The 144,179-nt window shown below is 40.0% G+C and overlaps 1 protein-coding gene and 1 pseudogene across 2 annotated transcripts; both read left to right on the forward strand.

The window, feature by feature from the left end:
- Nucleotides 1–29,790: 29,790 nt before the first annotated feature.
- LOC126429847 (5S ribosomal RNA) lies at nucleotides 29,791–29,908 on the forward strand (annotated as a pseudogene).
- A 2,087-nt stretch (nucleotides 29,909–31,995) lies between these two features.
- On the forward strand, nucleotides 31,996–99,560 carry LOC126416942 (U4/U6.U5 tri-snRNP-associated protein 2). Of its 2 annotated transcripts, none has more exons than XM_050084825.1 (11): nucleotides 31,996–32,224; nucleotides 46,501–46,656; nucleotides 46,911–47,024; nucleotides 47,109–47,284; nucleotides 58,742–58,967; nucleotides 59,808–60,094; nucleotides 61,019–61,147; nucleotides 68,564–68,625; nucleotides 81,091–81,226; nucleotides 97,801–97,887; nucleotides 98,649–99,560. In XM_050084825.1, the coding sequence occupies exons 1-11, from the start codon at nucleotides 32,035–32,037 to the stop codon at nucleotides 98,700–98,702; spliced, it is 1,617 nt and encodes a 538-aa protein (XP_049940782.1). In that variant the 5' UTR covers nucleotides 31,996–32,034; the 3' UTR covers nucleotides 98,703–99,560. The 2 variants fall into 2 exon arrangements, with proteins under 2 accessions (XP_049940782.1, XP_049940790.1); XM_050084833.1 differs by having other exon boundaries at nucleotides 46,915–47,024.
- Nucleotides 99,561–144,179: the final 44,619 nt, after the last annotated feature.

Consider the following 144,179-nt stretch of genomic DNA (forward strand, 5'->3'; position numbering starts at 1 on the left):
TTATTTAATTCATAAAAAAGGTTGCACATTACAAACATGCCAAGTGCCCTCAACATGCCCACTTGCTTCTATGCACGAAAATCAAAGCCAATTTTGAGTCCACTAAAAAATTACAGAATGTAATCCACATAGAATAAAATAAAATTTTAGTTGTAAATAATGGACAATTTGGGCGCACTTGAATTAATTTAAAAGAATTACAAGTTACGAAATTCATTTTCATTGTTTTTTAAGTGTTTTCGATTCCTAATATTATCTTCTTCAAAATAACTAATCAGAACTATCTGACTCTCATGGAGAAACCCTGGGCAACACCATCCAGGATTTTTTAAAGAAATGCTCATTACTGAACATGATTCAAACCACGAAATGCCCCTAGGAAACATTTCATAGTATGAAACGCTTTCGCCGAATGTGCTGAGCTATCTGAATTAGGCAGTACATGACGCTTTAATTTCATTCATATATGAAGCAGCACACGTTGAAAACCACAGTAACTGACTTAAATAGCATAAGTTCGAAGTTTAAACTGTGAAACTCGATTAAAAAATAAGTGAAAAAATTATTTAGAAACGTTGTGCGACTCGAAATATGTGGTATGTGTTATCTTATTGAATTGAATTTTAACCACAAAGACAATGACAATAAATCACTCAAATAGTAATCAAACAAAGTTTAAACCATTAATATCAGCTAAGAATAGGCAAAATGTGGTTAAAAACCCTCATATTAAACATCGCTACGCTCTAACATCTAACAATCAGAATTTGAGACACTTCCTTGTGTGTCAGTGCGATCAATATAACTGTGTGAAGAGTAAGAGCTCTTGTATGACCAAACCATCGTAACGAGGTAGAGCGAATCGGAGGGCATGGCCCACATATTCTTCTCAACTGTGCTTACCTCACACATCTGAGAGATTTGCCAGAGGACAGACATATATGAAGCAGGTGCTGCCTGGGCAATTAAATAGATCGATTTTCATTAATATCTCTGCCAAATATTAACCAATTGTAAAAATTTAAAATTCTAACATAATCAATGTGAAAAGGGACATCCAGAAAAAACTCTAGGCGCTACAGTCTGGAACCACGCTCTTGCTACGGTCGCAGGTTCAAATCTTGCCTCGGGCATGGAGGTGTGTGATGTTCGTAGGTTAGTTAGGTTTAAGTAGTTCTAAGTTCTAGGGGACTGACGACCTTAGAAGTTAAGTCCCATAGTGCTCAGAGCCATTTGAACCATTTGAACCAAACAATGTTGAAAAGAAATGTGAAGCTAAGAATACTGTATTTCAAACTAATCCGTTATATGTTGGTATATTGCTCAGTGGGTCAGAACCTAAAGCAGATGATAACATTCAAGCACACTTTAATATTTTTCTTGTATGATTAAAAATGTTGTACATCTAACGTTCTTCCAACACTATTATAGATGCAGCTCCTGTACACAGTGTCAGAAAATAGAAAATTTTAGTGACTGAGATAAAATCAGAATAGGAGTCGACAGGTTTCAATTTAGGTTCTATACTATTCCTTATATGTGTGAATGATCTTACACTTGACATTCAGCAACCAGCAAAATTGTTACTTTTTGCAGATAATACTAGTGTTAAGGCATGTGTACACTAGCAAGTTAACTTCCACAAGTCGTTTGTAGAGACTACTTCTGCAAGTTCTTTGCATGTGGAAACACCCACAGCAAGTTGACTTCCCCAAGTTTTGTCAACTTGGAGAAGTAGCTTCAGCAAGCTAGTGTAAATGGTTCTCCATAGCTTGCTGGAATTACTTGCTCGACATGCCAGTTGCGAGAAGTTTTTCGGAACTTGCGGAAGTGTATATTGTGTAGTGTTGCTCTTGGGAAGCAAAAAGAAAAATAATTGTTATTTTTTTTTAAATGTCGAAAAAGTGAATATTTTGGTGTGCCACTTGGCAACAGAATCAGGGATTGATTACACTATTATAATAACATACGTTGAGCATTAAATACCTGAACAAGAGAAACATTATCATTTCTGTGCATTTTTATATTCGCGAAGTAGTCATACCTGGAGCAACACTAAGGGACCAGCGCTGTGCGCGAAGTCCGCGGCTGGCGCGCTGCCAAGATTGCGTAAGCCAGCCTCGCGCGCTGGGGTCAAAGGTCAAACTGATAAGAACTTCAACATGGAACGTGCTGTTCTCGCTCTATGCCTACAGATTCTAGATGTACCCTTGTCCGATTTTAAGCTACGCTACAGATAACTTTATTTATGAAAATATACAGTACAGTCTCCAACAAATTTTACATATTCACATACACCTTTGCCTTTAATCCAAATAAATACAGACTCATTTACAGAAACCTTACGTCTATTACGGGTATAAAGGGAAAAAGGGGATAGGGACATATATGCAGATTTGCCGAAGTCTTTATTTGCATGTTCAGTCACGTGATATGTACGGTAAGTGATAATGTCTCTGTCGACGAAACTCTCCAGGCCACCAACAGATGGAACACCAGTACCACCTCTTACTATAGCTACGGTTAACCATCCGTTGCCATGGGTAAAGGAATCATTAATGTCGATGCTGAAGTTCAGTCTGCATTTTGCCGAAGTCTTTATTTGCATGTTCAGTCACGTGATATGTACGGTAAGCGATAATGTCTGTGTCGACGAAACTCTCCAGGCCACCAACAGATGGAACACCAGTACCACCTCTTACTATAGCTACGGTTAACCATCCGTTGCCATGGGTAAAGGGGTCATTAATGATTTGCCGAAGTCTTTATTTGCATGTTCAGTCACGTGATATGTACGGTAAGCGATAATGTCTCTGTCGACGAAACTCTCCAGGCCACCAACAGATGGAACACCAGTACCACCTCTTACTATAGCTACGGTTAACCATCCGTTGCCATGGGTAAAGGAATCATTAATGTCGATGCTGAAGTTCAGTCTGCATCCACGAAATACACATGGTCCGTCAACAAGTGCCGTAGCAGCAATGTACTTCACTGTATTTTTCTTCTTGTCAGCGGCGAATGTGGTGAATTCGATGTTCTCTATTGTTTTGTAAATTGTTTGATGAGAACGTCGGCGGTATCTTCTGTATGGCATCTTGGCAGCTCACTTGCGCTGCTGCTGCTGCACAGGCAACTGCATTGAACGCTGCCAAGATGCCATACAGAAGATACCGCCGACGTTCTCGTCAAACAATTTACAAAACAATAGAGAACATCGAATTCACCACATCCGCCGCTGACAAGAAGAAAAATACAGTGAAGAACATTGCTGCTACGGCACTTGTTGACGGACCCTGTGTATTTCGTGGATGCAGACTGAACTTCAGCATCAACATTAATGATTCCTTTACCCATGGCAACGGATGGTTAACCGTAGCTATAGTAAGAGGTGGTGCTGGTGTTCCATCTGTTGGTGGCCTGGAGAGTTTCGTCGACAGAGATATTATCGCTTACCGTACATATCACGTGACTGAACATGCAAATAAAGACTTCGGCAAATCTGCATATATGTCCCCATCCCCTTTTTCCCTTTATACCCGTAATAGACGTAAGGTTTCTGTAAATGAGTCTGTATTTATTTGGATTAAAGGCAAAGGTGTATGTGAATATGTAAAATTTGTTGGAGACTGTACTGTATATTTTCATAAATAAAGTTATCTGTAGCGTAGCTTAAAATCGGACAAGGGTACATCTAGAATCTGTAGGCATAGAGCGAGAACAGCACGTTCCATGTTAAAGTTCTTATCAGTTTGACCTTTGACCCCAGCGCGCGAGGCTGGCTTACGCAATCTTGGCGGCGCGCCAGCCGCGGACTTAGCGCACAGCGGACGGGAGCACCTAGTACGACTAGTGCTCCCATCCGGGATAACGCGAGGCTGGCACTGTGAAATATTCTAAGTCCGAATCAAGGTCACGCACTATCGCGCGTCTCCGTACTCTTGGTGAGATACCATGCCCCATTTTTGTTTACTGTTATCGAGTACTTGATTATACGGTAGATAAGAGATGTTCTAAACTGGCATACGACGTCTTCAAAGTTTTTAATCTAAGTGAAGTCCTCTGATTTTAATTAACTGAATAGTATTTCATGGTAACATCAATATGTACTCCTCTAACATTTTTTATGTTTTTCTAATTTTTATTCATTAAAAATAATGCAACAACAGTGACGATTGCTCTGGTTTTTTAAGAATAACTGCACTTCTGTAACAAGTACTTGTGGTGAGTTCCTGAAATAAACTTGGCCATTGGCTTGAACAAGTAAGGTTGAGTAAGTTTTTGTTCTTATGTAGCCGGCCGGAGTGGCCGTGGGGTTCTAGGTGCTACAGTCTGGAACCGAGCGACGGCTACGGTTACAGGTTCGAATCCTGCCTCAGGCATGGATGTGTGTGATGTCCTTAGGTTAGTTTGGTTTAATTAGTTCTAAGTTCTAGGCGCCTGATGACCTCAGAAGTTGAGTCGCATAGTACTCATAGCCATTTGAACCATTTTTGTTCCTATGTAAACACCTCAGAAAGTGCTTACAGAAGTTATATGCTTGCGGATGCAAGCCTTTTGTAACACTTCGCATCGAAAGGCAGCTTGACGTTGGTAGAGCTTGGTGAACAAACGAATTTCTTTCAAGTAGTGCCGATTTTCTCCACTTCTAGCAGCACTAGCGAAATTGTCAAATTATCGTAGGCAAACAATATTGCCAGCCAGGGTGGCCGAACGGTTCTAGGCACTACAGTCTGGAACCACTCTCTTGCTACGGTCGCAGGTTCAAATCTTGCCTCGGGCATGGATGTGTGTGATGTTCTTAGGTTAGTTAGGTTTAAGTAGTTCTAAGTTCTAGGGGACTGACGACCTTAGAAGTTAAGTCCCATAGTGCTCAGAGCCATTTGAACCATTTGAACCAAACAATATTGAAAAGAAATGTGAAGCTAAGAATACTGTATTTCAAACTAATCCGTTATATGTTGGTATATTGCTCAGTGGGACAGAACCTAAAGCAGATCATAACATTCAAGCACACATTAATATTTTTCTTGTATGATTAAAAATGTTGTACATCTAACGTTCTCCCAACACTATTATAGATGCAGCTCCTGTACACAGTGTCAGAAAATAGAAAATTTTAGTGACTGAGATAAAATCAGAATAGGAGTCGACAGGTTTCAATTTAGGTTCTATACTATTCCTTATATGTGTGAATGATCTTACACTTGACATTCAGCAACCAGCAAAATTGTTACTTTTTGCAGATAATACTAGTGTTAAGGCATGTGTACACTAGCAAGTTAACTTCCACAAGTCGTTTGTAGAGACTACTTCTGCAAGTTCTTTGCATGTGGAAACACCCGCAGCAAGTTGACTTCCCCAAGTTTTGTCAACTTGGAGAAGTAGCTTCCGCAAGCTAGTGTAAATGGTTCTCCGTAGCTTGCTGGAATTACTTGCTCGACTTGCCAGTTGCGAGAAGTTTTTCGGAACTTGCGGAAGTCTATATTGAGTAGTGTTGCTCTTGGGAGGCAAAAAGAAAAATAATTGTTATTTTTTTTAAATGTCGAAAAAGTGAATATTTTGGTGTGCCACTTGGCAACAGAATCAGGGATTGATTACACTATTATAATAATATACGTTGAGCATTGAATACCTGAATAAGAGAAACATTATCATTTCTGTGCATTTTTATATTCGCGAAGTAGTCATACCTGCAGCAACACTAAGGGAACAGAAGATTTATAGACTTTAAAAGAAATGCAACACTACACGATTAAAATAAGTTGGTTCAGAAATAATAGGAAAACGATAATGTTCCTTCTGCCTCACACTGCATTCGGCCCATCAGCACGATCGTAATTTCTGGTGATAAACTAACACAAAATATTTATCAATTAACTAAATGAGGAGATGGAAATCATCAAGGTTAATTTACTTAAATAAGCACACTTATCTTTAACACTTTTTTTTAATACTACTTACCTTTTCATATTAAATTACAATAGATGACCATTGTGGTTACATACTTTATACATAACAGTGAAAATGTGCTCTTGATGCTGTCTATTCGTAATCAGTTACAAGAAACTACATGTTTTCTGATTGGATAAAAACAATTACCATATTCAGTCAACGTTTTCACATGAAATATAAAATACCGTTGGAGAACGCAGCAAGTCCGCGTCCGCCTTTCGTGGAATACAAACAAAAAAAGGTGAGGCGCCAATTGCCTCATTTGTCTTGAAACAACAGAATTCTTTTTATATCATTAATCGATACATGTACATAGAGATTTACAGGCACCGCGCAAGAACGGGAAAGATAAAGAATAATAGATTCTGTCGCCGCTATACGATGGTTCATTTCTTTTACTTTACAATTGTTCAATATCTTTCAGCCATCAGGTGTGTACTATTGAGCGTATATTAATGTTTGTGAGGTGAAAATTACTAATATTACACTGCCTCCCATGATGAGGGAAGGAATGCCGAAGGTATTACTTTCATCCTCGTGCCCATTAGAATATTTGTAATTTTCGGGTGTAACATACAGGTTATTAAAAGTTTTCATTTCACATTCATTCCATAATAAAAGAATTAACGTTACAATTTGTAATTACTGACGATAGATGATTGTGAATTTGTTTTGCTTTTCTATCAGGCTTAGTATAGATCCAGTCTTTCTTGATGATTCTTAAAATTAAGGCTATAAGTACACATATTTACAAAATTTATATGGAAGGAAGTGTGACTTCATTTTTCATCGTTGCAAAAGTAATTTGACAATCACAACTGGTACACAAATTTCTGTTTCGACTGTATTCATTATATTGTCATTATCTTGTCAGTTGATTGCTTTGTCCATTATCGCACTTGATTATAAATTTCTTTTCGTCAGACATACACTATTTATGATAGACTTGAATTGTAGAGGGGCCACTGGTGATGGCTTCGACAAGGAAGTCGGTATCTTTCACTTTCAGGGCTCGAGAGTGGCTCTCCAAATTACTTCACATGTGAAACAGATAAAGTATCTTATATTAGAATAGCTTACAAAACTAATTTTATATACATGTAGGATGGGATATAGGAAGGATCGGATCCTTTGGCGTATTTTCGTGTACTTAATTTCATTTGCATAGTGACCTCTCGTTAAATTTTACATTTCAACAGTGTTCAGAGGTGAACTCGTGACTTATCTCTGCGTATAATCAGTCATTATACTAATTACGCTAACATCTCTATCTTAGAGTCTCTCAGGAGGTTTATGATACACACAAAAATGTTTTCAGTACTGGGTGTCAATGTTTTTGCTACAGAATGTAGCGCATAGCAACTGCTGTTGGCGGTTGAACGTTTACATTATTTCGTCACATGGGGGCTGTCTGCCTCCAGTGTTGCGAGCAGTCTTGAAATTCAGTCTGCGCGCGCATGTGACTGGAGCTTACTTGCAGAGCGTTGATTTCGCGTTTGAGGTGCCGTGCCGTGCATCGGTTGATCGTGGCTTTGTGCTTTTTAGATTCCTGGAGGGAGCTTTTGCCACCGAAACTGCCTCACATCACTTCCTGTCCACTATCCAGTTACGGATTCACAGGTAAGTGGTAGCTATAAATGCAATTGCATGTAAGGAGAAATGATAAGGCTTGATGGTCTGAATAGACTTTAATTTTTCTTCCATAGATATAATAGTTAAATCGCCTAAAAACCCATACAACGGCTAGTGCCTCCAACTCTGTAACCGAATAAGACTTTTCACACTCAGATAACACTCGACTTGCAAAGCTAAGCACTTGAATTTGCTTGTGTCCATCTACTAATTGAATCTGGAAAAGACAAGCGCCGATACCCACAAAGGAAGTGTCTGCAGTAATGCAAAATTCCTTATCCATCTGAGGATGATGGAGACTGTTACTGTTAAGCAAACTGTCTTTAATTTTCTGAAATCCATCTTGGCATACCGGCGTCCAATTCCAATGTGAATTCTTTTTTAAAAGGTTGTGGAGAACGGGATTGTTCAATACCTGATTGGTAACAAAACGTCTCAAGAATTACGTAAGACCGATAAATCCTTTCAGTTGGCTTTTTGTAACAGGGGTTGGAAAGTTTTTTATAGCAGACAGTTTTTCGGGGTCAGGTTTAATTCCTTCAGGGGAGATGATGTGTCCTAAAAATTTAATTTCACTTTTTCCAAACGTGGATTTCTTAAGATTTGCTGTAACACCATACTCTCTGAATCGTTGAAATACCTTTTGCAGAAGGGCCACATGATCTTCCCAATTTTTCGATGCTACAAGAACGTCATCCACATAGACCGTTACCTCATCTAAAAGTTCAGGACCTAGTACATAGTCAAGGGCTGAAATAAAAATTCTGTAGCTCACATTTAGTCCAAATGGTACAACTTTGAAATGGTAAGATCTACCTGCAAATATAAACGCAGTGTACTTCCTAGACTCCTGAGCAAGTTTTACTTCCTTATAACCGCTTTTCAAGTCGAGGGTGCTCAAATACTTAACTCCATGAAACTTCTGCAGATGCTCTTCAAGAGCTTCAGGTCTCGTTCTTAAGGGTACTATAATTTTATTGATTAATCTTGCATCTAGGACTACCCTTACGCTACCATCTGATTTTAGTACAGACAATAAAGGACTCGAATAAGGTGAATGAGATACTTCTATCACATTCCAGCATAACATTTTCCTGATCTCGCACTTGATAGCTTCACATCTCGCATATGGAATGGAATAGCTTGTTCTACAGTAGGTTGAATGGGGCAGGACCTCTATTTGATATTCAAAGCCTTTTATTAGGTCTGGTTTCTTAGAAAATACTTGAACGTAATCTGTTAACAAACTGTAAAGCTCATTCTTCTGTTGTTTGGATAATTCAGTGGGCACACTAGCTTTACCGTATAATTCATTCTGACCAGGAATTAGGTCTTTATACTCATTGTCATCAACACTTGCAAGATCTGTCATGTCTTCTGTCTGACTGTACTGTTGTCTTATAGTCCATGGCCGTACTACTATTTGAAACACACCAAAGTTTGTTTTCACCTTACTTCTTAACAAATTTACTGTTACTTGTTGCTGACCCGCTACTAGAGTACAGATTCCACACTCAATGTCAATTTTAGTTTTGGTCTGTCTCAAGAATTCCATATTCAGGATACATGGCACTGATAGATTTTTAACAATAAGAAATATGCATGTTACTGAAATGGACTCTATCTGGATTTGAAGCCGGGTCTGAAGATTTACACATTGTGTTAGCAGACCAATTGCTCCCGAAACGGTGCAACCTTGAATTGGAAGTGATAAAACTTTTCATACAGAGGATATTTGCTTAAATAAATATAAAGATAAAACATTTATATTAGCTCCTGTATCTACAATGGCTGTTACTGGTATGTTGGCAATTGACACTCTTATGGAAGCTTGAACTTGTTCGTCCCATGCGCCATCATTGTCTTTCGTCTCAGTGTCTGCTACTAGGTGATCCTGTAAGTTTGTCTCTTTGTCATACCTAATTGCTTTAATTTCGTGTGGACTAATGGACAGGGTGCGCCCATTCAAACCTGCAGCATCCTCTTGGAGGCTCAAAGGTGCTGCTTTTAATTGTCGCTCGACGCTTACTTTCCTGCTGATTTATATTTCTTAAAGTTTCTCCCGTCTCGAACTGGTGTTGGTTTTGTGGTACGAACTCGGGTGGAAATGGATCTTGTTGTCCTAGCGTATTCGCCTGCGCATAATAAATTTGCGTATTATGCGGGCGTTTAGGCTTCAGACTTCCCGAAGGCCCGTTCCCTTGTTGTGTGAAGTGTATATTTTGTGGCTGAAAAGTATTTTGCTGTGGCTTGTGTTGAATGTAACCGTTACTGAAAGGTGTATGTTGGTCTCCACCTTGATTATGCCATTTATTTCCTTTCCACTGACGATTTGAATCGTAAGACTGATCGTTTTGATAATTACCGTTGATCGGTTGCGTGTTTCCATATTGCTGGGGCTGTGTATTATAATGTGCATTTCCGTAGTGATGTGGCGACGAATTATACAGGGTGTTACAAAAAGGTACGGCCAAACTTTCAGGAAATATTCCTCACACACAAATCAAGAAAAGATGTTATGTGGACATGTGCCCGGAAACGCTTAATTTCCATGTTAGAGCTCATTTCAGTTTCGTCAGTATGTACTGTACTTCCTCGATTCACCGCCAGTTGGCCCAATTGAAGGAAGGTAATGTTGACTTCGGTGCTTGTGTTGATATGCGACTCATTGCTCTACAGTACTAGCATCAAGCACATCAGTACGTAGCATCAACAGGTTAGTGTCCAGCATGAACGTGGTTTTGCAGTCAGTGCAATGTTTACAAATGCGGAGTTGGCAGATGCCCATTTGATGTATGGATTAGCACCGGGCAATATCCGTGGCACGATACGTTTGTATCGAGACAGATTTCCATGACGAAGGTGTCCCGACAGGAAGACGTTCGAAGCAATTGATCAGCGTCTTAGGGAGCATGGAACATCCAGCCTATGACTCGCGACTGGGGAAGACCTAGAACGACGAGGACACCTGCAATGGACGAGGCAATTCTTCGTGCAGTTGACATAACCCTAATGTCAGGGTGAGAGAAGTTGCTGCTGTACAAGGTAACGTTGACCACGTCACTGTATGGAGAATGCTTCGGGAGAACCAGTTGTTTCCGTACCATGTACAGCGCGTGCAGGCACTATCAGCAGCTGATTGGCGTCCACGGGTACAATTCTGCGAATGGTTCATCCAACAATGTGTCAATCCTCATTTCAGTGCAAATTTTCTCTTTACGGATGAGGCTTCATTTCAACGTGATCAAATTGTAAATTTTCACAATCAACATGTGTGGGCTGACGAGAATCCGCACGAAATTGTGCAATCACGTCATCAACACAGATTTTCTGTGAACGTTTGGGCAGGCATTGTTGGTGATGTCTTGATTGGGCCCCATGTTCTTCCACCTATGCTCAATGGAGCACATTAGCAGGATTTCATACGGGATACTCTACCTGTGCTGCTAGAACATGTGCCTTTACAAGTACGACACAACATGTGGTTCATGCACGATGGAGCTCCTGCACATTTCAGTCGAAGTGTTTGTATGCTTCTCAACAACAGATTCGGTGACCGATGGATTGGTAGAGGCGGACCAATTCCATGGCCTCCACGCTCTCCTGACCTCAACCCTCTTGACTTTCATTTATGGGGGCATTTGAAAGCTCTTGTCTACGCAACCCCGGTACCAAATGCAGAGACTCTTCGTGCTCGTATTGTGGACGGCTGTGATACAATACGCCATTCTCCAGGGCTGCATCAGCGCATCAGGGATTCCACGCGACGGAAGGTGGATGCATGTATGCTCGCTAACGGAGGACATTTTGAACATTTCCTGTAACAAAGTGTTTGAAGTCACGCTGGTACGTTCTGTTGCTGTGTGTTTCCATTCTATGATTAATGTGATTTGAAGAGAAGTAATAAAATGAGCTCTAACATGTGGACACATGTCCACATAACATATTTTCTTTCTTTGTGTGTGAGGAATGTTTCCTGAAAGTTTGGCCGTACCTTTTTGTAACACCCTGTATATTGGATTATATTCGACGCGCAGGTCGCCGAAGTGGCGTCAAATCGAAAGACCTCCACCAGGCAAACGGTCTACCCGACGGGAGGCCCTAGCCACACAACATTTCCATATTCATTGCATTGTGTCTCTGTCCGTTATTGTACTCATTTTTGTATTTACTGTTGGAGTACGTAGTGTGTTTATTTTTGAAAGCGTTGTGGGGTTAGTAGTGGCCGACGCTGTGACACGCTTTCGCTCGGCCACCATTGTTGCCTGCGTATTCTGTATTGTGCAGGCCGCCTGTACTGAAGTGGGCGTTGCCAACATCAGCCCTAGTGTCCTCGTAAATCAGATCTAATGAGTCTAACACAGATAGGAAGGTGTCCGTATCGTCCTCAGACACGTTTACTAACTTTTCTCTGATTACAATCGGTAGCTTAGTTTTTAGAATCATAATAACGTCTTTGGCGGTGATCGGCGAATCCCAGAACTTGATTTTATCTAAATACTTTTCAAAATATCTTCTCAGACTACCGCGCTTACTGTTAAACACTTTGGTGTTGTAAACTTCTTTTCTCAGGCGCGGCTGCACACCAGAACTACAGAATTTAGCTAAAAACATCTGTTCAAACTCTTTGTAACTTTTACAAGAGTCGACCATTTCGGTTCGCATAGGCCAGCATCGCCTACGATAAATCCAGTAACGAACTGAATTCGCTGGCGGTCACTCCGGCTATTCGGAAAAATTCCTGAAAAATTTCGGAGGAATACTATAGGATGAATTTCTCTTTTCTGTGGGTGAAAGGTCGGAAAAACACGATGTTTGATCACGCTTTCCTCCTGCATCAAACTGATAAAAGTGGGTGGACTGGTGCTCTGGTTAAATTGTAATTCTATAGAACTATGAGTTTGAGTATTATGAAGTTGTGAACGGTAATATACCTGCTGTTGTTCATTACATCGTGGTGAATTATTCCACTCTCCTGACACGGGATGTGGGGAATTTTCAACTCGACATTTTAGTGTACGAACTTCATCAACTATCTGTTGACGCCATTCAGATAAATCTTGAGCTAACGTTCGTCTTATCTGGCCTAATTCTGAAATGACCATCTCTCCTGTTTTTCCAGGGGCTGCCAATATTTCAAAGGTTACATTTTTGACAGTTTCCCTGAGTTCGTTCTTGATCTTGTTTTCTATGAATCCGTCTTTGTTTTTAATCCACTCTTGGTAGTGGTCGGACAATGCTTCAGCCTGTGCCTTAACAGTATTCTTTATTTGATCCTCTACATTAAGAGTCTCAATCTGCTTGGAAAGATCATCAACAACATTCTCGATCGTGTCTACTGCGGTTTTAACTCCCTTGACCTCATCAGAGATTGCATTATAATCTTCTTTTAAGGTCGCAGCTTGTTGTTGATATTCCATCACTTTTGAATTTATCCCTCCCTTGGCTGCTTCGATTTTTTCATCTAACCATTTTGAAATATCCTCTATTTTTGACTCTACTTGTGTGCTAATTTCTAAGCTCATGGTTGTGATCTGACTACTGATTTGGTTTTGGACATTACCCAACAGGGTATTTAAATCAGCTGTTATGTCTGCCTTTAGTTCGGCCTTTACCGAATTTAACCGTGTATTTAGGTCATTTATCTCCATTTGCAGATCTGTTTTTACTGAATTTATGTCTGTTTTTATTGACTTTATGTCTGCTTTTACTGACTTTATGTCTGCTTTTACTGAATTTATGTCTGCTTTTACTGAATTACACAGATTTTTAAGGACCTGATCTTTATTATGCTGTCTTTCAGCCTTCTCCTTTTCTTCGTGGGCCTTTCCATCTAATTTTTCCTGCTTTTCACGTTCTTTTCTTTGCGCTTCTCTCTGTCTTTGACTTTCGAGCTTGCGTTCCATTATTGCTTCGATCATTACGGCCAAGACGTTTTTTTCAAAAGCGGGAATAGTTTGCACACTAGGATCGGCTTCTAAAACTTCAGTCGAGGCTGCTTCTGCCTCCACTCGTGTACCTATCGTGTGTGATCATAATGGATAGTGAGGTCCATTCGCATCACCACTGTCATCTGCTTTTGTCTGTGTCTGCTGTTTACCGTCAGCCATATTCATGGATTATTTGTCAAATGTCAAAACGCTACAAATATTGTTTGTCACTGCTGTCAGTCGTTTGTCTGTGACGTAGTGCTATGGCTTACTGGGACCTAAGATGAAATTTTAACTCTGGGTAACAACTGACATTCACGTACGCCAAGAAGACAAGACTATTTACAAACAATTGAATATCACACGTTTTACCAGGTTTGAGCGTAATTATCCGCCATATTGTAAAAATTTTGATGCACTGACAATAATAGTACACTTGCACTGAACTTAACTACATAAGAATGGACTATGGACAAATTGAAATAAAGCTGATCAACTCGAAAGATGCAATGTAATAATGAAAGCTTCACTACTGTGTATGAAAATTTCACTTACTATGGCTGTCTTGATGGTGATACGGCTGGATACTCGCGTTTTTTGGTAATTTCATCAATCGTTCTTTTGAATTAATTAAAAGGTTTTCCCACTTCTCTTTCTCGGTTGAATTGCATCCACATGAAAAATTGAAACAATTACTAGACCAAGCAATGAAAAATTTTTAAACACATACATGAAATGATTTTTGATCAAGTCCCTGTTTGGACGCCAAGTGTAGCGCAGCTCTTGGGCAGCAAAAAGAAAAAGAATTGTTATTTTATATTTTTCTGAAAAAATGTCGAAAAAGTGAATATTTTGGTGTGCCACTTGGCAACAGAATCAAGGATTGATTACTCTATTATAATAACGTATGTTGAGCATAAAATACCTGAATAAGAGAAACATAACATTTCCGTGCATTTTTATATTCGCGAAGTAGTCATACCCGGAGCAACACTAAGGGACCAGAAGATTTATAGACTTTAAAAGAAATGCAACACTACACAATTAAAATAAGTTGGTTCAGAAATAATAGGAAAATGATAATGTTCCTTCTGCCTCATACTGTATTCGGCCCATCAGCGTGATCGTAATTTCTGGTGATGAACTAACACAAAATAATTATCAATTAACTAAATGAGGAGATGGAAATCATCAAGGTTAATTTACTTAAATAGGCACACTTATCTTTAACACACTTTTTTTTAATGCTACACACCTTTTCATATTAAATTTCAATAGATGACCATTGTGGTTACATACTTTATACATAACAGTGAAAATGTGCTCTTGATGCTGTCTGTTCGTAATCAGTTACAAGAAACTACATGTTTTCTGATTGGAAAAAAAACAATTAGCATATTCAGTCAATATTTTCACATGAAATATAAAATACCATTGCAGAATGCAGCATGTCCTCGTCCGCCTTTCATGGAATACAAACAGAAAAAGGTGAGGCGCCAATTGCTTCATTTGTCTTGAAACAACAGAATTCTTTTTATATCATTAATCGATACATGTACATAGAGATTTACAGGCATCGCTCAAGAATGGCAAAGATAAAGAGTAATAGATTCTGTCGCTGCTATGCGATGGTTCATTTCTTTTACTTTACAATTGTTCAATATCTTTCAGCCATCAGGCATGTACTATTGAGCGTATATTAATGTTTGTGAGGTGAAAATTACTAATATTGCAATAGTACGAAAGGTCAGTCTTGAAGTTCGTGTGGACGAGTGAAAAAACACAATGGCTTATTCAGTGAGTGGAGTGTTTTCCCGTGTTTTGGGACACACAACATACGGACTTTAAAAATCTGTTAAAAAATAAAACGCATTGGAAATTATTGCGCCAGAATTCGACACTACAGCGCCAGAAATACGGGAAAAAATCCACAATTTGCGCATGCAGTATGATCAAGAACTAAATAAATCGCAGAAAAGAGAAAGTGGACAAAGTTAAAAACGACTTATATAAAAGTAAATGGGAATTCTTTGATTCCATGAAATTACATTTCGTTCCTACACACCAAAAGAAACCGGTGATTATATGGTAAGTGAAACAATTTTAATGTTCTGCATATAGTATTTATTAATTTTATTGGAGATGTATTTATGTTTACTCTTTCATCAGAAATCAACTGAAATTTAAAGGCATCTGTATTGCCAGGCTTCTTCCCCTACTGGTGAAAATAGTTTGTGAATTCATTTCTGACTTCCTTGACTATCTGTGACCAATTAGGTATGTTTATTGGTTCCAGCAGTATATTCGTTTCTCTCCTTATGTCTTTGCACCATTCTCCTTGCGTCTGTAAATTTTGAGAATCAAATGTGCAAGGTGGGGCATAAACGGAATTTCTATATCTTCTGTGAGTAAGGAGTTCTGAAGAGCACAAATCGCTTTGACAATTTGCCTCGATTTCTCTGGGTTTTTAGAAGAATTTGCGTTCGTAATACTCGAAAACGTGTGTATACAACCCTAGAAAAGTTTTCAGAAACATTTCTTGCGCTAAAGAGTCGATAGTTAAACACATGATTTTCTACTGGTTGGCCTCTAAAAGGGTAGGGCTTCATAATTTAATTTTTTAGAGCAAATGCGTCATCTGCAACAATGACATAAGGTATCTGCATTGTTTTACCAGGTAAATTTCGAGGAATTGGTACATCCAAAGAATCAGACCCAAGACATTCGGACAGTTATTAAAAACTCCACCATCAGATATTCTACCATCACTGCCCACATCTAAGTATATACCTCTGTAGTCAGGTCCAATCAGTGCCAATAGCGCAATACTGTAGTTCCCTTTATAATTAAAGTACAACTGCCTTCTTTCTTGGGAGTCTATATGACTATAAGTTTTGGATCCATAGCGCCAATACAGTTTGGAAAATCGCATCTATTTTCAAAAACAGTAGCGATTTGTAAGCATTCTTCTTCTGTTGAAGGTACCTAAAATTATAAAAAACGAAATGATATCTGAAATTTATCCCTTTGAAGATAAATATTACATTACAATGTTTATTTCAGTGATCAGAAAACGCCAGGGAAGATAATGAGTGTGTGACAGATACAGTCCAGGAAAAAGCACAGGAAAAAAGTGTTTTGAAAAGAAAAAAAATACTGAGGAAATTTCAGACACTATTCTAAACAAGGCAATAGAAGCAATGCACAAACCTGTTGATGAACATCAGGTGTTTGGAGACGATGTGGCATCGGAATTAAGGTTATTAACACAAATGTCAAGTCATAAAAAATTAAGGAGGATAATGCAAAAGGCAATACTCGAAGTATCTGAGGAAGATGAAACTATAACTAATTCTTGGATGACAGGTGAAAGCAGTTTCATATGCACACGATCAGAGAAAGTAATTATTATTGCTGATACTGCCCTGGTTCATCATCCACTAGGTAACTGTTTCGTAAATTTTCTGCTTAAGCGAATTATTTGTGTGAGTTATGAAATATCAAAATACTATCCTTCAAATATTCTCTTTTCAAACATTCATATAGAGCCACACAGCAGTCCATAACAACGCGAGAGAATGTGCAAATGGGTACTCGGAAAAGATACATCAAAGAGTGAAAACTATAGCCAAAAATTTAAAAACAGTAATTCAGTGAAATAAATATAAATGTACGATTATTGACAGTAAATATTTATTTGACATTATGTGTTTTATTCGCTTACCTGTGAGTAAAAATCAAAGAGTAATTAAAAGACGATCTCTTGGTGATATAGCTTGCTGCATATTTGTATCCTGTTTCGAAATATTTGATTCTACAATTTACAAGAGGTGTCCAAAAGTTGCAAAAGACATTATCAGAAAGTTTGTAATCTGAGAAAAGTCTTCTGGTTTCAGTTCGTTCACTAGCGTTTCTTGGAAACTTAAGCATGAACGCCTCTGTATCCATTTCTTTACCCAAACACTTCTGTTTTTCTCAACTTTTCCTTTTTCATCACGCTCCTTCTTTAACAATAACAATACAACAAAACTGGCGGCTGCTCTGGTTTGTGCACACGACATTGTAATCTACAACTTGCCTGTCTCACAATGCGAACTGTAGTGGATACACTTCCGCAAGTACTTGCAGCAAACTCGTGAAATTAACTTGCCAAAGCGACTTGGAGAAGTCAACTTGCGCAAGTTTTGTACTAATGTAAACATCTCAGCAAGTACTTGCAGAAGTTACTTGCTAGTGGACACGCGCCTTTATAATAAATATTGTTAAAGAGAAAGCAACAGAAGAGTTAGTAAATGATATTTTCCTAGGAATTATTAAATGGTTCTCTGAAAACGGACTCTCACGTTTTGAAAATCACACTACATTCAGTTCTGTAAAACAAATAGAGCAATACCATAATTGATGTAGGACATGAGCAGGAGTCAGTAAGTAGGATAGAATGTTCCGATTCATATTGATGAAAACTTGAACTGGAAGAAGCATATTACTGATCTTCTCAAACAATTAAGTTCAGCTGCTTTTGATCTTTGTGTAATTGTTAACCTTGGAAACAAATGTTTCAGCTGCCTGACATATTTAGCATATTTTCTCTCAATCACGTTGTAGTGAATAATTTTCCGGGGAAACTCATCGCTTAGAAAAAAAGTATTGATTGCACAAAAGCCAGAAGTAAAAATAATATATGGTGTTCACCACCAAGCGTCATGTAGGCACCTCTCCAAGTGGCTCAAAGAGGAGTTCAGTACTTGCTTCGCTACTTGTCAGATATTTTATGTTATTGGGCAAATGACCAAATATTTTTATTGCTGCAAAGCTCCTTGAATATCAAGCTATTTTCAGCCTTTGTGCCATATTGAAGGTAACTTAAATTGGAATACCTTATATTGCACTTGTGTGGAGTACAATTTTTCTGAAATTGGTGGCCAGCCACTGTGGCCGAGCGGTTCTAGGGGCTTCAGTCCGCAACTGTGCTGCTGCTATGGTCGCAGGTTCGAATCCTGCCTCGGGCATGACTGTGTGTGCAGTCCTTAGGTTAGTTAGGTTTAAGTAGTTCTGAGTCTAGAGGACTGATGACCTCAGATGTTAAGTCCCATAGTGCTTAGAGTCATTTGAAATATTTGAATTCGAAATTGATGATTTATTATGATTGGTTAATGTAACAAAAAGTTTTATAGCGCACTAATGTCCCTAGTTCACTCTGCCAAATCTATAGCAGGAAAGATTGTTCACTCCCACTGAAACAAAGCTTTCCGTCTATTAGTGAATGCTTTGGAGTGGTAAAATTGTCCACCACCGAGCATTATTTCTACAAACATGTAGATTATTTGTATTTACTCAACTAAATTTAACACAGTAAAATTAATAGGCAAGTCGGATTTTTTTTTAAGAAAACTATAGCAGATAGGTGTCGTATTTCTCAGTTATTAGTATCAGCCACATAACCACATCTCATAAAGTAATTATCTCTGTTTATAACAGACAAACAGATTGCTGACTCATACGTTTGTTGTCATTGGTAGTAAAATATAACTACTTTGAGTTTAATGGCAAACTGTATAAACAACTTGATGGCCTAGCAATGGGTAATCCGCTAGCGGGAATTTTAGCTGGCATTTTCATCAATTCGCTCGAAGACAAATTCTTCAGTAGGTATGACTCTACAGAATTAGGTATTTTATCCTATTCGTGATATGTAGATGACATTTTGATTATATACAATGGCACTAATGAAGGAGTAGATCAACTGTTCAATTTGTTCAATAACCTCCACGAAAAAATTAGTTTCACATGTGAGTTACAAAATGAACGCCGCGAATTAAATTTCCTAGATTTGAAGTTGGTGATAATAGACAATAAAACACTCTCAATCTCATAAGAAAGCTTCCTTTCATTCAGCAATTCACCGTGCCATGGTTACTCCCTTATCACCAGAAAAACTGCAGAAAGAAATTTAATAATGGATATGAAGCCTCACTAGTGGAAAACATCCTTAAAGAAAAAACTAAAGAAAGAGTCACCACTTTAGGTACTGGTCAAACTAATAATAATGATAAAAAGTACATCTCAATACCCTTTTTAGGTATCAAATCATCTAGGATTCAGCGTCTGTTAACTAAAAAATACTGCTGCAAAGTTGCTTTGTCCACACATAATAATTTACAAAAAAATTTAATTCATACTCTAAAAGCGTGAAACGAACTTTTACGTGGCTCAGGGGTATATAAAATTTCCTGTAATACATGTCCAGCATTTTATATTGAACAGACAGGCAGAGCTTTCAACGTAAGATACAAAGAACATCTTTTAGGCAAAAAAGGCACTTACGTGCACAATTCAACATTTGCAGAACATCTTTTCATAACAGGGCATAACCCCAAATATTTAAACGAAATGACAATTCTGCATAAAGAAAAGAAAGGGAGAAAACTTTATGTGTTGGAAAAACTTGAAATTTTCAGGCACACACCAAATAAAGATGACATCATGAATGAACAAGTACAGTTGCAAATATAAATTTCTTTAATACTTTTAAACCAGGGCTCTAATTTTTATGATACTTATAATCCAGGTTCTGTCCTCCTTTTCAGAAACATTATTTTACCTCCGTTAAGTTACGCTCATTACTAACACATCAGATGACCTCTGTGCCCTAGTTATGCAAGCTTTCTTTTCAAATTTTGTGTCATATAATGAACTGATGTTCTTCATTACGTAATTCCAGTCGTATTTAACTCTGGTTCTACCTGTGCTACGTAAAACGTAGCGAACTTTGTTCTATTTAATCCCTTTTAAGCTCATTTATAAATGTTACTCAATAATTTGTAAAATTAATTTTTGTTAAAACCAATATTGGCTATACGTATGATTTACTTCAGAAAATGTGTAATATTCAAAATTATTTTGCTCATGTTACTAGTGGCCCCCTTGTGGCGCGCCCTACATTACATTTACTTGGCAGCGTGACTAGCTGCCACACAATCAGTCTCCTCACACCACACCGGTGTTACTTATGTTTTAATGTTGGACTTTTTGAAGACGATTATGTCTTATACTTTAATGTAAGACTTGAGCAACTCAGCTCTTAAATCACTGTACATCTTTGACTATATGTTCTTCATGTAAGTACTATTTGTTTTACACTCGTTTACATTAATGTAAACTTTTATTAGATAAGATACTTAATCTGACATATTCATTTTAGGTAATTACCTTACCTTCTGATGAAGTCACCCTTAAAGGCGACGAAACCTGGTCAAGGTATATAGAAAATCTATGCAACCAGTTGGCTGATTTTTACATATTTTTCAAATTTGTGTATCAGTTGCTGCAAACGTCAGCCATGTTCAAAGTTGTAATTATCTCTGTATTACAAGAACATAGGTATTTTTCATTCATTTAACAGGAATCTTTAGTTACTGAATTATGTTTTTAAATTTCTCTTGAATTGTCCCAGGTCATTCTTTTCTTTCTTCTGTCCATTGGACACTTCATTGGTATTGGCTAGGGAACAGCCAGCGCAATTATTAAAAGAATGTGTATGACATTGGACAACATGAACAAGAACACAATTGTTTTAGTTACTTAACTTGTCTGATGTAAATAGAACAAAATAAAATAAACACTCCTACACCGATTAATATACTTTTATTCTGAAATTATTGGTTTTAATTTTTATTTTCTGGTCCTAATTTAGAGATTTGTGATCCTTTTTTAAACCAATACAGTTCATTCTCCCTTCTCTGGCTCTTGTCAAGATACTTTTGAAGTGCCACCGCCAGTAACTCTGCTAGTCTTTTCACATTTGAGAGCAGGTATTATTAACTGAAAAACAAAACTCGTAGATCTTAGGTGAGAAGACAAGAAAAGAAGGAAGAACTCCATGCAGATGTCATGCCTCTGGTTACTTTGTCTTCCACTTCCAGATTACATACAGCTGCTAGAGATTATTGCACAAGCCAAAATTATCAATGAAATAGTTAGTGTTCCTCAAACACCTAGCGTGAGATACAACAACAGCCTACAGTTTGATATGTGCCATAGATACACTTCTACCCCAGGATTATAAAACAAAATTATGGTTACCTATTGTAAATCTTGGCATCTTATTCTTCATATATAGTCAATATACTTAATAATCACCATATGATAGAAACAGAATTTATGTGTGCCCAAGAACTGCAAAAGTAGATGCACAAATAGTGTTCAGTAATGCAGTAAGTGTATATTCTGTAGTACACCCATTGCTGCTGTAATGAATTAATCATTCTAAGACATAAATACAACAGCAAGCTGGCCAGTAACACTTCTCAGAATTTTCAGTCAATTCAATCTCCATTTTGTCTGTATTGTCACAGTTTGTTGGAGGGACTAAAAAGACTAACTATTTCACAAAGCAGATCACATTTAATAGTTGCTTCTATTTATGTCCCTACTTATAATTCACCATCTTTCATACAGCTTCATTTGACACCTTACTATCATGTGCAGAAATGTTGCATCTGAATCGAAATGACTGTGGAATCCTTCTGTTGACAACTTTATCAAATCATGTATTTTGTTGTCCTCAATTTGGAACTTACATTACACATCTGTAACCTCTGCTACCTTTCTGTGCATAATTTTTGCGTGTTTCCTTCTTTAAAATAATAATAATCATGCATATTTTGTAGTTGCTCTGCCGATCAATGTGAAGTTGTTCCTGAATAGAAACTGTTACATATTTTTTCCTATACTTTATTTGGAAATATAGAAAGATCTCTTATTGGTAAAATAACAAGTACCTGATCATTTAACTAATTTCAAGATAGCTCGTTATACATATAAGTATCCTACCATTTAAGTTAAATGTTTTGCACTTATGTTTTCATTGAATGAAACTCGAGCAGTTTTTGTGTTTTCTACTACACTCCAACTCATTTGCAGTGTCTAACAGCCTCAAAGTATCCTCAAGCAAAAACTTTTGCTTTCTATCACTAATATTTGACATGCTGTATCTGCAGATGACGACTAAATAAATATGAAGTGTCGTACTCGAAAATACCCAGAGTACTCTTCAGTTGTTTCCTACTTAACTGGACATGTAGGCTGTTCTGGGAATAACTTACTGAGGAATAAAATGGCTACATGCAACTCGCACTCCAAGTTACCTGTGTTTAGCGTATTCCTCGGTTAACTAGCCCTGGATTTATCCTGAGATTGTACAACTGGGCCATAGTCAGAACAGATTCAGAAAATTTCATTCTTGTAAAATACAATTGATTTTCCATTCACTCAAAGTAATGAGTACTATCGACAGTAAATGTCAAATTGAATCTATATCTCTAGATCTCTGGAAGGCTCATAACTGCGTACCTGTGGAGGACTGTATCAGATGTTGTCAATGGGTTTGTGATTTCCTGTCAGAAAGTACACAATCTGTAGTAATTGACAGGATGTGGTCGAACGAAGAAAAAGTGATATCGAGATTCCCAAGGGAAGTGTTGCAGGCGCCCTGCTGTTTGTAACCTATTGAAATTATTTGCAGACAATTTGAACAGTCCTAAGCAATTGTTTGCAAACGATGGTGTCATTTACTGCCCAATAAAGTCACCAGTACATCATAAATAATACAAAATGGTTTAGACAAGATGTCTAATGGTGGGACAATAAAAAGTGAGAGTTCCTCCACAAGACTACTAAAAAGAATCAGGTAAAATTTCGGTTACACGATAAATAATACAAATTCAGAGTTTGTAAATTCAGCTAAATACCTAGGGACTACAATTATGAACAACTTAAGTTGTAACCATCATATACACAATGTTGTGGGGGAAGATAATCAAAGAGTGCATTTTATTGGCAGAAGACTTAGAAGATGCAACAAATCTGTTAATGAGATGGACTATATTACGCTTGTCCATCCGCTGCTAGAGATTTGTTGCATGGCATGGAATAGACGGAAAATTTCGAGCAGAGATGGAAATTGTGAAAACAAATGAGTTATTCGTCATTTCAAAATTCACTAAATTGCAATCACCAATTTTCTCTTTTAAATGCAAAATTTTTTTGAGAAATGGCCATAATAGTAAAATAGGACAAATCAGAGATCGTATAGAAAGGTTTAGGTGTTCATTTTTCCCACATGCTATTTGAGAGTGAAAGGGTCAATAAATAGCCTAAAAGTAGTTCGGTGAACATTCTGGCAAGTACTTAATTATGGATGGTGATGTGATGCAGATGTAAATGTTGTTCTAGATGTGCATACTTATAGTATGCAAACTGTCCAATTTATCTTGCACCAAATATTTAGTCCGAAAAATCACTATCAATCCAATTTGAATTCATCTTTACATTTCATGGTCACTCAATCTTGTATATTTTGTGCTTTGCGAAACTATTTGTACTGTGTCTTGTTGATGAGAAATAGAGAAAGCCTGTTTGATCAGAACCAATTTAGAAGCTCTTCACAAATAGATATACAAGTGCTGTTTCAATTGTTAATGGTTCAGCAATTGTAATGGTCATGTCACTGAAGAAATAGAATAATGTGTACTTTCTGATTTGTTCAGATAGAAAGATAGTTTATACAAATAAACATGGAGCCTTGTGAAGCTGCACAGATACTGGTGCCTCAGTCAGATGATGCTGATATTCTATCTGCATTATTTTGACTTACCTTCTGATTCTTGTAATTTTAATATGACCCACTCTACATCGCTGCAGAACAGAGACAGGTATCTGAAGCCACAAAATTATTTAGGTTTCACAATACCTGAACAAAGAAGAGGCCTATACTTTGTACTAATAAGAACATAAGCTGATGAAGCAATTTTCATTAAATAACGTGAAAATGTCAGCTTTCCTGAAGAAGGAAAACGCAAATGTTTTTTAACATTGGTGCTAAAAAAACAAAATGGATAAGTTTTAAGGACCTTGCCATATGACTATTTTTGATGTATTTGTAGTTTTTGGATAACAGTTTTTCTGTCATTTAACTTCTCAGTAACTTAGTATACAAACTTTATCAAGAATATGTGTTCTGACGTTTGCCTTGGCCATTATCACACCTTATCTTCGGTGATTTCTTGAATCTGATACTTTATTCCGACCTTTTTATATCATGGATGATATCCCATTATCTCGATTTCACCTGTTGGGGATGGGCTAATCAAAATGACATTGAGTTGACATTCAGTCTAGCACAAATACACATCATTTGATAGTGATGTTGCTTACTCTTTCATTCCATTGAGTCTAGTGTGAATCAGCCTTTACTCTGTCAAAAGCATTACTTTTTCTGTCAAAAGTCGTTTTAACCCTGTAGTTATCCATTTTTATATGAATGTTTAATATGTTTCCGTTCAGTTGATGAGCAAAGATGTTTTCAAATAATGCTGTGAATTCATCAAAGGATAGGCCAATTTTTATGCCAACATTTGGCTCACTATAAATTTCATTCCATGTCAAGTCTTTTATGCTTTTCTTAAACATTTTTGTCTTAGAGCCATTAATTATTCTGATTTCCACTGAAAGGAATTTATACTGTAAGGCACTACCTTATTTATCCGTACTAACTGTTTCCCATTATCAGAAAGAGCATTTGTGACCGGATATAGATTTTTTTCTTGGTCTAGGTGTCACCAAAGAAAATATTGTCAATCAGAGTTCTACTATCTTCATCCATCCTAGTTAGAAAGTCAGTTATTGAGATCAAATTGTAGGATCGAAATAAGTTTTTCAGACCATTTTTCCTATCAGAATCCTTCAGGAAATCTTTATTGAAATCACTGCAATCTCTTTACTGGTTGTTGTTATCTGATAGAAAGCATGGCAAGGAATCCATATGCTTCATAAAGAAGTTGATCCTCAAGATAAAGGACATGATTACAACGAATAATCGCACAATCTGACACTCTATAGAACAACCTCTGCTAATGCTATGAGAATACACAAACAAACATCTGAACATAGTAAAGTCATCAGACCAACTACCTGTCTAGGAGTCTGTTGCACTGGAGCCAAGTCCACTGCCAGCATTCTTAGTTCACAAAGCAATGTTCCCACAGTCTCCCCCCTCCTCCTCCTCCTTCCATTGTTGAGTATTGTGAGGGAGGTTGCATGGAGAGCCAAGGTGGTTATATGATGCAGAAATAGGTTGTGCTCCTGGGTGCATGTCATCTGCAGCATTGAAGACATCGGGTGGTGAGGTACATGGGATACAGACGAAAATCGTGGAGGTTTCCTAGCATATGGTGCAGCCAGTCATAGCGTGAGTGTGTAGGGGCGTCAGGAGTAGGGGGCGCAGTTGGTGCATTGGGCGGCGCCAATAATGCAGTGGTGCCCAACGAAATGAAGTGTGGTGCATTCCCACGACGACATCGTCGCTGGTGTAGGGGGAAGTAAGGATGGCTGCGTCAACGTAACATGGCAGTGTGACCGATCTTAAGAAGTGTCCCACTACAGAGCCATCTGCAGTTTGGTGGTCTGCCTGTTGCCCTTCGAGGACGAGGTCGTTGTTCATAAGTTTGATGGTGAGATCCTCAGAAATGAAGTCATTGACATCTACACGGAATTCTAAAGAAGTCTAGCACTGATAGTGTGAGGGTCACTGGGCATCAAATGGCATATGTCATCATCTGGTGAAGTATCATTTAATGTCCTTGCAGGTTTGGGCTGGGTTGTTTTGTGGGAGAAAACCAATCAGTGAGGTCACTGGTCTCATTGGATTAGGCAAGGATGGGAAGGAAGTCGGCCATGACCTTTTCAAAGGTCATGCCTGAAGCATGCCTGAAGCAATTTATGGAAATCACAGAAAACCTAAATCAGTATGGCTGGACGCGGTATTGAACAGTCGTCCTTTGAATGCGAGTCCAGTGTGCCCTTGCAGGTTTCAGCCTGTTAATGAACATGGTTGTTGTCTCATCAAAGCGCTTGGTGGGTACCTGTGAGGGAGTGTTGTAATGCAGGTTGTACTGTGCCGGCTTCCAACATGATGGAGTCACAGTCTGCGAGAGCTATATGGATGAACACTTTTGATACAGAGTGTGGAAGAGGTGGCAGCATTTGGAGGTGTGCAAAGTATTTTTAACACTGGTGACTAGGTTCAGCAGATCAGTGGGCATGACTGTCGGCTCTTGAAATATGGGAGCTGAGCCAGCAATGCTCCGAGGTCATGGGAGGATCCAAGGGAGCACTTCTGACCAAAGTCCCAAATGGAACGTGCGGATCACTTTTAATATGCTTTGCAATCATTTGACTAGTCCATTACTTTGGATGTGGTATGATGCAGTTCCCGAGGCACCAGTCAAATTACATAGTTCGAAGAAGAGTGCTGACACAAACTGTATGTTCTGACCAGTTGTGATTGATGGAGCAGCTGAATCTTGATTTCCAAGTTTCAACTATTGCTTTGGTGGTGGCTTTGGCTGTAATTTCTTTAAGTGGTGTTGCCTCAACCCATCATGTGACAAGATCGATAGTCGATAGGATATAGTGATAGCCATCGATCGATATGAATGAGCTGGAAGTGTCCTTTTGGTATAATGAACTGGCTTAGTGGTTATTATGCATGGCACAAAAATGTACTTTTTTCATATAGTATACATGAGTGAGGTCAAAGGGTGTGATTTTTTTTATGTTAGGCCAAATGAACTTGTCTGTCACTAGACGAGTGATAGAGTGAATGTTGGGGTGTGTCACAGTGTAAAGCTGTTCAAAGATTGTTCGATAGAAGTGTTGAGGTATGAGTGGATGTATCCTATTTTGAGAAGTGCCACATGGTATGAGGTGGGTCACGCCTGGGATTTTTAGCTTTCGTGTCTGGATCATGAGTGAGGGCTCGTGACTGTTGGCGTTTTTTTGCACCTCAGTGAACTGATTATAATAGATGGTAGATGAGAAGGTGTTGTTGCCTGAGAAATTGTCCGCTACAACATTCTCTGTGTTTCTGAAGTTGTAGACTTCCTTGGTAGACTGGGTTACATAGTCCAAATATTGATACTGTTACGTCATACTGCCTCACAGAGCAGCAAGAGTGAGCTGTTATATATAGACGACGTACTGTGGGATGGAGTGAATTAGTGAGAGAACAAAAGGAGTGAATGTGGGATGCCCTTTGCCTCTCGTTGTAACACAGCTCCGATAGCAGAGCCGCTCGTTTCTCGTGTTATGACGAGCTGTGTATCAATGATTGGGTGTGCCAGGGTGATGCTCTGGCGATGTAGTCTTTGTTGTGTTGAACTCACTCCCGCATATGGTTCATCTACATAATTTTGTGCTTGCCAGTAGTATGTTTCGCCGGCCAGGGCTTGTGTTAGAGGTGCTTGCAAAGATGCTGCTTCTGGATGATGTCTTCTGTAAAAATTTATCGCGTCTAGGAATGTGCATAATTCTTGGAAGTCTTGTGGTGGAGGCAATAGTTGAACAATTTCGACATATTTTGGTGTGGGCCTGATTCCTGATCAATTTACAATACGTCAGGTTGTCGAAAACGTCTTTGAGGTGTTTCATGTGAAATACCTCATCAGATGAGAAAATTATGATGTCATCCAGGTAAGCATAAGAAAATGATGACTTGAAGAGTAACTCACTGATAAAGCGTTTTTGTGCTTGTGCTGTGTATTTAAGTCCATACAACATAAACACAAATTTGAATAGAGCAAACAGAATAATTATGGCTGTTTTGGGAATGTCATCTGGGCACACAGATATTTGTAATTACTCCACTTTACAATCGACGATACTAAAAATGGAGGCGTTTGCCAGATAATGGGTGAAGTTCTGTATGTTTGTAATTACATAGTTGTCCACGATAGTAAGATTCTATAAACGCCACACAATCTGACAGATCCACCTACCTTGGTGAACAATTTTCTGGGTGAAGCCCAGGAAATGTCAGAGGGGCAGATTATGTCTTGTTGTAAGAGTTTGTCCACTGACATATTGGCAATCTGTAGTAGGTCTAGCTGTAGTCGACGTGACTTGTGACGCATCAGGGTGCCAGATGTGGAGATGATTTTATGGACTGTTTCATTCTTAATGGCGCACTCTCTGAAAAGTATCTGCAGAGAGTCACTCAAAAACTAAGAGAAGGATGTGCGGGCAGATGATACCATACTATCCATTGAAGTATTTGGTGGGAGTAATGTGATGGCTATCTATGTGCGTTGCAATAGAGGAGACAAGTCGGCGTGTTGTAAGTCTGTTGGCAAGGAGAAGGTGATGAGTGATAGAGGCTGGCATAGTCGATTGATGTACTGCCATGTCTCCAGGAGTTCATGTTCGATGTCTTGAACCTTGCCTCTCGTGGTGTTGTTTTTGTGGCGTAAATGGATGTTCACTTCACACATGTTAGAATAAAATTGTTCGCGTTGCAACTGATTGATTGTGCAGAGGCACTCCTGAAGGAGCTGATGCCCATCGGATTTGTCTGTGGCTGATGGGGGTCAGGGTGCTTGGGTGTTGTGTCATTATGCTGAGCTGTTGAAAGGGTGTGACCACAGACCCCGGTGGTGGGGCGTCTACTGGTTGTATATATCAGGTCTGGGACCAAGTTGAAGTGTCAGAGAAAGTGTCACCAATAACAGGTTCTTTCAGATCTGCAACAATAAATATCTAGGTCAATTGTTCAGTGAGACTGACATCGACTGTATGTATAAGTGAGCTATAGACTCGATTTGTCAAAATTTTCGCCACACAGAGATGGACGGGAATGAGGACGGGTGTTGGACTTAGTGAAGAGGATGGTGAAGCAGTGACACAGTGACCTTGCAGCCTGTGTTGATAAGGTATAGTCATCTGGTGGTGTATTGACACCCATAAAGTCTGTTATCATGAAGTAAGCACAATAGATGCAATCTGTCATTGTCTCTGTGAGTGTCTAGGCGGCTTAAAATCCAGCACAGTCTGGTGCGCTTCCAGTGAACTGTGGATTTCATTTGGGAAATCACAAGGTGGTAAGCAGTTGTGAGTGGTGGCAGCATTTGTTGCATAATATCCACTGAAGCGGTTCTGCTCAGGAGCAGTTCATTCAGCCGTGTGTTGTGATTGTGTGGATGCAAGTTGGTTGTCAGTCTTCTGCAGAAATGTGGTTCAGGGAGTTTAGTGGCATGTCGCAGCTATGTGGGTGCAATGCGGTTGGCTGTGTTCTATATATGCATGGCATGAATGCAGTGTAGGTGACAGATTTGGGGCGGGGGGGGGGGGGTGTTTACTGGTGTCATGTGAAGGTCATCACTCTGATCAGAAGGGGTTGTGTCAGAGTGGGATGAAATGAGCTAGGCTTACTTTTCTGTGGGGCAACGGCCTTGCCACAGTGGATACACCGGTTCCCGTGAGATCACCGAAGTTAAGCGCTGTCGGGCATGGTCGGCACTTGGATGGGTGACCATCCAGGCCGCCATACGCTGTTGTCATTTTTCGGGGTGCGCTCAACCTTGTGATGCCAACTGAGGAGCTACTCGACCGAATAGTAGCGGCTTCGGTCAAGAATACCATCATAACGACCGGGAGAGTGGTGTGCTGACTCCAAGCCCCTCCTATCCGCATCCTCCACTGAGGATGACACGGCGGTCTGACGGTCCCGGTAGGCCACTCGTGGCCTGAAGACGGAGTGCATTTTTTACTTTTCTGTGAATACCTAAGGTTATTGTAGGGCTCTGTGTTCCATAACAGGGTGTCTGAATAATGACTACATCCTAAAAAAGGTACCCCTCTGACACCAGTAACGACAGGGATCTTGCTTTGCGTGATGGTGGCTCCTCATACATTTTCTGCAAGAAGCTCAGCCAGTTTTTCTTTCCTCTTTTTATGCCATTATGTTTAGTATATCCACAAATCTGAAATTGTAGCAACAGGCACAGGACTCATGTGAGATTTCATTTCAGTTACCAGCAGCCTGCTAAACTCAGTGATAACGTGGTTAACAGAAGTGTTAAGCCAGGGGTTGTTGTGATACTGCAAAACCTTCACTAGACTCACACTTCAGTGTGCAGTTGCTACTCTTATTCCATACAGGTCACCCCGTATGCTGTAATTTCTGCCCTCAGTAAGGCTGTTTCTTGCTCTGCCTACTATAATCACCTAATCCTGTTTGTCGAAATCCTTACACATTTTCCTTTATCCTCTGTCATGTAGCTAAATGTAAGGCTCGTACTCGACCTGGTATCCTATTACTAATTTATCCTACACCCCTCACATTGCTACTACCTAGCAGCAAGATCTCTTTTGTTACCGATTTATACTTAGTTTCTTTGCTAGCAGTCTGCTGCTCCATATTGTGACCTGCTGGTGCATGAGGCTCTTCCCCACCTACATCACACAACAAGTCAACTTTATTAAACACTGGTAGCTCAAATGTTTTACTTTTGCCTTTATCCACTTCTCACTGTCTTTTCCCCCTTCATTGTATCTGTTTCAAATTTCACAAACTGTAAACTAATTCACCCTCAAGAACAACATTAGTCTCTTCCTGTTCAGCAATGCTCTTGGCTCTTTTTGCAGAACCTACACTTCTGTGGTAGAGCTTCAGCTATTACCTCAATCAGTTTCTCACTACAGTCGCCCCAATTGAGCTCCGACGCAGAAGCTTCGCATATTCGCATACCATTCGGACTACCCTATGGCAACGTCCGCACTTATTGCGCATCGTAACACAAATTTAATACTGAAAAAGAAGTTGGGCTGTATTGTCTCTATGCAACTTCTTTATACTTCTAGTAATGTCCATGTGAATTTCATAGCTAATCTTAAATTCATTCTTATTATTAACCATGAGTACCATTGGAGAGTAAGAACTTACAATGACTTATGAGGCTTTTGCAATATACTTGTTTATCAGATTCCAGGAATTTTCTTACTGCAAGCTTTTGTAGGATAAATGCCTATTTTACCTACGCTGTGTTGCCCCACAAGGCAAATCAATGTACCGAGAAAAATTCCGAAATACAAAGCAGGCTCACTACAGTGACTTTTTGGTGTGTTATGATAGCAAATCAGAGAACTGAGTATGAGAATCCTATATTCATTCAGTTGCCATATAAGAACTTTATGTACAATACCAACAGTTATTGTCATCAACGATGACTCAATGACTGGTTTACTCTTGTAGAATGATCACTTTCTCAATTAGAATGTGATCGGAGCGGGGGCCACACCCAACACACTTGCGCTGAATCATCTTCCCAAAATCTGCTTATTTTCAATAAAAACAGAATTCAGAACAATGCGTGGAACTATTTATGGCAATGAAGCACACCAAAGTTAAGCCATCGACAAGAGTCCTGGATATTTTATTAAAGTTTGTGGTCGCCATGTGTTCAGCAGTATAGATGTATCTATTCAAAACGGAATTTTACATGTCGAAAACAGTATTGGTCAGTAATATGCTGCTAAAATTACCTTGTAATGGCTGAGCAGTCAAAAGAAGTCAATAATAAAATAATAGCAAAAGAATGGAAATTACAATTATCAAGAACAAAACCGTCTTTATGAACTTCTTTGATTAACAGACGCTACCACAAGGAAGCAGAAGTTAATATTTATGTTTTCGAATGTAAACATGGCAGGAGAGTCGGTAGGGAGTGAAGAGAACGATGCTTCTCTTCAAAATGCAAATGTCAGGAAAAACAGAAGAGACTCAGGTAACACTGCTAATGACAAGCCTGGTGCTCCAAAGTCCATTAAAAGGAAGCGTGATTCATTAGAAGTGATCGACGACGATGTGGATATCAGTAAGTCTTTGTTTACATTACAGTAACTGTTCAGTTGCCAGTAGTGATTGCTTGTAAAGTCAAACATGCATATCTTTCTAGCCATTATTGCGTCTCGAACTCATTACTGTGTATATAGTTACCGATTATTTGCGGTATCATTTCTGAGATCTGTTAATTTTGAACAGGGAGACTGTATGTAACCATAATATTTGTTAGCGACTTCTTCCTCTCTCAGTTAAAAATGTGATCTCAGCTGAGTCACTTTGCTGCGTAAACGTTTTTCAGTACAATCAAGATGTAGGCTAATTCAAACAGAGTAATAAGCCTAGAGTTCATTAAACTAACTTTCTCCTTTATTGACTTTGAACTCCAAATAAGTATCATATTTTCAGATGTTCACAATAGGATGTTAAATGTAGCACTGCTATTTTACTCATTTATTTTTATTCATGAAGGACTCCCATGGTGGTATAGGACCTGTCATGCTAATGCAATGCAAATTAATAGTTCAGAATATAGATACGTGCAGAATACATATTTATGTATTACAAGCAAGGTCGGTGGCTGGCCATGACCTTGATTAAGGAAGCATCCCAGAACCTGCCTAGTGATTTAGGAAAACATAAGTGAGGTAGGCCATTCAGAGCAGCTCTTCCTCCTGAATATGAAGCCAGTGTCTGAACAGCTGCACTGCCTCATTCAGTTGTACATTTGCACAATGTTCTTTGATTAGCACACAATTTGCTCCAGTATAAAACACAGTTTTGCTGTTCATCACTGCACACACTATGGGCACACTCTGGTATGTGGGCCATGAAGATGCTGCTATGCCCTTGTGCTGTACGCGGCCTGTTTGGGAAACTGGCTCCACGCCCAGAAACATTTAACTATTCTCCATGTGTGTCTTCCTGTTCTTCCCTATGTCCGACTGAAAAGAACTGAGTCTGCATCCTCTCGATGATATATATGTGAGATGTTAAACCTAGGAGAATAACAAAACATTACAACCATGTACTTCTCTCTCTCTCTCTCTCTCTCTCTCTCTCTCTCTCTCTCTCTCTCTCTCTCTCTCTCTCTCTGTTATGCCCGTATATTGTGCTGAGACTGGATACAATGCCATCTCTTCAGATTGGCAGGTGGGCTGGGGGAGATGAGGGTTGGATCAGTTAGGGTTGGTAGAGGGAGAGAGTGGTGGGAGGCACATAGAGGAGTTGGGGTTGGTGGCTAACAGCTCAGAGGGAAGCAGCCGGTTTGCCTCTAATCCTTCTGGGCTGGTTGAGATTTGTTGATGATATCTTCATGATCTTGACACATGGCCAAGACATTCTATCCTCATTCTTGCACAACCTCAAACCTTCTCTCCCAACTGATTTACCTGGTTCTCCTCATTCCAATGTGCCTCCTTACTGAACATTTATTACCACTTCTCTAATGGTCCGTCCACACCCCTGTCCACATTAAATCGACTAACCGTCAACAGTACCTGCATTTCAACAGCTACTATTCCTTCCACACCTCAGAATCCCTCCCATACAGCCTGGCCACCTATGGAGGTCATACCTACAGTGATGGAACTCCCCTGCTAAATAAGTTGAAAGTTACGTGAAGGCCTTCATGGACAAACACTACCACCCAAACTTAGTCTGCAAACAGATTTCGTGTGCCATACCCATATACACCTCCAATCTTCCTACCATCCCCAAGAATAAGCTACAAAGGGGTGTTCTCATCATCATCCAGTATTATCCTGGACTGGAACACCTGAACCATGTCCTTTGCCAGGGCTTTGATTATCTATCATCATACCTTGAAATGGGGGACATCCTACCCAGGATCCTTTCCATCCCTCCTAAAGTGGTGTTCCATCACCTGCCTTACTTACAACATCCTAGTCTGTCCATGTGGCACTCCCACTCCCATGCACTTGCTACCACATCAGAGGCCAGAACACCTGTGAAAGCAGCCATGACATATACCAACTCTGCTGCAAACCTTTCACAGTTTTTTAACAACCAGCTTTCTACCAGGATGAAGGGCCATCGCCAAACTGTTGCTAAGAACAAAATTGACCACCTGGTGGCACTACACATAGCTGAGCACAACACACTCAATTTCAGTGGCTGCTTCGCAACCTGCACCATCTGGACTCTTACCTCCAACACCAGTTCCTATGAACTACGCAGATATGAATTATCTTCGTAGCACAGCCTTCTCTCCCATAATCGTCCTGGCCTCAATCTCTCCCTCACATCCTCCTCCCAACAGTTTCCCATTCCTCTGCCCTTCACACTCTCCCAATTCAAGTCCCTACATCACTGTCCGCATTTACCAATCCTCACTGGCCCTGACACCCATGCATCACATGCATAGCCTGGGCACACGCCACCCTCCCAGCCGCATTCCTAGATGGCAAACAGACTATCTCCTAACAAGTTGCTAGCCACTCTCCCCCAACCCTCTGCCTGCCTCCCACCTCCCTCTGTCTCCCTCACATCCCCCAGCTAATCAAGTCCACCGCCCGAATTGCAATAATGGCTTTATGTGTCCAGTTTGGGGCCTGTATACTGTTTATGCATCCCTTCAGAATAGACACTGGAACCCCATCTGTGCCTGCTGACTGTTTTTTAATTTTTGTCTTCAAGCTTGGCCCCAGTGACCAGAGATGATAGTATTGTGTGCGTGAGAGTTGTGTTTGTGTGAGTGTGTTTTTTTACTTTAGAAGAGGACCTTTTGGGCAAATTCTCAAGTGTATTGCAGCCTTTTTGTTGTGGTTGTCTGTGACTCAACGTCTCCTGTATGTGGCGTATGGCAACCTATCCTTCTCATATGATTGGTGTTATTCCATCCTGGATTTTCCATTATTTGACTTTAACTTCAAGCTGTGTTGTGACGAACATCATTATTGTGTGCGCTATGTAAGCTATTGTGGGTACTGCATGTGTTTTAGAAAGATTTTACGGTAAGCAGCAGTTTCTCTTTTTCTACTTCATTGCTATTCTAATCTAGAGTTTCCATATATCAAGATGTGAAATCCACTATAGTAATGTCTTCTCACTCTTCTGAGTTCAACATCTCACTCATCAAGGGGCAATGCTGACTCAGTTTTCCAAGTGTGCTGAGGGAAGGATAAGAAGCCATTCATGAAGCATAGTGAATGTTGGTGGGCATTGAAGCATCTTTCCAATAAGGCTGGAGTTAGTCCAAGTGGTATAGCAGTACTTTTACAGTCCAGGAGCCAGCAGCAGGTGTCTTTAGTGTGTCCAGCAATGAAGAGCAAGACTGTTTTATATTATGAGTTACCTTCAACAAATAGTGTGTAATCAAGGAGCATTGTACAGTAGGGAGCAATTGAATGAGGGAGTACAGCTTTTAAGAAACTGACATCGTATTTGGGGTTTGGAGTCACTCTGTCTGGCCAACCTGATTTGGGTATTTGTGGTTTTCCTAACTCACTCAGGCAAATGCTGGGATGGCTCCTTAATCAAGGCCATGGCCAATCACCTGTCCTAAGCTCATAGAGCACCTATCCTGTCCTCTTTAAGAATGTTGTGTATTCTGTGAGTTGTACTTTTTGGTGAGCTGATTTGCATTGTATTGGAAATTACCTTGACAAATCCTACATCATTGCGAGATGACCCTTGGATAAGAAAAATAAATAAAAAAATTAATTTTGTTAGCTGGCCAAAGAGATTAAGCCAGTACTGACTTTTCCACGCACACAACATTAATATGATTCATCCTCCACAGATTTTCATTAGTATACACACTCAGAAATTTAAAACTGCTAGTTTCTGTTGCCAAGATATTACACATATATTTTATGTTGGTTTGGTGATAACTGTATTTTTACATGCCACCTTGATGCTGTGATCATTGAAATAGGTCGTTAATTTCATTAAACCATTAGTAGGAAAAGTCTTTCCGTCTTTGGTGTCTCTGCAGTTGAATAATATTGAACATTGGGAAATCTGAGGTGGAATAACAACAATATGGAATGGATATATTGCAACTCACCATATAGAGGAGACCCTGAGTAACTGACAGGCACACTGAAAATAGCCTGCTAGATACTTCCAGTTATCAGACTGGCCTTTGTCAGATGTAGACAAAAAACACACACACTCTCTCTCTCTCTCTCTCTCTCTCTCTCTCTCTCTCTCACACACACACACACACACACACACACACACACACACACACACGCATGCACGCACACCTATGTAACTCACAAACATATTGCTGCTGTAGTCTCTAGGTGCTAAGGCTTTACTGTCATTGTGTACATCTGCCCGTGAGCAGCAATCTATCCAGTTCATATTATTATTATAGAAGAAGATGAGGATGTCATCTGCATAGTGCAGTATTGTGAACACATATGAGGAAGAGAAAAGAAATTTGTTTTAATGGATCATGTGTCCATTGCCCTAGTGTCTGAGATTAAAAGATTATATGACCTTAAGATGTCAGTGAGTCTCATGTTTACTCCACTATGTATTTGAATTTGCATCTGTATTAAGCACGACATGTAGTAAGGTGATTAGGACCAGCTTGTGCAACTACACTATTGATCTATCCTTGAAGCACATTACATTAGTATTTGGTGAGCAATACAGGTACTGTAATCATGTTCTTCTTCATAACTTGGAACACAACCGCGCATCATTTCAATTGTTTACACATTGGGAGTTCACAGCTTTCTAAGTCACTCTGAGCAATGATCTTTTGAGAGGTACCTAACTCTAAATGTCCATTATATGCAGTTCTCTCTGCAGCGTTCTTTTTGTTGCTGAAACTGGTTGAGATGGGTTTGCCTTCATTAACAATCCATGACAGATTTGAAACTGACTGCAACTGACAGGGTTTGACATCATCTCACTGTCTGTGGTGATAAACTGACAACTTTGGGCAACTTCATACATGACATGCAGTTGCATGACTGCCCTATACCAGTTCTACACCATCAACAGGGATCCAAAATAACCATTGTGCTCTTCTAAGGGAGTTACTAACATTTAGTCCTGGGAAATTAACATGTATGGTCACACAAACTGTATTTAATTTATAAAGTTAGGAGAAAAGTTGCTGATTTGAATAAAAAGGAACAGAGCTCTTTCGCAAGTTAAGCAAAATTGATACATTTATTTCCTACTCATCACCACCACCACCACCACCATCACTGCCAGCCTCGGGCTGGATCTGTTTGGAATGTAAACCTCACTATCCAGTCCTGTTTTCCCATCATCATTCTGTGTTCACCCTGGTCCAGTCTTCACCTCCTTTTTTCAACAGACTCCTCCATACCTTTCAGCCATCTATCCCCTGGTCTTCCTCTTGGTTCCTTCCCTTTCATCTCTATTTCGTGTATCTTTGTGGGAATCCTCTTGTTTTAAATTCTCTATAAGTGCCCGTACCATCTTAGCCTTGATGTTTCTATCCTACCTTGCAAGGCTAGCTCTTTCACTGTTTCCCTTATCCTATCTCTCCTTGTTACTCCTACCCTACTTCTGAGGAACTTCATTTCACATGCCTGTAGTCTGCTTACATCTCTTTTCTCCATTACCCATGTTTCAGATGCATAGGTCAGTATTGGGTTATCGTGTCTTCTCTGTATCACTCCGTTGCTTTTTATGTGGGACATCTTTAGTCCAAACCAGGCTCCTAACACTTCGTAGGAATGCTTCTGCCTGTCTGCCACATCCAGTGATCTCTTTCTGGTTTCTTCCATTTTCCTCTTTCACATGTGCCAAGTACTTAACACTTTCCACCTTATTCAAGCTAGTTGATCTACCTTTCTTTCTAATTGTAACCAGGATTTCACATTTGTTTACATTAAATTTGATTCCATACTGTCTCGCAGTTTCTTCCCAAGCATCCAGCTGTTCTTGAATCTCCTCCTCCCTGTTTCCCCAGATCATCAAGTCATCCTCAAACACCATTACTTTCATCTTGTCTTCTTCAGTTTTTTCTGCTACCGTAATCATTATCTCATCGAAGACCGCAATAAAGAGGGGAGGTGACAGTGCACTGCGCTGTTTCACACCGCTTGTTTACTGGCACCAACCTGTCCTTTTGTTTCCCATTTTCATAAAGCTCAGACTTCCACAGTACATATCCTCTGCTCTGCTTGTTGTATCTTTTTTCACTCCCTTCTTTTCTAGTGCTTTCCAGACCTTTTTCTTTTTAAACAGACACTCTCAAATGCCTTTTCTGTATCGAGAAAGATCATCACAAGGTCTTCCCCAATTTCATAGTGGTGCTTCTGGAGCTGCCTTACTGCAGATATGAGGTCAGCAGTTAACCTCACTGATCTGAACCCATTTTGATCTTCTCTATTTGTTCTAGACTCTTGTTCGGATCCTGATCTCCAGGATCTTTCCATAAACATTGGCACAGTGTGACTCCTCTGTAGTTTCTACAACCCTTCCTACTTCCTTCTTGAATATATGGACAATTAATGCTCTCTTCCAATCTTCTGGAGTCCTCTCATTCCACACCAACCTCATGACATGATTCATCCACTGTTTCCCAACCTCCCCCGCAGTACCATTTCCATTTCTTTCCATGTCAGGTCCCCCCCCCCCCCCCCCCCCAGCATTTACTTTTACCTCCTTAGTCTATCATCCACATTCCCATTTCTACCTATGATTGTTGCATCCTCTCTCAAACTTCTCCTCTTACTTTTGACCATTCCTTATAGTACTTTCTTACTTCCTCTGCAATCTTCCTGCATCATCTTTGTCCATTCTTCCATCCATTTTCTTCTATCTTCAGTCAGTGTGTTATTACCTCTTTCTTTTTTTATGCTCCTCTCTTGCTAATTCAGTCCTTCCTCAGAACCACAGTCTGTGAAGGCCTTGTTTTTCTTTGCCATTACCCCCTTGTCTCTTTCATTTCATTATGGTGTTTCCTTCCCCCATTTGCTGCCACTTCTGCCTCTGCCATAGCACTTTTAAATTGTTCCCATTCCTATTCTCCTGTTTTTGGTTCATCCTTTGGTAACCTTTTTGCCCTTATAATCTCATGGTATTCTTCCTTGACTTCCTTTTCCTTCAGTTACCATACTCTGATTCTCCTTTTGTGGTCTACTGTCTTTTTCTATTCCTTTGTGATTGTCAGGCTCATCACCAGTAGCTGGTGGTCACTATGCAGTGCCTCATAACCGTTTCAGTAATCTTTGTCTCCCAATCATAGAGCATGTAATCCACCAAATATTTATGCACTAGATTCTTGCTGTACCACATTAGTTTGTGGCTCTCTTTCTTCCTGAACCATGAGGAACTGACCACTAAACCACTTTTCTTGCAGAATTCCAGCAATTTATTTCCTTCTTCTGCTTCCCCACCCTTCTGTTCCCAGTACATTTTCATACCCTTGTCTTTCAATCTCCATATGTGCATTCAAGTCTCTCATGACTATTTTCCTTTGTCCATTCATCTGCTTTAGTAGTTCTTTCTCAAAGTCCTTCTCTTGAGATGTGCAGCCCACTTGAGGGGAGTACAACTGAACCACTTCCATACTTCTTCCCTATGTCATTATTCTGATCTTCAATATCCTGTCACTTATCCTCTTTATCTCTTCTTTTAGGCCATCCCCACCTCCTTTTGTCTTCTTTCTTCATTTCCACTCCAATACAATTTATAACCTTTTCTCAGATCGCTACTGTCTTTTCCTTTCTATCTTGTCGCTCCCATGCCTAAAATATCTGTCTTTCTCCTTTCCATCATATCCACAATCTCCTCTGCCTTTCCTGTCAGTGTTCCAGTGTTCAGAATTTCAATTCACAATCCGTTTACCTGTGCTGAGTTGTTACCTTTTATAACCATCTCTATCTTTGGCTGCTAATAATTTAATATTTATTTGTACACATTGCTTATAAGAATATTTGTAACAATAGATTCCTCTTAAAACATTTGCCAGTTACATGCAAGAAATAATTTTAATTTTCTTTTGTGTTTGAAGTGTTTCCCAATTTTGTAGTTTATGTCTAAATGGAAAATGTTGTATATTTTTGAAGGAGAATACAGTGTTTCAGTAACACTCTTTCTCAAAACCATTTGACTTTCAATGTACTCCTGTGGCAGAGATACCAGTGAGTAATGACATACACTATGTGATCAAAAGTATCCGGACAACCCAAAAAACATATGTTTTTCATGTTAGGTGCATTGTGCTGCACCTACTACCAAGTACTCCATATCAGCAACCTCAGTAGTCATTAGACATTATGAGAGGCCAGAATGGGGTGCTCTGCGGAACTCACGGACTTTGAACGTGGTCAGGTGATTGGGTGTCACTTGTGTCATATGCACGTATGCGAGATTTCCACACTCCTAAACATCCTAGGTCCATTGTTTCCAATGTGATAGTGAAGTGGAAACATGAAGGGACATGTACAACACAAAAGCGTAGAGGCTGACCTTGTCTGTTGACTGACGAGACCACTGACAGTTGTTTTGAGGGTCGTAATGTATAACAGGCAGACATATATCCAGACCATCACACAAGAATTCCAAACTGCATCAGGATCCACTGCAAGTACTATGGCGGTTAGCCAGGTGGTGAGAAAACGTGGATTTCATGGTCAAGTGGGTGCTCATAAGCCACACATCACACCGGTAAATGCCAAACGACATCTCACTTGGTGTAAGGAGTGTAAACATTGGACAATTGAACTGTGGAAAACTTTTATGTTGAGTGACAAATCACGCTACACAATGTGGCGATGCGATGGCAGGGTGTGGGTATGGTGAATGCCCAGTGAATGTCATCTGCCATTGTGTGTATTCCCACAGTAAAATTCGGAGGTGGTGGTGTTATGGTGTGGTTGAATTTTTCATGGAGGAGGCTTGCACCCCTTGTTGTTTTGCATGGCACTAATACAGCACAGGCCTATATTGATGTTTTAAGCACCTTCTTGGTTCCCACTGTTGAAGAGTAATTCGGAGATGGCGATTGCATCTTTCAAAATGATCGAGCAACTGTTCATAATGCACGGCTTGCAACGGAGTGGTTAGATGACAATAACATCGCTCTAATGGACTGGCCTTCATAGAGTCCTGACCAGAAATCGATAGAACACCTTTGGGATATTTTGGAATGCAGACTTTGTGCCAGGCCTCACCGATCGGCATCGATACCTGTCCTCAGTGCAGCACCCTGTGAAGAATGGGCTGCCGTTCCCCAAGAAATCTCCCAGCACCTGATTGAACATGTGCCTGCGAGAGTGGAAGCTGCCATCAAGGCTAAGGGTGGGCCAACACCATACTGAATTCCAGCATTACTGATGGAGGGCGCCACAAACTTTTAAGTCAATTTCATCAAGCGTTCGGATACTTTTGATCACTTAGTGTATCAAAGGATCAGTAAGTGTACCTTTTAAATCACACTGTAGGAAACTGAAAGTTACAGTATGATTGTACAATTTTTATACAGTAAAACACAGATAATGGACATTATAGAAATGGTCCTTAGTTTGAGTCTGTGCAACTCATAACGGAAGCAGAGAAGTGAGACAGTGGGAACTGCTAAGTCTGAATAATGACAAGGCAACATATTAAGCTACTGAAGATGGCCCTTGAGGGCATTATACCTTTCCTAGTATCTGGCCGTTTTTTGGCCACTCTTGTTTTTAGTGCAATGCCCACGACCAGCCAGTATTCTGGAGCCGCTCCTCCTTTGGAGGCTGTTGCCTCACTCGTACATCATACGTTGTGGACACTGTATTGATTACAAACAATTTGTTGATAGGCCAAATGCAAGCAGGCATCACCAGGTGCATCATCATCACTCATGGGCAGCACACACAGCAGCAATGGTGGCACCACAGTTGAGGGAACTGTCTTGCATCTTTGGGTCATGTGTCCATTAAGCACTTCTGGATCTTCCTCCACCTGCTGTGTATTTGAAGCACAACCTCCAGCAGGCAGTTCTTCACTCATCTCTGTGCCAAGCGCAGGCCAAGTCCTGCAGCCCATCTGTTGGAGCTTTCCAACTAGTCTACATGTCTCGACAACATACTGGACCACAGTGCTGCTCTAGCAGATTTCAGAGGTGACAGTCAACATCTATTGGCCAGCAACCCTTGCCAAAGCCTCCCACTTTCTCTGACTCTGGCCTTCCCAGGATTCCAAGCCACTGTAGTGGTAGTGGTACTGTGAAATGTTGACTGTGTATGTGTGCTCATGTGAATCATAAGATCGATGCCACTACAGACTGTGATTATGTTATTCATATTTGATCAAGGACTATCTTTTCAGTTGTTACTCAAACTCTGTTTTATGTGGAACTTAATTTATGTTGTGAAGCTGTAATAAAAGTGTACTTGACTGCAGTATGTGATGATCACTCATCAATCATGTGCATGCAGTTTACAGTAAAGGTAAAAGCAGCATTTCCCGTTGTAGGCATCTTGTGCCTTTCCTTCCATGTAACTTGCACAAAGTGCTGTTTTTCTCAACTCCCTTGGTACTTCTTCATTTCTTTTCATTCCTGCAGTGTAGATCTTTTTCGTGCACTTGTACACACTTCTTTTGTTGCATTTCATTCCTGCAGTGTAGATTGTTTTGTGCTCATGTGCACAGTGTCTTTCTTTCTTCTGGGCTTCATAGTGTTTTTTTTCCTCCTTTCATGCCCTACATCAGTTCCTTTATGCTCAGTAGCACTCATCATTTTCCATGTTTTTGGGCCTTCTGAGTATTCTTGTTCTCAGTGTCCCCTGCACTCCGACCACCTGGCCCCAGCTCCACCTTCTGGGTGTGTCCTTTTTCGCTTTGTTCTCTGTTTTCAGGCATTTATTTTGTGGTGACCGCTGCCCCACTGGCTATTGTATCTTTGTGTTTCTGGCAGTCAATTTGGTTAATTCCATCTCCTTGTACTACCAGCATTACACTTTTCATTGGCAACTACCAGCATTACACTTTCCATTGGCACTGTTAAATTCCTAGTGGCAGCTTTGTTCAAGCGCTGTCTCCCAGTGCTGCCAGCACCACACCATTCTGCCACCCATCATGCCAGCAGCTGAATTGGTCGAGCCCTGCCTCCCATTGCTGTCGATAACCACTGACACTCCATCAGCCTGTTTGCATCTGGCTGCTCTTCTGGCTTTTTTTTAATCATTTCTGGCAGTGTGTGCATGTCACTGGTTGGCACCAGTTGGTCACTGGTTTTGTTCCCATGAACCACTGGCTGGTCATATCTGGCCCTACAGTTGGTTCATATGGGACCATTCCACCGTTGGCTGCCCACCACCTCTGTGGACATTGCTTCACAACCTTGGGTCTGGGTGTCAGGGTCACAGCCACCAACAGCTCCTCTCACCCTTTTGGGTATCCTCTGCATCGACCCAGGGGAGGCACCCCTTCTGCTGGACTCCTCCGGGCTCTGCGATCTCCTTTGTTTGGCCCCACCAAACTCAGTCCAAGAGATGGTATGCAGGCCAAGAGACGGTATGCAGGATCTCTTGGCTTGTGTCAAAATGGCACTGCTATCTTTTCCTTATGATGGAAGAGGCTATTTGTCAACCACTCTTGTTTCTGGTCCCTTTTTGATTATGGGAACCTTGCATATGGTTCAGCATCACCCTCACTGTTATTGATAGTTTGCCTCATTCATTACTGTGGGGTCCGACTTGAGACAGGAGTCTTCCTAACTAGCCCTGAAAACAGCCAACTAGTTGAGGCTGGAGTCCCTCCATCACCTATCAGGCGGCAACAACAACTGCTGAATTATGCTATACACGTTCGTAGCTTCTCTGAACATCCCAACTATCATATCCTTTTGCCTGGAAGGGAGGTCCACCTTCCACAACAGCAACGTAGAACTGGGTGTACAATTGCTGAACGCCTCCAGTGTCTCTGTTTGGATCTGCAAATTCCTCCACTGTCATCTCTGGTCAGAGAGACAATGCATCTGCCTTGTTGGCTTGTGCCCTGACCTCAGATTTGTCCAAAGTCTCCTTTGGTCCAAAAGATTCCATAGCCACCATAAGTTTTTGCCGGCTGTTCTTGGCTGGCCTTGAGACATATCCAAGTTTGGAAGAGGTATTCACAGATGGCTCAATAGTCGATGGATGAACAGGCTTTGCAGACACACAAGCACGGTGCAGTGAACTCCACTCTCTGCTAAATGGATGCAGTGTCTTCACTGCTGAATTAAAATTATTGACCATTAAACAAACCTTTAGCCATGTTCAGTCTTGCACTAGCAAAGGTATCCTAATCTGTAGTGATTTCTGTAGCAGCCTTCAGGCCTACAGACTATTGCTACTCTTCTCACCCACTGGTTACTTCTGTCCAGGATCTTGTATCTGACCTCCATCAAACTGGGCGGCCAGTCGTTTTTGTTTGGACTCCAGGTCATGTGGGGATTTCGAAAAATGAATGAACTGACCAGTTGGCCAAGCCATTTACCAGGATACCAATTCTGGAAATGAAGGTTCCAGAACTGGACCTTTTGTCATTTACATACCATCAATTGCTGGAAGTCTGGAACTGAGAGTAGTCTGCCCTGATCTTCCCAAACCAACTGAGGCCAATTACAGAGACCACCCCTTGGCAATCTTTCCATGTGTGCTTCTCACAGGGAATTCACAGTCCTCTGTTGACTCTGCATTGGCTAAACTTGGCTGACCCATGGTCACATTCTCTGACGTGAGGATCCTCCATACTGTGGCCTGATGGTGGCCCACTTACTCATAGACTGCCCTAATTTTGGCTGCTTTGAGACGGCATTTTAATCTTTCTGACAAGCTACCTCTGGTGGTAGAAGATGATGCCAAAGCTGCTGATATGGTGTTACATTTTGCCCATGAAGCTGGTTTTTATTCATCCCTGTAAGTTAGAGCTTTTGGCCTCATTGACTGCCTGAGGTTTGGTGGGGCATCCCGTCTCCTGCTCGCTCTAGGATGACCTAGGATCATCATTCATTAATCGTGTGTGCAGTTTCAACAAAAGATACAAAACCTTTAAATAAATACTATGATTCTAACTGAAGCAGATGCTTTTACTTTATATGTTATGAACATAATACACAATTATGAGATTTATTAAGTGACAGTGTAGCTTTTAACGCACTTATATGGTTTTTTACAACAAGTTAACCCACTGCAGTAGCATGCAAAGTATATACAAGTATGCAGCTGTAGAACCCTGTTTCTGTAACTGATGCATTTTAAATTCTTTTGGTAGCTGCTTAACAGCAAACACAAGCAGCAAAGCATGAAACAACATTTTCTATCAGGGAATAAAATTGTATAACAAATTTCCCAAGAAAATGAAAAAGGCAGCTGAAACTTAACTTCATATTTAATGCATCCTGCACAATTAAAAATTACTAAGAGAACTCAGAATAAGGATTAATAAACGAAGAAAGCAACAACAACACCATGTCACATTACAGTACATAACCACAGTGAAATGCTTGTACAGGGAAATCTGCCAAGATCTGTAGTCTTCTAGCTCGACATCTCTCTCATCAAGTGGGTTGCTGACACGATATTCTAGACAGATTGAAGGGATGATATGGAGATGTACATGTTCATAGTCCTGGAGTTACCAGCAGGTGTCTGTAGTGTATGCAATGGTGCAGTGCAAAACTGTGTTTTTACTATAATATATTTGATGCAAATTGTGTGTGATTAAGAGAACATTAGGGACCAATTAAATGAAGCATCACAGTCATAAGACACTGACATCATATTCGGAAGGATAGAGTTTGCTCTCTTCTGCCATTCAGATTTACGTTTTCCATGGTTTTCTAAAATCATTTTAGAAAAATGCTAGGATGGTTCCTTCAGCAAGGCCACACTTGACCACCTGCCCTACCCTAATACATGTACTTACATATTTTGTGTGTACATATACTAGAGTTATTTATTTTCATTATTTTTATCAATGAAATGATCACACAATGAATGAATGAATGAATAAATAAATAAATAAATAAATTACTGTTTGGAGGATGAGTGTGTTTGAGTTGCTGTGAGACAATAGTTGCTGCCAGACTTTGCTGTACCATGTCAGTGCTTATCAAGGTACGGGACATTTGGACCATAATTACTCTTCCAAAAAAAGGGACAGTTTCGGTAATGACTTTTATGAGGGTTTTTCACAAAAATTCATAAAATGTGTAATGGCTGTGCTGATAGAATATGTACACGAACTATTTTATAATTTTTGAGAGGAAAAATATTATTAAAATAATTGCATATACTGAATACACTATTTGAAAGCAAATTAACTACAAATAGCAATAGTTTGCATGACAATATTATGACTAATATATAATACCTTTTGCAGAACCTTCCAAAGATCAACTACGAACTCATCGCCTATGTCCATACTTAGACACTATAAACCGACAAGTTCTGGATTTTGACTTTGAAAAATTATGCTCTGTATCCCTGTCAAGGATCAATGTCTATGCTTGCCTGGTGTGTGGGAAATATTTTCAAGGTGAAGTAGCTGAACACATTGGGTTTTGTGTGTGTGACACTTAAAAGATGTGTAATAATTACACATTCATTATCATTTTGAATATAAACTAATATCCAGAAATGTATCATTTTCAGTGCTGTAGGATAATGCAATTAAAATAGTGTATTCCACCCTTCCTCATCATTTGGGTGAATGAGAATTAGCAGCAATTCAATGTTTTTAATTATTTTATTGAAAATTAATTAATTTTTTAAAACGAATATCCTTCCTAGGCAGAGGGACAAACACACACGCATATACACATAGTGTCGCTGAAAGCCATCATGTATTTCTCAACCTTCATACTTTGAAGTTTTACTGTCTACCAGACAACTATGAAATTATAGGTAAGTATTGCTAATAACATTTGACAAATGTCAATTTCTATTTGATATGGAAATGCTGAATATTTGTAATTTCACATTCTACAGATTCCTCGCTTGATGATATAAAATATGTCCTCAATCCAACATTTACTTCAGAACAGATTAGTGCCATGGACACTAGTGACAAATTATCAAGAGCAATTGATGGAACAATGTATATTCCAGGGATTGTAGGACTTAACAATATAAAAGCTAATGACTACTGCAACGTTATTTTGCAGGTGAATCGCATTTATTTGAATCCTTTGATAACTTTGTGTTTTACATTATCTTTTTTTAAATATTGCTATAATTCTTTGATATTTTCTGTTGTTGTTCCCACAATGCATCCTCTCCCTCATCTCATTTAAGTTTTCATTTAAAGAAATATCCAAATTTCTTTTCACTGATTTTTCCTTTACAGTGTTAGTTTGTAACACTACTATAAAGACATTTGTGTCAGTGGTACCTTACTCCTCTACACATCCATTTCACCAGTCGGTCACTCGTACATATTCCTTCAATATCATATTATGAAATGAAAAATAAAGAACTTAATGGGTTAATGATGGATCACAAATTGCATTATTTATTATTGGAATTGTTTCTTCTTCAAAAAACTAGTTCAAACTACACTTTGATTTAGAAAAATCCCGTATCTCACAATGCACGATTAACTTCTTCTCACCAAAACTTCAGATACAATAGAAAAATGGCATGAATAATTAGAATGAACCTGTTCAAGTTAGGTGCAGTTTTATCCCAATTATATTGAAACACACGTGTGTAAACACATCTGTATATCAAGAACATTGCCTTCCAACTGGGCTGACTGAAATTACACCTAGTGCATGTGTGTGACACAACAATAATTCAGAAAATGTAATCAGCAGGCAAAGATTATTCCTTACTGCTGGATACGGCTTTATCAGCTGTTGTTCTGTGACTATTGATACTCAAAATAATAAATATTATGATGTGTGAGGATATAGGAACCTCACACATCATTGGACTTCAAAAATAATTTTGCCATGAAGCTTGGGGCAACAGTAAGTTTCAGCGTGAAATCAAAGAAAAAAAGACTCTCAGTAGATAAGAAGAGAACAATAGCTTAACACTACATAATGATAAGAGCAACGTACACATAAAAAATTATCCACACTTGACAAATATTGTTTCATACAAACACAGCTTCAAGAAACAAGTTCAAACTACACATTGATTTAGAAAATTTCTGTGTGCTACAAGACATAATTAACTTCTTCACTCTGAAACTTCAGACGCAGTAGAAACACGGCACTAATACTTAGAATGAATATATGCTCAAGATGGATGCAACTTTATCCCAGTTATATCAGAACACACACACACACACACACGTGTTAATGCATTTGTATCCAACTGGACTGGCTTGATTATTATGTGATCAAAAGTATCTGGACACCTGGCTGAAAATGACTTACAAGTTCATGGCGCCCTCCATTGGTAATGTTGGAATTCAATATGGTGTTGCTCCACCCTTAGCTTTGATGACGGCTTCCACTCTTGCTGGCATACATTCAGTCAGGTGCTGGAAGGTTTCATGGGGAATGGCAGCCCATTCTTCACAGAGTGCTGTACTGAGGAGAGGTATTGATGTCAGTCGGTGAGGCCTGGCACGAAGTCGGTGTCCCGAAACATCCCAAAGGTGTTCTATAGGATTCAGGTCAGGACTGTGTGCAGGCCAGTCTGTTACAGGGATGTTAATGTCATCTAACTACTCCGCCACAGGCCATGAATTATGGACTGGTGCTCGATTGTTTTGAAAGAGTCAATCGCCATCCTCGAATTGCTCTTCAAAAGTGGAAGCAAGAAGGTGCTTAAAACATTAGTGTAGCCTGTGCTGTAATTGTGCCATGCAAAACAACAAAGGGTGCAAACCTCCTCCATGAAAAACGCGACCACACCATAACACCACTGCCTCCAAATTTTACTGTTAGCACAACACACGCTGGCAGATGACATTCAGTCAGGCATTCACCATACCCACACCCTGCCATTGGATTGCCACATTGTGTACCGTGATTCGTCCCTCCACACAATGTTTTTCCACTGTTCAATCGTCCAATGTTTATGCTCTTTACACCAAGCGAGGTGTCGTTTGGCATTTACCAGCATGATGTATGGCTTATGAGCAGCCGCTTGACCATGAAATCGAAGTTTTCTCGCCTTGTGCCTAAATGTCCTAGTATTTGCAGTGGATCCTGATGCAGTTTGGGATTTTTGTGTGATGATCTGGATAGATGTCTGCCTATTACACATTACGACCCTCATCAACTGTCGGCAGTCTCTGTCAGTCAGCAGAAGAGGTCGGCCTGTACACTTTTGCGCTGTATGTGCCCCTTCACATTTCTACTTCACTATCACACCGGAAACCGTGGACCTGGGGATGTTTAGGAGTTGAAATCTCGCGAACAGACATATGACACAAGTGACACCCAATCACCTGACCATGTTTGAAGTCTGTGAGTTCCGCAGAGCGCCACATTCTGCTCTCTCATGATGTCTAATGACTACTGAAGTTGCTGATATGGACTCCCTGGCAGTAGGTGGCAGTACCAAGTACCTAATATGAAAAACAAATGTCTTACTGTCTTTATCTATTCGTGTTGGAAAGTTAATTATTGTCACTGCAGACTACTGTTAACTGCATGCTGCTGTCTGACAGAGCCAGCCAGTGTGGCCGAGTGGTTCTAGGCGCTTCAGTCTGGAACCGCGCTGCCGCTACAGTCGCAGGTTCGAATCCTGCCTCGGGCCTGGATATGTGTGATGTCCTTAGGTTAGTTAGGTTTAAGTAGTTCTAAGTTCTAGGGGACTGATGACCTCAGATGTTAAGTCCCATAGTGCTCAGAGCCATTTGAACAATTTTTTTTTTTTTTTGTCTGACAGATAGCATAGTAAGGAAACCACATTCCTCATAAACATTTCAAAATTTTCCAGTGGGTTCTGTATACAGTTACAGTTAAAGGTGTTTTCAGTATTAATTCATGAACACAAGCTTCTGTGTACTGGTCGCTACAAAATTCACTTGTCTCAATGTTTTTGAACTTGGGTTGTGTCTTAATATATGCAACAACTCCTCCTTTCCCCATATTAATTTTGCATAAGCTCCTAGAGTGTTATCTTTTATATGTAATTTACCTAACCCTACTCAGATAGACACAGTGTGTCTTATTTTTTTCAGAGCTCTCTAAATTTTCCAAATTTTTGTTGATTATGAGCAGCTAAAGTAAGGCCTTCAGATGTGTGATATAACATAAAAAGTTTCTTTTCTGCTTACAACAAGGATGTAGCACTCACTTAACCACAGTATATGTTAGTTAATTTAATCACATTAGAATGTAATTTCAATGTATCCAAATTGTTAAAAAAAAAAAAAAAAAAAAGCTACTGCTAGTGCAAAAGATTCTAAAGCAAGCCACTTGAGATTTACACATCTTTCCATAAATATAAACTTGTTAATGAATGAACATGTTGTACTTAAATTGCTGGAAAAACAGAATAAGTAAATGGGATTCTCTAAGTTAACTGTGCCGAAACATAAACAAAAATGTTAGTACATCACAATATTACAATCTTTTCGCATTTATTGGAATAATACGTAAGGGAAAGTGGTACCTTTAATAATAATACAGTATTTAATGAGTAATTTCTACGAAACTAACTGTTATTAACTCTAGAGTGCAGAAACTTCGCTGTCTCATCTGGTACAGGACTGCCTACAGTTAAATATAATTATAATCATGCATATGGAGCTACATTTTTGTGGGTGATCCACTCTTCACAACTTATCACATCAGTCAGCTTCAATGTTGCGACAAAGTAGTTGGTCAAGACAATATCCCATATGTGTGACCATGTGCTGTATTAGCTCTAAAGAACAAGGCTTCTGATGTATTAGTCACATTTTCAATCTCTTTTAAGAACCTGTCAACTGCTCAAATTCTCAACTATATGGTGAATAGATACTTTTACTACTTCCATTGTCTATAATCTACTAAGGACCTTACAGTATCATTTTGAATGATGAACAGAGCAGTTAAATCATTGTGCTGTGATAGAAGACACTTGCATTAAGATTTCTAAGGTTGTTGAATTTGTAGCCACCTGATATAGCTAGATACATAAAATCTCTAATTAATTTCTGCATATGAAGAAGTTGGTGTGATAGGTGTCTTGTTTGTGCAATCCAAGCCAAAAACTCTTTGAAAAACAGCAAAGTGGAGAGTCCCCTTATGCTCTCATATTGATCCTAAAGTAAATAAATGCTACCTTTTTTTCCAGGTGACAGTTACTTACTAAATAGCAAAATGACTTACCAGGATATTTTTTGTAAATTGTTCAAGCAGTAACTTATGTTTCGCTGATTCCTGTAGCATTATTTCGTATTATGGAAGAATTTGGTATTAAAATAATCACAGAGAAGCTCAAAAAAAATTTTACGCTACTAATTAACTTTTGCTGAAACACTGAAATACAGGGCGATTCAAAAAGAATACCACAACTTTAAAAATGTGTATTTAATGAAAGAAACATAATATAACCTTCTGTTATACATCATTACAAAGAGTATTTAAAAAGTTTTTTTTTCACTCAAAAACAAGTTCAGAGATGTTCAATATGGCCCCCTCCAGACACTCGAGCAATATCAACCCGATATTCCAACTCGTTCCACACTCTCTGTAGCATATCAGGCGTAACAGTTTGGATAGCTGCTGTTATTTCTCGTTTCAAATCATCAATGGTGGCTGGGAGAGGTGGCCGAAACACCATATCCTTAACATACCCCCATAAGAAAAAATCGCAGAGGGTAAGATCAGGGCTTCTTGGAGGCCAGTGATGATGTGCTCTGTCACGGGCTGCCTGGCGGCCGATCCATCCCCTCGGGTAGTTGACGTTCAGGTAGTTATGGACAGATAAGTGCCAATGTGGTGGCGCTCCATCCTGCTGAAATATGAATTGTTGTGCTTCTTGTTCGAGCTGAGGGAACAGCCAATTCTCTAACATCTCCAGAGAGTGTGGAACGAGTTTGAGTATCGGGCTGATATTGCTCGAGTGTCTGGAGGGGGCCACATTGAACATCTCTGAACTTGTTTTTGAGTGAAAAAAAACCTTTTTAAATACTCTTTGTAATGATGTATAACAGAAGGTTATATTATGTTTCTTTCATTAAATACACATTTTTATAGTTGTGGTATTCTTTTTGAATCACCCTGTATAATGATTTAAGCCCAGATTACTAAACCTTCATAAAATTTATAATTGCTTTGGGGTATAAAACAGGATATTTTGTACACAATTTGGTATTTAACATACCATTGAAGACCTATTAATTGTAATCAACTAATGCATGACCAATAAATTATGGCTTCTTTTGAATAAAATGTGGAGTAGTATAATTTACGATTACCTTGTAACATTTCCTCCCCTTTGGTGTTTTCGGGTTAATGCTCTAACTTTCCTGGTCATAGAAATGTGTTTTATTTTTCTAATGTGCAGCAATTTGGAAGTTATTTTAATTTAGGGATTTACATTGATAAGCCAAAACATTGTGACCACTGCCCATCATGACGTTGGGTGCTGCCTGGTGGTGTTGCAGGCATGTGACCCAGTAACAGAAGAATGTAAGCAGAGCAGACCGACAGGAAATCACCCTAGCGAAGGTATGGGGAGTCCATTGAGATAAGTGACTTTGGTGAATCGCAGATTATTATTCTGCAGAGTCTGTGAACGTATATCTCAAAAATGGCGAAGCTGGTCAAATGTTCGCATGTTAGTGTTGTGAGCATCTACGGAAAGAGACAGAAGGACAGAATGTGGGGTTCAGAGGCTTGTCTGCTCTTTAAAGTAGGATAGATGATGACCTGTGGCATCTCTGCCAAAAGAGCACAATGCTGGTGCATGCTCAAGTGTTTTGGAGCACATTATTCATCATACATTGTCGATGGAGCTCTGCAGCAGACCACCCCTACGTGTTCACATGTTGACCAGTGACATTGCCAGTTATGATTGCAGTGGGCTTGGGACGATTGGAATTCGACAATCGATCAGTGGAAACATGTTGGCTCTTTGGGTGAATGGTGGCTCAAAACGTGCAGTGTGCTACAGACGCAGGCTGGGAACAGTATTATGCTATGGGAGACATTCTTCTGGGGTTGCATGGGACCTATGGTGGTAATCGAAGACACACTGACAGCTGGAACCACCTGCATCCCTTCATGCTTGATATCTTCCCCGACGGTGAAGTCACCTCTCAGCAGTGTGATTGCTCGTGTCTTAGAGTCAGAACCGTGCTACTGTGGTTTGAAGAGCCAGTGAACTCATGCTGATGTGTCGGTGATCAAATTTGCTTGATGTAAATCCTATGGAACCCATCTAGATTGCTATCGACCACCATCACTGTGTATGCAAATCACTGACCCATTAGTTATGTGAAATACATGACCTGTGCATAGACCTCTATTGCCATATACCTCCACAAACTTACTGACAAACTGTCAGACCTCTGATGTGCAGTATCAGTGATGTATTTTGTTCCAAAGATAGACAAACAAGTTATTAAACAGATGGCCATAATATTTTGGCTCATCATTGTAATTGTTAGCATAAAATATGCTAATGAACACTGTTTAAATTCTACTCCATAAATGTAGGACATGATTAAATAATATTTTAAAAGGCATGTTAATTACTGAGGAGTCAAGGAAATATGCAATCATTATATTATGTTTATAACTCAATTTTGTTAGCATGGATTGTGTGAAATGAGCCTATTTAAATAATTTTGAAGTATTGGGATAAATATCCTCCAATTTAGAAACTTATGGATACGTATATAACTGTGAAGCAAGGTGGAGAATAAGTGGGTGTTGTTAAACAGAATTATTATTAATAACAAGTAGAGCTTTGTGTTTCAGGTGCTGTCTTTCAGCATTAAGCCAGTGGGATTCACTTCCCTGCTTTGGGAAACCTGTTTTGTGTGCTGTCAAGAGGGTCTGTTAATTGTCAGCAGTTCAAACATACGGCAAATGATGGTACTCCTTAGCAGTAGGAAAGGACACCAGATGCACTCAGTGTGTATGCCTGGGGGCCTCATCCAACATGTTGAACCAGCTATTCTGGCAGCCATTGAGGGAACAGTGTGCAAGCAACTGCAGATTGTGGCACATGTTGGAACAAATGATGCATGTTGTCGGGACTCTGAGGCTATACTTGAGGAGGCCCACATCGAAAATGTTATCAGTTACCATGATGTGGATGTGGCACCAATGATTACTAAAGTATGAAGGACAACTAAAACAAGCAGAAAGATATATATGTTCAGTAAACTAGATAAAAAGTTGACAGTGTCATATCTTAGTCAGAAGTTTGGAGCTTTCAGCACAGTGTAGGAGTAACAGAGGAACTATGGCTCAAGTTTAAAAGAATAGTTGACCATGTGCTGGAGTACCTACTAGAACAGTTTATAATGAGAGGGACCCTCAATGGTATACAGTCACAGTAAAGAAACTTCTAAAGAAATAGAGATTACGCACAATAGGTGTAAAACGAAACAAAGGAGGCTGGATGAAATGTGAGAGGGCAGTGCTTGAAGCCTTCAATGACTACTGTAGCAAAATATTGTCAAATGATTTTTCACACAACCCAAAGAAATTCTGGTCGTATTTAAAGACTGTTAACGGCACCAAAGTTAGTATCCTGTCTCTAGTGAAAGAGGTAGGAACTGAAATAGAGGGTAGCAAAGCAAAACTGAAATGCTTAACTCCCATTTTCTAATGTTCCTTTACAAAGGAAAACCCAGGAGAATGTCTGCAATTTAATCCTCATGCCACTGAAAAGATGGGTGAAATCACTAGTAGTGTCAGTGGTGTCGAGAAATGGCTGAAACTGTTAAATTTGAACAAAGCTCCAGGGCTTTATGTCATCCCTATCAGATTCTAAATTTAATTTGCAGCTGAGTTAGCCCCTCTTCTAACTATAATTGATCATAGTTGCCTCAAACAAAAAACCATGCCCAGTAGTTGGAAGAACTACCCAACTACAAGAAGGGTAGTAGAAGTGATACATAAAACTGACACCCAGTATCTTTGACATTGATTTGTTGTAGAATTTTATAACATATTCTGAGCTCAAACAAAATGAGTTATTTGAACAGAATGACCGTCTCATTCTGCCAACCAGCATGGATTCTGAAAGCACCAATCAAGTGAAACCCAACTTGCACTTTCCTCACATGACATACCGGAAGCTTTAGATCAAGTTAGTCAGGTAGATGTAGTGTTTCTTGATTTCTGAAAAGCATTTGACTCAGCACCACACCTAAGCATATCGTCAAACATTTGATCATATGAGGTACCAAGTGAAATTTGTGACTAGATTGAGGACTTTTTGGCAGGGAGGACACAGAATGTTATCTTGGGTGGAGAGTCATCATCAGAATGTAAAAGTAGTTGTGTGTGTGCCCAAGGGAAGTGTATTGGGACCCTTGTTTTCACTGTGCACATTAATGACCTGCAGACATTGTTAATAGGAATCTCAGACTTTTTGGAGATAATGTAGTTATCTATAATCAAGTACTGTCTGAAAGAAGCTGCAGTCAGATTTCAAATTTGTACAAAGATTGGCACCTTGATTTAAATGTTCAGAAATGTAAAATTGTGCACAATTAAATAAAAAAAAAAACCCACAGTATCCCATGACTATAATGTCGGTGAGTCACAGTTGGAATCAGCCAAGTCACACAAATACCTGGGAGTAAAGTTTTTAGGGATATGAAATGGAATGATCACCTAGGCTCTGTCCTGGGTAAAACAGTTGGTAGATTTTGGTTTGTTATGAGAATACTAGGGAAACACAATCAGCGTACACAGGAGGTTGCTTACAAATCACTCGTGCAACACATTCTAGAATATTGCTCAAGTGTGTGGGACCCACACCAGATACGACTAATGGGGGATGGGGGATACTGAATATATACACATAAGGGCTGCGTGAATGATCACAGGTTTGTTTGACTCAAGGGAGAGAGTTACAGTAAAGCTGAAGCCACTGAACTGGCAGACTCTTGAAAGTAGACTATCTCGAGAAAGTCTACTAACAGACTTTCAAGAACTGGCTTTAAATGATGAGTCTAGGAACATACTACAACCCCGTAATTTTGTCACTCATACAGGGATTGTGAGACAAGATTAGAACAATTACAGCAAGCACAGAGGCATTCAAACAATTATTCTCCCACACTCCACACATGAATGGAACGGGAACAAACCCTAATGAATAGTACAATGGAATGTACCTTTACTGTGCACTTCACAGTTATTTGCTTAGTTATCTAGTTTAACTGAACGAGCAATCTTTCTACTTGTTGTAGTTGTCCTGTGTACTATAGGTATTGTTGTTGCTACATCTGCCTGATGATCACTGATATTTGTTTCAGTGTGGACATCCTCAAAAAAGTCATAGCTATTTGTTGCCATTAGATCTCATATATTTCTGCCATGAGTGGGTTTACAAAGTATCTCTTCTAAATAATTTTCAGATGAAGTATTTAGTATTTTTGTGGACTGTCTTGTCTCATCCCCCCTTACTAAATTGTAATTATCCTATTTGATTATTAGGTGTTTAAAATCTCCTTGAATTATACAGTAAACAGGGACACATATGTGCTAGTGAGCTGAGATTTTCTCTAAAGTTTTCAGTTACATCTGCCCAAACAATTTCATACGCAGTTTCAAGCAATAGAAAGTCCAGGTTGGAATGGCAACATTAGTTTATTATAGGTCGAGGTGAGGATGATTTCAGGAGCAGAGAATTTGTTGTAAGGATAACTGCCATATGGGCACTTCAGAAAAGCTTGTTGTGGAGGGGAGGATCCACATTGCAGCCATTGAAGTCAAACATGTTATGTTCAGTTGCATGTTGTGCCATGGGGTGATCAACTTTTCTCTTGGCCACAGTTTGGTGGTAGCCATTCATTCTCACATCCCCCACCCAAGTTTCTGCTTCATCTGTCCTACCACCTCCTCCCAATTATTGTCTCCTCACTGTCATTGTGTGCGACTCTTTGCCAATGCATCCACAGGTAAATTCCCTTTCTCTGCTTCTCTCCTTTTCCACTCCTTGTTCCCCCACCCTCCTCCCTCCATCACAGCCTCCTGACATTGCACATGCCAGCCTTGTCCTGTTACTATCTAGTCCCTGCCAGGCTATGCTGACTTCTCTCCCACCACCTGTATGCTTCTATTGCTCCACTTCCCCTGCCCCAGTCTGAACTGCTGTTCACAACATGACAGAGTTGCATTTTGACCAGAGCAGCTGGAGATAGCAATCATGTATGTGTGAGATGTGCTTGCTATTGTGAGTATGTGTGTTTTCCTTTATGAAGAAGGCTTTGGCCAAAAGCTCAATGTGTAACAGTCTTTCTGTTGTGCCTGTGTGCAACTCACTGCACTGTCTCTATGCTGAGTAGCAGTCTATCCTTTTCACAAAGTTGTTAATATGCACTTTCAATTTCTGTTTTGGTGAATTTGAGTTCTTATGTATGGTTACGAATACACCACCTCCATGTCCCATTAGCCAATCCACTCGGCATGCACTGATATCCATCCCAAATTTGTGCGAGTATCAGTTTTTGGCTTTAGCTAGTTTTCTGTACCTTGTGAGCTCCGCTGCTTTTATGGAGAGCTTCAAAATGTGACACTTTGTTGTGAATGCTTCTGCAGTTGATCACAAAGATTTTAATACTCTCATCAGTGGTGGGCATTTCTTTCGTGCTTGTGCTACGACTTTATTGTATCGTACAGCTGTGTCATCTGGACAAGATGGAGAGTTACCTAAGGAACCCTTCTGACTGGGTAGTAGCTTTGAAAGTCCATGAGCAAAGGTGGTGTTTCCAACTTTGTCTGCCAGTTGCTGAAATGATAAATACACCAAAATCTCTCACTGGTTGCACCACCTTTCCTCAGTGGTTGTCAGACAAGCTTCTTCAACATTTTGAATGAAGCCCTCTGTTGCTGCCATTTCCCTAATATTATTCAGCATGTGTTCAAACTGATGATGAATAACAGACCAGTACCCCTTTGAACTAGCTTCCATCTGAAAAAGGATACATTAGGTTTCCCAACAGGTGAAGTGATTCTCTCTGGCCAAGTTTCAGTGGACAACAACACATTAAATTTGTTGGTTAGGGATATGGTTGTAATACCCTAACTCTGTGGTCCCTGTCTACCCTGTACCAAGGCACAGATCTACCACTGACACACCACTTACAATTAAGTTGATGGCATGATAAGTTCTGTATTACTCATACAGGAGACAGTATCAGAGGGAGAGGATAGACTCATGTACTTTTTATATCTTTGGTAAGTGTCTCTTGGTAATCCATGCACAGCTGCCAATAGCTTTACAGCAGTTAGGGTGATTTTCAGCTTTGTTTGCTAAATCATATTTACAATTTTTACCAAAAATTTGAATCCACCCTTGTATGTATTGTTCACCATCTTGTACATAAAACACTGTTTTGCATTTTCCTGCAATTAGTAAGTGAGTCATGAATGGATGTTTTTTTCTTTCTTTTTTTTTTAACACATTCATGTAACCACATACATGAGCAGTTATTGTGTATATTAATCTCTACCTGACAATGTGTTATTATCTTTCAGGCATTGTGTCATGTAACGCCACTAAGAAATTATTTTCTACGTGAAATTAATTATGCTCGTATAAAGAGACCACCAGGAGACAGTTCATTCTTACTGGTACAGAGGTTTGGAGAGCTTATGCGAAAGCTGTGGAACCCTCGTAACTTTAAGGCACATGTTTCTCCCCATGAAATGCTTCAAGCTGTTGTCCTGTGGAGTAAAAAGAAATTTCAGTTTATTGAGCAAGGTAAGAGACTATACTGATCTATATCTTGTGAAACTGGGTGAAATGCTTACTTTAGTACAGAACTGAACAGAACAGGCATGTAGCCAACAGTTACAGTGCATTAGGCTTTGTGGTTTTTATTTCATTGTTAATCTCTTGTTCTGTAATTTCATCATATGTAGCTATTTTAGTCCTCAAAGCATGATGTTACCCTTGTAAATCTATTGTCATGATTATTATTACAGATAAATTCAAGTTAAAAATTTTGGCTGTGTTATCCAGCTTATTTGCTACTAATTGCAGCTGAAAATAACCAAGTCATCCACTGATAAAATTTCATCTTTTTTCATTATTCTTCTTTTTTTGTGCATTTTTTCCTGCATCAGCACAGTGTCAATATTGTTGTGAACAGCTTTGGCGTGGCTAATCTAAGGGGTGGTCACATGCCCTTGCTTATCTGCTATTTAAACTGTATTTAAAATAACATTGTTCCCTTCAGAATTGTTTATCAGAGTACATTGTTACTCTTGTGTCTGTGTACATATCACATAATATTGGTGACTTTGGAAAATCTTGTTTTATTCCCTGATTTATTACCTTTTTGTTCTTGCTGCTAATAAGGCAGGCCCAATCTTTTCTGCATATTCTTGTATAAGCTTAATATTATTTTAATCAAATGTTTGGAATGTCCTTCAATTTATGTTATTTCACTTAATTAACTCGTCATCCCACAGAAGATATTTCTTATCAAAAAATGATGTTGTTACAGTGTATCATCAGGTAATGTTATTTCAATTTTATTGTGTTTTCATTATATCTCATAAGATTTATTTATACATGAAAGTTCTGATTTATTTCTAGGTGACCCTATAGACTTCCTGTCCTGGTTTCTAAATGCATTACACTTAGCTCTGAATGGTACAAAGAAACCTGATTCTTCCATTGTGTATCGCTCCTTTCTGGGATCGATGAGAATTTACACCCGCAAGATTCCACCCATAGAGTTGGAAGAGGAGCAGAAGAGTGCTCTATTGCTTACAGATGAATATCAAGAGAAGGTGACAGATTCACCATTTCTTTATCTAACATGTGACCTGCCACCTCCACCTCTGTTCAAAGATGAATTTAGAGAGAACATTATTCCACAGGTATTACGATAAAGCATCAAATGCTTACTTGCTTATTTCCATTGTTTGTTGAAAATGCAGATTTTTTTATACTGCTTGCAAAGTTGATGTTGTATTTTACTCATTGTTAGTATTTTACAATAAAAATAAAGAAAATTTCCATTTAGTAATGAAGCCAGTGTGAGAGTGATGGTTATTTAATTTAAAGAGAATTAATTTCATTGTTCTATTGTAACAAACTTACTGAATGTATAAAGGGTTCCTGGTAAAATAGCTGTGCCATTCATTCTGGAAACTCATTTTACTGAAAACTTCCATCTTGACTAGTAACGTTGCTATATGTGCAACCACATGTTTTTAAACTTTGAACTAACCTGAATACAATATCACAAGTGTTTGATTCACAGATGCCAGCATGATTAATCCAAAGGATGTTCGTGATAATCAAAACTGTTATCCATTTTTTTCCCCTATGACATGATCACTGAAGACACAATTTACATAATTATTGTTGCATAAAATAAAAATTGGCCTTTGCACAGAAAAATAACTTTTTCAAGAATCATTTAAAATTTCAAATTCAATTGTATTTTTTAATTTCCATGTCTTGGGCAGTTGTACTGCAGTCTTTCACTGCCAGAAAACAGTGGAAGAAAATACTTGTATTTTGTTAGTAATGGCAACACTTTTTCATTAGTTATGTCCTCTATCATAACTGCACCCATATCCAGGGTAGCATGGAGACAAGGTTAAACTGGTCTCACTGTCCCTCTGTCTATGTCATGTTTCCACACTTTCAAGATTTTACTTTTATACTGGTTTCAGTGTTCCCTTTCGGTTCTACCAAACAAAAATCTCTCCTAATGAAAATTAAAGTACTAAAATAAGTTCTCAAATATGTTAAAACTTTCTTTCTCTCTCATTTTAAATTTGTTTTTCTTCCAGGTGAACTTGTATACATTGCTCCAGAAATTCAATGCACAAACTGAGAAAGAGTATAAGACATACAAAGAGAATTTTATGAAGAGGTTTGAAATTACTAAGCTGCCACCATACCTCATATTATATATCAAGGTGAGTGTTACATTTTTTTCAGATTTAAATTTTTGTTTGTACAGCAAAATTATTAATTGTGCATGGCATGTTCGAGTGATTAAATCTCCTAATGTGATTCTGATAAATTACTAACCCTGAGAAATACAAATTTCTGATGCTTCTCAGTGTAGCCGCCACAAGAAATGACCATAATAATTGACAAGTTCTGTAATGCCAGTTCAGTGTGCTCCTTTTTTGACTGTAATTTTTTTTCATGGCAACTTATGAAAAAGAATGCACATTCTCCTTTGTCAGTATTTCCTGCCAAATTGTCATTTGTGTAGCTTTAGCATTTATGCCATCCAGCATTTAGACATACAATGATCCATGAGTGATATGAAGTTAACAAGGGCATAAGCCATTAAAAAGTGAGACAGAAGCCACTCCACTCTGAGGTTAAATAGAATTGCGTGTCATGTTTCCACAAGGTGGTGTTGGATGTCGGCTGCATGTCCACATTGCTGTTCACGTGGTGCATCTGGCTGCTGTGTATGGCTGTCTGTGCCCAGGTCCTGATGAACTGGGGGATGGCTGGAAATGAGAATGGAGGAGGATGAGCAAGGTGCAGTATCATTTGGGGACAGAATCAGTTGAAAAGTCATCGAAGGTGGAAGTGAGGAAGAAGGTCCAGGTACGGGAAGAGTGCAAAATCTTGTAGGTGTGTATGGAGGCAGCAGAGGCTGGTCCATCACTCAGTGGCAGAGTTGACTGTGGTGGCGGCTCATCAGCTTGTCTTCTGTCAGCAGTGTGAAGATGCGCTGACCGCACTGGCTGCAGATGACTGCAGGAATCAAATGCTCACAGCAACCAAACATGTGAGCCCAAACTGGAGTCCCAGGCATATAGCACATTGTTGGGGGCCCTGGGAGGCCTTGATGTGGGGAATAGTAGATTCAACACCGAGTGCTAAGAAAGCATGTACGTCCATGTGGGTGTCACCAATATACTTCTTCATTTGCTTCTGAAACTGAAATTGCATCCCAATCAGTTGAGAGTGGGATGGGGATGCGAGAGCACTGTGAATATCATGGTGGACAAAAATCGTGAAAAGTCTGAGAGATGAATTGCAGACTGTTGTCAGTTAACCAGGTTGCAGGACAGACCTTCAGTGTAGAAGGTCTGAGTAAGAGCCCGCACTGTTGTGTCTGCTGTGGTGGAACGACAGTTGACAGCATGTGGAAAGTGGGAGTAGTCATTGATGAAAATAAAGCAATAAGTATCCAAGAAGTGCCCAGCTCCAAACAATGTGACGACGTAGGTCACAGTGAATAACATTGCCGTGGAGAGGCATTGTGCCTAGCATATTTAGAACAAAAAGTGATTAAATGTTCAGTCTCATGGTCAATTCGAAGCCAATAGACATGGCAGCAAGCCAGCATCTTTGTGTACAAGGTATCCTAAATGATCCTGCTGCAGGAAATGAAAAATGTCGTGTCGGAATGCTGACAGAACGACCACCCGGTAATAATGTTTTCTGTGGACAACAAAACGGCACCATCAATGAGCATGGGCCTGTACCTCAACAGAAAATAATTGGAGATGGGATCCGATGCACAAGCTGGAGGTCATTTTGGCCACCCTTGCAGAATATATTGTCACACTTGGCAAAGAACAGGATTGGTGGCAACAGCTTGAGCCACATGAGAACTGGTAATATGGAATCCATCCACTGTCTGTCAAGTTCCTCGTTTAGGTAAACACAAAGTACTTCGTCCGGATTGAAGTAAGGAGTCAGATCCCACCAGTAAAAATGAAAGACCTGTGTTTGAATACTAAGCAATAGTATGGAAAAGGCTCTCATAATTATACGTACCAAGATACAGGGCCTACCGTTGAAGTGTATTTGCTGTTTTATTTGGCAAATGTGCCACAAGACTAAAGAGAGAGACTAACAGCTTGTGAACACTCACCAAATAAAACTTGACATGATATAGAAACACATGAAATGTCTTGATAGCATAAATAATAGCAAGAGCTCCCTTCTCTGTTTGAGAGTAATTCTTCTGTGCATTGTCTTTGTCGCAAAGTCGATGGGCTGTACAGAACCATCAGCATGACATTGAGACAACATGGCCCACACGCCATACTGCAAGACATCCGTTGCACCCCCGCTGATAGGTGGTCAAGCACAGGGTAGAATCCACACCGTCTTTCAATGTCTTGAATGTGTGGTTGCAGTGAGGTGTCCATTCAAATGGTGTACCTTTCTAAAGGTATGAAACCATAGCTGCCTGCAGAATGAACTTACGGTAATATGTGACTTTGCCGTGACTTTGCCTAAGAAAGCTTTTAGCTCCTTGACATTCATATAGGTTGCGGAAGGTATGGAATAGCTGCTTTGTGACTTTGGTTGGCTGAATCCCATTGATGAGAAATAACATCCCTCAAGTGTTCTGTAGAGTATTGGAAGAAATGTGACATACCCAAATTGCACATAATACCTGTGTCACACAATGTCTGAAACAAGAGAGGAAGGTTGTGAAAGTGGTTGTTGCTGGTGGAACTGGTAACGTTAGGTAATTGATACCACAAGGAATTCATTGAGTAAGCTGCTCGAAATAACAATGAAAACTAGTTGGCATGTTTGCAATGCTGAAAATCAATCAGTTGTACCTGTAGAGGCTATACGACATGTTGACAACAAGAAGCTGAAGTGATTCTTCATCAAGTTGCAGCTTCCAACAAATCTAGTTTAGAAAAATATTGTCCATCCACCAGTTTCATCACAAGTTTATCCAAGCGAGGAGTGGAGTATGTATCGACCATGGACTGTGAATTAACTGTGACCTTAAATTCACCGCAAACATGGAGTTTGACCATCAGCTTCTTACTAATGGCAAGTGGTGTAGCCAGTTGATTGTTCAAAATGGGTTCCATGGTGCCTAAAGCTGCCAATCTGTTTAATTCTTCCTTCACTTGAGTGCGAAGTGTGAGCGGTAGGGGACTTGTATGGAAAAAACAGGGTTGTGCTGTAGATTTGAGAGTAATGTGCACTACATAATCAGTAGCCTTGCTGAGTCCTGGCAGCAGATAGGTATAATTTTCCTTGCACAAATCGTTCAGTTTGTGATGGCACAAGATCCAACACTAAATGAACTGAATTGCAGAAATTGTCCAAACCAAACAAATTTTGTGTAAATGGACTTCCAGAAATATTACTGTGTGAACCATTGCTGTAAATGTTATTTCTACAGTAAACTGACAAAGAATAGGAATCTGCTGTGTAGTGTAACTGACAAGACAGCTTGAAGTAGCCATCAGCTGGGGGAATAAAGTTGATACATAAGTATTAGAATGCAGGAATGAAGCTGCTATGCCCAAGTCCACTTGGAGGTGTAGGGAAGTACTGTTAGTATGCACATTGATGAACAGTTTGTTAGGAACAGTTGCAATATCTTCAAGAGCATGAATAACAACATTAATGTCCATAGACTGAGATGGGGGTAGCACAGTGGAAGCTGACTGAGTGTTGCGCACAGTTGCAGTGTGACCTATCTTATGACATAGAAGACACAACACACAATGTTGCAGGTAAGTTGGCTGGTTGTGTTGAATAAAGTGAAGAGGTCAGGAGGGCAGGGGCTTTGTTTGTGTGGAGTGCAGCAGCCAGCTGTGCTACACTGCCACGACTTCCCCCACTGAAGGATTACTATAATGTGTGCCTGTTGCTGTCTGAGTTGAGAGTAGCAGTGTCAGTCGAAGAATCTAATTGACAGCCAGCGACACAAGAAATTTCAAATGCTCACACTATCTTGAGTACTTCTTCTAAAGAGGGATCTTCAAACAGCCACTCCCTTTGGCCAACTTCCTCTTCGGGGGCTGCCCGTATGATAGCGACTCCAACCGAGATTTAGCAGTAACAAAATGGTTGCGACTTAATTCTTGCATTTCCGCAGCCCGAGTACAATAGGACTAATGGGGTGGCTTTCTGCCCTGATAAAACTCCTTTCTTGCAGAGATCACGTGAGTATTCTTGCACTAATAGAAATTCAGCAAACAACACATTGCATCAAACAACAGAGATGGAGGACCCTGAAGGGTGTTAACTTCCCTAACAAGTGATACTTTTATGGTGTGGGAGGGGGGAAGAGATCCATGACAACAAAAAACTTTAATGAACTCAGTGTTCACTACTTTGAAGGCTGTGTGGTGTCATCATAGGCATGTTTCTTATGAGTCCCAGTCTTTGACCACATCATTGTAAGTGGGGAACAGAGTTGGATAGGACGGCAGAGTTTGAGGCATTGTTAACAGACCCCTGAACACTTTGTCTAACTTGGAAGTGTGTTCCTGTAACTGCTGCTGGTTTGCCAGTTGCTGCTGTAGAAAAGCTCTGCAGAGTGGCCTCCAAGAATGCACTTGTTGACATCGCCATGTAATTGCGCGTAACATGTGGAGAATGAACATTACGCATTGCTGTTTTTGCAGTAACACTCTTAACTGGGAACGCCGATAAAAATGAAATCACTTTAATTCTGAAACCATGAACATGTTCAATACATAGCTGGGTTGGAACCAGTTTCACATGCAGTGATCTATTACAGAAAGAGGCAGAAGTCACTCCGCGTCAGAGTTAAATACAATTATTTGTGACATTTCTGCATGGTGGCACTGGTGCACACTGCTCTTGATGCACGGCTGTCAGCACTGTCTAAAAGTGCTGCCTCCTGGCGGCCAAGTGTAGCCGTCATGTGCCAGGATTGGACTGAACAGCATGTGACAGGCTGGCACCTTGCATCCAGCCAAATTTTGATTGATAGCGAGGTGCCAGTGCAATTGACGTGTTAGCTGTGGGTTATAACATCTACCATATTTACCTGATTATAAGATGAGGTTTTTTCCCAAATTCGTCATTCCAAAAATACGGGGTCGTCTTATATTTGCAAATTAAACTATTGCTCTTGAGGTCAGCATTTTTTACCTTGTTTCATAGAGTATATAGGAGTAGTCTTACATTATAGGTGTAGTCTTACATTTAGAGATTTATTTTGAAGAGCTCAGAAGGGCAGGGCTCAGCAAGTGATACTCGCGTTCCAGTAGGTTTGAGATTTCTCCGAATGCCGAAGCACTTGATATAGTATTAAAGTTGCTCGGACAATCGTGCAAAATTGACCTGTGCAGTGCTGCAAGAGATACATGAGAATCTGTGAACTACTGTTTATAAGAACAACAGCCTATTGCTCCGATTAAAATTTGATAATTTTGGGAAACACAAGAAGAAATAGCATTAAATTCTATCATCCTACAAACTTTCATTGTATCTGTACAGGTTTTCAATAAAAGTTCTCATACTTGTATGGATACCATATACGAAAATTAATACTGCTTTTTAAGTAAAGGTAACATTCAGAAACAGAAATGTTGTCCTTAAAAAAAATTAGTTGATTCAGAACCCAAATCAGTATTTTATTTGGTTGTGATGATTTACTAAGTGGAATGCAAATGAGAAATTCGGTCACTGTTCGCATATTAGAATACTGGCTAAAAATGTTACCAGCTCTTAATCAGCTGTAAGACATGATGGTAATATTCAGTTGAAACAAGAAAGAAAATTAATCCATAATAAAATGTCTAACAAAGGAAATTCGACAAATTGAATGAAGTAATTGTTACCACGAGAGTAAATTACAGCGGTAAGATCCGTTATGGGTTTGGCTGAATCCATTTGTAGTCTGAATCGAACTGACTTTAAAACTGGACAAATACTCAACAATAGTATTCATTTCTGCGGGAGACAGCGGAAGTCTAGATAGGGGCCTGTGGCGTACTTAACGTGTTGAAAGGAGATGTGTCAGCTGGTTCTACACAGCCAATGAGAGAGCAGCGTGCAGGCAATATGTGTGGCAGCAAGAGACATTGTAACATTCTCATGACAGTATGGAAGCAAAATCTGATAATATTCAGAAAGGAACAGCTGTGTTCTTAGGTCCCACTGTAAAGACCTCAGAAATAGCAATATATTTGGAAGAAAAGCCAGATATTTGTGATAATGAAGGTATAAATTTCACAGCTCTGCTATTAGATGATGATAATTAAAAATAGTGATACTCCAAACTACAGGGCTAGTAAGCAAAATAGGTAGAAAAGAAAATGGTCCAGAAATTATGTAAACCTTTTTTTGTTTAATTTAATTCTCCTAGTATTATCAAAAAACGGCATATGTTTAGAATGGGCATAATGTTGGAAATTATGTAAACCTTTTTTTTTTTTTTGTTTAATTTAATTCTCCTAGTATTATCAAAATGTAGACAGTCAATAAATGGCATAAGTTTAGAACAGGTATAATGTTAACTTTTTGGCTGATACTTTATTTCAATAAAACAATTTGTAATTTTTATTAGTCAGAATATCTTAGAAATAATTTTTTCGCAAGGAGCCTCTAAAAACGGGGGGGAGGGGGTCATCTTACCTGTTTGTTCAGAGTCATCTTATACTCAGTTAAATATGGTCTCGCTCAGTTACCAATAAATTTCTAAGGTGTTGTACTATATAAGTTGGGGAAATGGATATACTTATAACATTCCTTAAAAACAAACTCCCTTTCTGACTTGTTTAGTCATCTCCTACAAGCATAGCATCAAATACACATTCCCATGTTCACCCAGGTCCAAGGAGAAAAGGAGATGTCATAATTTGAACAAAATTTTTATTTCACAGCATACTATTAATTTGAGGAAATAGAAGGAAAAGTCTGAGAAAAGAAAAGGTCTGGTTATGAGTCACAGTTTTGTATGCAGCTGGAATCTGTCAGGAAGTCTGATTTCAGCACAAACTACAGGCAAATTAAAAGATTCATTCTGGAAATAACACACAGCCTGGGGGGGGGGGGGGGGGGGGGGGGAGCGGGGGGTAATCCTTTCTTTGAGGAGCGTAAATGCAGCAAGGTTTGCAGGAAAGTATGAAAAGAATTTACAAAGTGAGAGACTGAAGTGGGCCTTGAAAGGAGGCATAGATAGCTCAGTTGGCAGAAGAATTCCTTGAAAAAGGCAAAGGTCAGAGAAGAAGGTGCAGTCCAGCATAGAGTTCTAATATGTCAATAATTTAAACACAATGTATACTGCACTGTGTAATGAAAGATCTATTCTGCTCACACAAATTTCTTTTTTCTCGCCTTTCTTATTTTGCCTCTCTACCAAGACACAGTATTTTTTGCCAGCTGGTTTGATAAAAATCTGCCATTTTGCTTTAGCAATCCTTCATGTAATGAGTTGGCATTATTCAAGTAACTGTTTTGAGTCTGTTTATACTAAATGTGTATACATTATCTGATCTTTCTTTATCATTGTCTTAACAGCATGTAGGAATAATTTGTTTTGGAAATTTAATAGCAGTGTGTTAAAAATGTATTAAATTATCATAATAAACTGTTTCATAATTGTGATCTTTACTTTTCAGAGGTTTACGAAAAACACATTCTTCGTTGAAAAAAATCCAACCATAGTGAATTTTCCAGTCAAGTAAGTTGTTCTGTTTATTATTGTTTTTACCAGATAGCTCTCTACAGTGCTTTAGTTTCAGTCTCACTCTCTCTCTCTTCCAGGTGGATATGCAGGCAAAAGAGAAAGGAGGAGGGGAGAGAGAGAGAGAGAGAGAGAGAGAGAGAGAGAGAGAGGGGGGGGGGATATTTATTTCTTATCTGTGTTTCCAGATTCACATTGTGGCACTGCATTTGTAACTTTGGTTTTTGATTGTGCTTAGGATTATGTTAGATGTTATCCTTGACCATTTGGTCGATTGTTGCATATTGCTAATACTGAGAAATTTTCGATGGATGAGTTCTTCTAACTCCTGTTGTACACACAAAGAGGCATTGGTACATCTATGAAAATTAAGGGAAGCATATAAAATACCAAAGGAAATCAAAAATCAAAAGTTATCTTACCAGATCAAAACTTAAATAGCCTATTGCTACCAGAATGAGATTTTCACTCTGCAGCGGAGTGTGCGCTGATATGAAACTTCCTGGCAGATTAAAACTGTGTGCCTGACCGAGACTCGAACTCGGGACCTTTGCCTTTCGCGGGCAAGTGCTCTACGAACTGAGCTACCAAAGCACGACTCACGCCCGGTACTCACAGCTTTACTTCTGCCAGTACTTCGTCTCCTACCTTCCAAACTTTACAGAAGCTCTCCTGCGAAACTTGCAGAACTAGCACTCCTGAAAGAAAGGATAATGCGGAGACATGGCTTAGCCACAGCCTGGGGGATGTTTCCAGAATGAGATTTTCACTCTGCAGCGGAGTGTGCGCTGATATGAAACTTCCTGGCAGATTAAAACTGTGTGCCTGACCGAGACTCAAACTCGGGACCTTTGCCTTTCGCGGGCAAGTGCTCTACGAACTGAGCTACCGAAGCACGACTCACGCGCGGTACTCACAGCTTTACTTCTGCCAGTACCTCGTCTCCTACCTTCCAAACTTTACAGAAGCTCTCCTGCGAAACTTGCAGAACTAGCACTCCTGAAAGAAAGGATAATGCGGAGACATGGCTTAGCCACAGCCTGGGGGATGTTTCCAGAATGAGATTTTCACTCTGCAGTGGAGTGTGCGCTGATATGAAACTTCCTGGCAGATTAAAACTGTGTGCCTGACCGAGACTCGAACTCGGGACCTTTGCCTTTCGCGGGCAAGTGCTCTACGAACTGAGCTACCGAAGCACGACTCACGCCCGGTACTCACAGCTTTACTTCTGCCAGTACCTCGTCTCCTACCTTCCAACCTTTACAGAAGCTCTCCTGCGGAACTTGTTCTCCTGCGAAACCGAGTTCGAGTCTCGGTCGGGCACACAGTTTTAATCTGCCAGGAAGTTTCAGCCTATTGCTACTTTTCTGAATCCTAAAAAAACCTAGATTTTTCATAAAATTGTCATATTTCAAAGTATTCATGGAGTTATTAGCGAAATAAAATATGTTGCTCACAAAACAATTGGCAATTTATGAATGAGACAATAGTATGCTACAACTTTGGAAACAGGGGACACCCTTGCAGTGTGACCTCAAGTACTGTGTGATGTGTCTGCCTTTATTACCCCTCTGCAGAAGCCAGTCCAAGAGAGAGCAGCAGCACTGAAGAAGCATCTGTACAGAGAGACAGATACTATGTAGAATAGGGGTGGGGAAGAATTCGGCTGATGAGCTTTGCCCTGGCACGAGTGCAATAGTGATGAGCCTTGCTTCAAATTTGCCCCACTGCCATGTCATGCCTTCTGAATGCGAGGAGGAGGAAGAGTGGGAAGCTGCAAATGCACCACATTCAAATGACAGTGCAGTCGGACTTCGTACGACTTATTTTTGCATTTCAACAAAGGAAAATCCATGATGGAAGGCAACAATATTGTGAAAAGGATAATTGCTACTCAGCATATAATGGAGATGCTGAGTTGCAGATAGGCACAACAAAAAGACCATCAGATAGCCAGCTTTCGGCCAGCAAGGGGGTGTGTGTGTTTTATCTATCTCTGAGGAAGGCCTTGTTGGCCGAAAGCTCACTTTCTGACCATCTTTTTGTTGTGTCTATCTGCAATTCAGCATCTCCACTGTATGGGGAGTAAAACTATCCTTTTTATAATATTGTTAGTTTTATATTTCATTTTTTGTAACTACATGGATTACAAACAAAACTAATTTTCAGTATTATTAAATTGTTTTTAGCATGCTGAAGACCTAATACAATTTTTATCTGGTACAAAATGTTGGCACACAGACAGGCACAGACACTTTCATAGATTTTTACGCTCAGGTTGCCACATAATCATGACTTACTTAGTTACATAATAAAAAGAAAGTCTTTCACACAGATTTGTCAATCAAAATATTGTAGCAATTTTGCAACCTCATTGCGGAGATCTTGAAACTCTACCTAAGGAAAACAATGCTGATGATATCCTGGCAGTTTTAACATAAAAGGATATGTCATTAAAACAGGAATTACCTTGCAGGTAGGTCAGTTACATCTGCACTTGGCTGGCCGCGGTGGTCTCGCGGTTCTAGGCACGCAGTCCGGAACCGTGCGACTGCTACGGTCGCAGGTTCGAATCCTGCCTCGGGCATGGATGTGTGTGATGTCCTTAGGTTAGTTAGGTTTAAGTAGTTCTAAGTTCTAGGGGACTAATGACCACAGCAGTTGAGTCCCATAGTGCTCAGAGCCATTTGAACCATTTTGAACATCTGCACTTGCACAGTGGAGCTTTCAATTGAAGTGGCAAATGGTCTCAAGAAACAGCTCAGAAACTGATGTAAGATTGACATTGTCCTCAAAACATTTAGGAAACTATCAGCGTATTTCTTTCAAGGCCATAGTGAATTCTTCAGACTTCACATTTTCTTTAATGACTGTGCTTTGGGAGTTGGACTGAGTTCGTCAGAATGTGTCCCTTCTACAACATACTTTTCTTTTTCGAATCAGAAAGAAGGTGTTTCTTAAAATATGAAGTCTGCAGTCTGTTTTGGATGTTCCAGTTCTCATTCCTGCACTCCTTTTTCCTTCATAAATTCGACAATAGCGAGTTTTAAATAAAAAAATCATTCCCTCGTGCCTCTTGACTTAACCAGTGACCTGTCCAGCAATGTATAAAGTTGCCATACTCTTCGGTCAGTTCTGTCAAAAACTGTTGCAACTGACAATGGATTAATTTTGGAAATTTTGATATTTGTACCATCAATTTCCTCATGTGCTGCATGCCTGTAAATTTAGCACAAAGTGCTTCTTGATGTAGAGAACAGTTAATTCCATCTGTTGATCGTTGTAATTTTTTGCTCTTTCATTCTTAACAACTGGGATCTCAAGTTAATTACATATTTGTAGATTTTCAGGGTGCTTTTGACACTGTTCCCCACAATCAGCTTCTAATCAAATTGCATGCCTATGGAGTATTGCCTCATTTTTCCAATTGGATTTATGATTTCCAGTCAGAAAGATCACATTTTACAGTAATTGATGAGAATTCATCAAGTGCAAAAGAAATGGTGTCTGGTGTTCTTCAAGAAAGTGTTATAGGCTCCCCACTGTTCCTAATCTATATAAAATGATTTAGGAGAGTAATATTCTTTGATTGTTTGTAGATGAGCAGTCATTTACCATCTAGTGAAGTCATCAGAGGATCAAAACAAATTCTAAAAGGAGCACTTATGAAAAGGACAGCTTGCTACTCACCATAAAATGACACATTGAGTCCCTGACAAGCACAATGAAAAGATTGTCACACACCATGCTTTCAGCCAAAGCCCTCTTCAGGGCAGAAAGGAAAACAAACACACATTCACACAAGCAGGCAGGTCTTGTGCATGTGTGGCCACTATGGCTGCTGTGTCCAGACTCTCAAATGTTGTGTTAAATGAAAGGAGCAATCGAAAGTGGGACAGGGAATGGAGAGGGATAACTGAGTACAAGTTGGGGGAGAGAACCGTGCTGTCTGACAGGGCGTGCAGGGACTAGACAGTGTCAGGACAATGCTGCCAGAGGAAGTGTTGAGAGGCTGTGGAGGAGGCAGACTGCTAAGTGCACTGACAGAGAGTGGCGCACAATGAAGGTGAGGCAGCTTGAAGTTGGAGTAGATTATAGGACAGAGGGGGTGGAAACTGTTGGTGGAGAGTGTGGGGACAGTAAACTAACTTTGGGGGTAGATAATGTGTTGTAAGGATGATTTCCATCTGCACTGTTCAGAAAACCTGATGGTGGAGGGGATGATCCAGATGGCCTGGTTTGTGAAGCAGCCATTAAAATAAAGCATGTTATGTCCAGCTGCATGTTGTGCCACAGAGTGATCCACTTTGCTCTTGGCCACCGTTTGGCGCAGTGATTGCAGCAGAGCTGGTATATGACATGGCTGCTTTGACAGGTAACCCAGCCTCTGATGGGGTAGGATAAGCCTGGGACAGGACTGGAAGGTGAAGTGCTGGGTGGGTGGATTAGGCAGGTCTTGCACAGGGATATGGTCCCTGTGACAAGGAGCTCGGATGGGAGTGGTGCAATGATGGACTAGGATATTGTGGAGGTTGGGTGGACAATGGAACAAAACTTTAGGAGGGGTGGGAAGAATTTCAGGGACAATGATAGATAATTAAAGCCTGATGAAAGATGTGGCTCAGTTGTTCCAGTCTGGGGTGGTGTTGGGTGATGGTGTTCCTTTGTAGCTGGTGCTTGGGGATGGGGATGTAGCAAGGAAAATCTGTTTGCATATTAGGTCTGGGCTAGTGTCTGTGTATGAAGGCCTTTTTGAGGATAAAGTTCATAAGGTATATGAGGAATGAGATAGTGGGCTTGGAGTCTGAAGGCCATGGAAGAGGTAGTATTCAGTATTGGCAAGACCATGGGCATGAGGGATAATAGTGTATGGGAAAGTGGCATCAACAGGGATGAGTAGTGATCCAGGAGGCAAAGGGAATCGATGTGGGGTGCTAGATTTTAGGCAATTGGTTGGAGGGTTTTTGTCAGTGAGTGCCAAAAATCTATCAGTGGGGGCACAATAACCAGCTACAATGGAGGTGTCAAGGATTGTTGGTCTCTGGATTTTGGGGGAGCATGTAGAAGGTGGGTGTGCGAAGTGTCATGGGGGGGTGAGGAGGAAAATGGATTCAGGGGAGAGGTTCTGGGAAGGGCCTAAGGCTCTAAGCAGGGATTGGAGGCTATGTTGGCTTCTGGGATGGGATCACTCTGACAGATTTTAAAGGTGGAGCTGTAAGAAAATTGATAGAGGCTTTCCACAAGGTTGTCACTGTGATTCAAAATGGCAGTGGAGGAACCTTTGTCTGCAGGTAAGATGATTGGATGAGGATCTGTTTTGAGGATGTGTATGGATGTCCTTCCTTCTACTGAAAGGTTGGTATTCTTATAAAGGGACTTTGGGACGGATTGTGAGGCCTAGCTGGAGGTAAGCAATTCCTGGAAGGTGACCAGGGGGTGATTAGATGGGGAGGGGGGCAGGGGACAGAAGATCATGATTGAATGTTGGTGTGAACTGGGAGCTGGCCAGAGTGGCCGTGCGGTTCTAGGCGCTACAGTCTGGAACCGAGCGACCGCTTCCGGTCGCAGGTTCGAATCCTGCCTCGGGCATAGATGTCCTTAGGTTAGTTAGGTTTAATTAGTTCTAAGTTCTAGGCGACTGATGACCTCAGAAGTTAAGTCGCATAGTGCTCAGAGCCATTTTTTGTGAACTGGGAGAGGCAGGGTTCAATGTTGGGAGGAGGTTGGCTTTGGGTGGAAGGGTGGGTGGCAAAGAAGTGTTTCCATTGCAAGGATTGGGAAAAGGGGAGCAGGTCTTTGAGAAGTCCAGCATGGTTAAATTTGGGTGTAGGGCTGAAGGGGGCGAGGTCTTTGGATAGGGTTGAAACTTCTGGGAGGCTGGAGATTTTGGTGGAAAGATTAACAACAGTGTTCCATGATTGTTGTAGCTCTGGGTTTGGGTGGCAGAGTGTTAGTAAAGTGTTTTGAGGAATTTAGCAAGTTGAAAACTTCAGGTATGCATGGTCTGCATGCTAAGAGGGGTGGACTATCAGGAACACTCTGGGTGGGATAGGACTTGAATGGTGGTGTCCCAAGGAGGCAATAGGATGTCAGCAAGTTGGGTAATAGTGGTAGTTTCTGAAATTCTCTTCCAGGAGGTGAAGAGCAAGGGACTGAGTTTCAGAGATGTGATGTGTGTAGAAGGGATTGCACAGTAACAGTATCTTTCAGAAGGAACAAAGATGTTTTTGGGGTGGCTGTGCCATGTAGATGTGTTTTCGTAGTACCAGGTTTGTGAACTTGCAGAATCTCAAAAGGTGAAAGTCATTGTGAGATAAAGGCGGGATCCAGAGAAAGGAATTTTTACTGTGAGGCTGTTGGGGGGGAATTTGATGGTTTAGGCAGCATTTAAGGAACAGGAGGTGAGACTGGGTTTTAGCCAGAAAGTGAGGTACTTTTCTGAACTGGTGCTAAAAGATGGAGCAGGGGTCCATTGTGGCTGCTATGGTGTTAGGGAAACAGGAAATGATATAGGAAATGGGCAAATGAAGGAATTACATTGTTGTGTGTAGGATAACAAAAAAAGATGCACAAAAGACATAAAAGAAGATGCAAAAATATGTAAAAATTTTCACAAATACATAAAAATAAAGTAAATATGTAAAAATATCCACAAATACAGAAAAATGTGCACAAATAGATAAAAATATGTGCAGAAATACATAAGAATGTATAAAAGCACGGGGAAAAAAGGACGGAACAGATGAGGTATGAGAATATTCACATGGTGGGATAAGAGATGAGAGTGGGGAGTTAGGGCCCTTCGTTAGTTAGAGGTCCACAAGTTTGTGTGGCACAAGCAGATGTAGAAAATAACACATGAAGATACACGAGGATGAAGGAGGAAGTAGGATTAATATGAATAATTTAATTATCGGTGAGAAGAATTTGGAGCTTGAGAAGCTGCACCAACAATCTGAGTGGTCACATAGCTGTGTATTGCATGTGTGGTTTGGAAGGCGATGGGGGGGGGGGGGGGGGAAGAGAGAGAGAGAGAGAGAGAGAGAGAGAGAAGAGATAATGAGTAGAGTAATGCTTTAGAGAATAGTGAGAGTAGTAACAACATAAAATGTTACAGGGTTGTGGAATGGAATGAAAACTGTTAGGCAGAACCATACAACTGAAATCCGTGATGGGATGAGAAAGATAGATTGCTACTCACCTTATAGATGAAATGCTGAGTTGCAGATGGGCACAGCATAAAGACTGGTACGCACTATGCTTTCAGCAAAGTCTTCTTCAGAAAAGAAAGGTACACACTATGCTTTCAGCAAAGTCTTCTTCAGAAAAGAAAGGAAAACACACACACATTCACCCAAGTAGGCACACCTCCTTCCTCCAACTTGGCGTCACTCTCCATTCCCAAGTCTCTTCCTAAGAACACCAACTTTACAGCAGAAGAAAGGACAGCCATACACAGCCTCAAAACAGATCTTCACTTAATCATCCTATCTGCAGACAAAGATTCCACCAGTGTCATTATGAATCACAGTGACTGCGTAGCAGAAGGCCTCTGCCAGTCGTCTGACTCCTCCATCTACAAACTCTCCCAGGGTGGTCCCATCACAGAAGTCCAACATACCCTCCAACCCTGCTTAAAGCCTTAGTCCCTTCCCAGAACCTCTCCCCTGAATCCATGAAACCATGCACATCTACCTCCTACGTGCTCCCCATAATCCACAAGGCCAACAATCTTGGACTCCCCAGTGTGGCTGGATGTTGTGCCCCCACTGAAAGAATTTCAGTCCTCATTGACCAACACCTCCAAACAATTGCCAAAAATCTAGCCTCCCATGCCAAAGATACCAACCAACTCCTTCACCGACCCTTCACCTTTACCCCCAGGGTCCCTACTTGTCACTGTTGACAACACTTCCCTATACACCACTGCCTTTGAACACTATCTCTCCCAATGTCCTTCAGACTCCAAAACCACTACCTCATCCCTCATTCACTTTACTATCTTTATCCTAACACACAACACTTCTCCTTTGAAGGGATGATATACAAACAAATCTGTGGCAAAGTCATGGATACACAGATGGTGCCTTCCTGTGTCAACCTGTTTATGTACTATCTAGAGGAAACCTGTCTAGCCTCCAGAAATGCCAAACCCCTGGTCTGGTCCAGGTTCATTAATGATATCTTCATGATCTGGACTCAGGGCCAAGCCACCCTATCCTCATTCATTCACAACCTCAACATCTTTTCTCCCATTTACTTCACGTGGTCCACCTCACCCCATCGTACAACCTTCCTGCAAGTTGACATCCTCTTGTCTGATGGCTCCACAATCACCTCTGTCCTCATTAAACCCACCAACAGCACCTGCATTTCGATAGCCGTCGTCTCTTCCACACCAAAAAATCCCCCCCCCCCTCCACCTCCATGCAGCCTGCCACATGGGGATGGGGTATCAGCAGTGATGAGAACTCCCTTTCCCAATACACCAAAGGTCCCATAAAGGCCTTCACAGACAGGCACTATGCCCCAGACATAGTTGGCGAACAGATTTCCCATACCATGTCCCAAACATCTCCAATCATCCCACCAACTCCAAGAAGCAGCTACAAAGGAGCACTCTCTTCCTCACCCTATAACACCCCAGATTGGAGCACCTGAACCACATCCTTTCTTATGTCTTTGATTATCTATCATCATGTCGTGAAATGAGGCACATCCTGTCGAAGATCCTACTCATTCTTCCACAAGTAGTCTTCCGTTTTGCTCAGTCAACCTCCACAATCCTACTCCATCCCTATGCCAATCCCAATCCCAGCCCCTTGCCACAAGGATCACATCTGTGTGAAGGACCCAGATGCAAGACCTGCCTAATCCACACACCCAACGCTTCCTGTTCCAGTCCTGTCACAGACTTATCCTTACTCCATAAGAGGCTGGGCCACCTGTCAAAGCAGCCATGTCAGATACCAGTTCTGCCACAATCATTGCACAGCTTTTTAAATTGTTATGACTACCAACCAGCTGTCTACCAGCTAGGCCACCACCAAACTGCGTCCAAGAACAAAGTGGACCACCCTGTGGCATGACATGCAGTTGAATGTAACATACTTTGTTTTAATGGCTACTTCACAACCAGGTTCGTCTGCACTGTTACCTTCACCACCAGATTTTCTGGACTGTGCAGATTGGAGTTAGCCTTACAACACATTCTTTGCCACCAAAATCATCCAGGCTTCAACTTATGGTAACATACTGTCCCCACAACCTCCACCCAACAGTTCTTGCCTCCTCTGTCATATAACCTCCTCCCAATTCGCATCCCCTAACTGTCATTGAGTGCTACTGTCCTCCAAAGCATCTATCAGTCATTTCATATCTCTGCTCCTCTCATTTTCTGTTCCATGCCCTCCACCTTTTCCCTCTCACAGCCTCCTGCCACTGCCACTACAGCCTTGTCCTGCTGCTTTCCAGTCCCTGCACTCTGTTCCAGACAGTGCAGTTCACGGTTTCTTGTCCCACCCCTCCTCTACCCATTCTCTGCTATCCCTTCCCCTTCCCTGTCCCACTCCCACTTGATGCTTTCATTGAACCCATAGTTGCAGTCTGGCCATAGTGGCCAGAGATAGTGGTCATGTGAACATGAAGTGTGCCTACTTGAGTGAATGTATGTGTGTGTTTTCCTTGCTTTTCTGAAGGAAGCTTTGACCAAAAGCTTAGTGTGCAACAGTCTTTTCGTTTTGCCTGTCTACAACTCATCGCAATCTACCCTTTTCATAACTGTTGGTATTTCAACCAGGACTTTCCATTGCTTAAATTCTAAAACAGACCACACAAGTGCAAGAAGGACTATCACTCTGAGGGTTCTGTACAAACTTAATTGTGTATATAGATACTTCATCTATAGGTTTTGATGAGTCAGTTTGCGAGTATCAAAATGCGTGACATAAATGACAGTGTCTTTTTATTGCATTAGTTTAGATACTTAAATTTTTTACACCACCAACATAAATTTTAACTTGATATGTTCCTGAGAAAAAGAGGTCTTGACAGACAGGCAGATAGACAGATGGACAACAAAGTGATCCTACAACGGTTCAGTGTTTACCTATTGATACGTGGAGCCCTAAAAAGTATTAAAAGGAATTCATTACAGATGAGTCATACAAACTTAATGGTTGTTGATTCAGCTAAATACCTAGGGATTACAGTTAAGAAAACTTTAATTGGAACCACCACAAATAAAATATTGTGTGGAAAGTGAACCAAAGACTGTGTTTTATTGGCAGAGTATTTAGAAGATACAGCTAAACTACTAAAGGGAATGCCTGCATTGTGCTTGTCCATCCTTTCCTGGAGTACTGCTGTGGGGTGTGGGGTCCTTACTAGATAGGATGGACAGCAGACATGTGAAAATAATTGGTTGACTACCATCTGCTTAAGGAGAGATGACTGTTGTTAATAGAATAAGAGAAATCAGAATTTGCACCGAAAGATTTAGGTGTTATTCTTCCCCACATGCTGTTTGAGAGTGGAAAGGTCAAGAAATAGTCTGAGAGTGGTTCTGTCAACTCTTTCCCAAGCATTTAAATTTGAATTGCAGGGTAGCCAAGTGGATGCAGAAGCAAATGTAGAACACCCTTTGGAGTGAGCAACATTTGGGAAAGGAATTGCTTTTGTCATTTTCAAACAAAATGTCCATGCATTTGTTCTGAGAGGTTTAGGAAAACTGTGGATGGCCAGATGAGGCAATGGATCATCATTCTCCTGAATGTGAGTCATATATTTTCATTAATCTGTAGACATTCACACATTCTTGATAGTCCATGAGCGAAAGTTATTGAATATGTTGTATGTGGTACAGAAGATACTTGTTTCCTTAAAAATGTGACGAGCAGACTCGTCTGACCTCCATACCCAGTTAGGAATATTTTTAATGCTAATCAGGGATCTTCCTCTACCACAAATGACATGCTCTTGTTTCCTGTAATTAACTGGATCATAATCCACCTGTCCACTCCCAAGTGACATGGAGATCTTAACTACTCCATATTAACTTTTACTTCTAAGAGACAAGATGATTCTCTTTATTCCATAAGGGGATGTAAGATGAATTTTTATTTCATTAGATGACTTTTGTTTCACTTGTCTGGTCTACAATTTTGCTTTTGCTTCTGAACTATTTGCACCAATTTTTGAAAGCGTAATCATTAAAAATAATTGCTACACATGAATTGTGTTTTACAATTCTCTTATTTGTTCAACAGAAATAATGCCATCTTCTTTATGACAAGATGCGCATACTCCTGCACTTTTACAAATTTTGCTTAATATGTTTCAGTATTGTTTATGATATGAAAGTATTTGTGCATACTGTAATTACTTTTTGTAGCTGTCCGTTTTTAGATATGAAGATCTCTTTATACCTGTTGTGATCTAAGATTTGTTTAATAAGTTCCCATTATTACTCTTAATTATCTTTTTAGCAGACCAACTTTCAAAAATGGATTCAGACCCATTAAGCAATACATTGAATTTAGAGCTACATTAGGTTAATTGTAAACTTCACCCCAGTGAACAATTTTAAAGCTTTCTTTAAAATCTTCAGTAGTTTTGTCATTAGTTAGCCTTACTGTTTTCTTTGGTTGTTCCTGAACTTTCCATGGAACGAAGTTATGTTTTATGGCTAAGTGGGCATTTTGAACTGACAATCAGTTTACCACAGAATAGGCATTTGCTTCTTTAACTTCTTGCTTGTTGTTGTATGAATACATTATTTATAGCACTACTACTATCTCAAGGAACTTAATTGGGAAATTTATGACTGATACTACATTATAAGTGGCTAGCAGCACTTGATCACTTTTTCTGTCGTATTCTGTCAAGAAATTTACATCAAAATCGCCAAAAATTAATAATCCTTTCTTTCTGTTAAAATTTTTCATGAAAATTTCCCATATAACCCAGTGGAGACTTGTTTACTGTAACAGTCACAAGTACTACATTTCCCAATATTAACACTCAAGCACGTGCTTCCATATCGTGACTATACAGTGTTTACGTATTTCTACATTTTTTTATTTATGTTGTAAATTGTTAAAAGCATGTTCTGTACTACTGCAAGCAGAACTTAAACTTGGAAACCTATCTTTCATGGGTTGTGCTTTTCGGTTTGAGTGTTCCTTGTGAAAGGGAACTAATGCCAGTTTCAGTTAATGAGTTGTGCATGAAATTCCTGCCCTCAGCAAATCTGAATCCAGTGGGGAATGTGGTTTTAACTTCCGACAAATAATTATCACAAGGAATAATCTGCTGAAGGTCGATATATTTTATCTTAATTACATGTTTCAAAGTAAAATAATTGTAATTTGTTGAAACATTTCTTCTTTGTATTATGTGATGTGATTGTTGGTGCACTGTACATACACATTTTTTATGATTATTGAAATTTTGTGTTTCCAGGAATGTTGATTTTGGAGATATTCTTACTCCAGAAGTCAAGGAGAGATATAACAACACAATATATGATCTGGTGGCAAATATTGTGCATGATGGTGAACCAGGCAAAGGTACATACAGAGTACATGTGCTGCACAAGGTATGTAAGGATTGTTGTAGAGGTATAATTTGTGTAAGTTACTTCCATTATGTAATTATTGTCTTTGATCTTCTTGAATCAGCATATAAATTTTGTAAAAATCGTTCCATTTAATTACAAAATGAAAACAAAGTTTGCCAGCCACTCACTGGCTTTCACCCACCCAAACACAAAAAAGTAGCAACTAAAAATACATTAAAAATAGGGCTTGGTATACTATTTAGAGCAAAAGTATTTTTTTCCATAAAAACATGTCACATATACCAGAAATATGAATAGATATAAGAAGTCAGTATGGTTCACTGAAACACTTGATCACTGGAAATACTCTGTTCCATAGCTGCTTTCATGTCATTATTACTATTGGCAAAAATGCAAACAGAAGATAGTTTCAAATAACTAAAGAAGGAAGGAGTGTTTAATATTATGCAGGGAAAAAACTGTAGGTAACTATGTGAATGGAATCAGCTGCTGTACTACTATAGCTAAGATACAATTTAAAACTATGGAACAGTTTTTTCATTACATGTTGTTAGTGATGAGAATTTTTATGCTATAAAAGGTTTGTATCAGTTAACTCATTAAAAACCAAATACACACAATGCAATAAAATTACTGTGGGTCAGATGTGGACAGCACATGGGTGCTTATTTACTTCACAATTAATCTAAATCATAATGTTGAATGTAATGTAAATGGACAGATAAAAAGTCTACTTACCAAGTGGCGATGGGGAACACATGCACATATAAAAGGATTTAAGGTTTAAAAGCTTTTGGAGCCATTGGTTCCTTCTTCTGGCAGAAGAGTTGAAGAGAAGGAAGAGGGGTGAAGGAAAAGGACTGGAGAGGTTTAGAGAAAGGGGTACAGTTCAGAAAAGTCACCCAGAACCCTGAGTCAGGGGAGACTTACCAGACAGGATGAGAAGGAAAGGCCATCCAGTAAGTCTTCCCTGACCCGGGGTTCCGAGTGACTTTTCTGAACTCTACCTCTTTCCCTAAACCTCTCAGGTCCTTTTCCTTCACAGGGTCCTGGGTTCGATTCCTGGTGGGATTTTCTCCACCCGGGGACTGGGTGTTTGTGTTGCCCTCATCATTTCTTCATTATTCCAGAAGTTCCGAGACTGGAAATGGAAAGATTTGGAACTTGTACAGGCGCTGATGACCATGATGTTGAGTGCCCCACAAACCAACATCATCATCCTTTTCCTTCACCCCTTTTACTTCCCCTTCAACTTTTCTGCCAGAAGAAGGAGGCAACGGCTCCAAAAGCTTGTAACCATTAAATCCTTTTTTGTGTGTGTTCCCCTGCCACAGCTTGGTGAATGGGGTTTTATCTGTCCATTTGCATTACATTATCAATAATTGATTATTTTCATTGTTCTAATGTAGAATGTGTTTTATTAATGTGGTGTTAATGAAGAGTGGAATCAGTTTGGGATGTTTATAATCAAAGGTCAAAGTTGTTATTAGAGTTTTTTAATACCTCTTAATATGGGTACTTTCATAAAGATGGTCTACACGTGTAAAGGTGCAATGGTTCTGAAAATATTCTCCAACTTTTTATCATCTGTGTGGTTGTATTAGGGGTGGGCAATAATGAAATAAAACTACTGAATGCATCTAAACACACCAGATTGCGTTTATTTCCCACCTTAGATCTAGGCAATGGCCTTACAAAGGCAACATACATTTTTTGCAATGGCCTTTCAACAGTCTTAGACACAAGACCCTGTTTTGCTGACTTGGGATAAGCTGCCATCTAATTTTTACCCTGATTTTTCAAAACCCACTAAATGCCTCCCCCCCCCCCCCTCTTCCTAGAGACTCGTGAAAATACTTAGAAAAGATAGGAACCAATTCTCTAGGTACTACAATCTTAGGCTCCCCACTCCCCCACACCTTACAGCAAGTACCCTGTCCTTTAAAACATATGGTCGAACAGATTCCCGTTTCTAGTCTTCCTTTACTCTCCCTAAAGTGCTCATTGCTTTCCTGGAATTCAGATATATCATGGAAAAGTTGAGACATTTGAGTCATATGGAAGTCACTGGCAAGTTCGCACCAACTCCTTGCACTTTATCATCATCTCCTTCCATCCCCTCTTGCTCACAGAACATCCAACTCAGCCGATCCACTATCGCGGATGACCATACAAAAGTTTCTCTTTAGATTTGTCCACAATTATTTGTAACACTATTAAACACTGAAACAATAATTACTTTCAGAGGCAAATATTTTTTTAAAAAATATTGTAGTTCTGAAATGAACCTTAGAAAGGAGCCAATCACATCTTCATTAAATCAGTAAACTTCACAGTTTACTAAAGCAACCATAACTTTATCTTATGATAAATTTCAATGGTGTTTACTTTTCAAATTTAGTAAACAAGTTCCTCTTTTACCCTGATTTATGAGGTCCACATAAACATAGAACAAGTCGGTAACCAATTAACAGTTTTGCACTTTAGAAAAGAAACTGTAGCACTATATGTTAATGCTCACTGAGTAGTCCATAATCTGAGCTGGAACATAGCTTCTCTTTTTTATAAATGACTTGTCAAGACCTGACCACTGCTTCATCATTAACAGGTCCATTAGACTCCGGCATTAGGCTATGTCAGTCCACAGAAATACAATACACTCTTGCCTCCTACACCTGTAGCAAATATTGAATCAACACAACAGCTGAATTTCAGTTCAGGCATGTGTGTTCCAGAGACACTTTATATGCAGGCGGTCTGCTGTAAGCCACTGCGTCTCCCATGCAAGCCGATGACTGGTCTGACAAGCGTAACCTCCAGTAAACAGATAGTGGTACTCCAAACCTGTGCTCTTTAACGAAATCGGTCGTAATGAATGGGATTGATTTGAAATTTCGTTAAAGAAGAATAATAAAATTTATCTGTTGTTTTTAAGTTAATTTTCTTTCATGCGAACTTTGTTGTAGAACCACTCTCTTATTTTCGTGTGGTAATAAAAAAATTTTTACTTACTTAATTATTACGTACATTTAAAGAAAAAATAATATTTACGTGAACTCATATGAACTGGTTAAGAATATTAGGTTGAGAATTGGGTCCTTTAAATCATTCGGCCTTGGCATACACTTTCCTGATGCAGTGGATTTTTTGTTAAATATTTTTACTGAATTTTATCCCGGCACTAGCCATAGAACACAAGATTACCTCTATTAGCAGAAAATGTTTTAATTATTGCCAAGCCGACATTTATCACTGATCAAACCTACTTCATTACACATTTAAGATATTTTGAAAGAACCAAACTGTTTAAATTTCAATGTTAACTAACATTAGCTATCCGCCTACGAATGCACAAACGTATAATTAATTCAAATTTTATCAGCCACAGGATCACTGAAAAAGAAGAACAATTTCTTAATTCACCATTGATTTTTTATGCATCTGTTCCCGATTTACGGGTTTGCTATTGTTGGTCGCGGCACAGCCCAGCAACACCGCTAAAAAATGCTGAAAAATTCTTAAAGAAATTTTATAGATGACGTGGGCAAGCTAATTTACATAAATGATTCACACTTTTGATAAACTCTAATATATTTTGATCAAACAACAATACAACTCACATTAATTCGTAACGCATCGTCTAATGGCGGCTAAGTCCAGACAGAGACAAAAGAAGTCTACCCATTCGTAAAAAACTCTTTCACAGTGTCCTACCGCAATGACTTCTGTACAGAGAAGACCAAAGAATACATAATGCATTGTGCTTAAATAGTATTGCTGACTATTAACATTTCTTTGCAAATTGACGATATTATTCTCTTCTGACAACATTTTATATATATCTCTGCTATCGCAAATACTGACACATTTTACAATCACTTAATAAATACAGAAAAATTCCTATCCTAAATACAGAGAAATATTACAACAAAAAATATAAGGAGAATAACAAATGTCTTTTACACCACATTCAGTAATATTTTTTGTTCAATAATTACGATATATACAACTTGCCCAGAGCGGCGTATATGGTACAAATAAACTCTTGTTTAATAATGTGAGTTTGCCAGGGAACGTTACATTGCCCCCTGGCAGCATTTGGCAAAGAGTTTTTACACTTTGACACAATGGTGCCAGTAACGTTCTTTACACTTGTATATTTTACGGAATGGCTCTTTTATTTAGTCCCAGGATTATATAAGTTCATGGCTCCCCCATTTGGGCGTAGGCAAACAGGAAACCTGGGCAAAACTGTGCCGGAGCCCAGCCATCCCAGTTGGTTCATGGTCATTTGAATTAAATGCAGTTATTCATTTGAATTAAATTCAGTTCGTCACAAACGGTTACACAATTACACAATATCACAGTCACATACAGTTCGACTGAAGTTTTTTTTGTGTGTGATACTATTATTTGTGTGATACACTACAAGGTCACTTGTCCTACGTAGTAAATGTTCAATGTTTATCGAAATGAAGTCATTGACATGTTATTCAGTTTATGTGAACATAAAAAAAAAAATCAATAATGCTGTATTTGGTGAGAGGTGCGGAGTGATTGTTGAGCGGCGCTCGGCGCGGCGCGCTGACTCCGTGTAGGTCACCGCCCCCGGCGTTGACAGCTACGGCGCGGAGGGGCGTGGCTGTCTGTCTGGTCTGCTACGGGCTGCTGCGGCCGCTGCATAGCTGATGTAGCCGGATGCGCGTTGGATATCCGCTCGCCCGTGCGACGTCTTCTTGCAGTGCTCCAGGAAACATGCAACAAGTTCAGAAACAGTGTACTATCCTTATAGGCATTTTTCCTGCTGTGGGAAAGAACGCACACAGTTAGTGGCAGTTATTACTCAGTAGGCCTTCACTAGTCTGGTTTGCACAATATTTCGTTGTCACAGTAACACGTTTTATGGGCACACAATATTTTTCACCATGTCATGACTTGTCATTAGTCACACGCAAGTTTTCACCTTAGGACAAAATGTATCTTCGTAATCAATGCGCTTTCCTAGCGTCCCTTGACACACAAAGAGTTAAAGTTTGACACTAACTTGATCCACCGTCCGTTATCGGTTCACTGTTCGTGTCGTGCTAGTTTCTTGTCCACTTGCACACACGGCGATGATACAGTTTTTTATTACTTATACTCAACTACTCCGTGACGTATTGCTGCAGGTTTAACAGTCACTGTCTGTCTCTGCCGCACAATACTGCACTTTTGTTTAAGTTCCTTTATTTTTATTTACAATGTCCGCTGTGCAAATTTTTTTTTTTTTTTTTTTTTTGTAATATCACATTCGTAACTCTTTACCAAGGTGTGATATTTGCGTACATGGTAACAAAATATTAAAATTTGGTATTAGTTTGCCCAAAAGTCATCTATATTCGTGTTCGAGTAGATTTTATTTGTGCATTCCAGCTGGATTCAGGCATATTGTTCAATAACTCCTTTGAACTCATGTCATACTTTACTATCAACGTCCTACGTAACTACAGTGTAGTCTCTGTAGGCAAAAATTGACTTGGACTGTATCTGGCTAGCTCTTTTTTACTGTTTGAATCTGCACATGCTTCAATTGAAGCTTCTTTGTGCGTAACTTTGCATTACATAAATTTGCAACAAGTTTGCCTCCCGTGGTGCCCTCGGGTCACTACTGGGTGCATTATTTTCTCTAATAACATTGGTTAGATAATAAAGTTCTCAGGGCCTCATATTATTGATATTATTCTGGGTTCGAATCTGTCAATCTGACAGCTACACACATATATACATACATACACATAATAGAGAAGATTGTGCCAAGAAATATTTCAAATTTGGGCACATAGAAAATTATGTAGTACACTAACTAATCATTACTAAAATGTTCTTTTTGATTGAACTCTGTCACAGCTTAACACTACAAATAATTGCACTAATCAGATTATCTGTGCAAACATTTAGAGCATGTTCTAGATAACACAAATTAAAAGAGTACATAACACAAATATCCATACACATGAGAAAGTCAATCATATTCTTATAACTAAACACTTCTACACTAGTACATTATCTCTAAAGATCACACATCATTAATGTTCATTATTTACAAAAGAATGGTGTCCACATAGGACTATTAGTCTTTTACTGTAGGAATGCTTTTACATCCTTACGCGGATACAGTCCCCGTACTCTCCCTGAGTGGGGATCTGCTAAGAGATAGCTACACTCATGTGGCACACTTACTACTCTAAAAGGTCCATTGTACACCAATTGCCACTTGCTATTCTGTTTCAAGGATGCCGAGGACTTAGGATGATTGCGTAAGAGTACCAAGTCCCCAACACTAAATTTTTGGTTATTCGTCACATGTCGATTATATTTTTCTTTCCTTTTCTGAGCGCACCTGGTAAGGTTGCACCCTGCTTTTCTTATCTTCTCTTCCTTAGGCTCAGGAATGACTGGGACCTTAGGCAAAGGTGCCAGCCACTCATTCAAAACTCTATTATTATTCATTATAATCTCGTTTGGTGGATACCCCGTAGAAGCATGCGGGGTTGCGTTGTGAACTTCTACAAACTTAGGTATCAGATCTGGCCATCTTGTGTGTTTATATGCAATGTATAACCTGAAAAATTTATTTAACTCTCCAAATGTTCTCTCTACTAAACTTGCTTGTGGGTGAAAACGGGAAATTAGTATATGCTTTATATCTTGTTCATGTAAATAGTTTTTCCAGGTATGGCCTGTAAAATAGGAAGCATTATCCGATATTATCGCTTCAGGCTTACCCACTTGTGTAAAATATTCCTTCCCTAACCATTTAACTATTCCACGAGCAGTGGCTGATTTAAGGCAGTATATTTTTAAATATTTAGAGAAAAGGTCATACACCGCTAAAATGTACTTCAATCCACCCCTGGCTCGTGGGTAGGGTCCTGCTATGTCTATAGATACTAACTGAAGTGGTCGATGAGGCACTATAGGATGCAGTTCAAACCTTGTGGACTTATTTTGAAACTTAGCTTTTTGGCACAGAGGACAAGTCCTGCTAATGGTGCGAGTCTGCTGGCTTATCCCCTTAAAATAACAGAATTTGGACAAAATCCTTATTGTCTTGCCTATCCCAGCGTGACCCCATGCTAAATGCGTGTGCCACACTACAGCTGGGATAGCCTGTTGTGGTATACACACGACTCCATGGTCATTTGACACACCTGTTTTATAATACAGAATATTATCTACTATTTTGAAATTCTGAACACTTTTAAGATTGGTTCCTTCTTTAATTTTACTAATGATATCTCGCCAAATCGGATCAGTTTCCTGCAATATGGACATATTTTTACACATATGTAAAAAGTCCCTCCTATGTACCTTATCTTGTACTAATAGTATTCGATACTCCTCCGATTGTCCCAAAATATTTGACATTGAGGATTGCCCTAGTGGAAGCCTCGACAAGGCGTCTGCTACAACATTATCTTGTCCTTTAAGGTACATGATTTTAATTTTATATTCCTGTAATGCTAACCTCCATCTTAGCAAGCGGGTATGGTATAATTTGCAAGTCATTAAATAGCTCAAAGCCTGGTGGTCACTGAATACTTTGACTTCTTTACCATAGATGTAATAGTTAAATTTCTTTACCGCCCAAACCACTGCAAGAGCCTCTAATTCGGTAGCGGAATATGCTCTCTCACAGCTGTTTAGTGTGCGGCTGGCAAATCCGATTACATTGATTGTTGTGGGGTCGTTGCTCCTGTCCCACTGAAATAAACAAGCGCCCAGACCGTATGAACACGAATCTGTCACTATGCAAAAATCTTTTGTCATGTCTGGGTGTCGCAGTATGTTTGCATTCACCAAGGCGTTTTTGATAGCGTCAAATGCGCGTTGACATTCTTCTGTCCACACCCAGTGCGCATTTTTACGCAACAGGCTCAATAAAGATTCGTTATTCATTAATTGGTTTGGAACAAACCGTCTAAAAAAAGATGCTAGACCTATAAATGCTTTGAGCTGTTTCTTAGTTCTCGGACTAGGAAACCCACGAATTACATCAAGTTTTTTGCTGTCAGGCTTGATGCCTTGTGGTGTTATTATGTGACCTAGAAATTTAATCTGATTACGTCCAAATTTGGATTTATCAAGATTCGCTGTTACTCCCGCTTGCTTAAACCTTTCTAAGACTTTACTCAGTAGTTCTACGTGCTCCTCCCAGGTGGCAGTGGCAATCACTAGATCGTCTACATACACTGTTACCCTTTGCAGCAAATCCGGACCTAAAAACGCGTCGAGGGCTGTTATAAAAACTCCTGCACTTACATTTAGGCCGAAAGGTAGTACCCTAAATTGGTAGCTCCTTCCCCCAAATATAAATGCAGTATATTTCCTCGACTCGGGTGTGAGCAGGATTTGCCAGAAAGAACTTCTCATATCAATAGATGTCAAATATTGCACTCCATGAAATTTTTGAATTTGCTCATCAAGATTTTCCGGATGAGTCCTAACAGGTACAATAATTTCATTTATGTCTCTCGCATCTAGTACTAACCGTACCTGTCCGTCTGCTTTTGCTACCGCCACCAAAGGACTACTATAAGGGGACAAAGACGGTTCTATTATTCCCCACTCGATCAGTTTTCTTATTTCTTTAGCTACTATTTCCTTCTTGGACCAAGGAATGGAGTATGAGGCTCGACAGTAAGTTTTGTGAGGCTTTACCTCGATATTGTACTGATATCCCTTAACAATTCCTGGTCGTTCTGAAAATACATCTGCATAATTAGATAATAACTGTACCAAATCCTGCTGTTGCATAGAGTTCAAATTTTCGGACTGTGATACTTTGTTCACAAGTGCGTCCACATTTGCTTTTAATTGATCATCTTGTACGTCAGGATAATAGAGATTCTGACCTAGACAATGATTGTCTAAATGTAGTATCCACTGATTCCTACACCTTATGTTAATTTTGATCTCTATTATCGCTTGTACTTTGTCTTTGTGCTCCTTTATGCACGTGGATGGTTCAGTTATTAATTCATCTCCCATCTGTACCCCGTCATTATACCTAAGGATACAGATTTTGTTCGGTGTTTTGTTCTGTGTTGGGCTGCTCTCATTCCAAACCTCAGCCGACGATGGAGAGCGTATCTCGGCTGCATCTAGTTTGTTGAATTATTGCTAGTGGATGGGCGTGGCTGCTCTGTGTCACTGACCTCCACTATGTGCACGTTGTGTTGCGTCGGCCGCCACGGTTGCACAATTGGCGCATTTTGTGGTGGCGGTCGGTTATTGTCATATCTATCACTGTTTTGCCGGTCCGGACTGGGCCTCTGGTTCTGCGGCCAAGTTCGGTTTGCATCATTATAAGTATTAGTGTTGCTCGGCCCCCTGGCATTTTTCCATCTATTATTGCTTGGTGGGCCTGTCTCATACCGGTCATCGAACCTCCTTTTCCGGTCATTATTCACCGCTGGACTATTGCCGTTCCGGTCTCTACCTCTATTTCCGTTTTGTGCATACTCCTGTCTCCTATTATTACCTCCGCCGTTTCCATTACTTGGTGGAGGCGTGTTATTTCTACCATTTCTATAACCGTTTCCGTTACTTCTAGCCTGTTCAGTAGCTGCCTTGACGTCCTCCTGAATCAGGTCAATTGAGTCCAGAACAGACAAGAAATGTTCCATATCATTTTCAGGCACGTGTATAAGTTTTTCCTTTACATGTATCGGCAAGTGTGATTTCAAAAGCCTGATCAAATCCCGGGATGAAATCTGTTCGTCCCAGTAACGGGTCTTATTAATGTACTTCTCGAAATATTTTCGCAAATTGCCTAGTCGTGGAGAATACGGCTCTGGATTATATACCTCCTTCCGTAATCTCTCCTGGATACATGTTGACCAATATTTGGCCAAGAATGCTTTTTCAAATTGCTCATATGTATCACAACTGTCAGCTGCTTCGGTTGCCCATAATGCAGCATCTCCTTGTATGTAAGACATAACGAACTGTATTTTCTGGGTATGACTCCAAACGCTAGGCAAAATGTTTCTAAATCCCTTGATAAACACTACAGGGTGAACAGATTTCTTCTCCGTTGTAAAGATTTGAAACTGTCGGTTCCTAATCAAGCTTTCTTCAATCACTACTTTGGAATGACATTTATTTGTTTCGCTTACATTGGTTGCCTGTTCTGTCTCGCAGTCGCAATTTTTTACTGCAGTATTTATATGCCTATCATTGTTGGACCTGGCTGGCGTGACATACGCCCGTGCCTCGTCATGCCGCAAGCTAAGCTCCATCTCGGCAAGACGACGGTCCACACTCCGCTGCCACAGCGGAATGTCTTTGTGCACTATCCTTTTTAGATCTTGCACATCCGCACTTGAGCCCACATCTCTGGCCTCAATTGCGGCGTGCACTTTCTGATCTATTTCTTTTATGACTTCATTTTCTACTTTGTGCACTTGTTCGATCACTTTGTTCTCAATTACTTGAGTTGTGTCAATTTCTAGTTGTTCGACCCTATTAGTCAGGACACTGATTTCCTCTACTATATTGGCGTTAGCCACTTGAACACTATCTACTCTTTCGCTTAATTCTTGCACCGTTTTGGGTATGGTTTCATATTTTTGTTTCAAACTAACAATCTCACTTTGCATAACTTCTAAAGTTTGCATCAACTGCAAGTCCCTCTCATGCAGGCGTCGGTCACGCTCTGCTTGTTTAGCATCACGTTCTCTATCGCGCTCTGCTTGTTTGGCAAATTCAGCTACCAATCTCTGGTCACGCTCTGCTTGTTCAGCATCACGTTCTCTATCGCGTTCTGCTTGCATACATGCAAATTCAGCTACCAATCTCTGGTCACGCTCTGCTTGTTCAGCATCACGTTCTCTATCGCGTTCTGCTTGTTTAGCATCACGTTCTCTATCGCGTTCTGCTTGTTTAGCATCACGTTCTCTATCACGCTCTGCTTGCACACGTACAAATTCAGCTTGGAAATTGAGCATGCGCTCGAACATAACTCTTAATGATTGTACTTCTGACACCTCACCACTCTCTGGTCCGTGTCCAGTGCTTGCGGATGGCACAGTATTTCTGCTATCAACTGAATCACTGGGTGGCAATGGCAACATTTCTTGTCCTTCTGCCCCCAGATTCTCACATTGTACTTCCTGAACTACGTCACTAACATTACTTTGTGTCCCACTTTCCAACTCGGTATCACTACTTACTGACTGTTGCTCATTATCCATGTTGATATCTTTCTGACTACACAATCTAACCATAGTAAACAAAAGAAATAAAATCTGAACTAAATATCCTAACACTCAGGTTTCACTGACATAATCACACAAGAAATGGACATTAACTAATACACACTTACTATATACTACAATGACTAACTACCTAAATGTCCTGTTATTTTAAAACAATTTACTAACAACAAGCACACCACTAATGATCCGAGAACACTGCACTGAGGCTACTTTACTACCCACAGGACAACTACACTGTAGCTTTACCTTTTGGTGATCTATCTTGGGTGCAGCTGCCCCCTGATATTGTGGTAGGTAATTAATTTTTCGAAATATTGAGCTCTCTTCTTCAGCTTGCCTCTGGGTACATAGTGTTCTCATGCAAAAAATCATACACAGGTATTACCACACAATATTGGTTATGCAATACATACAATACGTAGAAAAATTATTAAATGTTCTGCAACAAAGTTCGACTATATTAATTCCCTAGTTATCTCACGGGTATTTAGTGGCCACTGCATATTCGAGCCCCACGATGGGCGCCAATTTAACGAAATCGTCTATCGAAATGATTGGGATTGATTTGAAATTTCGTTAAAGAAGAATAATAAAATTTATCTGTTGTTTTTAAGTTAATTTTCTTTCGTGCGAACTTTGTTGTAGAACCACTCTCTTATTTTCGTGTGGTAATAAAAAAATTTTTACTTACTTAATTATTACGTACATTTAAAGAAAAAATAATATTTACGTGAACTCATATGAACTGGTTAAGAATATTAGGTTGAGAATTGGGTCCTTTAAATCATTCGGCCTTGGCATACACTTTCCTGATGCAGTGGATTTTTTGTTAAATATTTTTACTGAATTTTATCCCGGCACTAGCCATAGAACACAAGATTACCTCTATTAGCAGAAAATGTTTTAATTATTGCCAAGCCGACATTTATCACTGATCAAACCTACTTCATTACACATTTAAGATATTTTGAAAGAACCAAACTGTTTAAATTTCAATGTTAACTAACATTAGCTATCCGCCTACGAATGCACAAACGTATAATTAATTCAAATTTTATCAGCCACAGAATCACTGAAAAAGAAGAACAATTTCTTAATTCACCATTGATTTTTTATGCATCTGTTCCCGATTTACGGGTTTGCTATTGTTGGTCGCGGCACAGCCCAGCAACACCGCTAAAAAATGCTGAAAAATTCTTAAAGAAATTTTATAGATGACGTGGGCAAGCTAATTTACATAAATAATTCACACTTTTGATAAACTCTAATATATTTTGATCAAACAACAATACAACTCACATTAATTCGTAACGCATCGTCTAATGGCGGCTAAGTCCAGACAGAGACAAAAGAAGTCTACCCATTCGTAAAAAACTCTTTCACAGTGTCCTACCGCAATGACTTCTGTACAGAGAAGACCAAAGAATACATAATGCATTGTGCTTAAATAGTATTGCTGACTATTAACATTTCTTTGCAAATTGACGATATTATTCTCTTCTGACAACATTTTATATATATCTCTGCTATCGCAAATACTGACACATTTTACAATCACATAATAAATACAGAAAAATTCCTATCCTAAATACAGAGAAATATTACAACAAAAAATATAAGGAGAATAACAAATGTCTTTTACACCACATTCAGTAATATTTTTTGTTCAATAATTACGATATATACAACTTGCCCAGAGCGGCGTATATGGTACAAATAAACTCTTGTTTAATAATGTGAGTTTGCCAGGGAACGTTACAGCTCCGCTTGCGACAACCAGTTTACTGTCCTCCGTTCTGTCAGAAAAATTGTTACATACTCTGCTGCCAACTTTCTTCTCTCTCCCAAAGCTCACTCATTCACGCAGATAAACCACTTTGAAGCAGAGAGGTTCCGCTACATTGGGACGAGGAAATCTTGCCAACCTGGTTTGGCTGTTGCCAACCTAGATAAAAATGCTGTACATGCCACACCATGAACAAGGGTGGCACAAATATGTACCTGTAACATTTGCTAATACTTGCATGGCCTGTAATGTTGCTGCCATTAGCTCTTGATAACCCTGCTAAGTTTGTGTTAGCAGTTGCTGCAGTTGATCTGACTAATCACAAAATGTTCAAAGTCTGATTTGCAAATGACACAGGTCCTAAGTAGTTCTTAGAGATCAAAAATGAGCTGTGTAAACTTACTTTAAACTCACCAGCAGTTCCTATATTATCATCTCTGAACTTACCATCCCCGGAAACTCGACGTGCCAGTCTCCGCTACTGCCCATGTAACTGACAACACGTCACTTGAGTCCGTTGGCAAATATAAGTGTGCTATATCAACATGGAAAAGAGAGACAGTACAATAGTTTTGCAGGTATAACCGAAGACTCTCGGCATTGCCGCTACACACGCAACAGTTGCGCATGACAACTATTCTACATATTATAACTTAAGGTCCCTCGCTGTGGTTTTCTGTCTTTATGTGGAATCTAATCTCAGGAACTACTGTAGGGACTGTGATACTTATTCAGCTACAGATTAATTCATGAGGAAGATTTGTGTATATACTTTACCCCCGTTACGCCAGACAAAGTGTCTGGCCATGGATATTTAGTGCCACCATGCAAATACAGGGCAGCTCGCAGTTGTTTATTGATACTGCAGAGACACACACACACACACACACACACACACACACACACACACACACACCACATGCATATACATCTACAGCAACCTGCCTGGATTCGCATGTGTGGCCAAATGACTTGTCTCGTAGTGGTAATGTATAGGGTGATTCCATGATGGTGTTACAAAAAAGTCCAGCAAATATTGGCTCTAAAATACCTACATTAAGAGCTATGGGCTCTTGTCTAGTAGAAGAGATGCATTTCACAGTAGTGAAGATGAACAAGTGCTCGTTGCTCTCAAGATGTGTATTTTAGAGCCAATAGCTACTAGGCATTTTTTCTTCTTTTGGTCCGTACTGTCTACTCCAAAAATATTTAAATCAGAGACTTTACAGCTGAAGAGATGCGTTTCACTATATTGAAGATGAACAGATGCTCAGGGTGTAATGAAATATTCACACACACACACACACGCGTTTGTGCACTTGAGAGTGGGGGTGCATGCATGTGTGCACACTTGTGCGTGTGTGTGTGTGTGTGTGTGTGTGTGTGTGTGAGAGAGAGAGAGAGAGAGAGAGAGAGAGAGAGAGAGAGAGAGAGAGAGAGAGAGAGAGAATATTTCAGTACAGCATTTTTTAAGACTGCTGTAAATTTATTTTAATGTGTGCTCTTTATTCAGAGGAATTCTAACAATTATGTTGACAAACAAACACTTTTGTCAAGTTACTGACTCTGTAATGACAGTACAAGAAAACAGAATACATGGACGAGGTAGTTTCTCTGAATAGTGGCTAAATATTAAAATAAATTTACAGTAGTCTTCAAAAGATTACAGAAATCAATGATATGCTACACAACCTGCTATTAGCATATAAACACAAGTTACAATGATAAAAAGAATACAAAAACTGAAGGAACTGATGTCTTTGTACATACTGGTAGTCTCATTCCATTATGTTGTACATAGCATTCTACCTTGCCGAACCATAGAGATTGCTTTAAAATGCTTGTTCCTAGCTGCGTGGGTTAAAAACCAACCGAGCATCATTACAAGTAATGCAACAATGCTGTGTAGTAGGCTATCAGAACTTACAAAGAAATTGCTGAGAGATGATGAACCACCAACTAGACATTTTTAGGAGACAGTTGGAAATAATGATTAAATTTAAGTAACATTATGTCATAATATTACATATCTGAATAGTACGAAAATGAAATAATATACATCACAAGTGTTTAATAGATAATTGTAACTTTGAACCAATAAAATGTCATCCACAACCTCATGATCCAGTTGACTGTGACACTTCATGACAACCAAATCAGCAGCGCAGAATCTACTCTCAGCGGATCCACTTGAGACTTTAACACACAGTACTCTCTTAGCTACATGTGCGTGGGAAGATACTGTCTTTTCATGTTATTTCCACTGTCTCTGCATCTTTTTTGGTAGTTGTGATTGAGAAGTACGGCAATAGCTTGCGTTGTCCAAACTTCTTGCATACCTCTGAAACCTCAATGGATGCAGCAGTTTTAATGGGCCTGACATATTTTTGTATCAACCACGAGTACCTAGATAGAACGGAGATTGCAGTTTGTAGCAACATTCACTTGTAATCACGTTCCAGCAACATAAAATAGTAGGCATATATAGCTGTCCACTTACCTGAAATATTTATGCACAGAGCACCAACCTCTTTGAAAACATTATCTCTGTCTTCAGTGCTGAGCATCAAAAGAAAATGATATAAGGGACACCCAAATATTTCATTCTTATGGTACAAGTGCAGTTTAATCTTGTCATTCCTTCTATTCATGTAACTTCTGCATCTTAATTATTGCCATGACATTACTGTCTGATTCATTAGGGTTCAAGTGCTCATCCAGAAGTTTACACTGCCAGAAAAATATCAAATGTAGAGCTGGATAGTTGCCTCATTCTAGATCATTACTAGCCCCCTTGAATGGCTTGGAGAACATGATAAGCTCATTTAGTGTCTGCTCATCTATATTCTGAAGTCTACTTAACTCTTTTGGTGGCATCCACTCCTCATTGTTGATCAGAGTGTCACATACTGAAACCAGCTTGTCTAACAGGGTGTTCCATTGGACTTGGACCCCTTGTTTGATTGATTTTGTGAGTCTCTTTGAAAGACCATTCTCTTGCAATATGCCACTAGTCAAACAATGGAAACTTCAGGTAGAAATATCAATAATGTAGGGAAAGATAGATGGCTACTTACCGTAGAGGAGACACTTTAAGTTGCAGACAGGCACAATTAAAAGACACTTACACAAAGCTGTCAGCCACAGCCTGCATCACTAAAAGAGAAACACACACCACTCATAGACACAAGGAAGCACACCTCACACAAACATGACTGACAACTTCGGCAGCTTCTGGCCTGAACTGGTCATGGCAGTCGTGTGCATGAAGTATGCTTACTTATGTGCGTATTTCTTTTTTTCTGCTGTGGCTGAAAGCTTATGTCTAAATGTCATTTAACTATATGCCTGTCTGCAACTGGAGTTTCCAGTACTGTGATGACAAACACCATCTAGGTAGTGGTGCCACAGTGGTGACAGTAATTTTGCCCCATCTTCTCGGTTCCTATAATGATGTTGGGTGGCAGCAGTACAAATACAATGTTAAGAAAGGGATACCTCACAATTTAACTATAATCTCTCATGTATTTATGTTATCATTCCAGGGAAGTGGCAAGTGGTATGAGATGCAGGATCTTCATGTCACCGACATACTTCCACAGATGATCACATTGACCGAGGCGTATATTCAGGTATTATGTGATTCATTATAAGATCTGTTAACACTTTGGAGACTGTCCACTTAGAAGAATATTGAGCCTAGGAAACCTGCCATTTATGCTGTTATTTACAGTGTTATTGGCACATATGTAATTGATGTATCTTCAAGCATAATACATACTAAAATGGGCCGAGCTTCAAGATATATTTTTCATATTTACTTGAACTCTTTGCTAGATTACAGATTTTAAAATGATGCTCACAGAAAATATAATAATAGCCCTAAGAAAAATGTGTGAGGTGAATTATTGAGCAATTTCTTTGTATTGAGCTTCCAAAATTTCCTGCTCACTCAACAAACATACCACATTTGTAGCAGAATTGCAATAAACTGCAAAACCTAGTGAGTACAAGCACAAAATTACATCAATTCAATCATTATGGCTTAGCCATTCATGGCAGCAGCTGTTACACTTGCTTACGTTTCTTTCAAAAAATTCTAAAAATCGACAATAGAAGGCAGTACCAGTCAATGGCAGGTCAGGAGGTGTCCGTATGTTGTTCTCATATGACATAAGTACAGCTTTTCAGTAATAGGCAGCTTGCGTGTTGAGAAAATCGCAGCCCAACCCCAATCTGTACTCTGGCACAGTCATTTCTATTCAAAGTTGTGGTTCAAGCTATGCTCAGGCTTGGTTTACAAAGTGTTAACAATGTTGCATTCCTAATGCTATGAGGTATTTACATTTATCTCGCTCATACTCATTATGTAATTTACTTATTTTCATTTCAGATATATGAGCTCAGGAAGGATTTTAAAGATGATATGAAGATGGAGGTTGTATGATATAAGGCATCAAACACAGGCACAATTCATAAGTTTCCCAAGCAAGTACCTTACTGAAGAATTCTTCATGAGAGGGAAATGACATGCAGCAGTTGTTCATTGAAATGCTAGAGTGACTAATGTAAATATTGTATTTATAACTGGGGTAAAAATTCCCTGCTCCTCTTCTACAAAATGTGCAGCAAATGTCTGTTTTCACCGCCATTCTCTATCTTTATTTATGTCTCTTACCCATGGGTAGACTGATAAGTGAAACTACTCAAGGGACACATCACGTCCAATGCAGACACTCAAATGCTGCCGTCAAAAGACCACTGTATTAAAATTAAATATTTTACTGTAATTAATTTTCTCATATATCACTTGTTTTTCATTTCCTACTTGGCTATTTGATTTCCATTTTTTTCTATTGTTTGTTTCTCTCCTTCAGTTCCATGTAAATACAACTAAAGGATTGTACAGTTATATGTTAGGTTGTTATGATGGCTTTCTGATTCAGTGATTAAATGTCTCTGCTGGATCTATCCACAAATCTAGGGGTTGATCTGCACTTGTGATCAGAGTTTTTGTTGCCTCTGGAATGCTTTGTTTATGTGAAAAATACTAAGTTGAATATGGTTCAGATTACATATTCACTATAACCAGCTGCTGTCTTGTGGAAGAGAAAGGCCCTGTAAGAGGGCCATACACCGATGTCTTATGGCATCATATTGTGAGGTAACTTGTTACTGAGGAGAAAAAGTGTTTGTTGCACAATAGTGTGCAATAAGGACAATATGTGACATGAGTATAATATGTGCTATTAGTGCTAGAATCTTTTGTAGACTGTTCTTTAAAGAGTTACAGATACCAAAAACAGCCTGATGTTACATTTACTCCCTTATAAAGTTCATTGTCAACAGTCAATCTCAGTTTGAAAGCAACAGTAACATCCATAACTGTAATATTAGAAAGAGAAATGATCTACACTCTCTTTCATTTAGCCTTAGCGTACAACAGAAAGGAGTACTCATCTATCAAATGATGTAAAGAATTTAATAGATAATACAATTAAGTAAATATGCAAACTAAAATCATATTTACTTGATAACTCTTACTCTATAGAAGGATTTGTGAACATGTAATAATGTTTTGTTTGGGAGGAGGGGAGGGGGGGGGGGGGGAGGAGATTGAAGATTGTTATGTAGAAATCAATGTATGTTAATTTATATTTAAAAAACTCATAGCTTAATACGATCATGTTGCCATAGTCTTTACTCAGAAAGTGCACTACTGATCCATTCTGCATCATAGCAAGAAGTTGCAATTATGACCAATGAATATGCAGATAACTACCTACCGGAAACTGTGCTGTGGGTGTGACTGGTAACCAACTATCTACTTGTTTGAATGGCCACCAGCAAACTGTGTCAAACTGCAAACTTGACAATCCATTTGCTGAACATGCTGTGCACCACAACACAAATGACCTGAACAGTTGCTTCACTACACGTGCCATTCAGAAGCCTGTTGCCACTGCCTCACATTGCCTTTTCCATTTTCTCTTCTGTCATTGTCCACATGACTCCTTCCCTGACCAGCTTATGCACTGCCCTCTCCCACCACTCTTCATTCCTCTCCCCCCCTCCCTCCTTGTGAGCATTTTCTCTCCACCTCTCTCCCACTCTCTCTCTATTTCTCTGTCTCTCTCATATGCTTTACCCCCTAAGAACTACTTTCATCTAGTTGTGCAGCTCCTGTGTCATTTTTCTTTCCCACTCCTGCCTCACAGTATCCCAACTTTGCCTCATGTGTCCTTCCCTACTCTACTCTACCCTACACTGATCACTTAGGCAACTGCTTTGTATTAATTAGTGTTGCTGTGACTGTGCTAATGTGCTTTTTAGTCTCTCTCTCTCTCTCTCTCTCTCTCTCTCTCTCTCTCTCTCTCTGTGTGTGTGTGTGTGTGTGTGTGTGTGTGTGTGTGTGTGTGTGTACATTCTGCCAGAAGAAGAGCCAGGGCTTGAAAGCTAATTGATAGTATGTTATGTTATGTGTGTCTATGTGCCACATATTACTTTGCTAAATGTGAGTGGTTGCCTTTCCTTTGTTTTACACAACTGAAGCATTGTGGTGTTTGTAACTTTGGGTTGTTATATGTTTTCCGTTCACTGAAATATTACTTAAAATACATGTTTGTGAGAATTTAAATTCTAAAAAAAAAATCATACTAAAAAGCCCAGTTTAGCCACTTCTGCACTTCTTGGAGAGAAGCAAATTGGTAAGCTAACATACTTTTGGCTGTAGTCATTCAATAATGTGATATAGGATAATGGCATGGGATCTCTTATCTTTAATAAAGTAAGTTTTCATGGCATAAAACTGTGCCATGGGAACAATATGAATTGCTCACCCATAATCAGGTTATAGGCAACTGCTTAGTATCATAAATACTGGCCACAATCCTGTGTCATGTTCCAAGTAAAAATTTCCAGTTTTTGCTAGTGCTGGTGGTGTATTGGAAATTGCTGGTACTGGTGATATCTTGGAAGCCTTTGTGGGTACCTCTGCAACGGGAAGAAAATAAATAAAAACTATTCATTTTTAATTTAGAGTTGTGTATTGGCCTGGTATGGAATGACTGCTACAGAGAGCTGGAAGAACCGCTCTTCTAGTTGTCAGAATGGTGTGCAGAGAGGAGGGAGTTGGAGATGGACAGAGAGAGGGGGAGGAGGTGGGCCGTTGAGGGATGGAAGCAGTTCAGGATGCATATCCAATTTCCAGACATATTTAACAATTTCAAAGTATTGCCAGGTTCAATAGTTTGAAATATTTCCACAGTTCATATGGTAACAGCCACTGACTGTCCCTGTAAACTAGTACTTACCAGTATTACAATTACACTATAGCTGCTTAAGTTCCTTTTTCTGGTTCATTCACTGCTTCCTGTAGCACTCTCCAAGGTGTCTCACTGAGGAGTCCATTTTTTTTCTGTCAGTCTGTCTCTGACTTGTCTATCCAGCAAGCAGCTGTTTCAAACCATCTCAGAGGAGTAGGAGTGTAGTGACCTATGAGGTATCCGGTAACATTATGCACTTTTGTATCCTCCCATTTATGTATTATCACCCTCGGCTGTATATTTAATCTTAACAAAAAGACGCTCATCATCTTCAATGTAGTCACGTGACATATCATCCAAATGACTTATTGCACCTTATCACTACATCATAAAAAATAAGCACACATATTGAGGAAAAAGAGCTTAGCATGAGCTATTAAAGAAAAAAAGGAAGGAATCTGCAGTAGAGTTACTGTAGTTGCATTTCTGATCATAGGAATCGGATAGCTATCGCTTAAACCCTATACTTCACCTCTAGTCCCAGAGAGATCAATCCAGTATAGTGTCCTTCATGTATCCTACAATACCACTGATGTATTTAATCGCAGGCATGTTACCAACTGCAGTCGTTTCCCCTTAATACAACTGTGTCATATGTGATAATTCTTTCTCCTCCACATAAGTCCCTAATATCCGATACATTCTCTCATACACTGGTTTGAACAGTTATCTTAGATTTTTTGCTATCTTGATTACTGTAGCTCTGGTTTGGGGTGGGGGTGGGTGATCTGGAATGGTATAACGATGACAGGGCAGCCAACAGCCAGTTACCCATCACTGTTGTATCTCAGTACCTCTCTACGCTACTTTGACCCAGTGTCACATGATGTAAAGACAAAGCACACAAACTGTAAGATACTGTTGTTACTAATTTATGTTTTACTTTGTAAATACTGTATTGCGGTTTACAACTACCTCACTAGAAAACAGAACAAGCAGAAGGAGTGCAGCACAGAAACAGAAGGGAAGAAAAAAGTTCTGCACATGACTCAGGTACTCTGTGACGACAAATCACATATCTACTAGCTTAGACATATGGAGGACTCTTAAATTCCAATTTCACATATCAACACTATTTACAACAAATTATGTTTACAATAGCCTACTAGCTGTATTGACTTAAACTTCATTTGTGCCAAGCCATCTCCCAGCACTACTTAATATATTGCCCATTATTCTGGCATATCCAGTGTGATTCAGTGCATGGGGCCACATGACTCGGTACAGTTACATTGTATACAAGCAACCGGTGTCATTGGTTCTTCCCTTGTTCCCTTCCCAAGTATCATAACTGAGTTTATACATGACATAATGAAAAATAGGATGGTGAGATGAAGGGTAACTCCAAGGAACAACAGATATGAGGACCACAAGACTGGTTACAAAATGCACAAGTTGCTACTTACTTGTTTTGCCAACAACCATGCACTTTTGCCAATCCCACTTGTGACACCAAAATTTAGTGCCCTGTTGGAGGGGGTGCCCTATGGAGGGGTGGAAGAGCTATTCTTCTGGTTGTCAGGATAGTGTTCAACTGTCCCACCTGGGTGTTGTGGCTATGACATGTTGGCAATGGCTGCTGGAGAGTGTTGTAGGAGTTAGGTGCCTGCAGCAAGACTGACTGTTCACTAGAAGCTCTTCATTTTTCCTACAAGCTTAGAGCAACTATGGATGTGTGCCCTTACCTGGTGGTGCAGTCTGGTGCCAATCCACAGTGGTAATCCCACAGACCTCTTTGGTGGAGAAGCATTGTCTGGAAGATGGCAGTAGCTGCTTTGCACAGCATGGCATGAATGCAAAGTGATTTAGCGTAGTAAAGCATTCCCCAGTGGCACTGAGACAGATGCTGATGCAGGTGACTGGTGGTGTTATGCTGCTAGTGAGGCAACCAAGTATGTGACATACAGGCTGGCAGCGAATGGCCTCAGTGGTACCAAGGCCATGCTCAGCAGCAGAAGAGCCTCACAGGTGGTTGGCCCATTGTAAGGTGACAGAAAACCCTGTATACGGAGCCCGACCCTGCATCGGGCTGGTAGTGGCTCAGTGTTGAGGTGGCAGAGCTGCCTCAAGACAAAAGCCAGTGTGGCAACAATTGATGACTTGATAATCTGACCCATGCCTTGCCTGGCTGGATGTTCCATAGTGGGTCCATTGTGGCGTGTGGCTGTGAAAGGTTTGCTGCATACTGAAGTGCCCCTTATGGTTGGTGCTAGGGCTCTGGCCAAACCAGCAGTGGTGGGTCTATGTATTGTCCAAGTTGCTAAGTTTATGACATCAAGCCCAGCTAACTGTACCTTTGTGTTTACTGTTGGAAAAGCTCTAAACTTTAAAAATCAGTATGTTGAGCACTTACATTAAAAATTATATATAACAACAAAACAGCAAATTAAGTTGGAATTGTTGCAGAATTGTGCAAACGAGCTGATGGAAATCTGTTGCAGATGTTAAACTGCCAAGAATAATGCAGAATACACGGTGAAGGGAAGAAATTCGAGAGAAGTAGATAAAACTGATGCCAACAGCTGCAAAGGAATATTACTGTTACCATTTATATACAAATGCTTTCCAAAATGCTACTTAATAGGCAGTCGTGTGAAGTTAGCACCCCTTTTTCGAGAAATATACATTTTTTTCATAGTTCTTGATAGAGGTGCCATAGTTCTAGAGTTCTTTGTACAAAATTTTAATAGTTCTACAGAATTTAGCGAAAAAAACAACAATATTCGAAGAAATTATCGTATAGAAAATTTTTTTGTCAATTTTCGCAAAATATAAATAAGTACAAGAGTTCTGAGCACAGTTCTGAACAGAGTTCCAAGAGTTCTATCGAAAATCTCAGTAACATTTTTTTATGCAGCTAATAGTTTACGAGATAATTGCGTTTTAATGAGAAAATCTTTTCACTTACTGTGAAGTTGGCACCCTTTTTTTTCAGAAATAGTAATTTTTTTCAGAGCTTTTGATAGATATGCCATAGTTGAGTTCTTTGAACAAAATTTCAATAGTTCTGCAGAATTTAGCAAAGAAAACAACAACACTCGAAAAAAATTTCGTATTGAAATTATTATTTGTCAATGTTCGCAAAAATTAAATTCGTAGAACAGTTCTGAACAGAACCCCAAGAGCTCTATTGAAAATCCCAACAACATTTCTCTATGGCGAATATAGTTTATGAGATAAATTGATTTAATGTGGAACACACTTTCTCTACAGAAAATATAAATATATTCGTACAACAGTTCTGATGACAGTTCTGGACAACACGTGAAGAGTTCTATCGAAAATCCTAGTAGCATTTGTTTGTGCAGGTAATAGTTTAAGAGATAATTGCAACTTAATTAAGAACTCCATCAGAGCTCCTACTGTGAAGCTGGCACCCTTTTTTTCAGAAATATATATTTTTTTCAGGGTTCTTGATAGATAAGTCATAGTTCTAGAGTTCTTTGTGCAAAATTTCAATAGTTCTGCAGAATTTAGTGAATAAAACAGTACTCGTAAAAATTGTGTTGTAGAAACCATTTTTGTCGATTATCGCGAAAAGAGCCCCGATAGTTCTATCGAAAATCCAAATAACATTTTTTTGAGCAGCTAATAGCTTACGAGGTAATTGAAATTTAAGGAGGAAACCTCTTCACTTACTGTGAAGTTGGCACCCTTTTTTCTCAGAAATATATATTTTTTCAGAGCTCTTGCTAGAAATGCCATAGTTCTAGAGTCTTTGCACAAAATTTTAACTGTGCTGCTGAATTTAGCGAAGAAAACAACAATATTCGAAAAAAATTTCGTATCGAAAACATTCTTTGTCAATGTTGGCAAAAAGTAAATTCGTACAACAGTTCTGAACAGAACACCAAGAGCTCTATCGAAAATCCTCATAACATCTTTTTGTGGCGATGATAGTTTATATGGTAACTGCTTTGATGTTAGACCCACTGTCTCCACAGAAAAAAATAAATTCGTACAACAGTTTTGATGAACAGTTCTAGATAACACCCCAAGACGTCTATCGATAATCATAATAACAATTTTTGTGGTTATAATAGTTTGTGAGATAATTGATTAATTGTGGGGCTCACTTAAAAAAATTATGTTTTCTTACGTTCTGGTGACAGCTCTGGATAGCATTGTAAGAGCTCTATCGAAAATACTAGTAACATATTCTGTGCAGGTAATTGTTTACGTAGTAACTGCATTTAATAAGGAATGCTTATGAGCCTTTCCCGTGAAGTTTGCACCGCTTTTACGAGAAATATACATTTTTTTCATAGTTCTTGATACGTATACAATAGTTCTAGATTTCCCTGCTCAAAACACGAATAGTTCTCTAGAATTTCGGGAAGAAAACAATAACTCGGCAAAATTTTGGTATGGTAAAAAATTATTTGTCAGTTTGGGAAAAATAAATTTGTATAACTGTTCTGTTCGCAGTTCTGGGTAGCACCCGAAGAGTTGTATTGAACATGATAAGAACATTTTTGTGGCGATAATAGTTTATACGATAATTGTTTTAATCTGATACTTTCTCTACGAAAGCAAAATTCGTAGAATAGTTCTGATGACAGTTCTGAATAGCACCCACAGAGTTCTACCAAAAACGATAATAACATTTTTTGTGACGATGACATTATATGAGATAATTAATGTGGGACTCACTTTTGTCATGTAAAAGTAATAAATTCGTACAAAAGGTCTGATGGCATTTCTTCATAGGACCCAAAGAGTTCTACCGAAAGCTGTAATAACATTTTTTGTGGGGATAACAGTTAATGAGATAATATCATTTACGAGAGACCCACTTGGTTTACATTATACCTCATAACATTTTTGTGGTGCCAATAGATTATGAAATAGATTGTGTGTTCACTCTGCAGTGAGTGTGCGCCGATGTGAAACTTACTGGCAGATAAGAACTGTGTGCCGGACCGGGTCTCTAACCCCAGGCTGTGACGAAGGAATATTGTCACAATATCTTTTCTTCCAGGAGTGCTACTTCTGCAATTTTCGTAGGACAACTTCTGCGAAATTGCGAACGCACTAGATGAGGTACTGCTGGAAGTACAGCTATGAGGACGGATCGTAAATTCTCACTTTTAGTTTGGAAAACCGAAAATCCGGATTTATATTCTACTAAATACAAAGCCGGCCGCGGTGGCCTCGCGGTTAAGGCGCTCAGTCCGGAACCGCGTGACTGCTAAGGTCGCAGGTTCGAATCCTGCCTCGGGTATGGATGTGTGTGATGTCCTTAGGTTAGTTAGGTTTAAGTAGTTCTTAGTTCTAGGGGACTGATGACCACAGAAGTTAAGTCCCATAGTGCTCAGAGCCATTTGAACCATACTAAATACAAAAAGTCTAAATGTTCAGCACTGTACAAAATCCAGTACACCTTCTTAAGACTGACTGTAGTAACTATAGGTGGAAGCGTGGGATGTGCACGCTTAGGTGATTCAAAGAGAGAAGGCTCGTCAGTGCAAAACAAACAGATGGTTCAGAGAGCTGATACATTCACACGCGCCACTAACCAGATGGTGTCACACCTGTCGAGAAGCGCACCAGAGGTACAATGAGCTGTGGTGGAGTGCTGTTGGCGTGGTTACTATGCAACTTACTTGATGGGCACCAATACACCGTTATATTAAGGTACAATACTTGAGAAACAATGTCATTCACACACACTGAGTTCTTTATCACTCAGTACTAGACTAAATTACTGGCCTAGTGATAAGCAGCCTATGTACCTCACCGACTACATATCTTCGTGTTATAAGAAAAAAAGAGAAAAATACCAAGGGACACAAAATATGAATCCGGATAAACCGGAAATCCGGATTAGTGAGGACCAAATAAACGAGATTCTTGTTTACAAATTTCGAACTCCTTATTAACGTAAATAGTGTATCCCCTCAACATAACACCTCTATCAGTAATGTACTGAATTAGGATTTAAACATACTACTTATTTCGTTTGTACAATATATTCATTTAAATATACTTACATTTCTATACATTGTAAAGACTTTTGACTCTCGCTGTAGTTTAACTCATCAAACTTCCACACTTCCTTTCTAACTAGAACAAATGTTTGCAACAATATTAACGACAGAAATTTCAAATTTATTCGTTACACACAGCACATGTTTTTATGTATCCTAGCGTCTGGTGATGTTGCCACCTAACTTTCATCCATGAGGGTCCTGGGCAATTTTTAGCTGTTTGTGGATCCTGGATGTCATGAGAGCTCAAAACAATTACTGTTTTACGTAATAAGATTCATTTGGTTCTTCCTGATTCTAAAAATATACACTTCATGTACAGTACCTCGTCATTCTCGTGCTTAAATGTCACTTTGCTTAATTTGGGCGCGCCGCGCGGGATTAGCCGAGCGGTCTTAGGCGCTGCAGTCATGGACGGTGCGGCTGGTCCCGGCGGAGGTTCGAGTCCTCCCTCGGGCATGGGTGTGTCTGTTTGTCCTTAGGATAATTTAGGTTAAGTAGTGTGCAAGCTTAGGGACTGATGACCTTAGCAGTTAAGTCCCATAAGATTTCACACACTTTTGAAAATTTGAACATTTAATTTGGGCGCCGCAGTTTCCGTAGAACCTCGTTTATGTAATATCTTTGAAGAACCTGTCAACTGTCGTATGTGCAGGAAAAATGTTTACATGGCATAAAACAAAATCAGGATGCGTTTCAACAGCTGCAATTTGTTTTAATGGTGGAGTAAAAATGGTTCAAATGCATCTGAGCACTATGATACTTAACTTCTGAGGTCATCAGTCCCCTAGAACTTAGAACTACTTAAACCTAACTAACCTAAGGACACACACTCATCCATGCCCGAGGCAGGATTCGAACCTGCGACCGAAGCGGTCGCGCGGTTCCAGACTGTAGCGCCTAGAACCGCTCGGCCACTCCGGCCGGCCTGATGGAGTAAAGATTAAAAACAATGAGCAGAAGAGGCATCAAAACTAGGAACAACATGAAAATTGTGATGGTATGGGCGGACAGCCAACATGTCACACAAACTGAAAAAGCTGCTGAAAGCATGGAAAAGGAGGCCGGAATAACAAAGAAAATAAGCAAAACTAAAGAAAATGAAAAGGACATGAAAGATAACAACAAGATTATGGAGCAGGAATGGTTTGCAATGTCGTCATTGAGAAGAAAATGACATACAAATCTTTAGTTTCAATTTTCTGTTTGCACACAGAGATACTGTCACCAGTATCTCATCCACTATTAAAGCTACATAAACAAAGCTATGGATGAATAATAATAAAGTGCTTGCCTACACACTGAACCATATTATTCAACAATGGATTAAATATTTTAAGCTGCAGTATGTCATATTATGTTCTTAAATTATTAGGAGAAAAAATCGACTCTTAAAATACATTGTTTTTAAAATAATCAAAACATGAAACTGGTAAATATTACTGGTTTGCTGTTTCCACAAGGTAATAATTCAAAGAATAAAATTTGTTTTTTATCTTTTATTTGAAATAATGTGTAAGTACTTTGAACCTAAAATAACAATTACGTGTAATTCAGTATGTAAGAAAACATCAATATTCACTGCACAATGCATTCCACAGATTTACAATGTATTTCACATAGAGCTCACTATATATCTATTCATTGATAAAAGTTTCATTACTGAATCTATGGACAGTCTTGCAGTATTAAATTTCAAAGTACCAGTAAAAACTACAGGCCGTGATGTGCAGGTCCCCTTAACAGCTCTTCTTCAGAATACACGAGAACCCAGAAGGAAATACATCTGTAGTTAATTCAGTAATAAATAAGCATAGAATTTATGAGGTGTGAAACAACTAAGAAAAATAAGTACAGAAAAATATATACGTGAAATTTAGGGCATAAAATGCTCTTATTCTAGTAACTAAAATAGCAGGGCTGTGGTTCCAGAAACAAAGATACTAAGAATTAACATAAGAGCTGTATTTGTAATATTTAGATATCAACTTTTAGCAATTGCTTACCTTATAAAGCAAAGTTCCTATGTAGGAACTACTTGTTTCGTCTCGTCGGTCTTGTAGCTGCCATTTGAAAACTTTCCTGTCTTGACATACATGAACAGGTGTGGAGAAATTATTGCTTCTTTTGAAACTCTCTGTACATCTTTATACAAGTCATCTTACTGCTTCGAGTAGGTTCCATCAAAGACATATGCTGTGTAGTGTTTGATGGAGCTATTATAATGAATGGCACCAACAAGATTTTTTTCGTGTTCATTTGCAACACACATTTCTTCCTTTGATTTGGAGGAAACTGATCTTCAGTTAGTGGGCAAGTTAATGTACTAGTATCCATCATCAAGTAGCATCCAAATCTCTTTTCTTCGACTGCTTCTCCTTTACATTTCTTGCATTTTATGATAGTCTTTAGACCTCCATTTGTTGCATCTACAGCCTCTTGCATGAAATTATAACCAAGTCAAAGCCCATTGTCTTTAATTTTGAAAATTATCCTTCAGTCGGTGCTGACGAACGAATAGATAGAGGAATATGGAAAGAAGGATACATCACAGCTGTCCACAGTGGTATATAGTACATCAACTCTTTCAGCATCTCTGCAGCATTAGGAATGTTGTACAGATTCACATCAAAGAGATTGTCGTCCTTAGTCTGATTCGCGATGACTTCAGCTTCATTGTAGATACGTTTTGCCCTATCAATCCACGCGTTTGCAGTAGATTGCTTAGAGTTCAAAATTGATTCCAAAAGACAGTAATCATTGTTTTCAACATCATCAGTTTTCTTGTCATCATCTTTCTTTTCTTCAATATATGAATGACGTGGACCACCTCTGATAATGTTATCAAGGTGGTACTGATGTTCCACTGATGAATATTCTTGATTGCACTCATCAGTACCAAGATGTTCACTCAACGCAACAGCCAAAAGTGAGCGGAAAGCACTTTCAGTATCACGAAAATCTGTCATCATGTAAATATGGGCCAAAACTCAAAGTTGTTTGACTTGTGATTTACCTCTTGAGAAGCATTTCCACCTCGAAATCATGACCATAAAATGGTTTAAATCTATCCTCAAACAACATGAGGGTAGAATTACTCTTTTATGCAAAACAATATGACTATAACACCTATTCAAATAATCTGTTAAGTCCGAGCAATTGGCTATTGCTCTAGAAATGGCAACCAACAAAGCCTTACCAAAATCAGTTACCATGATTTTTGGTCTAGAAGCTCCAGATCTGACGATCTGCATAAAGAAAAATGGCAAGAATGATGCGTCATGCCTAGAGGATATCATCTGATAAGTTGGGCAACTGATTGATGATCCATTGACGATATTTGGATCTTTACTAGTGACGTTTACTTCGCGGATGCACATGTACTGATACAAGTATATGTAGTTTGACTTAATTACCACACAGTCAGCCCTGTTTGACAGATCCTCAAATCGTGAAATAACTCGAAATGCAACGCCACCTGTAGCATCTACTGAATCTTATACACTGCTATTGATTTGATGACAGTATTTGTGCAACTGACTTTTATCTTTCAGCCAATATATACAGAAGAATGGGTCCAATACGATTGCGTAAATTTCGTCCCGATGGGTTGTATGTTTTGCGATTTGCAGGTTTTCAACAGGCATACTAGTTATTATACCAAATCGTCTGTTCCTTTCCTCTTCTTCAGCCTTTCTCAAGACATCAGCATTTGGTAAATTTGGGGGAATCACGTCTCCGAAAGACATATTTTTCACTTCATAATTTCGCCAAAGAGCTGCAGGAATCCTGTTATCAACCAATTTAGCTGCTACCTGTTGTCTTCTCGTGCCACGAAGTTGTCTTCTTTTCAGGTGATTTCTATCGTCTGAAAAGTTTGAAAGTCTGCAGTTCAGAATAATGTCGTTGTCCTTTTTTTGCATCTTCAGAGCAATCCCTTCGAAAGTGGCTCCGCATGGTGTACATCTTCCTTTGATCTTCAAGAAGTACTTTGAACTTGAACTTTCTCACACTTTCGCGTATTTGAAAGAAAAGACACATGGAATTGTGATGTTGATAAATTTTATCAGCCATCAAATCGGTCCATTTCCCTATTTCCAGTTTTGAAGGCTTTCCAAGTTTCCTCTTTGTTGGTTTTATGGTAGACCATTTTTCTGCTGACAGTAGTAAGTCGAATTGCTTTGTCATGTCCTCGTAGCACGAAAAACCAAAAACATTCCACGACTCATCTTTGCTGTCGTCGTCTTTTTCTTCAACGAAACATTCCAGCCTGAAAGTGTTTCTAACAAAAGTGAGCAGATCATGACGATCTTCTGTAATTGTTGTGTAAATATGTTTGAAGACATTTTCGAGCCGATGTCGGCCATGGCATCGGACAGTTTTTGGAAGACCGGATGAGACGGAGTTAACTGAATGCCTCTATCATCGATTACTTTAAATTCCTCCATGCTGAGAAGACGTTTCAATTCTGGTAGATTGTACATTTTTATGGGTATTACGGTTCATAAATATCACTTACACTACAGCACCAACTGCACAACAAGCACCGACTGCACAAGAGCTCTGACTGAACGAGCATAATTATTATTCCCATGAGTGTGAGTAGTATTGTTACGTTTAGTCATTAGGGGCAGATCAAGGAGCGAAATGCAGCGCCGGCGGGCGCCTTCACACGACGCGGCGCGTGTCACCCAAAAAGTGCAGCTGTTGTTGTCATTAGCTTTGATGCTACCTCTATTGTAACTGCTACGCTGACGTCACTTGCCGAGTGTTTAAAAGACGCAGTTCAAGTGTTCATTGTTTCCAGATGTAGTGCCACAACTTTTGCATTGTTGCTGTGCTTTTGTTTATTATTTTTTGCTCTAGAGAGGTCTCAGGGACGTATCATAGTTTTCATTATCCTTCCAACGGCCCCATCTGTTCAAATTGATACATGTCGAAATTTTCTGTAAATTACTTTTCAACAATTTGCAGTGTTGGCGCCCTCTCGTTAGTAGCTTCCCTTCTCCATATGCTTTTCATTGTTGTGTGGTTCTGTAAATTACTTGTCAACAACTGGTAGCACTGGCGCCCTCTCGTTATAGTTTCCTTTCTCTGTATGCCTTTCATTGTTGTATGATTCAGTATCGGCGCTAATCCTCTCTTGATGAGATATGACCCGATTGCTCGTTTTTATCCACTATGCCCTTTCGTATTTCATTTCAGCAATTAATTTATTTGTTTATCAACGTAGTAAGTGGTACAAAGCTAATCCAGAATGTAAAATGCACTTAAATTCTGTTTGAACTGTTTAACCGTCAGCGTCCGCTGTCTGAACGTCAAATATCAAATTAATGCACTGTCCCTGGTTGCGTTATTTTATAGGAATTTTATTAATTTAAGTGGGATGTACTTGATCATGCTGAAGAAATCCAAAGCATATAGTTCGATGAGGATAATATTATTCGAAATTTACCTGGACCGATAGGCGCAGCCAAAGTAGCCTTTGTGATGCTGTAATTGCCTCATAGATGATATTTGTCTATTGTAGTTTTGTATTTCAATCAGCATTTTGAGGGCATTAAAGCTTCATTTCAGCGTAAGAGACGGGTAAAATCAATAGATGCTATTGAACTGAAAGCCTTAATCAGTCTCTTGTATTTAATTGTTGTTAACAAAAGCAACAGATAAAGCCTGGAAGATCTGTGTGGAACTGATGGGGATGGCACTGAAAAATTTCACCTCGCAAATGAACATAAAACGTTTCAAATTTACCGTGGAGTGCCTTAGATTTTACAGTCGCGCTATTCGTGATGAAAGGAGACAATTAGACAAGCTAACAGCAATTCGGGAAATATTTACTGTGTTTGTACGCAACTACCAGAAATCTTATACCCTTGGAGAAAATGTTACAGTAGACAAGAAGCTGGAAGGATTCTGTGGAATGTACAGTTTTTGCCAGTATGTACCTATCAAAACAAACAAGTATGGATTTAAAATCTATGCTTTTGTGGATTCTTAAGACGTTTACCTGTACAATTTGGAAATATACGCTGTGTTGCAACCAGAAGGATTTACCAACTGAGCAATAAACATTTTGATGTTGTTCTGTGACTGTGTAAAGCTACATATCAGTCAGGTCGAAATGTGAAAGCGGACAACTGGTTTACTAGTACTGGAATGGTAATAGAGGTATGAAGGGAGAATTTTTCTTTTGTTGGCACGATGAAGAAAAACAACCGTGAGATTTCTCTAGAGTTTGCTATCAGTAAAAGAAGGGCTGCCCACAGTTCCTTTTTTGGCTTCCATAAGACTGAGCTCTAGTTTCCTCCGTACCTAAAAAGGGGAAGTGTGTGATCCTGGCATCACGTTTGCATGAAGATAATTCGGTAGATGCTGACACTGTAGATAAGTGGAAGCCATCCATCGAAAATGTTACAATAGCGTTAAGTGTCGTATTTTCACAGGGGATAAGCTGAATGCTTTGTACAACGCTGCAAGAAATGTGCGCCCCTGGTCAATGGTTATATTTTAGTAATGATTAATACGGTTGGAATCTATGCACAAGTCATTTTTTGTGCCAACAGTAAGAATTGTATCAGAAGGAAAGGGTTCCTGAATCAGCTATGATATACATTGTTGTTTTCTTCGCTATATTCTGCAGAACTATTCAGATTTTGTACAAAGAACTCTAGAACTATGCCATATCTATAAAGAACTCTGAAAAAATATACATTTCTGAAAAAAAAAGGGTGCCAACGTCACAGTAAGTGAAAAGATTTTCTCCTTAAATTACAATTATCTCGCAAACTATTAGCTGCACGAAGAAATGTTATTTGGATTTTCGATAGAACTATTCGGGCTCTGTTCAGAACTGTCTTCAGAACTGTTGTACAAATTTACTTTTTGCGAAAATAGACAAAAAATGGTTTCTATACCACAATTTTTACGAGTACTGTTGTTTTCTTCGCTAAATTCTGCAGAACTATTGAAATTTTGTACAAAGAACTCTAGAACTATGATTCATCTATCAAGAACCCTGAAAAAAATATATATTTCTGAAAAAAAGGGTGCCAGCTTCACAGTAGGAGCTCTGATGGAGTTCTTAATTAAGTTGCAATTACCTCTTAATCTATTACCTGCACAAAAAAATGCTACTAGGATTTTCGATAGAACTCTTCACGTAGTGTCCAGAACTGTCATCAGGACTGTTGTACGGATATATTTATATTTTCTGTAGAGAAAGTGTGTCCCACATTAAATCAATTTATTTCAAACTATTATCGCCATAGAAAAATGTTATTGGGATCTTCGATAGAGCTCTTGGGGTTCTGTTCAGAACTGTCCTCAGAACTGTTCTACGAATTTAATTTTTGCGAAAATTGACAAAGAATGTTTTCGATACGAAATTTTTTTCGAATATTGTTGTTTTCTTCGCTAAATTCTGCAGAACTATTCAAATTTTGTACAAAGAACATTAGAACTATTTCATATCTATCAAGAACTCTGAAAAAAATATACATTTCTGAAAAAAAGGGTGCCAACTTCACAGTAAGTGAAAAGATTTTCTCCTTAAATTGCAATTATCTCGTTAACTATTAGCTGCAAAAAAAAAATGTTACTTGGATTTTCGATAGAACTCTTGGAGTTCTGTTCAGAACTGTGCTCAGAACTCTTGTACTTATTTACATTATGCGGAAATTGACAAAGAATGTTTTCGATACGAAATTTTTTTCGAGTACTGTTGTTTTCTTCGTTACATTCTGCAGAACTATTGAAATTTTGTGCAAAGAACTCTAGAACTATGGCACATCTAACAAGAACTGTGAAAAAAATGCATATTTCTCGAAAAAGGGGTGCTAACTTCACACGACTTTAATAGGCTAAAGAAGCAGGTACATCACAAGATCTGGAAGTGTAAGGGTGGATTTAAGATGGGAAGGTTATGTGTGGAGCAGATTTTAAGTCTCTTGCTCATAATCCAAGGCAAGCCCTATGTCACTTTGTTTGCGGTTGTCAGATCATCTCTGTGTGAAATATTGTAGGAGTTGGGAGTGGATGATAAAACAAGAAACAATAATAAACACAAAATCTGAAGTTAAATTTCTGCTAGAGATATCTGAAGCTTTCAGTGTGTGAACATTGGCTAAACAAGGAGATGGACAAGCCTATATTTTGTTAAAGGTGATCCAAGAATGGAAAGAATGGACTAAAATGTGTAAAGTAAATGATCTGGTTTTAATTGGGTTATAAAAACAAGAAACTTAGGATTCATTGTTCAGTTTGTGCAAAAGATCTAGCAATACTGTCCAGAGGATGCAATGACAAGAAGAAAAATCAACATTTTGAAAAGAATTACAGAAAAAGTAGGTCTTTAAATATCTTACACAAAAACAGAACAAATGACCACAACACTTTATCATCCACTGACATCTGCTGTGTGTGCGGTCGTTGCGCAGTCAAGTGAAATTGCACATGTCACCACAGATGATGCTACAGTGACGGTGTTTTTATTCTTTGCCTCTCTTTCATTCTGTGTGTAATTGTACATATTTACAACTTTCACAGTACTACTTATTCTCCATTGGCCTTTCTAATATGTTAAGGATGATACCACACTCACGTAAGACATCTTCTCACTAACATGAGGGATTGGATATGATTGTTTTACTCTTGTATAAACAAAGAGATGGTTCTGATTTAATCTAGAGTGGATCATTTTTATATGCTCTGACGGCTTGAAGAAGTACGCTTAAGAAAGTTGAGTACCCCTAATCTCAGCTGTGCCCAACAATTGGTGACCCTGATATGATACAGCTAGTGAGAATAAACAGTGACACAGTTGAGTTATGAGCAATTGTAGAATATGTGGCAAGAAGTGATGTCATGATTGGTTGGGTAGAAGTCATGTAAAATCAATAAAAATTACATGTGACTACTGAAGGAAAACCTATTTCTACATCTACATACATACTCCGCAATCCACCATACGATGCGTGGCGGAGGGTACCTCGTACCACAACTAGCATCTTCTCTCCCTGTTCCACTCCCAAACAGAACGAGGGAAAAATGACTGCCTACATGCCTCTGTATGAGCCCTAATCTCTCTTATCTTATCTTTGTGGTCTTTCCGTGAAATGTAAGTTGGCGGCAGTATAATTGTACTGCAGTCAGCCTCAAATGCTGGTTCTCTAAATTTCCTCAGTAGTGATTCACGAAAAGAACGCCTGCTTTCCTCTAGAGACTCCCACCTGAATTCCTGAAGCATTTCCGTAACACTCGCGTAATGATCAAACCTACCAGTAACAAATCTAGCAGCCCACCTCTGAATTGCTTCTATGTCCTCCCTCAATCCAACCTGATAGGGATCCCAAACGCTCCAGCAGTACTCAAGAATAGGTCGCACCAGCATTCTATCAGCGGTCTCCTTTATAGATGAACCACATCTTCCCAAAATTCTACCAATGAACCGAAGACGACCATCCGCCTTCCCCACAACTGCCATTACATGCTTGTCCCACTTCATATCGCTCTGCAATGTTATGCCCAAATATTTAATCGACGTGACTGTGTCAAGTGCTTCACTACTAATGGAGTATTCAAACATTACGGGATTCTTTTTCCTATTCATCAGCATTAATTTACGTTTATCTATATTTAGAGTTAGCTGCCATTCTTTACACCAATCACAAATCCTGTCCAAGTCATCTTGTATCCTCCTACAGTCACTCAACGATGACACCTTCCCGTACACCACAGCATCATCAGCAAACAGCCGCACATTGCTATCCACCCTATCCAAAAGATCATTTGTTTAGATAGAAAACAACAGTGGACCTACCACACTTCCCTGGGGCACTCCAGATGATACCCTCACCTCCGATGAACACTCACCATCGAGGACAACGTACCGGGTTCTATTACTTAAGAAGTCTTTGAGCCACTCACATACTTGGGAACCAATCCCATATGCTTGTACCTTAGTTAGGAGTCTGCAGTGGGGCACCGAGTCAAACGCTTTCTGGAAGTCAAGGAATATGGCATCCGTCTGATACCCTTCATCCATGGTTCGCAAGATATCATGTGAAAAAAGGGTGAGTTGCGTTTCTAAAGCCGTGCTGATGCATGGACAGCAACTTCTCTGTCTCAAGGAAATTCATTATATTCGAACTGAGAATATGTTCGAGAATCTTGCAACAAACCGATGTTAAGGATATTAGTCTGTAATTTTGAGGATCTGTCTTTCTACCCTTCTTGTATACAGGCGTCACCTGCGCGTTTTTCCAGTCGCTCGGGACTTTACATTGGGCAAGAGATTCGCGATAAATGCAAGCTAAGTAAGGAGCCAATGCAGTAGAGTACTCTCTGTAAAACCGAATTGGAATCCCATCAGGACCTGGCAATTTATTTATTTTCAACCCATTCAGCTGCTTCACAACCCCAGGGATGTCTATCACTATGTCCTCCATACGGGAATCTGTACGAGACTCAAACTGTGGTATGTTTGTACGATCCTCCTGTGTGAAAGATTTCTCAAATGCTAAATTTAATATTTTAGCTTTCGTTTTGCTGTCTTCCGTTGCCAGGCTAGACTGATCAGTGAGTGACTGGATGCAAGCCTTCAACCCGCTTACCGATTTAACGTAAGACCAGAATTTCCTTGGGTTTTCAGCAAGATATTTCGCTAAGGTATGACGGTGGTAGTGGCTGTATGCTTCGCGCATCGCTCTTTTTACAGCAGCACGAACTCTACTAACTTTTGCCTGTCCTCGTTCTCCTGATCTTTCTTGTACCGCGAGTGCAACTGCCTTTGCTTCCTGAGCAAAGCAGCCAAGCAGCAATCGGTATTGTAATTGTAAACTGTCGAAGCTGCATTGGTAAAGTACCGGAACTTCAAGCGCTGATAGAAAGCACCGAAGCTGAAATTGTTATAGGTACAGAAAGCTGGCTGAAGCCAGAGACAAATTCTGCCGAAATTTTTACAAAGTCACAGACGGTGTTTAGAAAGGATAGATTGCATGCAACCAATGGTGGCGTGTTTGTCGCTGTTAGTAGTAGTTTATCCTGTAGTGAAGTAGAAGTGGATAGTTCCTGTGAATTATTATGGGTGAAGGTTACATTCAACAACCAAGCTAGGTTAATAGTTGGCTCCTTTTACCGACCTCCCGACTCAGCAGCATTAGTAGCAGAACAACTGAGAGAAAATTTGGAATATATTTCACATAAATTTTCTCAGCATATTATAGTCTTCGGTGGAGATTTCAATTTACCAGATATAGACTGGAACACTCAGATGTTTAGGACGGGTGGTAGGAATAGAGCATTGAGTGACATTATACTGAGTGCACTATCCGAAAATTACCTTGAGCAATTAAACAGAGAACCGACTCGTGGAGATAACATCTTGGACCTACTGATAACAAACAGACCCGAACTTTTCGACTCTGTTAGTGCAGAACAGGGAATCAGTGATCATAAGGCCGTTGCAGCATCCCTGAATATGGAAGTTAATAGGAATATAAAAAAAGGGAGGAAGGTTTATCTGTTTAGCAAGAGTAATAGAAGGCAGATTTCAGACTACTTAACAGATCGAAACGAAAATTTCTGTTCCGACACTGACAATGTTGAGTGTTTATGGAAAAAGTTCAAGGCAATCGTAAAATGCGTTTTAGACAGGTACGTGCCGAGTAAAACTGTGAGGGACGGGAAGAACCCACCGTGGTTCAACAACAAAGTTAGGAAACTACTGCGAAAGCAAAGAGAGCTTCACTCCAAGTGTAAACGCAGCCAAAACCTCTCAGACAAACAGAAGCTAAACGATGTCAAAGTTAGCGTAAGGAGGGCTATGCGTGAAGCGTTCAGTGAATTCGAAAGTAAAATTCTATGTACCGACTTGACAGAAAATCCTAGGAAGTTCTGGTCTTACGTTAAATCAGCATATCCAGACACTCCGGGATGATGATGGCATTGAAACAGAGGATGACACGTGTAAAGCTGAAATACTAAACGCTTTTTTCCAAAGTTGTTTCACAGAGGAAGGCTGCACTGCAGTTCCTTCTCTAAATCCTCGCACATACGAAAAAATGGCTGACATCGAAATAAGTGTCCAAGGAATAGAAAAGCAACTGGAATCACTCAACAGAGGAAAGTCCACTGGACCTGACGGGATACCAATTCGATTCTACACAGAGTACGCGAAAGAACTTGCCCTCCTTCTAACAGCCGTGTACCGCAAGTCTCTAGAGGAACGGAAGGTTCCAAATGATTGGAAAAGAGCACAGGTGGTCCCTGTCTTCAAGAAGGGTCGTCGAGCAGATGCGCAAAACTAAAGACCTATATCTCTGACGTCGATCTGTTGTAGAATTTTAGAAAATGTTTTTTGCTTGCGTATCATGTCGTTTTTGGAAACCCAGAATCTACTCTGTAGGAATCAACATGGATTCCGGAAACAGCGATCATGTGAGACCCAACTCGCTTTATTTGTTCATGAGACCCAGAAAATATTAGATACAGGCTCCCAGGTAGATGAAAATTTTCCTTGACTTCCGGAAGGCGTTCGATACAGTTCCGCACTGTCGCCTGATAAACAAAGTAAGAGCCTTCGGAATATCAGACCAGCTGTGTGGCTGGATTGAAGAGTTTTTAGCAAACAGAACACAGCATGTTGTTATCAATGGAGAGACGTCTACAGACGTTAAAGTAACCTCTGGCGTGCCACAAGGGAGTGTTATGGGACCATTGATTTTCACAATATATATAAATGACCTAGTAGATAGTGTCGAAAGTTCCATGCGGCTTTTTGCGGATGATGCTGTAGTATACAGAGAAGTTGCGGCATTAGAAAATTGTAGCGAAATGCAGGAAGATCTGCAGCGGATAGGCACTTGGTGCAGGGAGTGGCAACTGACCCTTAACATAGACAAATGTAATGTATTCCGAATACATAGAAAGAAGGATCCTTTATTGTATGATTATATGATAGCAGAACAAACACTGGTAGCAGTTACTTCTGTAAAATATCTGGGAGTATGTGTGCGGAACGATTTGAAATGGAATGATCATATAAAATTAATTGTTGGTAAGGCCGGTACCAGGTTGAGATTCATTGGGAGAGTCCTTAGAAAATGTAGTCCATCAACAAAGGAGGTGGCTTACAAAACACTCGTTCGACCTATACTTGAGTATTGCTCATCAGTGTGGGATCCGTACCAGATCGGGTTGACGGAGGAGATAGAGAAGATCCAAAGAAGAGCGGCGCGTTTCGTCACAGGGTTTTTTGGCAAGCATGATAGCGTTACAGAGATGTTTAGCAAACTCAAGTGGCAGACTCTGCAAGAGAGGCGCTCTGCATCGCGGTGTAGCTTGCTCGCCAGGTTTCGAGAGGGTGCGTTTCTGGATGAGGTATCGAATATATTGCTTCCCCCTACTTATACCTCCCGAGGAGATCACGAATGTAAAATTAGAGAGATTCGAGTGCGCACGGAGGCTTTCAGACAGTTGTTCTTCCCGCGAACCATACGCGACTGGAACACAAAAGGGAGGTAATGACAGTGGCACGTAAAGTGCCCTCCGCCACACACTGTTGGGTGGCTTGCGGAGTATAAATGTAGATGTAGATGTAGCATTCTCCGAATTGCGCTGTTAAACCACGGTGGGTCATATCAGTAACTTCCTCAAGATGAATGAAGATGTATGTGAAGTACTCCATTTCTTTGCCATGCCTTGGTCATAAACTGTGTCATTAATTTCATAACTGCAGTGATTCCAAGTTAGTGACAGGGGTTTGTGAGGTACTGCAAACCCTGTGTATACATTTGCTTGACTGTTGTCTTGTTTACGGAGTTAGTGCAGTATGGTGTTTAACTTCACATATCAAACACCACTGGTATGTGTTTGTCTGTTTCCTTGTAAGATGCATTTCCCGTTGCTGACGATAATTTTATAGGACTGATGGAAGCATAGTATAATTTCTGAATCATAATGAGATGTGAACAGTAGGCACTATACACCTCTGGAAAGATATATTGTGCATGTGTCTCAAAGAATCTATGCTTTTCTGTAGAAAGAAGTAGTTGTATCATCTTAAAGTTTGTCACAGTAGTGAGTGGAGAGAAAACTTGTAGATTGGATGTATATGTCCTGCCTTAGAGAATTAAGAACATTGCATTCCATTTGACTAATATTTTAGAAACCACATTGCTTTAACATTGTAGTGTGTGTAAGTGCAGAACTGTGTAGCCTTAGGATTGCATATGTTCTATGATCATTTCTCTCTTGTCAGTATCTTCTTGGTACTTACCGCAGACACTAGATCAATACCTTAGAATTGCTAGCACAATTGATTGGCATAAAATGCTTCAAACTCTGCCCATTTGGAGCCCCATCATGTACAAACCCATGTTTCTTCTTAACCATTTGTTATATCACCACAACACTCTTATATCTACTATATACTGTAAAGGGTGCCAACCTCCTCAATATGCATGCATCTGGACAGGTCTTGTGCACTTGGATGGGTGCCATTAGTAATGTTGGTTCAGAACAGTCTTTGCTGAATGGCAGTTATGGACTCAGCTTTCCCTGTTCCTTCGCGAGACATGGAATGTAGTGATTACAGTACTCTCCTACTTCTGGTCAGTTGCAAATTAAATCGGTGACAGTGTTGCATGGAGGGTTGGTCAGAGACAATGTGGGGAGATCTTTCAATCACCAGTTTTATCCTGTGAATGCAAGAATACTCTGACTCCCATCCACACGGGGACAGATGTACAATCATAGTCATATGATCGAAGTGTTAGAAATATGTAGATAACCTAAGATAACCTAACTGCATCAGTATAGGACACTGTTTGGTATACTTTGGTGTATATGTTTGAGAATTAACCATGAATGGATATACTGCACAGTCTTGTATCTACATTTGCAATCTAGTATATGGTACACGCAAAGCAGTGAAGGGTTGGTTTAGCGATGATGTAGAAACCGAGAAGCATGCTGGCATGTAATTGGCCAGCATTGAAATTACACAAAAACTGATAAAATTGTTAAAATTGATTACACTATCAACTGTGTATCAACTGTGGTACTTATTACAGTATGTCATCCCATATCAATTGACTGACTGACACCACTTGGTTGAGATGGAGAGAGTCTTGGTGTGAGCAACACCTTCTGGGAATGGTCAGCACTGAAGCAGTGATTGTATACGAAGCTGCAAGATGAGGAATCAATGCTCTTGGTTTCTTCAAAATGGAATGCCTAGACATCTGTTGCCCTGTCACTGTGAAAGATGAGATTAAATGTAGAGGTCATAATTGTCGGACAGGTGTTTGGAAATGTTTCACAATCCCGCAGACTCTTCCAGTTTCCATATGCTGCAATGTCCTCCACATTTTTGTCAATAAGAAACACCACCTCTGTCTTTAATTTCAACTATGCTTTGTGTTGTGGGAGCAGCATAGTTTACACCACACGATGCCCAGCTTTGTGTGAGAGCCAATGGATCAAAACGTGTTAGTGTCGGTTTAGTGTCTAACACAGACCTCAAAGTTATGGTAGAAAAAAAAATGCATGGCTGTGTTCATTGCTGTGGACATACACTTCTTCATTGTGTTACAGTAAAAAACAATGTATCAAACTGCTTATGAAACAACAACACAAGGACCCTCTCATTGTGATTGATAGTCTGAGGGGAATGGTTGTCCTACAGTAAGGTCAAAGAAACTTTACACCGGTCTGTGCAAGCAACTTCAATCATTGGCCACCTGCTCCAATGGACCAATACTTGTATGTTTAATAGGATGGCCACAGGTGCTCGATGTCAGCACATAGATGGTATTTGTTCTTGAAGTATTGGAAGAGAGGGATGCAGTAATATCAAATCAATTTCTCTACTGGGTGATATTAGTGAAGTTTTTATAGTTTGTAGTTTCTCTCTGTTGGATGGTAAAAAATATCAAGGAGGGTGAGGATGTTTGGGTGACACATATGAATGCACTTTGAGAGACTCAGGTCTCCTTTGGACTGCAGTACCTCTATATAGTCTGGAAACGCACTGCAATGCAGTAGCAAAATCCTCGTCCTCCTTCCAGTTCTCATATGATGTGAAGTCTTCCTAATTTTACTGGTAAGAAACACCACTATAACTGCTCTTACTGTCTTTTCTAATACCTCATGTTGTAGGAGAAAGTGCCATTTGGCACTGGCTTTACACATTGTACCTAGTTGGGGCGGAGCTACAACAACATGTTCCCATTTCCACCAATTGGTCAGAACATGGTCCATCACATTAGCCCAGCTCACCCAGTTTCTCCATAGGATGCCGAAGATAGTAGATATAGTGCTCTCAGACTTCCGCTCAGTTGTGACTTAAACTGGAACAATCGCATGGACAAAGCTGCAGGGAGGGCGTGGCGGAGACTGAGGAACAGTTACAAGATGCATAGAGACTGTCTAAAACCATGCTGGTGTTTTTCTGTATGGAGTCCTTAGCAGATAGGTTTGAAGAAAGTGACTTGTTTTGAGATATGAGAGTGCCACAAACATGATTCACAAGTTGCTGTAACCATTAAAAGAAATCTTCACAGGATCCAATGCAGGGAAGTGGTTGAATGGAAAGACTTGATTTCAAATCGCAGACAGCATTTCTATCAGAAAGCGTAATTCCACAGATTTGGAAAGCCAATGTTTTGGTCCTAGGATTTTGCACATTTCTTACGACTTCAATCTAGCATTGCATTTTTTAAGCGATTCCTCTCGTAGCACACCATTTACTGTATGTACTCATTCTCGATCAGCCATCATCCTCCATCAGCTACAACCCCGTGAATATATCTCAAAACCTCTGTTACATTGTGTACTTGGTATCGAGATAAAATGAGTTATGAATATTGTTTGTTAACATGTAGGGAGTTGCAAATATCGGCTTAGTACCACCTTCCTTAGCCGGATCACTTTCTGTTGCAAATATCGGCTTAATACCACCTTCCTTAGCCAGATCACTTTCTGAATTCGGTGAGAAGGGTGACTTTTATTATGAGCTTATACCGCTGTTGGCGTGCACCTGCACTTTTGGTCTGTTGACACACACCCAGCAATCACCGTCTATACTTATTGTCGTGATGTTTATGTGGAAGACCACTTCATTCAGAACTAATATCATAACTCGATTTGTAAAGCATGTATAGCTTTTAACAAGGATATCATTAGCTGTACTTGTGTGTGCCTGTAGATCCAAGGCTGCTTTTTTATGCAGGGTGACAGTAACATGGTTGTTGCAATCGTATTTTTAATCGGTGGTTGCTCGTTTAGCCTTTTACATCTCTCTTGCTAAGACACATTGGTACCACTTGCAAGAAAAACAAATGGAGCATATCCATAGATACCAGGTTTTCACTCAATATTTTTTGGTGTTACCAGTGTTCAGTTATTGGCGAAGTAGTATTCTTAGTAGGGGATGTGTGATAGATTTGCTGTGATCAGCATGTTTATAAATTGTGTGTTGGGATGTAAAGTTACTGTGGACTGTTTTTACTAAATTTCCATAGCGAAAGTCTTGCAGCTAAACTGTATGGGTAGCACGACGATGGCCGCAGAGCTTGGTAGGCTGGTGAATGAGATATGCATGGACATATTGTGTCTGCAAGAACCGTACACACAAGATGGAAGAATTCCATGCCTTCCGAGGTAGTATATGCAAATCAGAGGCACCAACAAGGCCAAGGCTGCAATCATTGTAGTAAATGATAACATTACAGTAACACAAATAATGCAATAATGCCCGCATCTCGTGGTCGTGCGGTAGCGTTCTCGCTTCCCACGCCCGGGTTCCCGGGTTCGATTCCCGGCGGGGCCAGGGGTTTTCTCTGCCTCGTGATGGCTGGGTGTTGTGTGCTGTCCTTAGGTTAGTTACGTTTAAGTAGTTCTAAGTTCTAGGGGACTGATGACCATAGATGTTAAGTCCCATAGTGCTCAGAGCCATTTTTGAATGCAATAATGCAAACAACATAGATTACACTCGAAACAACTTCAGGCAGGGAGGCTCATCTCATTGATCTGCGCCCAGTACTCATTTGACATAGAGGATTTTGCTGAAGTAATAAAAGAAATTGTTCGATTTGCAAATGGCAGACAACTACTCATCTTAACAGACATAAATGCTAGATCAACCCTCTGGCACTCTAACAGAACAGACACCAGAGGACAAATAACAGTTAACATAGAAACAAATGTAATCTTTTCATTCTAAACAAACCAGGCCAGCTGCCCAAATTACCACGGAAATAGTGGAGTAGGTAGCAACATAGACATTTCCCTGGTAAACAGTGCACCATTAATACAGGTAGCTAACTGGCAGGTGCCTGATAAGAGAAGAGTCATAATGTAATAATTATATACACTAAAACAAACATGGACACATTACAACACCCTAGGTTGCTGCTAAGCAAAGCGAATTGGCAAAAACTAAGGCGCATAATTGAAGAGTTTCCTCTTCGTATTACCCAAGGAAGCATAGATCACAGAGCTCACATTCATACAGATGTCTTACAGAGAGCACAAGCTACAGCAATGCCTGCAGCAAGTGACGCACGCAAACAAGGGCACCATGGTCAGCACTATTAACAGCGTTAAGAAAAGACACTCGTGATAAATGATGATATTACGAAAAATCAAAGAGAGCACAGGAAAGAGAAATTAGACTTCAACATTACCATGACACTAAAACGCGATACAAGGTGAACTACTTAAGACCAGGAAAGACCACTTGGACACATATGCGTGGACAAACGTGCAGAAAAACATCTAGGAGGAGTTATTTAAACTGCAGATTGGACGTATAAAGACTCCTACAGTATTATCAACACTGAAGAAACCAGATGGTACTACCACAAGAGGCTGGAGATGCACAGTACAGTATCTCCTCAATGAACTACTTCCTGATGATGACCACACTCATGACAACCATCTTCACACTGCCCTTCACAGACTACTTTATGACAAATATGAAAATGAAGGTATCACCATCCCCTTTTCTCATGAGGAAGTAACACTGGCAATACACAAAATAAAGAACAAAATGGTTCCAGGACTTGATGGCATCCACCTCGAAACCTAAACCAGCTGTTCCACTTATCGTACCATACTTGACAGACTTACTGAATGATGCTGTACTAGGACGAATACCGAACATATGGAAGATGGCAAATGCAGTTATAATTAAGAAAGTGAAGGACAAAGACCTGACTGACCCTAAGACATGGACACCAATATGCCTCATTAACATTCTGGCAAAGGTACAAGAGAGAGTGCTGTGCGACAGTGTTCAGTCGCATTTGGTTTTCGACCACACAGCCCCATCAATGACACATTAAACAGGGCCATAGAAATGGCGCAGACAACACATGAGAAATACATAGTAGCAATCCCATTTGACAGAGCTGGTGCTTCCGAAAACCTTTGGTGGCCAGCGCTGTTTGCAAGACTTAGAGAGATGTATTTTCCACTGTACCTACACAACAGCCTTAGAGGTTTGTGTAAAAGCAGGATAGTGGAATGGAAGAGCGGTCGCCAAGAGATTATAAAGAGGTTAACAAAGGATTGTCTGTAGGGATCCATATGTGGACTGATTTTCTGGCACATAGCCATAGAACCACTACTGACAAATGGAGTGGTTGTGTTCACTGATGACTTTATGGTAATGGAATCTGTAAACTCAATTAGAGAGTAAAGCCACGCGGTTCCTCGCGTTCATCAGTTGAATGGTGCACGAACAACAAACTTAAAATAGCTACAAACAAAACTGTTTACCTACTTCTAAGAGGCACACTGAAAAGAAATCCAGTTATGAAGTTAAAAAATATATCTATAAAAAGGAAAGCTATGACCTTGGCATTTATATTGTCTAACATTTACACTTTAACGAACACACCAGACTGACGATTAACAAAGTGATGAAACACGTGCATAAACTTGCAAGACAGAACACTATAAACCGAGCGAGGTGGCGCAGTGGTTAGCACACTGGACTCGCATTCGGGAGGACGACGGTTCAATCCCGTCTCCGGCCATCCTGATTTAGGTTTTCGTTTCAGGCGAATGCCGAGATGGTTCCTTTGAAAGGGCACGGCCGATTTCCTTCCCAATCCTTCCCTAACCCGAGCTTGCGCTCCGTCTCTAATGACCTCGTTGTCGACGGGACGTTAAACACTAACCACCACCACCAGAACACTATAAAATACAGACTACCCCTTCAGACAATGAGGACATATTACACAGCACTCTTTGAGTCACTCACTAACTTGTTTTGTGGGTAGTGCTTGGGCACATTGATTGTGCTTCGATATGCCATTGTGAGGTGCAGCCAGAGGAGTGTCCTACTCAGAATCTCGGGAGGGGGGGGGAGGGGAGGGGAGGGGGGGGGGGGGTTGGCATGACTTTGCTTGAGGCACTGTGTGTGGTACTTGGAGTTTTCTGTACAAATAGTACAATTCGCCAAAGAGCAGCTGTCTATTGGTTCAAGAGGGGAAGATATGACAAAATAAGAGGAATAACTAGACAAGACATTGCCGACAAATGGAAATTAAACAAGTGGAGAACTGATACACGGCAGACAGAACGGGACAAAACTAATACAGGAAGATGAGTCTACTCTTTCTTCCCCAGTATACAAGGGCAGATGAACTTCAAATACATAAATCCACCACATGGTATGGTGCACTTTCTCACGAGCCATGGCACCTATCCTGTGCATCTTTGGCCTAAAACAGTCTCCCACTTGTGCCTGTGGTGAGAATGGCAAACCTGGCCACATTGTGCTCATCTGCAATGTCCTAGAACACACAAGACTGAGTTTGGGAAACCAGGTCATAGGACAGTTAATACACAGACGAGATGACTGGAACTCTATAAACTACATCACAAACGAAGTATTGCGAGCACTATATGCGGCATACAAACGGGAGAGACTATACCCTAGAATAAGACAGGCTCCACATCAGACAGATCAGCAGTACAGGATAAATGACACAGGTAGGGAAGCAGATGCTATAACACACATAGGAAGTGAAGACAAGATAAACAGACAAAAATAGCAAAAGTAAGCGAAGGTTCTACAACACTAAATCAAATCAAACTAAAAATGTAACTCTCGATTTGGCTGTTTTTATACCATTTCGTAGCACTAATGCTATCTGAAGATGTTACATTTCGTCTTCTTTCATTGCATCAGGTGTAACTGGAGCCAAGTTTTACCAAGCCCTTCAAAGTGTGATATCTCTCGAAACAAAAATTCAAACATAAAGACACATTACATTTTACACAAATGTATCTTGTGTCACTTCGTTTATCATGTTTTGCACATACAATACACCTTTCCTGGGCGGCCTTCTTCTTTGAAGTTCCTGGGATTAGCGAGATAAAGTGGCCCTCTGTTAGGCGTAAGGGATTGTCAACATCAGCCGATCTCCTTCCACGACGTCCCTCTGTTTGCGGTTGAAAGTTGGTGGTGAATCTCTAGGATCTCCTTGATAAGTTACTGTTTAAAATCAGATACTGAAATATTTCGTCCCGTTTGAGTTTTATATAATGCATGCACATTGAGCAGAGACAGATCCACCAAATAAAAAAATACTTTTTTAAACCATTTTACAGTTTTTCCGTACACATTCTACTGAACTTAGCATCATGTCGCTCCTGTTGACGGCCCCCGTATTTTCATTGTAGCTTACGATGCAAGCTGGTTTTGTTTTTGGTTCATTCGTGGTTCTGTCAATTTTGTCAGTCGCTGTAATTTCGCATGTATGAAGAGTTGAAAGCATCCTCACTTCCCGCTTGTCCTGCCACTTCAGAGCAAGAAGTTTATCTGTTGACATAAACTCGATCTCGCCTTTTCTAAGTTTTTTTTTTTTGTTGATAAAACAGGCATGCCTTTGCGGTTTGTTCTCACAGTTCCACAGGCATTAGTCACTCTATCATGCAAATAAGAAAATAACGTTGGGCTAGTGTACCAATTGTCAACATATAATGTGTGGCCTTTACCAAAGTAACGTTCAAGTAAAGTGAGAACAATGCTTCCAGGTATTCCATTTACACCAAAGTCAGTTTTTTTTTACGTCTGTTGCTGCACCCACATAAATAATAAAGTCAAGAATATAACGAGTTTCACAACCACATAACACAAAAAATTTTACACCAACTCTGTGGCGTTTGGAAGGAATGTTCTGCTTGAAGAAGACACGACCTTTGAAGAGAACTAAACTTTCGTCAATGGACAAATTTTTATAAGGCTAGAAAGCACCTGGAAATACTTTTCTTAAGTGAAAATTCGACGTAATTTCCAGATTTTGTCATCTCCAGGGTCCTTACTGTTATCAGCAAAATGTAACATTCTAAGTAACAGAAGATATCTATCTCTCGGCATGATATGCGCAAACATTGGAGTAGACAGTAACTGATCATTGGTCCAATTACTGTTCATTTCATTTTTTCTCACTTGAGCCATCAGAAAATTTACAGCAAGGAAACAGTAAACTTCGTCACTGTTTGTGTTTTTCCAACGTCACAGTCTTGATTTTTCTCTGGCTCTGGCTCTGAGCACTATGGGACTCAACTGCTGAAGTCATTAGTCCCCTAGAACTTAGAACTAGTTAAACCTAACTAACCTAAGGACATCACACACATCCATGCCCGAGGCAGGATTCGAACCTGCGACCGTAGCGGTCTCGCGGTTCCAGACTGCAGCGCCAGAACCGCGCGGCCACTTCGGCCGGCAGTCTTGATTTTTCACTGGCTTCATTGCAAAGGTGTTCATAATATAAATTACATTGCTCAGCTACGTAGCTCACAATTTCTTGGCTAAAAAAAATAATAAAACTTGGAAGCAGTCATATACAGTACATAAATCATCTAAATTGACGATTTTGCAACCGGAACAACTGTTATCGAAATTATACACTTTAGGGTCCAAATCGGAGTCTTTCCATCTAAAATCAACTGTTTTGTGTCTCTTAGGAGATTTTTCAGGCATACGCTCAGGCTCTACTTCGGAATCGGAGAACGAATCGACGATAACATCAAAATCTGTATCTGCATTTACTGGTCAACGTTTGTTGGTTCACAAATATTTTTTATACACTCCTGGAAATTGAAATAAGAACACCGTGAATTCATTGCCCCAGGAAGGGGAAACTTTATTGACACATTCCTGGGGTCAGATACATCACATGATCACACTGACAGAACCGCAGGCACATAGACACAGGCAACAGAGCATGCACAATGTCGGCACTAGTACAGTGTATATCCTCCTTTCGCAGCAATGCAGGCTGCTATTCTCCCATGGAGACGATCGTAGAGATGCTGGATGTAGTCCTGTGGAACGGCTTGCCATGCCATTTCCACCTGGCGCCTCAGTTGGACCAGCGTTCGTGCTGGACGTGCAGACCGCGTGAGACGACGCTTCATCCAGTCCCAAACATGCTCAATGGGGGACAGATCCGGAGATCTTGCTGGCCAGGGTAGTTGACTTACACCTTCTAGAGCACGTTGGGTGGCACGGGATACATGCGGACGTGCATTGTCCTATTGGAACAGCAAGTTCCCTTGCCGGTCTAGGAATGGTAGAACGATGGGTTCGATGACGGTTTGGATGTACCGTGCACTATTCGGTGTCCCCTCGACGATCACCAGTGGTGTACGGCCAGTGTAGGAGATCGCTCCCCACACCATGATGCCGGGTGTTGGCCCTGTGTGCCTCGGTCGTATGCAGTCCTGATTGTGGCGCTCACCTGCACGGCGCCAAACACGCATACGACCATCATTGGCACCAAGGCAGAAGCGACTCTCATCGCTGAAGACGACACGTCTCCATTCGTCCCTCCATTCACGCCTGTCGCGACACCACTGGAGGCGGGCTGCACGATGTTGGGGCGTGAGCGGAAGACGGCCTAACGGTGTGCGGGACCGTAGCCCAGCTTCATGGAGACGGTTGCGAATGGTCCTCGCCAATACCCCAGGAGCAACAGTGTCCCTAATTTGCTGGGAAGTGGCGGTGCGGTCCCCTACGGCACTGCGTAGGATCCTACGGTCTTGGCGTGCATCCGTGCGTCGTTGCGGTCCGGTCCCAGGTCGACGGGCACGTGCACCTTCCGCCGACCACTGGCGACAACATCGATGTACTGTGGAGACCTCACGCCCCACGTGTTGAGCAATTCGGCGGTACGTCCACCCGGCCTCCCGCATGCCCACTATACGCCCTCGCTCAAAGTCCGTCAACTGCTCATACGGTTCACGTCCACGCTGTCGCGGCATGCTACCAGTGTTAAAGACTGCGATGGAGCTCCGTATGCCACGGCAAACTGGCTGACACTGACGGCGGCGGTGCACAAATGCTGCGCAGCTAGCGCCATTCGACGGCCAACACCGCGGTTCCTGGTGTGTCCGCTGTGCCGTGCGTGTGATCATTGCTTGTACAGCCCTCTCGCAGTGTCCGTAGCAAGTATGGTGGGTCTGACACACCGGCGTCAATGTGTTCTGTTTTCCATTTCCAGGAGTGTATTTGTGGTGACAGATTTATCTGCCAGCTCGTCGTCATCATTATCTGATCCCCATAATCAGCTGGATTGGGGATGATGATGTCCTCGTCTTCACTTTGGTTTAGAATATTCAGCAGCTCATCGTCTATAAACGGACGGTAACGCCGCGTCATTTTAATCGGTAACGCGGAAACGGCCGCACACAAAATAGGTAATATAGCGATATGAATGAACTCAGCAGAAAGAGAATTCAGCATTCAATAGTCGTCGAGGTATTTCCTAGTATTCCAACAATTAAACTGGATACTTGCGCAACAATTACCTCCGACTCGCTGGCCCGACTGTCGGCGTTATACGTAACTATACGACTGTAGCAAATAGTATATATACGTCTGGAGCACTGAAACGATTAACGTATATTTACGTCTGGAGCAGTGAAAGTGTTAAATCAACACCCAATCTCCACTGTTACCTTAAATTCCGAAACACATTATAATCTAACTAATCAGTACAGTAAATTACGTGTTACCACTGTCAAGACAACATATGTAACAGACGTAACCATATATGCAGAAGGTATAAAGAAAAGAACTTTCAGGTCTCCTGAATGTGGCAGAAAGAGCCAACTTACAGATTCTAAGTGTTTTAAAAACCCAATCACAATGTCAAATTCCCAATTGATCAGGTTATTATTTCCAATAGTGAGCGTGCATCTGTCCAGCCCCTCCCGCAAACTTTTGAGAGACATAGCATATAACTGAACTGAAATTTGAAATTTTCAGTTACCCCCAACGTAATGAACTTCCTACAAAATGACCTAACTGTGCCAGTATCCACCAAAAGGAGGCAAAGGGGGGAAAAAATCCTTGCGGCATCCAATCCTGCCAAATATACCAGTACTAGTATCCACCAATAGGATACAAGGAAAAACTGGCCACACACAAAGGGTATTGATTCGGTTAATTAGTCAATCAGTCTGATAGAGTGGTGGACCTATTTCCAAGACATCCACAGCTGGGGGTTTATCTGGTACCCACTACTTTGTTCAGCACAAAGGAGGGGTTACTGTGACGTATAACAGACGCTACCTACTTCTTCTCAAATGTCTTTGTTCCGTCCGCTACACATTATGACCCTCTTCAACTGTCGGCGGTCTCATGGGACGAGGTCGGCCTGTCCGCTTTTGTGCTGTACGTGTCCCTTCACGTTTCCAGTTCACTATCGCATCCGAAATAGTGGACCAAAGGATGTTTAGGAGTGTGGAAATCTCGCGTACAGACGTATGACGCAAGTGACACCCAATCACCTGACCTCGTTCGAAGTCTGTGAGTTCTGCGGAGCGCCCCATTCTGCTCTCTCACGATGTCTAATGACTACTGAGGTCCCTGATATGGAATACCTGGCAGTAGGTGGGAGCACAATCCACCTAATATGAAAACGTATGTTTTTGGAGGGGTCCGGATACTTTTGATCACGTAGTGTATATAGCCGTACTGCTAAAACTATTAACAAAATAATACAAAGAAAGTGAACCGATATATTGTGGATGAGTAAGAACGCCGGAGTATGCCATATTTCAGTCTTCGAATTGCTTCTTTCGAACAGTCGGCTGTGCCAACGACTAGAACACATCGCGGTGCATCGCATAGTACAAGCTGTTGCATCGGCTATGCAACCCGAAGGTGGAATTCGACAGAAAGGGTGCGCTGTTAAAATTTAAACCTGCAAAATATTTTGTGGAGCTAGTGTGATACTGTCTTTGTTACCGCGTTGTGTAAACTGTGTGAGGTGACAGTTTATCTAGCCGAGTAGAACAAAAGGATATATTTGCGTAATATGCCGGTACTCACACGAAGCTTGGTCGCACAGGTTCTGGACTGGCCACAAACCTTGATGCAGCTGATTAAGAAACAGTAAGCACCAAAGAGACAACTAAGGAAGAATAACCAATATAGTAGAAACTAAGTGAACGAATTTAGAAAACAGTTTGACAAAAGTTACCTAAGGAGCTGAAGGATGCAAAAGACAACCAATGCAATTTAGTTAGATTGGAAGTTAAAGGGCAGTTTCCAGAATTTGATCCAAGATTAATAACGCAGGTCAGTTTGCTGTTAAATGATTTAAACTGGTTAAGGATCAAATCTCAAAGGCAAAAGAACGTGCTAGGCTAGTAGAAAAATACAAAGAATTCAGGGAAATAATCAAAACACCCGAGACTTTATCTGATATGGAGGGATGGTTAACAGGAATTTGTAAATCATACAGTACAATAGAAATTGGAGTTAACTAACACCAACACTCATTCCACGGGAGATTTTGCTGAATTATTCCAAGAGGAATGGCATCCGGATGTGGGGGGAATAATACCTTTTGCTAGTAGAAACTTAACGAAGCACTAAATGAATTACTGGTGCCCCAGAGAAAGAACTGTTAGCATTTTCTGGAGAATCCGAAAATTTCAAACACTGTTATGGGATTCACAGATTTATTATCTATACAGACCATCAATTACTGTCATTTTTTATGGAAAGCCGATTATTTCATTGGTTCATGCGCTGGGTCTTACAGGAATACAATACAGAAATTACATCTAGGTACGAGTGAAGTTAAACGAACTGAAGGAGCGGGACTGAGTTTTGCAACAATTTTTTTTGGGTTGAAGCTACGCCTACAATGATGTAAGGAATTCAGCTTTAAGAATAAAACAAGACGTAAAGGTAAATCGTTATGTTAGTGTAAAGAACTATTGTTACCTCAGATTGACTTAGAAAAATTGGAATAGAGACTGCAGGAAAATCTGCGTACAGAGGCACAGAAAAGACTCAAGACAATGATAAAGCAGTTACACTTAGCTTTAAAATAGATGGTCTGGTATTAAATTACAGTAGTTCAATTTTTCCCTCTGTACAGGGGACCATTCAAAGTGCAAGACATACCGCATCCGAAAGCAGTATACTTGGTAGTCTGTCTGACACAGGACAAAATAAAGCATTGTACAATAAAGATACACCTAAAAGATTCAAAGTCCCAGGCCAGTTCACGTCCTTTGTGAATTCAGTGCATTGACAACTAACGGCTGTGTCAGTTAAATCGTTTGCGTATGTCTATTTCTAGTTTTCCCAGAGACAATTTCTTTCTTCTTCGACTATCCTGTTATCTTTTAAGAAAGTGTTACTTTCTACTATCAGTTCTTCCGTAAAAATAACTGCAAGAAAACAAAAGGGGACTGAGCTCGACGTGAAAATGGTCAGGTAAGCCCCAACGCCTACAACAGCTGGACACAGCGACTAGTGCTTGTTTTGTGACTACTTAAGATAGTAGACGATCAGTTAGTCCTAAACTTAGTTGTACCACAGTTTAAATTTATCATGAATATATGACAATTAATATTTCCATTTTATGTATTTAATTTCATGTTACCATGTACATGCGGTACACGAGAAACCAAAAATAGGAATGATTAAGTTTATTCTCATACTATAGCATTAAGGCGGGACATTGATGAAAAACACACACTATTTCAAAAATGCACCAAATCCACAGTTTTGGAGATGTGGCAATGAAATTTTGTAGCACGCTTTACATGCAAGTAATACATTTACGTATAAAGTCCTTTGATTTTATATATATTTAAATCAAATTTAAAGTTTTATTTTCAAAAAATAATGTGTGTTCCTTTTTCTCAGAAAGTAATCAAGAGATTTCCAGAAAAAATTTCTCTGTTTCATCTCTTTATATGTTGCAAGCTTCTCTCATGAGGTTTTTGGAATAGGTAAAATAGAAGAATTTTCATAATTTTTTAATTATAATTCCACAAGTACAATTTTAAATTCATGCAAAATTCCAAGCACTTTGCCCCATATGTCAGCTTGCAACCAGAATTTCAAAATTTTCTCTTGCGACAACGTTTATTATGTTTACAGAAATATGTGTAGAAAATTTCATAATTCTAGCATTCATGGAATCTGAGGAAAAGGTACATAAACTTTAAAAACAAACTTTACAGGAAACGCAATACAAAGGTCAACTTCACGTTTTTCCTTTGTCACTTTTTCAGACGGCACCACATTTGTACTCTGGGTCATCTTTCCTTTCAAGGCTTCTCTTCTTGTTTCTTGTTGTCTGTCTTCGTTCCTTTACCAGATCTTCAACTGATTTTCCAGCTGCAGAGACGCGCTGTAAATCTATTTTTCTCAGGATGTCTTGAGTAAAATTTCCTATCTTGAAGCTCATTCTTTCTAATACCGTCATCCTCCCGACGTTTCCACCATTGTATACAATAACTACATCATAAGTTGCAATTCTGTTTTTAGGGCATCTTTTCCATATGAGTGAATTTAGAGACTCATTTGGATTTTGGGTTTTGCTATGAACACACTTTTTGAGAAGAGCAGGATTGGCCAAAGATGATATATAAAACCAAAGAGTATGTACAACGGCCTTCTAGATGCATCCCGCACACGTTTGGTTGAAAGTAATACAAACAGTCGTTGTTCACTGAGCTGGTATTGGAAGTGCTGCTTCAAAACGTGGGCGTGGCAGGGAGGCCGCGTCACACTTTTAATTAATTTTCAGGCACTTCAGATGCGATTTCAGCATTGAAAATTTGGGAGCTTATTGTCCATCAGTTGTACTAACAAATAAAAAATAAATCGAAAGTTGACATTTTTGGTCAATTTCATCAACGTCCCCCCTTAAGAGTTGGAGTATATGGTACTATAAAACGTATAGAAAAGGAAAAAGCGATGACAACCTGCTTTCAACAAACTATGAAAGCAGTGAAAAAAGTATTTAAGAATTACGAGTAAAATGTTATTGGTTTTTTAAATTTTTATAAAACTAAATAAAGAAAAATACTATGAGTGGGATTACATGTGGTTTTTTTTATGGGAGGTCAGTCAGGATTAGTGACGGACCATCTCTATAGAGCATTGACAGACGAATAGAATGACTGTAACGATTCTACTGGCTGTTTGACGACGACTTGCGTGAAAATAATTTACTTTCTATTGCACTTCGCAGGGGTCTCCTTCTCCTTTGGCTATGAGCCCTATGGGATTTAACTTCTGAGGTCGTCAGTCCCCTAGAACTTAGAACTACTTAAACCGAACTAACCTAAGGACATCCATACATCCATGCCCGAGGCAGGATTCGAACTTGTTAGGCTCAACTTTCGGGTTTTCTGCAATGGTGAAGCCGTGGCAAAGTTGTACTGTAGGAAATGCGAACACCTTCTTCCTCCGACGCCACGGTGAAGTACCTTAGCAAACAGGGCCCTTGAGGTGGTGTGCGGTAAGGGAATCTGTCTATAGGGTACTATCTCCTTTGCTTCTTCGATCCTAACTTACGTGTCTGTTTCCTTTTCTTAGTTCAGGAGTACCAAACTCTATTCTCCCTCTGTGCTTATGCAAAGATCCTATTACAGGATCCCTTCGCTTTACAGTCCCCATAATTGAAGTTACAACCTACAACAGTAGGATTTCACTGGAGAGTAGTTCATGTATGACGACGACAATAGACTGACAGAATTTTAGGGAGTGTCGATTGCATGACACATGTCAGTCACGCCACATGTAGCGGAGGGGAGTCCGTGGAGGACGTAGGCTGGGAATATTGATGGCGTGCTAACTAGTGATGGGAACAACCGAATGAAAACAGTCGATTCATTCGATTGTTGGAAAACATTAGACTCATTCGGTTGTAGTTACATGTATCGGTTGAATTATTCATTTATTCTTTTGAGTGAAACTAGTCCCTGGGAGCAATTGAATCAAAACAGTCGATTCAGTCGTTTGGTCTACTCATTCATTCTTTTGAAGGAAACCAGTATGTGGGAGCAACCGAATGAAAACAGTGGTGTCAGTCGGTTGTAGTTTTACCTGTCGGCTGGATTATTATTCGTTTACTTTTTTTGAGTGAAAGCAGTCAGTGGTAGCAATCGAATGAAAAAATTCGACACATTGTAGCTTTGCATACTGACTGAATTATTGATCCTTTCTTTTCGAGTGAAAACAATCAGTAGTTTTTCTGTCGGTTAAACCATGTGTTCATTCTTTTAACTGGAGCCACTCTTTAGTATTGTAGATGACGGAGAGCTCTTCATTCATTCTTCTATGTGAAACCAGCCTGCAATAATTTCATTAGTTTAACCAAAGCAATACTGACAGAAAGTAGTCCTAAGTGAAACGCCAAAGTTAAAATAAGCAGTATACATGCTCATTTATGTACAGAATGGAGTAATTTTTCTTTTCCCCATTTAAAACTGAGTCATGTATTGTTGTGGATTAAATTGTTTCAGTTGCCATTAACGCGTAACTAATTGACCTGACGTATCGCTGCGGTAGGCCTGCCATCATTTAAATTGCCGACCCCAGACAAAAAACCTAGAAAACTCCGGACGTCTGGGTCAAATAGGATTACTTTCCCGGACACAAACAGTCTGTAGACCGTTAGTTGGTCGACAGCCACGATGTTGCGCGGGGACAAAGGGGACTTTCTCACTTGCGCTTCAGTACCGACAACGCCACCAGCGGGCGAACGCCTCCAGATATAAATTACACATCAGAGTGAGGCCGCTTTCACACTATACGGTTTTGACCGTGCGGCAAAAAGCCGTGCGGCTGTAGGTGTGATGAAATGTATGGTACCTTTCACATTATACGACGACGGTAAAATGCCGCTGCCGTGCCGTGCTGCAGCCGTGTCTTGCTACCACAACTGGCGGTCGCCGTACGGCAAGTTCGACACACTGGCATTCTTCACTAAGTGCATGCTTTCACATTGGACGGTTTTGGGTCGTACGGCGTCGACTAGTTCGTTTTAGTGTCGTGTTATTCATTTGTGTTTATTCTTGTTTACTGAAAAGTGTAGAAGAATGGCCGGCCGTGGTGGTCTCGCGGTTCTAGGCGCGCAGTTCGGCACCGCGCGACTGCTACGGTCGCAGGTTCGAATCCTGCTTCGGGCATGGATGTGTGTGATGTCCTTAGGTTAGTTAGGTTTAAGTAGTTCTAAGTTCTAGGGGACTAATGACCATAGCTGTTAAGTCCCATAGTGCTCAGAGCCATTTGAACCATGAAGAATGGATGAAATTGATACTGAAGTTTTGATAACCTTGGTGGAAGTAAGACCTGTTCTGTGGGTCAAAACTATAGATGCGTATAAAGATCGTATTGCTACAAAGAATGCTTGGTGAGAAGTTTGCGTAGCATTGAAGCAAGATTTTGATGAGATGGAAGACAAAGATAAAAATGCGTTTGGTAAGTATTTATTTAATATTAAATTTTATACATTTCAAACAGTATTTATTTAACGTTATAAATTTTATTATAAAAGTAAAAGCTTTGTTTATAAATAAATTACTGCTACCAGTCACGTTTTTTTCTCTAACTTGTCATCATGTGTGGTGTCTTTTTATGTGTTAGGTCTTGCATTCTGTTTTCTTTAGTGTAATATATAAGAGAAACACGCGCAGGACCTCACGCATCAAAAAAACACCCCACATAATGACAACTTAGAGAAAAAAACGCACTTTAAGATGGGAACTATTTCCCGAAACGCGTCGTGCAAAATATAAACAAAACGAATAAAAACGTGAGTGGTAGCAGTAATTTATTTATAAACAAAACTATTGATTATACAGTCGCAGGCTTTCACAAACCATCTACAAAAAGTAAAAGGCTTGTTAATTTATGAGTTCGACATTGCCATGACACACATCCAGCATTTGTCATAAAATATTTACAAAGAGTGTTCCTTATGGCGTTGGCTGTCAGTCCTCCTCTTGTGTTAGCATCTTGGGGCAAGTCTTCCATGTGGATGTGGTGTCTTCAATTATAAATCCATCTCTCTGACGTACAAAATAGTGTAAAGCAATACAAACTTTAAGCATTTTTACTGCAAAATCTGGATGAACATTTAAAAGTCGGTGAAACACCCGCCACTTATTGGTGAGGATGCCAAAAGCACATTTCATATACCTCCTTGCTCTGCACAAATGGTAATTAAATACACGTTTCTCAACTGTCAAGTTTGTTCCCCCAAAAGGCCGGAGCAAATGTGTGTGTAGGCCAAATGCTGCGTCTCCCACGAAAAAGTAGGGTACTTTTGGACCTTCCGTACCAGGCAGACATTTGGCGTCTGGAAATTCCAGGGAATTACTTTCTATGGACTTCCATAAACTAGATCGTCTGAACACTGAAGAGTCACAGTCTTTGCCATAACTTCCTACGTCGACATAAATGAACCTGTAGTTGGAATACGCTGCAGCCATCAGAACCACAGAAAAGTATTCTTTATAATTGAAGTACATTGATCTGCTATTAAATGGGGCAGTAAGACGGATGTGTTTTCCATCCACCGCTCCTAAGCAGTGGGGGAAATTAGCTGTACGTTCAAATCCAGCCGCTATTGATTCCCATACCTCTTTGGTCGGTCTTTGTATACGTTCTTCCCGCAGTGATGCCCAAATTGCTGTGCATACATCATTAACCACTTTACTTGCTGTAGAAATCCCAATTCAGTACTGGAAATGTAAGTCAGTGAAGGAACAACCGCTTGCCAGATACCTGAACAAAACAAAAACAAAAAAAAAACAGTGACATTTAGTTTGCAGTGGACATTTTTTGTTACAGTTTTGCTTTATTCTATACAAAATTAAAATGTTTTCATACAGTTTTGTTTTCTTTTGATGTAGATAAACAAGTAATATGGAGGTGGACCAATCTACGAGACTCCTTTGTGAAGTCAAAAATAACAATTCAAGCTACGAAAAAAAGTGGCTCAGCAGCAAAGTAAGTGAAAAAGTATGTATATTATGATCAGCTGTAGGTTCTATAAAAAAAAAAAAAAAAACTGTATGATGCTCGAGAGACGGAGAACGGTTTTCAATCGGAACGCACTGCCAGACAGGAAGGAGATATAGAAACGCAGGGCTCCGTCGAAAATACTGAAAATGTTTCTGAGCCATTTGATACACCACCCACATAACAAACATCCAAAAGCGAGCGCCATACAAGCAGAAAATAAAGAAAACCTGATGAAATCTAAATGAAAATATTAAGAGCTCTGGAAGAAGACAAACGTTGCAGCAAAATGTCATTCTTACTTACAAGGGGAGGCCGCCAATTGTAAAATTCAGATTCGATTCGTACTGCGCATAATAAAAGCTCATGGCCAGAGTTGTAATGTGGCAAAGCACCAAGGTGCACTTCTTAGCCGTTGTCGAGAAAATCGACAGTTAAAAGAAACCGTAGCGGTGAAATACTCTCTACGATTAAAAGTTTTCCACAGCGTCGTGGCGCAGCGGTAAGCGCTCGGGTTCGTAATCCGAAGGTAGCCGGATCGAATCTCGCGCCATGCAAAACTTTTTTATTATTAGTTTTTGGTAATTCAAATATATATATAAACTATTAATGAATTGCTTATGCATGCTGGTGATGGCGGATCGCTCTGGAATTGTACCGCCTCCATTTTTGCGTTTGTTAAACAGGGTGGACCAAAGCTCTCACGTCCGCACTGATTTTCGACGATGTTATAAGTTGCGCTAGGGACCGCATCTACGTTCTTTCGAAGTTAGCAGGCAACTACGCTGTTATGCGGCGGTTCGTTTCGGCCCATTCAACATTTGTCCTTCAAGTGTAACGAGCGAGTAACGGAGTTTATATTTCATACCTGCCACAGCAAATTTGTGTTCGTGGGGTTTCTATTCTAATTCGAACGTTTGGGTCAAATAGGATTACTTTCCCGGACACAAACAGTCTGTAGACCGTTAGTTGGTCGACAGCCACGATGTTGCGCGGGGACGCTATACGTATTCGTTTCGGAATATCGTTTCTACGTCTTCCCTTAACTATACGTGGTTTGCTCTGAGCAAATTGCTCTAAGCACTATGGGACTCAACTGCTGAGGTCATTAGTCCCCTAGAACTTAGAACCAGTTAAACCTAACTAACCTAAGGACATCACAAACATCCATGCCCGAGGCAGGATTCGAACCTGCGACAGTAGCGGTCTTGCGGTTCCAGACTGCAGCGCCTTTAACCGCACGGCCACTTCGGCCGGCTAACTATACGTGGTTAACATTATGAAGACAATTAATAACATTTGTGAAATACAACTTTGTTTGCGGAAAACATGATGTTGTTCGAAGTCGCCAGTTTTTCCACGACAAACGACTTTCAACAACTTATTATACGCATAATTGTTGCAACTGATTACCGGGCTACAAAAAACAAATACTAAAATAAAAAAAAATCTTGCATGGCGCGAGATTCGATCCGGCAACCTTCGGATTACCAACCCGAGCGTTTCCCGCTGCGCCACGACGCTGTAGAAAATTATAAATCGTAGAGAGTATTTCACCGCAACGGTTTCTTTTAACTGTGAATTTTCTCGACAACGGCTGAGAAGTGCATCTTGGTGCTTTGCCACATTACACCTCTGGCCATGAGCTTTTATTATGCGCAGTATGAACTGAATCTGAATTTCACAATTGGCGGCCTCCCCTTGTTAGTCTGAAGCCTCACCTGGAAAAATTTGATGAACAGGATTATCTTCAGTTTCAGATGGGAGTACTCAAAGTTATAGAAAATATATATGAAAGGAGAAAGATATTGACAGCTCAACCTCCTCCATTTACCCATCACACACCTTCCATGCCCTACAATAATCGATTTCAAGCTTATTCACCTACGGAAAATGCTGCTCCAATATCCTCTTACCATGCGCATCAGATTCGTCCTCCTCCAGCTGCACTATGCCCAACGTCTTTTCTGGATGAACCATTACAGACTTGTCAAGGTCGCAGTTCTTATCAACAAAGAAATAAAGTGCCATCACCATACCCTTCGCCTTCCACTACATCTACATCTACATCTATACTCCGCGAGCCACCTTACGGTGTGTGGCGGAGGGTACTTATTGTACCACTATCTGATCCCCCCTTCCCTGTTCCATTCACGAATTGTGCGTGGGAAGAACGACTGCTTGTAAGTCTCCGTATTTGCTCTAATTTCTCGGATCTTTTCGTTGTGATCATTACGCGAGATATATGTGGGCGGTAGTAATATGTTGCCCATCTCTTCCCGGAATGTGCTCTCTCGTAATTTCGATAATAAACCTCTCCGTATTGCGTAACGCCTTTCTTGAAGTGTCCGCCACTGGAGCTTGTTCAGCATCTCCGTAACGCTCTCGCGCTGACTAAATGTCCCCATGACGAATCGCGCTGCTTTTCGCTGGATCATGTCTATCTCTTCTATTAATCCAACCTGGTAAGGGTCCCATACTGATGAGCAATACTCAAGAATCGGACGAACAAGCGTTTTGTAAGCTACTTCTTTCGTCGATGAGTCACATTTTCTTAGAATTCTTCCTATGAATCTCAACCTGGCGCCTGCTTTTCCCACTATTTGTTTTATGTGATCATTCCACTTCAGATCGCTCCGGATAGTAACTCCTAAGTATTTTACGGTCGTTACCGCTTCCAATGATTTACCACCTATGGCATAATCGTACTGGAATGGATTTCTGCCCCTATGTATGCGCATTATATTGCATTTATCTACGTTTAGGGAAAGCTGCCAGCTGTCGCACCATGCATTAATCCTCTGCAGGTCCTCCTGGAGTACGTACGAGTCTTCTGATGTTGCTACTTTCTTGTAGACAACCGTGTCATCTGCAAATAGCCTCACGGAGCTACCGATGTTGTCAACTAAGTCATTTATGTATATTGTAAACAATAAAGGTCTTATCACGCTTCCCTGCGGTACTCCCGAAATTACCTCTACATCTGCAGATTTTGAACCGTTAAGAATGACATGTTGTGTTCTTTCTTCTAGGAAATCCTGAATCCAATCACAAACCTGGTCCGATATTCCGTAAGCAACGCAGTTCTACAAACTTTTCGCAGAGAGCCTGTCGCCACAAAGTGACAGTACAGTCAGTCCTGCAACAAACTCTTTGGTTTCAACTGCTGATTATGATATTGACTTTTCTACTTCATAATCTGAGCGTAATCAAAATGTAAAACACAAATAAGTAAATAAACAGAACTAGTTTTTTATGCATTAACTTACCTTAACGTGATTGAACAGGTTGGATGCAAT

This window comes from Schistocerca serialis, chromosome 1 (assembly GCF_023864345.2).
Source record: "Schistocerca serialis cubense isolate TAMUIC-IGC-003099 chromosome 1, iqSchSeri2.2, whole genome shotgun sequence".
In the NCBI taxonomy this organism is placed as follows: domain Eukaryota; kingdom Metazoa; phylum Arthropoda; class Insecta; order Orthoptera; family Acrididae; genus Schistocerca; species Schistocerca serialis.

Excerpts from the sequence above, each read along its gene's own strand:
- LOC126416942 (XM_050084825.1), top strand. The coding sequence starts at position 32,035 with ATGTTTTCGAATGTAAACATGGCAGGAGAGTCGGTAGGGAGTGAAGAG. Across the intron at positions 32,225-46,500 it reads CGACGACGATGTGGATATCA|AACCTTCCAAAGATCAACTA; the intron begins GTAAGTCTTTGT and ends TACCTTTTGCAG. Across the intron at positions 47,285-58,741 it reads ACTGCAACGTTATTTTGCAG|GCATTGTGTCATGTAACGCC; the intron begins GTGAATCGCATT and ends ATTATCTTTCAG.